Source organism: Globicephala melas, chromosome 2 (genome assembly GCF_963455315.2).
Source record: "Globicephala melas chromosome 2, mGloMel1.2, whole genome shotgun sequence".
Taxonomy (NCBI): Eukaryota; Metazoa; Chordata; class Mammalia; order Artiodactyla; family Delphinidae; genus Globicephala; species Globicephala melas.
The window spans coordinates 156,911,761-157,055,939 of NC_083315.2; positions in this window are offsets into that span (position 1 = coordinate 156,911,761).

Here is a 144,179-nt window from a genome sequence, read left to right on the forward strand (position 1 = left end):
AGGAGAAGAATGGAATAAGAAAGAAATGCCTTTTCATTATACAGTGGGAGGGGCAATGTTTGGTCCTAAGCATTTAATTGAGTGGTCAGGATAATTAAGTAACATAAATAAACTTTGTGGGAATTTATTATTTAACTATATTTATTGAACCCCTATAATGTGCCAGGTGATTTTCTAAGTATGGAGGAGAGGGACGTGAATAATACAATTTCTGTATTCTCATGGGGGCAGGTAGACAATAAAGAACTAAATCAATGTACAAGCAAGGTAATTACTGATAGTAAAAATTGCTATGAAGCGAGTAAGGGAGACTACCATGATAAAGAGGGAAGCAAATGCTACTTCTTCAGGGGGATCAGGAAACAATATTTAAATTGAATTCTGAATTGAAAGAAGTCAACCCTCCAAATGCTGGGAGCAGATGAAGGAGACCAGAATATAACACGCTAAAATATGCCACTTTGGCATAAGGATTATTTTAAAGCTAAAGACAATTGAGAAACAGTATACAAGAGAGAACTCTCTGCCCTTCCCCTTTCTGCTTAAAAGCAGAATGTAAATTTCCTTTGGTAAGGGTGATAGAAATTTTCATTTGGAAGCAGAAGAGGAGAAAGACTCTTAATCATTGGAGAGGACTCGGACTTACCAATGGAGTCAGCACCAATAGTGTCTGCATAACAAACTTTATTAAACAACCCTAACCTACCATACATTCCCTGGTCACCTTTTTATAATTTCCCTCCTCCAGAAGGCCAGACTCTCCCTTTCCTTTGCCTAGTCAGTTCTTCACAATTTATTGCCCTTTGTTAAAATAATGTATAAGCTCCTGATTCTAACTACTTCTTAAAGTTTTCACTTCTGGGTATCCTATGTGCATGTAAATTTAAAACCATAAATTTGTGTGCTTTTTCTTCTGTTAATCTGTTGTTTGTTAGTTTAATTCACAGTTCACAGATACAGAACTTAAGAGGGTAGAGGAACAGTTTCTCCCTCCCCTACAGACGGGGTATATCTCCAAGAAGAGAGAAATAGTGAGTGAAAAATTTCTGAATCAAGAGCTACCTTGATATGTTTAAAAAGAAAAAAGTGCAGTAAAGGGGGGAAGGGTTTGAAATGTAGGATGGGGCCAGATTATGGCTTTATAATCTATGGAAAGACACTTGGGTATGTATGCATGTATATATGTATTAAACTAAATGTGAGAAGAAACTATTGGAAGCTAAGTAGGAGAATAACTTAGCTAACTACTGGAAGCTAAGTAGGAGGAAAAAAATTATTTTTTAAAACATTGCACTGCCTATTCTGAGAAGAATGGTTGTTAAAGAATGGAAGGAGGTGAAGGAATCTGGGAAAATGACAACAGTGTCAGAAGAGGTTTTTTAGTCTCTTTAAATTCTCTCATAATAACAGAACAACTAGATATCAAAACAAAACAGAAAAATATAGACAATATTCAAAACAAAATCACATTGCAAGTTACTCCCAAGAATCTCTAAATATGAGTGGAGTAAAGACAACCCGCTAGAGGCATGTGTTTATGGGAGGGAGTGGGGGAAAGTAGTGAGGTAGGTCAATTTTAGAAGAGTAGCTTCGAAAGAAGGGGTTTGCCCTGTCCACACTTGGATGAGTGAAAGGGTCTGCATTAGGAAGGACTGAAGAGTCTAGAACAGTCTAGTCCCTCCAGTTGACTTGCTGGGTTTCTTCCTAGAACAGGGCCCTACAATGAGGAGACACTGCTCTAGGAGTGGAATCAAAAATCAAGCAGAATAGGGACAACAGAGCTGAAGGCAGGAGATGCTTTAAACTGAAGTGAGGGACAGCAAGAGAGCCAGGACATCTCCGAAAACAGTCACCATATTTTTCAACACTATACACGTAAAACAGAAGAGGGAAGTCTGTGAAACTTGAGAAGCTTTTCTGATTCTTCCCCTCTTTTGAAAAGTTTGGAAAAACTAATTTCAAATAAAAAACATTTATAGTGATAAAGCCTCATTGTTGCTTAAAGGGTAAGTAAATATGGAGAACATGTAGGTGGTGATGATGCAGCAGATGACATAAGTGAGTTTAAAAAAATATAGTGGTTAAAGTAGTCTACAGACCAAATGCTTCTTTAGATAAATTCTATTTGATACATTAAGAAGAGTTATTGATTTATTGATTTATTCACTTTAGCTCCTAGTAAGCTGCGATTAGGAGAAGCTGCGTTACTTAGGTTGGTGCCTTTGTAACCACTGCATATCCTTGCACGTGGTTTTATTTTTACAAATTCTGTTTTTTAAAAGAAGTCTGGAGGCTTACACCGCATTTGCATTCACCTTTCATTCAATTTCAGCAATTTCTGAGCTAACAAAGTATGCATCACAGGAACCCTTGTCAGTGTAAGCTAAGGAAAGCAATGTTTGACTGTTTCAATGTTCATTGTCTTAGACTTGAATTTCTGTCAAAGCTGAAATGTTAAAGTTTAGATATTGATCCTTAAAATAAATGATCATCATTTGAATTTCTTTTCAGATGATTTTGTCCCTTTTGACCTAACATAAACTGGCCAGTTGTGGTTTTCTTTTACATAAAGATTAACTTTTTTATACAAACTTACTGTTACAAAGCCTGTACCATGAGTTTTCCTTCAAAATGTTCTACCACACAGCAAGCACTTTCTAAGCTATTGGGGAAAAATGGAATGGGCAAAGTTATGAGAGAAAATAACTAGGAAAACATAGAAAGAAATGCTAGACGCTCTCTTACTTAATAATACACTTATCTGTGAGTCTTTTATTTATGTAGACAAACAGCTGCTGCCATTTCTGCACCTCACACGGATGTCCCTAGGTGTCTTTCATTGGAGCCCTCACCATGGCTATCAAGGGACAAAGGGAGCAACTGGAATGGTGGCGTCTGCCCAAGGAAGCCAGTGGCTCTGAGGTCTGGGTACCAATGCCTAAGAGGTTGCTCCGTCTGCTGGGAGGCATAGCCATCATTTCCATCCTAACGGCCAACCTTCCACAAACTCTAATAGCACCTGTTAGGGGATTCTGACTCACCAATCTTTCTCATCCCATAGGGAGTGGTCCCTGCTGCTTTTCCTCCCACTACTATCATCTTTCTCCATCTCATGCTCTATCCTGGCACCTTTTCCAAAGATCCACTGCAAACAGAAACCACTGAATTTTAAATATTCTGTCCATTTGTCATGTCATGGAGAACACCATGTATCCTGCCTTTTGATTCAGAAAATGTGTTCATTCCAACTCTGAAATCCAGTCAATCTGGATGAAATGGAAAGTCTGTTCATATTATATTGTGTTGATCTTTCCTTGTTAGTGCAGGGTAGGTAAGGTACATGAGAATTAGTCCTGACACCCTTTGTTAGAACCTGGGTTGTATTTTTCCACAGAGATTATGTTTTTAGTTATATAGTTATAGGGATTCCCTGGTAAACTAATTTCCTCTATGCTATTATTTCTAGGGGTAAATAGTTTTCAAATTTCAAGCAATAACTTATCAAAGACCATTTGGAAGACAGTCCAATCATTGGCTGTAGACTGACTAAAAGAACCCTAAAATACTTCCTATGTCTCTTCTTTGTGTTGATAATATATTCACCTATGTCATGTATGTACTCTAAATGTATACAGGGTGGAAGTCCAAAGAGCATATTATTTAGTTAAATATTACCAAAGACTAATTTTGTAACCATGCCAGAGATATATAGGCAAATAAACTTTTATTCTCTCTTCAGAAAGCTCATTTTGTGGGGGAGAAACTCACATCAATAGACAATAATAAAATATTGAATAAAAGTACTTCAACCAAGATAATAGTTTGCTATGGGAACATACTGAAAGAGATTAATTCTGCCTCCTGGGGTTGAGGAAAGCTTCATAGAGGACTAGTCATTTAAGCCAGGTGTCCAAGTTTAAATGTGAGTCCACTGGAAGGAAGAAGGGGGACAGGGTATATGGTGCATGAGCAAAGACAGCAGATGGGTCTTCTGTTTGAAATGTGATACAGCTTTTACTGTTCATCTCCCATATTTTAGTTCTTTACTACAGTCCCAAAACTGCTGTGCTTTTCTCTTTACTCCTTTGTTCAATTTTCCCATTTCAAATAGCCAAAGATAGCAATACACTGCTTGATGTCCCTGATTTAACATTTTCTGGAGATAGCTTGAGTGTAAAAGGCAATGGAGTCCTACCTGCTTCTCCCCACTGTTCCCTACCAAAGCTTTCCAGGAATATATCCAGATAGAGGCAAGAAAAGCTATCCTCAGTAAGTTTCTTTCAACCCTATGTTCCATCCATTCTGAATTATTCTCAGGCATCAACAGGCATCATGTTTTCTTTCTCCCAAGATTTTGCACACTCTGTGCCTCCTGCCTTGAGCATCTTCCATCACCATTTAGCTTAGTTTATTTCTGCTTATTATTCAAATTGTAATTTTGGAGTTCTTTTCTTTGGGTAGCCTTCCCTGAGTTTCCAAACCTAGCAGACCCTTGCATGTTAGGTGTTTCTGCTTTGTGCATCTCTTAAAGCTCATATTTCTCCTATAAAGTAACTCTGCATTATAATTTCTTGTTTAATTCTCTACTCACCACCTGATGAAAATTCCTTCAGAGTAAAGACTGTCCTCTTTATTATTAAATTCCTTGCATCTACCTTAATACCCATTTAAAATAACTCTTAATATTTCTGAAATAAATTAATGGAATTGTGTAAAATAATACTACCAATAATATCTCTGATTTATTCATCATTTGTTATTTCCAGATACTTTAAATATATTATCTCATTTTAATTTAATTTCAATTTAATAATTTGTGAGAGCTATTATTATCCATATTTTTAGACAAAGAAACAAACTTGGAGAGGGAAATTGCCAGAGATTTCACTGTTTTAAAATGGGGCCATTTTGGAGGTTCTAGAAAGGATTTATTTTCTCTTAATATGCTTCTGTTTATAAATCATTTAGCCTAATAACATTGCATTGCTATACTCTGTAAGAACTCTATTAAATCCATCTTTTTTTCTAGAAATAGAAAAGCGCATTTGCCAACAGTCAATAAACAGGTATCTCAAGTGGTTCTAACTTGAAAGGTAGACATCAGAAGCTTTGAGAAACACTTAACCTTGACATTCTTCCATTCTAATTGACAAGCCTGCTGTTGGTTACTTGCTGAGATAAGAGAGATTTTCAGTGTATAATATGCAGGTCACTGGTTTTAAGTTGGGCCCATTATAATTTATTGGAGTCCTGACAGTTCTAGGTGATATAAAGAAGAAAGATTGGTTTTATTAGGTGATTTCCCCATCTTCGGTAGTGCTACTTTAATAGATAATAATGGTTAACAACTTGATGACATTTCCCTCATTTTATTTTAGCATTTGGAAGGTGATGAATTCTAGGACTCACTAATGTTAGAATGAGCTCATCACCCAGAATAGTGAGCCTGGGAGTTGCAAAAAGTCCATTATCCCTAAATTTTAGCCTCATGGTTTTAGCTCTGTGCCTCTCCAAGTACAACCTGACATTTGTGTCCTATTGGCTGAGAGCCCTTAGAAGCTATTAAGAGTACACTTGGATACCAATCCAAATATTCAAACTTAATTTATTTCAACAGAAACAGAAGGCCTAAGTGGTTTGCCAAGTTTGGAGAGAAAGCTTTTGATACCAGTTCATATTTAGAGTCAGCCTTATATGTAAGCAGCTTGGTGACCTCCTTTTCTGGTTAAATTTCAGGGACATAGGCAAGTTACCCTCTCCCCCAGCAGCTCCTCTACTTTATTTCCAAATCCCAGAACTGAAACTTTTCATGTCGTGATTAGAGATAAGATTGCAAATAGCCATAGAAATACTCACACCTTGGTGTATATTTGTGATTTGACATATGTAATTGTAATAGATTTTTCCTTTTGGTCTTTGTTAGGCTAAGAGCGAAGGAACATCAGAGTGCTGGCTAGATGAAAGCAGAGAGGGGAGAGCTGGTGCCCTGAAGACAAGATGGCCATTTTATACTTTTTCAAAGAACTGCCCCTGTCTACTCCCATTCATCTCTCACTGTTCTTCTTTCCTTCCTTCTTTGATCTTGGAACCACCTCTCCTCAAACTCTGCAGCTTTTATAATAGGGCTTGTTCTTCATTCAAAAGGGCTGATAAGGTAGCCAGAATTCTAAGAATGACCCCCAGTGACCCTTCCTTTTAAGTATAGATGAAACCTGTGAATATGATGACATATTATTTTGTGGTTATCTCGTGATTATATTATCACATATAGTAAAAGTCTGAGCCTAAACTAATCATGTGAATGCTTTGAAAGCAAAGTTTTCTCCAGCTTGTGGCAGACAGAAGACGAAATTAGAGACTCAGAGTTCAAGGGGGATATGATGTTGTGGGCTTTGAAGTTGGAGAAGGCATATGATAAGGAATGCTGGTGGTCTTTTGGAGCAGAGTGAGGGTCAAGGCAGACTGCCAGAAAGGAAATGGGATCCTCATTCCTATAACTGCAAGCAACTAGATTCTTCCAACAGCGGAATAAACCTGTAAGAGGATTCTTCCCAAATCCTTCAGGTAAGAGCCCAGTCCAGTCAACACCTTGATTTCAGCCTTGTGAGACCCTAATCACAAGGGAGAACCCATTTGAACCGATCTGGACTCCTGACTCACAGAACTGTGAGGTAACAAATGGGTATTCTTTTAAGCTGCAAGATTTGTGGTAATTGGTTATACAACAATAGAAAACTAATAGAAATGGCAATTTCTCTCTTCCTCTCCCATGGAAATGTTTGCCAATTTGTACTGCAATTCACAAATACAAGTTCTCAGCTGTTAAAAGACATTATATTGTCTATGATTTTGTTGTTAATGAAGTTTTACTGTGTTCTGCTCAGTTTTGATTACAGATAATTTTTCTGTACTTAAAAAACTGTGTTTTTTTCCAAAGAGCACTTCCATATATACCATAGAGATGGTAAGCATTGAAGAGTGTGCTGATATTGAAATTATTATGTATGTATCATCATAACCATCATTGTCACTTTTTAGTACGAGGTTTTTTTCAACTACGAAGTAGTTATGGGATCTTAGAGTTAAGGGACTTTAAAGACATAGGATCCAATGATGCTCAGCCTGGGTGAAAAAGAGAACTACCCCCACAATGGCACATCAGTATCTTTGTGAAGAATTAGGTGGGAGGGGACTTTTAAACCTCAATTAATTTTTGTCATTTATATCCTCTTTTGGTAAACACCAAGTAATCAAACTTCTTTATTTTTAAGGGATGAAAACAAATCCAGGAAGGTAAAAGAACCTGTACAAAACTGTACCATAGTTATAGGAACGGAATCAATTTTAAAGGTCAGAGTTTCTTCTACATTATGCTTTCTTGTCTCTGGTCTTTTTCAGGCCTCCCAGATTATAAACTCAGTGTATCAGTCTCAGTTCTTCCAGGGCAAAGAGGATTCCCTGGGATTGAATACATTCAATTGTATTGTAAGAATTGCTTATAAAAGCCATCAGTGTCAGCATCACTCCTTATCTCTGCAAAGTCAATAAGTTCTGGATTATTTAGAAAAGATCCTGCCTATGACTTTGGAAGCAGAGAAATCACGCCCCCCCCATTCCCCTTTCCAAGAGTCACCAAAGACTTCTAACATTATAATGCACATTTGTCTTTGAATGAAAAACACATAAATCAATAATGTTATATTTCTAATAGTAGAAAAAAATGTGTCCATGGAAAAAATGTAAGACCAGGGTTAATGAAATCACTGATTGATGATCTAAGTATAATCAGGTGTTTGCTTGCATCTTCCCAGCCGAGGAATTAAAAGTCAAGCATGTGTGTTACAGTACTTGAACTTCAGTGTACATCAGTATCACTTGGAGGGCATGTTAAACTACAGCTTATTGGACTACACACCTAGAGTTCCTGATTCAGTAGGCTTGGGGCAAGACAAAGAATCTTTGGTATTGGAACTGCTCAGCTAGCTCATAAGGACTAGCATGACTCCAGTGGGATTTAGAGCCTTTCAGGGCATGACGAGAAGTAAGGATGTAAATACAAATATCCCTAGGAAAAAGGCAGTGGCTTATTTATTTTCCAAAAATTTACTGGGGATTTTATGTGGCTCAGCTCTCTTTCTGGCATCATGAATAATGTTAATAAGTCATTTCCCAATCAGAAAAAGAGGAACAGAAACAACAAAATATAATGTGGTAACTCTAAAGATAGAAGTCAGCATATTGTAGTTTAGAAGGACAAAGTTGGGGCTACCCAAAATATCAGGAAAAGAATGGCTCATGAGTTGATTATTAACTTGCAAAAAATGAGCTGATACTTCAAGAAATATGTGTTTAGATGGCATGCTGAGCACAAATCATGTCTTATTTGACATTCATACACACGTGTGTGTGTGTGCACACGCACACAACCTTAGAGTAAAATGTTATTAACCTTTGATTGTTCTAGATTTTATCCCTGCTTACCTAGTCAGGGACATGGCTCAAAGGTCCCTTCAGTTTTGTTCTATTATCAGATTTTCTCCTTCTATTAGATTATTTCCATCAACAGAGGTACATGTTATTAATCCTCCCATTTGAGAAAAGAGGTTTCCTACATTTGGCTCTTATGAATGGAGCAACTCTGAGCATTCTTGGGGAAGTCTTTGTATGGACATCTGTTTATATTTCCATTGGGTTAAGTATGTAGGAATGGTTTTGCTGGATTGTTGGGTAGCTATATATTTAACTTTATATGAAGTTGACAAACAGGTTTGCAAAGTTGATGTACCATTTAGGGTTATCATTTCTTATCTCAAAGACTGCTCTATCTGATATTAATATAGCCACACCAACTTTCTTTTTAATCTCTGTGTTCTTACATTTAAATTTTCCCTCTTATAAACATTTTATTTTTATCTTTTTTAATTTTTATCTAGTTTGATAATCTGAATTTTAATTGGAGTACTCTATTTATATTTAATGTAATTACTAATTTGGTTAGCTTTTTAAGCCTACTACTTGCTATTTGTTTGTGTGTGCCATCCGTTTGTTCCTTTGTTTCTCCTTTTCTATATATACTTGTGTGAATTTAGTATTTTTTTAGTATTCCATTTTGTTCCTTTGCTGTTCTTTAGCTATGTCTTTGTTTTAATTTTCATTTTTGTGATTGCTCTAGGGAACAGATTATACATCTTTAACTCATCATGGTTTAATACAATAAGACTACAAATGAGAAAAGAGCCTTACAACAGTATAATTCCATTTAACCCCAGTTTTGTCCCTTTCTCTGTTGTTGTTCTTACATTTTATTTTTACCTATATAAATATATTTTTACCTATTATAATTTCTTCACTTCTAAATGTTGGAGGGGCCTAGGCGTGATTCCTGGGATCTTCTCACTTTTTAATCTATACTCATTTTCTTAGTGGTCTGATGCAGGCTCATGGCTTTAAATATGCTGATGACCCCCAAGTTATATATGTAGCCCTAACCTCTCCCATGAATTTCAGACTTGTGTATTAGACCTCATACTTGACATATTAATTTTGATTTCTAATAGGAATCCTAATATTTCCTTCTAAAAGTATTGTTCTTACAATATTCCTCTTTTCATTTCATTGTAACTTCATTCAATAAATCTGGTCTGTTTGATTTTCCACGTATAACCAGACTGATTGCTTTTCATCACTTCCAGTAGTACTCCCCTGACTCAAGTCACTTTAAGTTAAAAATACAGTAGTCATTTGTCTACGTTGTAATCACTTTGATTATAAGAAAATCAGACATTCCAAAATGTCCTCATCCTTACCTTGACTGTCATACACTTTTTAAGAACTTTCCTTGGACAATGAATCTTGTGCTATAATCATCTTATAGAACCCCTGGTGCCTCAGGGCTACAACACATGAGTCTTCCCAACTCTGATCACTCCGGCTGCCAAACTTGAATCTCAGGTGGTGGGCTGAGATAGATACCTAATAGCGGTTGTATAGGGTTTGTCCTGGCCTCTTGTAAAGTAATACCCATATCCATGCTTTGAGCTCTCTAGGATCCTCTCATTGTTGCCCCAGTATTGTTCCAGGTGTAGGACACATTTTGTTGACAGGGATGAGAATTAGTTTCCATCAGTGCTGCTTAGCTCTGGTCTACCATTAACCTGGCATAGTATGTAGAGTCCCTGAGTCTCCCCAAACTTGAGCTACACTTTTTTTTTTCTTCAATTTTTGTTCTAGAGGCTGAAAGGAATAGGGAAAGCCCGACTCTCTTCCCAAATCTCCATTCACCTTCTAACTACCTTCAACTACTCCAGACTCTCCAGAATCTCCATACTTTCCTTGCTACTTCTGAGCTCTTCAACTAAAGTTTTCCATTTAAGCCTGTCCAACTAAAGCTCAACTATCCAGATACATAGAGAACATTCAACATCTGAGTATTTTTTTAACCTGGCTATTTAGCATCATCCAGATACTCAACTATTCCCAAGCCCCATCCCCATCCCATCCCACCCTGATTCTATTCCTTGGATATCTAAACATTAATATAAACAACACTGATTCGATACCAGGTATTCTACTAGACACTTAAAAAAAAAAGGCTAAAATTTTGCTATTCTTTTTTAATGAGATAGTCTCGTTTTTCCAATTAACATTAAAATATTTCTTTAGAACTTACAAAGAATATTCACATACATAATCTTACTTTTTTCCAAGAAGTGATAGGTGAGGTAGATAAGGCAACAATGATCCAATTACCTCTGCTATTTACAGATAAGGAATCTGAATCTCAGGGTGGTGAAGGAGATCTGCCAATGTCACTCAGCTAAAAAGCACAGAGCTGAGACATAAACTATATGTTTCAAACCTGGGAAGAATGTATCTTATGTGGCTCTGTCTCAGCCTTGGAATGTGTGGAAAGGAAATACTCAATAAAAGGTCTCAGTTAAACTGCATCTTTTGTGTAATAGGGTTAAATTAGATTTTTTGCAGAGGAGAGACAACAGCATCCACAGGAGTTGAATTCAGGGGCTTGGATGACAACACAGCATCCGTTGCTCCCTTTATCATCAGTTGGCTGCCTTGGCTGCCCGTGCCTGTGGCTTGGATGGGATTTTTATGGGAATGTTCACTCCATCCCACATATGTAACATTTTGTGCGAGTCAGTTACTTGTGATTTAGGATTCAGCACTGCACACTGTAGGTTACACACCTAAACTCCCTGCGACCATTTGGAGAAAATGTCAGCATGAGGAAGGGCCTTCAATTCCCAGTAGTTTCACCCCTAGACATAATGACAATAGACTGGAGCCTTATCAGGGGCTATTTCCCATTGTTACCTACCAGGGGAACCATTTATTTTCCAGGCAGGAGACATGAATCCTCTGACAATATTCTATTATGATGTTATCTCGAATGAGATAATTTGATTTGATAAATGTAAATGCAGAAGATTGGCAGTTACTACATTTTCACCCTTTTAAAAGGATTTGAACTCCCCCCCCCCGCCCCCCGGTACGCGGGCCTCTCACTGTTGTGGCCTCTCCCGTTGCGGAGCACAGGCTCCGGACACGCAGGCTCAGCGGCCATGGCTCATAGGCCTAGCCGCTCCGCGGCATGTGGGATCTTTCCGGACCGGGGCACAAACCCGCGTCCCCTGCATTGGCAGGCGGACTCTCAACCACTGCGCCACCAGGGAAGCCCAAGGATTTGAACTTTTAAATGGAATTCAGTTTACGTGAATAATGTCAGATTCCCAACCCCTTTAGCAGGAGCAAGTAACCTTGAAACTTTCTTGTTATCCTGAATCCCAGGAACTAGTCTTTATCCCTCATTTAAAGAAGTCTTCTAAAACCTCATGTACGTCTATATAACACCCCACTCCACCATCAAGTCAATGAATAGATAAAGTAGAATGAGGAAAACTACATATGTGATATAATTTAGAGTAAAAAATAAAGTAACCATGTTATCAGTTGTAGGTTTCACTGTAACTTTACTAGGTAGTACTAATATTATGAAGAAAGAAAGAAACTTTTACTATATATCAATATTTCCATATTTTGGGCTTTAGATACCATAGTGAAAAGGTCTTAGCTTGGAGATGGGATGGGTCTATGCTAATGAAATAGAAATATTCACTATTTCGTCACTGCATTTTTCACAGTGTTTGGCCAAAGTATGTGTTCAGTGCATTTACTGAAATAATTTTTCCATATTTTCAATGACTAAAAAGTAAACTCATATTAATAATTACCAAATGATATCATCTGATGGTAAGAAGGGGACTTTATTTTATTTTGTCCCCTCATTATGCAGATGAGAGAGCTGTGGCCCAGAGACATTACATGATTTGTCCAAAGTCACAAAGTTTAGAGACTGAGATGGGATTAGAATGGAAGTGTTCAGGCTGGTAGTCTATGTGGCTTTAAATCACTAAGGTAGAAAGTCAGCCCTTTATTAAATAATCAGTAACAGGTTATTTACATGTCATTTCTACAGATTCTTACATTGGAACCTATTAGCTATGTCTGCTATCTTCCTTAGTTCTTAGAATTGAAAGTCATAAAAGATTGTTCTGTTATAACAACAAGAAACAAAATCTCCATTTCTGGATTTATTACTAATCTTAAGCTGTTGTATAGCTTTTGTTTCTTTGTTTTTTTGTTTGTTTGTTTTTTGCGGTACGCGGGCCTCTCACTGCTGTGGCCTCTCCCATTGCGGAGCACAGGCTCCAGACGCGCAGGCTCAGCGGCCATGGCTCACAGGCCCAGCCGCTCCGCGGCATGTGGGATCTTCCCGGACCGGGGCACGAACCTGTGTCCCCTGCATCGGCAGGCGGACTGTCGACCACTGCGCCACCAGGGAAGCCCATAGCTTTTGTTTTCTTAAGGTACATGATATCTGAGAGAACAAACAGTTTAATTCATGGTTCCCATTTTTCTCTTCCCACTCAATTCCTAAAATTGTTTTGTTTTATTATTTAAATTTTGTTTTTAGAGGATTTCTCTATTTTTTTTACTAATAATATCAATACAATTAAGTGCTATTTATTTCATTTCCTTAAAGAAAGACATCAAAGGAATAAATTCTAACTTGCTAGAAGTGAGAATAGAGTGTAGTTAGCTATTCTTTGGAGGGTGACCTGGGAGAAGTAAAAGGATGGGCATTATGAGTCAGAGTTAAAAGCATTAGTGAGGAAAAATGTCCCATTCCCCCCCTTCATACTAATGGCATAAATGTGTTTGTGATTGTGGTGATGGCCATTTCTCATGAGGCTAATAGCTGGGATGTGTCTTCAAAATGATTCACTACTGTTCCTACTCACATGCCAAATTACTCCTTCTAAGTGTGTCTTAGATACTTCAATTTCCTGAATGTGTAAATGTAGTCCATTCTATCTGGTGTAATATTAGGGAAAGGCAGTATTACTTGCCAGTAAACTATAATCTTGTAATGTTGTAGAAATAGCGACCTTCATGTTTTTAAATAAAATGCTCATCCACCTCCCCTTCACAACACCCAAAGGAGTTCGAAAAAGTGACAAGTCATGAGAATCAGCTGTTAAAGGAAGACCTGCTTCTGGCTGATGTACTGAGCCAATTTATATTCCATCTCAAGAACAATATGGCTACAAATGCCAGTGCATAAATTAGCCCTGAATGTAGGCGGAAACACTCTTGCAAGCTGACAGAGTATCGCCCCAAAATATCTCTGATAGCTTATAAATAAAGAAGTCTGCTTTTCTGATCCACTAGGCAATCAAGCACAACAGAAACAATGGGCACTTCAGAGTCTCTCAGTCCAAACTGGAGTTAAAACCCAGGTTTGCTATTTTTTGTGTGATCTGTCACAAGTCAGTTAACTTCTGTGAACTTCAGTTTTTCTCATCTGAAATCTTAGAAGTTGGATAAAATCAGTTACCTTACCGTACACTGTGAAAAATGGATAATGTTTGTAAATACTGGTTGTTATCCAATGCTAGTTTCTCTCCTACACTGGTCATGTTGAGGGGTGTTTCTTGCAGAAACCAGATTCTGGTTTGGTAAGGATAGGTATAAGAGAAGTTTAAGGATTATTTCAAAAAACAATGCTCTTATAACTGCTGTTTACCAAGTGTTTAGTTTATGCTATGCAATAAGCAAAATTCCTAACATATATTTATCTATCACAAAACCCTATCATATAGTATCTCTATTTTGTAATAAGGAATGCACAGGTCTGAGTGGTACAGTCTGATTCATTGCCAATTACTAAATAATTAAAAGACTTATTCTACAGATATTTATGGAGCCTACTATGCACCGGACAATATGCTCCATGTTGAAACACTGGTGAAGAAACCAGGAAATGTCAGAGCTGTGACATTCCTCTAGAGAAGAGAGACTATAAAGAAGTGAACAACCTGTGATAAAGCCTACGGAAGAAACACAGCGGGCTGCTATGGAAGTGGGTAACGAGCGTAGTAACATGGAAGAGAAAATGGTAGACGCTGGAGTGGGGCCCAGGCACTCTAACCACTGTGCATTCCCCCAGGAAGGAGCAAATGGAGGAAAGAGGCAGGCAGCAACCCTATGACCAGCAGACACTCTTCTTCAGGGAATCCTACCACTAAGGAAAAGAGTTTCTAGGAGAATACTGAAATCCCTGAATTTAATGTAAGAATTGAAGGAGTCAGCTAGGGATAAATACAAAGGAATAAGCACCTTTGTTAGGTCAGAGGTCAGAATGGCCTAGGGCTGCCCCAAAGGCATCTGGTTGAAGAGGGAAAGAGGAGGAGTTTCCAGACCTGAATTGGGCCCTAACTGGCTGGGATTCATTGAAAGATACCCTAAATCTCTGGGCCCCCAGACTCTTAGGCAAAGGCAAAATGTCTTTTCTATATTATGTGAAAGACGATATGGTCATCACAGGGACATGCAGTCATACAGACCTAATTCACTGCTCCTTTGGTGCTACTAAATCCCACACATTCATCTCACGATCATCAGTGCTCGTTTTCAAAGAGAGCATGGATTATGCCTATTTCCACGCAAAGCAATTTTCACATAATATATAGGAGTTTGCCAGTTGGCTCTACACATTCTAATCTTGGTACCTGCCCTCTGTTCTTGGACCTTGTCATTTATCTTTTGTCTGGACTGCTGATCTTAAGAAAAAGTCATTTTCCTTTTTGCAGACATGCTGATCTGCCAGCAGATGCTGCCCTCCTGCACTAAACTGAACAGATCTCTTTGTCCTGCAGCCTGAGCTATCATCCTTTCCCAGCTAAGCCAGCTTTGCAAGATGACAGACACACTCACTGGCACTTGAGGTTTTAAAGAGCAAATGCTACCAGAAGAGTCTTTCAGATTCTCAGATACGTTTCGGCTTAAATGGCATTCTCTTGCTGGGAAATATTTAGAGTGAATCTCCTTAGTTTATTAGAGAGTAAAAGCTGGAGGAACAGTGGATTCTCAGGCTTGACATGAAATATAAAGAATGCATGATCAGTCAGAAGAAAAACTCCACATGCACGTGGGTTCTGAACAACTTGACACTAATTTCAGGGAAGAGAGAGACCTGGTTCTCCCAGAGTTGAGCTGTGACTTTGGGCAAGTTACTTCATAGTAAGTAACTTCATCCTTAGTACGTCTTTTGAGACTGAAACAAAATAATGCATGTAAAATTGTTAGCACAGTGACATGTCAATAGTAATTACTCAATAATTTTAGTTTGCCTACATTGTACATCAATACAAAATGTACATCAATACATTTAGTTTGCCTTAATATTATAATGATTACTGTTGTTAAAGTGTCAAGTGACAAGAAAAATGATGGCTCAAGATCATTATGTGGTCTTTGGATTACCTGTATGGAAAGATTTTTGAGTATCTATCTGTTTAATTTTCTAGATAGAGCACCAGAAATGATCTGGGAAAAGGTCTGTTTACTGTACTGTCAGTTTTAATCCGACCCCTTAATCTCCCTTCCAAACTTAGTTTGTTTATAGCACTATTTACTGATTTTAGATTTGTCAATAAAGTACAGAAGTCAAAATCTGAATTCTGACAATAAGCTTCTTGCTAATCCTGAATAAACTGAATGGTTGTGGTCTCATCTCACTCTGCCACTCCTCAGAAGAGTGGAAAATTGACCTCTTGGTTTCTCAGTTTTATTTCAGAAATAACAATTCCTGCCTGCCTCCAAGATTTAGAGGGACATTGAAAATGACACTTTTTAAGACAAGATTGAAAATGACACTTTTTAAGACAAGATTAAAAATGACAATGGGGCTTCCCTGGTGGCGCAGTGGTTGAGAGCCCGCCTGCCGATGCAGGGTACATGGGTTCGTGCCCTGGTCTGGGAAGATCCCACATGCCGCGGAGCGGCTGGGCCCATGAGCCATGGCCGCTGGGCCTGCACGTCCGGAGCCTGTGCTCCGCAACGGGAGAGGCCACAACAGTGAGAGGCCCGCATACCGCAAAAAAAAAAAACAAAAAACAATGAATCTGAAGTTTTGCAGACAAATATAGTTTTAATTTAATAGCCTAAGAACGGGCTTAGTTTCTTTACCAAAAAATGACTTTACCTTTCTCAGGAATAAAAACAAAATGTCTACAAAGATGGTTAACTCATTAGTGTATAACTGGCACATAAAAGGCAACAAAAATATTGCTTTGTAAATGGATGCTTTTACTTGGTGATGAGTTCCCTGAAAAGTGCTATTCTGGCATCTATAAATTTTAGTGCTACAAGTGTGGGCTAAATGCACATGAGAATTGTGAGAGGGTATGGTTTATGTAGAGAAGATGGCAGCCTGGGAAGCCCTAAAAAGAAACCAAAATAAATGTGTGTCTGATATTTTATTTATATATTTATTTATATATATATTATTATATTTATTTATATATATAGTAACTATATATAAATTTTAAATATATATTTTACATATATATAATATAATTTTACCTTAGAAAAATTTAAAGGCTGACTCTCTGACAAATAGCAAATTCCTTTTCCAGAGCTAGCATTTTGAGATGCTATCCATTTACATTTGAGGGCGTGTGAGCCTCAGGTTCTTTTATAATAGTTCAGTTGTGCATTGATTTGAAGAAAAAAGAGGAATATCGTGAAACACTAGTCTCTGAAACAGTGAGAACAACCCTCTTAACTTTGCCCAGTATTTGAGTCTCATCAAGTAATAAAAAATGTAATTTTGAATCAAAGGAAAAATACCAGTAAAAGGTAGCTAAGGCAAGCCAGGTATTTAGAAATAAATTACATTCTTTGGAGCCACAAAATTTGCCTACATAGGTTTCCAAACTAATGTTTGAGAGGGAAAACCATCATTTAAAATATAGTGCCTCCTAAATACAATTAAAAAAAAATCGATCTCAACTTTAAAACAATGTTAAGTTTAATCAAACTGATTTATATTTAAAGTCAATAAGTACAAGTGCCAAACATATATATACTCACTCACACACACATAATTACCTGAGATAGAAAAAATATATATATGGAGAAAAAGTCATAGAAGTGTGTGCAAACTCAAAGAATTTTTTCCCCCTGAGTAAAATGAAAACAAATCTCTATTCAAACACCTTTCAGGCTCTGAAGGTCCCATCTCCAGTCAGTATCTGTGTGGCAGCGATGGGCTGGGTGACTGAAGCACTTTTTGCATCCCGTGAATAATTATCTCTGTCCTGAGTGCTTGCAGCATGACGCATCTTCATTTCATTAAGGGAAAGAAGGACAGGCTGGAATTGGCAATGGCAGAATTCATTTATCACGTTTAAATGGAGAAGCAGCTCAGGAAGGGCAGGCCTAATGAGATATTTCTAAAGAAATTAGCCAGTTTCTATTAAAGGGCCATCTCCTCTCTGCCCGTGGTCATGATGGATAGCAGGGGCACAGTTCAGGGAGAGTTCCCACCCTTCCCTCTGTTTTGCTTTGGTTTTCTGAGGCACATGATTATTTTTGGATGATCTACCTTTCAAATGCTTGAATTAATCATGTTCGCAAAGCTATACCAATTTTTAATATGGAGAAAAAGGGACCTGGTTTGATTTTCTGGATTTAATTTACAGAGAGAGACATACCCGTAGACCCAGGCTTGTCCCAACATTAATATCGCTAAAACTACTCATGACTCAAGCTTGCAAAATACAAATAGAAAGTTCTCTCTCATTTTTGTTATTTTTCTTGTCATTGTATCAGTATCCTTAGTTTGGAGTATATGCAACTAAAATTATTCTGACAGAATCCCCTTCCAAAATTTCTGACGATGACAAAAAACAAAAACAAAAAACCCTTTAATTGCATTTTGATTCAAACTCAATTTCCCAAGGCATAATATACATAGTACTTGTATCAGATGGTATCCTAATCTTGCGTTCTATGTTTTCCCGTATTATTGCTCCAATGTGACTAGCAATAAGAAATGCTCAAGTGCATCACGCAATGTGAATGAGCAACTGACTGCGTGCCTGATTCACCACTGTTGTTTTTCTATTGATAAAGGAGTTTTATGCTGCGATCCTTATGCTGAAATTTACATAAAATTGGTGATAAACAGCAGAAAGTTAATACAGACTTCTTTCACAAAGACTTAGAAAATATGATTGGTTGTAGTCGGTGCTAAAAAGTAACAGGTCAGACCTTTGGTGGTTTATTTACCCAACAAATATTTATTGAGCTTCTACTTTAGGCCAGAGACTATGCTAGACAGTGGGAAGATATTAGTGAATAGACAAAGATTCTGCTCCTAATAAACTTACATCTTCATGAAGAACACACACAACAAACAAAAATAAGCTGTGTGTTGGCTAACTCATAGACTTCATTGGGTTGTTTACATATTAAATATGGGAATGCTTTAAAAATCAAACATTTATTTTGGTACAAAATACTGTTAGTAGGGTCAGTATTGAATCAAAAGTTTGACATCCGTATATTTTTTAGTACATGAACCTGAGAAGAAAATCAAGAATGTATATGAATTTAAGTGTGTACCTCAAAGTCAAAAAAGGCCCAATTCAACACTAGGAATAGTTTCAAAGGCCAGAAAGAAAAAAAAAGAGGACTATTTAACATTTAGGAAAAAAAATTATAAATAAGGTCCTGGGGCAAGAAATCAGAGAGGCAGACACACTGGCAAGAAAGAGCAGTGATCTTGGCACAATGTGTTGGATAGATTCAAATAAAAAGTGAACAACACAGCTAGGAAACAGAAGGCTATAATAAGCAAAGCTGGAAATGTGTTGGGTATGAACTAAATGTTTGGCTTTCTGCCTTATCAGATTTCCATCTGTTGTCCAAACTTTGCAGATTCTCAATAAACCCTATGTCTTGACATCTTTTTCCTACAAAAGTATGTATTTTTCTTGGGTCACCACAGAGTCTGTAGGGGCTGTCCAATATGGTAGTTCCCAGCCACAGGTGACATTTAAAATTTTTTATATACAAATAAAAAGAGTGCCTTAGTCACACTAATCACATTTCCAGTGCGCAATAGCCACAAGTGGTTAGAAGCTGCATGGTTGACCAGGCAGAAATTATAGGCAGTTTCTACCGTTACAGAAAGTTCTTTCAGACAGCACTGCTCTGAAGGACTGGGAGATGGTTTAATGTGTCTTTCACAGAGTGGAGCTTAGTGGACCTGTTAAATGGGTGTTGAATAAATGCAATGTGTACTGCTCAAACATCATCTCCTCAGAGATCAGACTGGAGCAGGTCCTATGCAGCACGCTCCTTTTGTCTGCTATAATTCTCTGTATCATTTATAAAGTGTCATTAGTAATTATGTTATTAATATGTAATATCTGCCTCCCCAAATAATTGCATAAACTGTAACAAAAGTCCATTTCCTCCTTCTTGTACCCTTTCCTACCTCTTAACATTGTGAACTACAAGGTTGTGTTGTTTTAATGAAAACATTTAAAAAGTGATGTAGGAAGGGATGGCGTATTCTTATGAAATCAGGTATCACTGCACACAGTTTTGTGTGCAGCTAATTAGGTGCCACAGAAACACCTAAGCCAGATTGGGGACTGGCAGGACATACAGATGTGCAGGTTATCCCTCTTCCAGGGCTCTAACCCTGTCTATTTAGCAAGATCAAGGTCTTGCTGATGCATTGACCTCCTCAATGGAGGAGGTAGGTCTGGCTTGAACCTATTGTGGCATCCTGAACTACAAAGAAGGATGACTAGCCACTAAGTAGAAACTGAATATACATCTTGTAGATGCTAGTCCTTGCGAGACAAGCCTGAGGCAATGAAGCACGTTCCCTGGTCCATGCAGTGACCACTGGTGCCAGGGAAGTGCCATCCTGCATAATGATTAATTATTCAGGAAAATACTATGTCCCAAGCTAGTGCTACACCAAGTAGAAAAGTCTGCAGTCACACTTCCCAGAGTTCTCCAAGTTCTGACATGATATTACATATGGTCACAGGGAGGGAGGCATTGAGCCCCTGGCTGGGGAGAGTCAGTACAGCTGGGTTATTGAGCAATGCTTTGAAGAAGGGTATAAATGTTTCTGTCTGTCAGGATAAACAAATGAGCAAATTCTGTGAAAGAGCCTGACAGCACAAGAAGCTGCAGTAGATGGGGAAGTGTGGTCCTGTGCTGGCAGCAGGGCCATCTCCTGGGAATTTGTTAGAAATGCAAATTCTCATGGCTCTGGGGGATGTGGTCCAGCAATGTGTTTGGACACAATGTGTGAGGACTGCTTGGTTAGAGGACAGTGAAATGCTGCCGCATTCCTGCCCCTGCCCCTCTGAGCTTGGGCTCAGAGCCCAGTGACGGAGGTTGGGTCTGCGGGTCCTGCTCCCACCACGTGCTGCAGGACCCATTTCTTAGTACGCCCTTGAGGAGAAATCCTTCCCTGGCATCAATGCTGAGTGAGCAGATCCTCAAGCCCTTGCAAGACTGAGTCTGGAGAGGAAGAGCTTCAGATGATGATGTTTTCCCATATATTGGAAGAGCGTTGCGAGGGCTCAAGCTGGTGCCAGGAGCATTAGGTCAGTATTTACTGCAACACCTGGTACACTGAGGACTGAGTAACACCACCTTTCCTGTCTCCACAATAATCCTCTCCTTTCTGAGGTAGAACAGCTTCCATTTTTCAAGTCCATAAACACAAATATCCTGTAATATTGTCACTCTGTTTCTGAAAATCTCCCCTTCAGCTCCTTTAAGGGATTTCAAAATGGCATTTTGTCCTGTCAATCCTATACAGTTAATAAGCTAGTCCTTTTGGAGTGAAAGAAGATGAAAAACCAAACCCAAACCCAAACAAAATGAAACACTAATTTGCTCTTGGGTGTAGAATAATTTTCTTATAGGAAAAAAACCACTAAAATATTTGAACTCAAAAGAATCCATCTTTTCCTCCATCTTAGTTTGGTGTGCTTGAAGATCTGGCTATCACTTTCTCGTGACTATATCCAGAAAATAAAATTTTAGAGCTTGCTATGGTTATACATCTCAGTCAGTAAGTTAATCCAATCTAACCTAATGTCCTGATCCTAACAATTTCCCCCTCTATCTTCACAGTCAGTACTTAGAGGAGAAAGGAGACAGCTGGCTAGCATCTTATATGTGATTGCCCTAGGCATTGACTTACTTTTGGCAACAGAGTTGTTTAATCATTGGCTGTGGGAGAGGTTATAGGGACAGACACTATAGAAAATGACACCAGATCTCAATCAAAAATTTTTCTTGGGAAATTTCGAGCAGTTCCCTGCCGGCAGAATGATTATAATCTTTTGATAATGAGAATCAAATGGTAAGGTGATCATGACCACATCCTCACAGCGAGCTCCATCTGGATGTAAGCAATCCCTTTGAGAAGAACAAGTATGATAAACTCCATTGAGAGAACCTTCCACATCAAGGCAATTTCATTCCAACTAACAGAAAACATGATATCAAAATACACCAATTTTCAAAATATGATAACCTCTTACTATAATGCAAAGAACAGAAGACAATAGTTTGATTTCTCTTTTGATATGCCTATGATGTCATTACTATTCATAGGTCTAACCCAACAGACTGTGTTTTGAAATCATTGTAAGATATAGGAAAGCGTCATTGTTTCAAAGCTCCTTGAAACAGGATCCTTGTAACAGGATCTCTTAAATCATCTAAATTTTCTTCTTTGTCACTGTATTAGTGTTCAAAGAAGATTAATGTTCAAAAGATGACCGACCCCAGAGTTTATGAGATCCTTTGGTATCAAAGAAAGATTAAATTACCCTCATTGAACTGTATCTGTAAAGGAAGAAAGAGGGGATTAGCAAAGTTTTAAGAGGTTTGAAGAAAGGTGGAAGTCAAAATAAAATGAGACAGCAGGATCATCAATGGTTGCTAAAATTATTAGGTAAAATATTAGAAAACAGGATGGTCACGCAGTGTCAAAATATTATCCCACAGATGTCTTGACAGTCGCAAAAGGAAAAATATACTAGAGATATCTGGTGGTGGCCACCTTAACATCATCAAAGTTAGTATTACTGATAACAGAACAACCTGACAGTACATGTCCTCCAGTGTGATACAACTCGAAGTTCACAGTATCTCCTATAAATTATTTTTGCCAAAAGTGTTTAGCCCAAATCTTATCAAGCCTTAAAACCTAATCTTTATTGTATAAGAGATATGGGACATAGAAGAACAAGTTAAATGACACGGAAGTAATAATTAGGCAAATCCAGAGTGTGGGGCATTCTATAAGACAATTGGCCTGATCTTTTCAAAGAATCAGTATCACCACACACTGTAGTAGGATGAAAATGGCACACTAAGATCTCCAGAAATTAAGATTAAGAAATCTGAGTCCTCCGGACATGTGTTACTTTATATGGCAGAAGGTACTTTGCATATGCAATTAAGGATCTTGAAATGGGAAGATAATCCTGGTTTATCTGAGTGGGCTGTAAATGTGTCACAAGTGCCTTGTAAGAGGAATGCAGAGGGAGATTTTATTACAGTAGAGAAAAGGTGATGTGTCAAGAGGAGTAGAATTTAGAGGGATGTGGCCAGGAGCTAAGGAATGCCGATACCCTCTAGAAGTGTAAGATGTAATGAATGGACTATCTCATGGACTCTCTAAGGAACCAGTCCTGAAGATACCTTCACTTTAGTCTTTAAGACTCCTTTTGCACTTATGATCTCTAGAACTGTAAGAGAATAAATTTTTAAGCCACTAAGATTGTGGTAATTTGTTACAGTGGCAACTGGAAGTACACACAGAGGTGAAAAAAAAGACACAGGGGAGGTGGTGCATTTCTGGTTTAAAAGATTAAAGAGATATTAGCAGTTACTAAATCCTGACTGGAACACTAATATATCAAAAGCAGCTATAAAATGCAATTTTTGAAACATTTGTGTGTGGACTAGATATTATTAGATAACTAGATAAAAATCATTGCCATTATTTCCCTGTCTTAAGAGATACATTCTGAAATATTTTGGGACAAAGCCTCATGATTTCTGTATCTTACATTTAAATTTAAAAAAATTATATAAAAATATATAGAGAGAGGGAAAAATTTTAAAGCAAATATGACAATAATTGTTGAAACAAAGTGATGGTGTGTGGATTCATTACACATCTTGTCTTTAGTGTATGTTTGAAGCTTATTCTTAATTTAAAAAACAACTTAAGAATTTATTGTGTACATTTTTATTAATCAGTCTAAAAATATTAAACAGAATGTCATTGTATTAGGGTATAAATAGCTGAACAAAATGAAATTTCATTTCTCAATCATGCAATAGTACAAAGTGGACTTCTGGTCTGAAAGATCTCCTGAGCAATTTACCTGAAAGTGATGTCACAGGGTCCTTGGCACTTTCCAACTTATATTCCCACCATTCCCCAGGATCTTTTATAGCTGGTGGCAGGGGACAGGATAGGAGGAATCAAGGATTGCACAGGAAGTTGTCCATGGCCTGCCCTGGAAGTGTGGCCCATCACTTCATCCTATATTCCATTAGCTAGAACTCAGCTCTATCGCCAACCACATCCAACTGCACAGAAGTTCATCTTTGTCACCCACTTGTATCTTCAGGAAAAAGCTCTTGTTACGATTTAGCAGTCACTGTCCAAATCCCTTTTTTTATATGACAGTGTAGTACCATGATTTCCTCCAAGGATGTATGTTAGGAAAATCTAAACTGCCCTAAGCATTTTATTGACCACAAATCTAAGTTAAATAATTGAGAGAAGCTATTAAAATAATCCTACTGGAAATTCTTATTAATGTTTTATCCCCTATTTATTTCCTACAAATGAAAAAGTTATTGAATTAGGTTAATTTTATTGAACTTTATAGACACGTGTATGTACACATACACACTCAAACTTTGCCAACAAAATGAAAATGCATTTTGGGATATTACCAAACACTGTTTTCTGAACTCATGTAAGTTTCACCACATTTGACTGAAGCCCTGTAGAACAACTGGTAAGCTTGCTCTGTTCTGTGCTTCCCTTAGTCATATATTCTTGTTTGCATCTATTTTGCAGCTTGAACTATAACCTCAGGCATTTGTTCCATCCTTCATTCTTTCAAAGATTTATTAATATTTGAAAGCCCTGTGAGAACAGGGACATCTCCATCTCATAGAAAAAAAAAAGTTGGAGGGAATACGGGCTATAAGAGTAAAGAGACAAACATGGAGTAATAGTTCAAGGTGCTCTCATAGATACAAACGCAGAATGAAAATGAGTTGTCGATACAATAGGAACGGATTGAGGTCAAGAAACTTGCTAGAGGCAGTGATGCTGAAGGGGAGTTTTTAAAAAGGAATATGGTATTTTCTAGGCTAATCAATGAAGGAGTCATTTGGGACAAAGTTTTACCTGGCATGAAGTGTCACCTATAGAGTGGTGCTAGTAATCCCTTCTTCTGGGAGATTTTTCTACTCATCATTTCTTTTGGTAACTTTCTGAGCACTATCTGCAAGTATTTAGTATCATTGTTTTACAGTGAAGAAACCTGAGACTCAAGGAGGTTAAGAAAACTGCTCAAGAGCAGGTAGCTATTAAATGTCAGAGATGAATTTTGGATCCAATCTGCCTCTTTCCAGAAACTTTGCCCTTTTTACCATACATATAGGCATCTCCAATGATATACAAGTTTATTATGTGGATAAAAAGAGTGCAATATAGGCTCATTTGTTTAATAAATTACATGAAGTAAAACAGCTGTAACTTTTCATGAACTGATTTATATTGTCTTGCAATTTATTTTGTAAACATAATTCGTCATTGCAAGCTGCTTCTTTGCTTTAGCATTCCAACTTTGCAAAGCCACAGGAATAATCAACTGAACAGAAAATTATGAGGATGTGGGAAGGGGATCCAATTTATTGTGTTAGGAGAAAAGAAAATCTTGGTCCGCCCAACATTTCTTGTTTTTAATAAAGGTGAGACATACAGGGTAAGCACTTAGCAAAATTCTCTGACTTGTCTGAGCCCCTGAAATATGTCTGAAGGTATCATAAACAGGCGTGCACACACACACATTTCTCATAATACTTCCTGTGACCCTGCTCTCCGAAATGCAGCATAATCTATTAAATACCATCATACGGAGGGTCAAACTTCACACCTTTATCTAAGCATCACAGCCCTACAGCTCTACCAGGAGTTTAACCACCATTGCTTGTTTTACAGTTTATGCATGGCATTTATAAATAAAAATATCTTTAATAATGAGGTGTTCTATTTTAATGAGGTTTATGGCAACAGCTTTGTCTCTGGCATTTTAGAAATTCTAGCCTTGCTACAGGAACTTGTCCTAAAGGATGGCATGTCCAGATGAGGGTAATGAACCATAGTTAACAATTTTCATACTTGACTTAGGTCACTGTCATGTACACTGAAGACCATGAGGGATTGGCTTGGCTAAAATCCAGTCACTTTACTCCATGAAACCTCTCTCCCATGGTTTGTCTTTTTCTACATCATTTATGATCTTTGTAATTTACTCTTTAGATTTAACTAAAATATAGATGTACTAAAGAATTCAACATAAGCTATGCACAAAGGTCTCCTGATTGCAGAAGAGAACTGGGTGAATTTGACAAGCACTGACACTTGTTTTTACATAGGTGATCACACTCACAAGGACTGTTGGCCCAATTTCCAACCAAGAATAATGAACTCTTCAAACCCCAGATATTCAATCTATGAAAGTGATAAAGTGAATCACAATTATTGTGATAAAGATAGCTTTCAAAAGTATTAAAATCAAGACTGGACATTTTAGGAAACAACTAATAAAAATACACAATAAACAAAATAACTGAGCTCTTTTTAAAAATAATTTAACTTTCGGGACTTCCCTGGTGGCACAGTGGTTAAGAATCCGCCTTCCAAGGCAGGGGACACGGGTTTGAGCCCTGGTCCGGGAAGATCCCACATACCACGGAGCAACTAAGCCTGTGTGCCACAACTACTGAGCCTGCGCTCTAGAGCCTGCGAGCCACAACTACTGAAGCCCATGCAACTAGAGCCCATGCTCTGCAACAAGAGAAGCCACCGCAATGAGAAGCCCACGCACCGCAACGAAGAGTAGCCCCCGCTTGACGCAACTAAAGAAAGCCCGTGTGCAGCTATGAAGACCCAATGAAGCCAAAAATAAATAATTTTAAAAAATTAAAGAAAATAATTTAACTTTCATATATTTGTCAATGTACTGTAATAAATAAAACGTTTTTGATGAGTTCAATCCTCCTGCAGAATCCCATCTAGGCATTATTCATTTAAAAGGTGTGGGAACTTCTAGAAGAGTCTTAAAACCAATTCTTTGTGTTCTTGGCTTTTGGTCAGAGAAAGTGTCAGTGAGGATGTAATGTGAATAAAACGACTAACCTTATATGCACTATAAATGATCACAAGTAAAAACCTGATGAAAGAGATAAAAGTCATTATCAACCTTTTGTATTAAAAATGTATAAATAATAAAATGAGAAAGTGCAGAATCCAGAAAAACAACTACCAGGTGTCAAAGCTATGTCCAAGTGTATACCATATATTTCTATAAAATCCATTTAAGGATCATATCACACCATTTAGAGCTATTTACTTATTGACAGATATTGGAGGAACAATCATTCCTCTCTCATGCTTAATCTGAACTTTCAATTTTAAAACAAGTTTATGTTTTGCCTTATTTTTTTGTTGAATCATTCCCATCAGCAAGTAAGTGATTCCATGCAAAGTCATAGAAAATCCACTGTCATTTGTTTTCAGGCTACATTGATCTCAGTTTGAAACAACTTGTCTATACTCTGTTTTGTGTCGGAGGAAGTTTATTTTTCTCTACAGATGATTAGTGTCCCTTTCTTATTTATTTTTCAAGGGTTTCACTTTCCCCCAAAGTTTTGAAGTCATACTTGTTAGAGACTGGACTGGCAATACATTATTCTAAAACTCAAGGGAAAATTTCTTTCTTTTTTTTACCATCTTAGCTGTAGGGAGCAGCTATGACTTAACAAACAAAATTTTTGTAAGATTATGAAAAATACAGAAGTGATAATTTCACAATAAATAGTTCCTAATTTGGGGCACCCTTGGCCTAAAAATCAATGCAGAGAAATCCTTGTGTTCAGCTCTTTGCCTGAATAAACATATAGGGCATTTGGTTAGTTATTAGAAATAGTGATACCTGAAAGTAAATTTTGCAGGGAAGGGAAATGTCTTCTTCCTTAAAAATCACTTATCTGAGCTGTTGTGGATTTTTTACATCATCTACTACAAATAGGTATTGAAAATATGTAAGTAAAAAATTATGAAAATGACGTGTCCTCTTTTTTTCTATATGATTAATCCCTTTCATTGTTCCATGTGATGTTGTGGAAAAGCCCTACCCTATAGCCAGAAGAAAAGTCTGCAAATGCGATTTCTGTAAGTTTTAAAGAATAGCCTGAACTGAGAACTACCTATATATCTATCTACCCAGTAGCAGAATGGATAAATAAATTTTGTGTTATATTCTCACAATAAAATACTATACGGCAATGAAAATAAACACTAAAACTATGTCCCACAGTATAGATAGATTCTCACAGACATAATGTTGAACAGAAGTTATATGCCTGACTCCACTATACAGCACAATAACTAAACCATGCTTTTGGAAGTTAGGATGGTCGTTATTCTGGAGGAGTGGCTTATAACTTGAAAGGGGAAGAATAAACTGGGACTCTGCAGTGCTGTTTGTTAATGTTCTGTTTCCTAATCTAGGTTTGAGTTATTCAGGTATATCCAGTGTGTGAAAGTGTGCCCGTTTTTATATTTATGTGAGATACACTTTTTTCTATATATTATATTAGATTAAAAATGGACACAAATGCTTTTGTACTTCCCCATAGAGGGGTGGTGTTTATTTTCACTCCTCTTGAATGTGGGCTAGTCTTAGTAACTTATTTAATCAACAGAATGCAGAATATGTGATATGCTGAGACATTTAAGCGTAAGTCACAAAAAGTTTGCAGCTTTTACCCAGGCCTGTTGGAAAACAATTTTTTGGAGTCCTGGGCCATCCCATTATCTGATTACCCTGAGGGTGCCATGCTGTGAGGGAACCCAAGTCACTTGGAGAACGCAAGTCACTTGTCTGGTTGACTGTTTTCCAGTCATCACCAGTAAGGCAAAGATATGTGAGCAAAGCTGTTTTAGATCCTTCAGACTAGACTATCTGTCCACTGATTATCACTGAGTGACAGAGTTGATGTCATATACAAAAAAGAATCACTTAGCTGATTGCTAAGCAAAATCCTGTCCCTCAAAATCATGACATGATAAAATAGCTATTGGTTTAAGCCAAGTTTTAAAGTAGGAGAGTACCAAACTAAAACATACATTATTTTTTTAATAAAAGGTTTTTTATCTCAAGAAAGTAATTTACAATCTTTTGAAAATGTAAATTGCCCCTTGACTGACAGAATGCTGCCAGTTTATAGGCTGCTAAAAAAGTTTTCAACTGAAAGTACGTGTAATCCACTGAAACTGTTTTTTCACAATATCACACTGTTGCCAATTGCAGAAATAAGTTATTTAATCAATACTTTTGACAATAATTATTACAAAAGCCTAAATTCAATATATGTCCAGTCACCTATGGCAAATTTCACCACTGATAATTAAATTGCATATTAACAATGGAGTTTTTATATCATACTTTCAAAACCACAGACTTTTGATGATTAAGCAACAGCTGATAAGATTTTCCTATTTGATACTGTGATTTTTTGTTACCTTAAAAAGGTTAGGCATCATGTTATTTGGTCAAAATTATTCTATCAGTTTTAAAATGTTGATATAATCAGCCCTCTTTGTTTCCTAAATTTTCATTTTAAAAAATAGCAAACTTTAGAATTCTTTTTTTTATGGTAATGGCATTTGAAATTTTTTCCTATTTGTAAGTAAAAATGAATGTTTTTGTCTTAATTAGTAAATAATGATCTGAACAAACTGTATTTTGAAAGTGATTAGCTAAGAATAGAAAAATCTCAAATTTAGCATGTTATCAAAAGGAAAAAAAAGGATAAGTAGACTTATTATAAGCTTTCTGTGCAAGTAATAATAGAGTATAAATGACTTTGAAGGGTTATACTAACACTTTTATGTACTCAGGGATAGAATAGAAAGTGATCTTAAGGGAAATATTACCGACTGGCCATTACCCTGCTCTCTGGTCCACATGTCCTCCACTTTCAGGAGAGCTGGAATTGGTACACTTGCAACAGAATGAAACTCCAGATGCTCACAGATGGTAAGCCTACAAACTTAATTAAAACTCATGCTTTATTATCCCAAAACAGGAAAATTGAGAAAGCCTTGCCCAAAGAAAATGTTTATGTTTTCTCTGTCTCATCTCCAACCATCCAGAAAACTTTAGGGGTCGTGGAAATGGAAAAAAAAAAAAAACCCTTCTTGTTGCCAGGCAAGGGAGTAAATTAGAGTTACAGTCCATTAACCTAAATACGGCTTCAAATTCAAGTTCAACAAACAATTATGAATTGTGTACTATGTACCTAGCACTGTATTATTGATTTAATCAGGGTTTAATGAGATTATTATAAAAAGGAATTAAAGGACAAGCATCCATCACCAAATATGTACTGAGGACTTATCATATTCTGAACCCTATATATGTTTGATTATAAATTTTTCTTGTAATTGTTAAGGGCACAATTTTACTTTCCCTTCAAAGATACTGAAATGAGATTAACTGAGCATCCTATGTGCATTTATATGCACTTTAGACACTTAGAAAAGTTTTTTTTCCTTTGTATTGCAAACACATATTACGTTTTTACACAGACTCATACCTAGGTAAATAATACTGAAATGTAAAGATTGTGTTCATTGGCAAATGCAGTTGCTTCTCTGGATGCTCACTGTGGACTTGACTGTCCTGTAGCTAGAAGAGTAGATACATAGAAAGAATGGTCTCTCAGAGGTCCACTTCTTTAAAGGGTTTTATAGTCTGCTAGATCTCTCCTTAGTTAGCATGGAAGAGGTATTTCATTTTAAACAATATTACCTCTACTGAAAATAAATTCTGTACTCACCCTGTTAGCGAGTTTCCTAACAGGAAACTTTCCTCATAGAAATAACTTTCCTCATAGAAATATGAAAATATCTAAATTGTTTTCTTTTTGTTGACAAGGTACATACCACGTACCAGCTATAAATTTTTTTCGTAAAAACTAACATCCATATTTGTAGGCATCAAGAAGAGCAGAATTCAAATTACCTTATGCCAATTATTCAACACCTTAATAAATAAAAGTTATTTATCTGAATGTTCAGATTCTACATTATCAAGTTATTCTAGTATATTTAAATCTATTGATTTTTTAAAGATTAATTTTGAAGACAGTCACATATTTAGACCATCTTATCTGCTCTGATCATTCCTTTTGGTCCATCTTTGACAACTTTTCCTGCTTTTTTATGGTCAACTGTGATTTTTTAAATCTAGGACAGTTATTTTATTTTCTAAGCAGAATAGTTTATTTTAGTGGTATGTTTGTTCATTTATATGTTTCATTTTGTTTCAGCTAGAGAATCTAATTCCTGATAATGATCATGACATTTTTCTTCACTTTTCCAATATTTGTATATTTAATTTAGTTTTTCTTGCCTTATTAGGTGACTAGCTCTTCTGGAAAAAACAGTAAATAGTTATGCTTCTAAAGACTTTTTTGTCTTTCCCTTATTACAATGAAAATGAATGTTTTGCTTCACAATTTTAAATGCTCATTGGTAGGCATATACTCAGCAGCAAAGAGTGCTTGATGATCACAGATAGACTTTTAAGAGACCGTGTATGGTAGATTTATTTATAAGAATCCCAAGTTGGAAATACCATCAAAGATAGAATGGATTTTAAAAATTGTGGTATATTCATATAATTTAAAACTACACATCAGTAAAAATAAAAGCAAACTACCAACACATGCAACTACATAGATAAATCTCAAATAAAAAAAATTACCAAATTATCAAATAAAAAAAATTATCAAGAAACCAGACACAAAGGACAGATATTTTATAATTCCATTTATATGAAATTCAAGAATAGATAACATTAATTTTTGGATATAAAGGTTAGAATACTGGTTCTCTGTAGGGTGGAGGATATTATTTGAGACTAAAAGGGGTCTCTTGGGACCATCTGTGATGCCAGAAATATTCAACAGTTTAATATTTTGATCTTGGTGGTAGTTACACAAATGCATAATTATATAAAATGTATTTGGCTGTGTAATAATTTATGCATTTTACTGTATATATTTTTATCTCAAAAGTGAGTAAAACCAATGATAGCAGCAGCAGAATAATGCAGAAAAACTTTCTCTTTTAGCTAAGATGGAGTCGCTTGTGGTAGATAAGTGATCCCACTTAAAAAAAAAAAGAAAAACTAGATAGACTATGTAAAATTAGAAAAACAATTTGAGGGCATCGGTGAGGTTCCAAGGCAACTAGAACTTGAGAAGCCAAGACCTATGAGCCACTTACTCTTAGTGGCAGTTGCAATTTATGTTGCACAAGAGGTGGAGAAATCCAGGCAGAGGGCCATGGCTAAGAGGCAGAAAAATCAGCAGAACTTTGAGGGATGACATAAGTCTGAGTAAACCAAAATCAAAATTCAGTGCAGCCAAGCAGCTAGGATTTAAAAGGCCAAGAACATGGTGAGTCAATCTTAAACAATTCATAGTTTTCTCTTTATGGTATTTGCATATTATTTGTTTCAAGGCAGGGAACTAAGGAGATAAGCAGAAAGCCATTAAAAAGTAGAGCAAGTTATCTGCAATCTTACAAAGCTTGTTACTCAAACAAACTTGTGTCCACTTGCCTGATGTGCAGCAAAGCCAATCTACTGATACCCGGTTGTGGTGAAGGAAAGTACAGCATTTATTGCAGGGTCAAGCAAGGAAAATGGGCAGCTCATACTTGAAAGATCCAAACTGCCTGATGACTTTCAGGGAAGGGTTTTTAAAGACAGGGTGAAGGAGAGGGTCATGGAGTTCGTGATCAGTTCATGCTCAATTTTCTGATTGGTTGATGGTGAGGTAACAGGGTGATATTTCAGCAATCTCAATTGTTAACCTGTTGGTTCCAACCAGTTTGAGGTCTTTGTGCTGGTGGTCAGCATGTAGTTAACTTTTACCTGATGGGGTTTTGTAAAACTTTTACCTGATGGGGTATATGTAAAACAACTCAGGGATGTGGCTCAGGATATTATAGCCCTAGAGGAGGAACTAAAGGTTCTTGACTTTATGGCCAAACTATTATTATTTTGTCTTACTTGACTGTCTTCCTTGTTTCTACATTTTCTTATTTCTCTGATTAAATTTGCTCTTTGGAACTCAGGGAAGGCTAAGGAGGCTAGAGCTTTCTTATAGACAAGAGGAAGGGGATATGGGAGGGTCTGTCCCTGTACCACAAAGTCCTGCTTGGTTTCAAGCTGAAGAGACAAAAGAAGAAAAAGGTGGACTACACAGACAACCAAATAAGAGAAACCCTAGTTATCACCAGAGACATTCAGGTGGGATCCCTGGACAGCTACTTCTTAGTAGTGCAAGATGTTGGTAAAACTGATCCTCTAAACCAGTCCAGTCACTGGTTTAATATCATCCCCTCCAAGCTATCTATCAGAGGATAGAATGGACCGTCTCTGGATAAAGAATACATCTTCCAGGACTTCCACAATTTTTCAGATATGATGGCTGATATTAAAAAAAACACCAAATATACCAAGAAAAACAAGCAAAAGGAAAATAAAATATTTTAGAAACTGACTCACAGAAGACCCATTATTGAAGTTATTAGACATAGATATTAAAATAACTATGATTAGTAAGCTGAATAATACAGATTACAAGGTGCATTATACTAGAGTCCCAGAAAATAAAATTCTAGAATTAAAAATGGAATAATTAATGTATTGATAATGGTTCATTAATTGTGATAAGTGTACCATACTAAGATAAGATGTTAACAATAGGGGAAACTGGATGTAGGGTATATGGGAATTCTGTGTACTATTTTTGCAACTTTTCTGTAAGTCTATAACTACTCTATAATTAAAAATTTTAAATGGAATAATTGAAATTATGAGCTCAAATGTGAGTTAAGAACAAATTTTATAGAGAAAAAGAAAGGATTTATCAAAGAATGACAAGTCAGAAGAAAATATCTGGATTGAAGTATAAAGAACAAATGAATAGAAAAATCCAGAAAAGAATGTAACTATGAAAAAAAGTGAAAAATTCTAACTTTTGTAATTGAAGCCCCAGTAGTAGTGGAGAAAAAGAAAGGGGTATAAATAATATTGGAAGGCATAATGAACAAGAATTTTCCAAAACTGAAGACATCAAACCACAGATTCAAAAAATGCTATAAAATCAGGATACATATATAGAATGTCACACTGGAGCACACCGATGTATCATTCTTGTAAATCAAACACAAAAAGAAAATCTTAAAAGCATCTAGAAAGTCAATAAAACTTATAGTGACTTCTCAACAAAAATGAAGAATAGAGGATAATAAATTAACATCTTTAAAATGCTAAAAAATAAAATGAGCCATCCTAAAATTCTGTACTCAAGTGAAAGTGAAAGGACATTTCCAAACAAACACAGTGAGAAATCTTCACCAGCACATTCCCCCGAAAAGTTTAAATGGAGTTCTTCAGGCAGCAGGAAAACCATATTAGATGGAAAAGTGGAAATGAAGAACACTAGAAAAAGTTTATATGTGAATATTGATGATATAAAATAGTAATATGAATATTAATAGTATAAAGTAATAAGTATAATACAGGGCCTAAATATAAACACATACATACTATACATATATACACACACATATACTCTACCTATATGTATGTGTGTATATATATATATATATATACACATAATTTAATAACATCAATAATATAAAAGTTGGGATTGGAATTGTGGGTAAATGGAGTTAGCATTCTAAGATCCATGCCTTGTCCACTGCGTGGAAAAGAAACTAAAGTATACTGAAATAATATCTATCTATCTACTGAAATATATATATATATATATATACACACACACACACATACACCTTTTCATTTATCTTTCAATTTGTGTAACACACAAACATAAATTTTCTTTCCTTGTCTCTCTCTCTCTCTCCCCCTTTTTTCATCAATTTTTTTCTCTTTACAATTTAGCTTATTCATGGATATGCTATTTGGCTTGGAGTGGATTGTTGATACAGCAATTGGAATATTTGTGAAAAATCCTGTTCTGTTCACAGCAGGGATCCCTCATCAATAAACATTTATTAAGCAGCATGACGTATTTTCCTGTTACTACTGATGCTGTACGTGTTCCATGACCTAAATAAAGAATTTAAGTCTGTGCTGATAATTTGGCATGTTTCAAATGCATTACATTCACTTGAAAGGAGAACAAGAATAAACTAATAAAAAGTAAGTTATATAAAAAAGCGATAACTCTGAGTTTAAATAGAACTAAAATAACTTTATGGCAACTGGTGTGTTGTCCCCCAACTTAAGACACAAATTTCCACACATATTTAGATATTTTTGCTAACTGGTATGCTTGAAGGTTGCAGTAGGGTTGTAATCGTGTGAAAATCTGTAAGGATATATAAAACAAAAGTAACAAGGTGGCAGTGACAGGGCAAAGCTATATCACAATTCCAAGAGGATGGAATGATAAATTATCTGAGTGGATGGTTCTAAGGGGCCCAGTTCTTAGAGTTACCTCTTTCCCCTCTGGCACAGAGCTCTCATTGCCTTACAATGAAACTCTGATCTTGAAGAGAAAATTGGAGTCAGGTGAATTGAGTCCATTCTTATGCCCTATCTTTGCAATGATTTTAAAGGACATATGTCTTTGAAATAATTCTGTTGGATTTGATGGTGGCAACAAGAGGTCAGTAAATGTATTTATGACAGAAGGAAGAGATAGAAATATATAAAAGGGAAAATCCCAAATCGCAGCAATAAACTCCTCTCAGAGCTGAACATAAAAAGGAATACTTTCAGAGGAGCTTAAATCAGCAATCCTTGGAAATGTGTAACGTTTCAGTTTGCATCTTTTTTTTTCTTTCTTTTTAATCTAACAGAAGAATCTTTGAAAACTTGTCAGAAATCTTTTATTACTTTACAAGGTTCCACTGATAATTCAGTGCAATTCAAGGAAAGCTTTGGAGAGGCATGTTTATCTGGTGGTTTTGCCATTCCCTATACTTAGGGTGACTCATAACCTGTGAGAATCGATGAATCTTTATTAAATATGTTCACAGCTTGCTGCCTCCAATGCCTCTCCCAGCACCTTATTCATACTTGGACCATGGAACTGACAACGCTTACTTCCACTGCACTCTGAGTTCCTTAAGGGCAAAGATTATTTCTTTATTCAGCTCTATATCTCTAGCATCTCTATATCATCTAGCATCTAGCGGAAATCGATAAAAGTTTCCTAAATAAATAAATGATTAAAGGAAATTTTAGGTTGAGGGTAGACTGTGGTATGTTGTCTCATCTCTTCTAATTTGTGAAGGGATACCTGATTTTTGACATAGATTTTCATAAACTTGTTTGTTTGGAAGATCAAGAAAAATGAGGAGATGAGACTGGCAGTGAGACACAAGAGGCAGTGTTAGGAGATAATAAGGGTTTTGAGGTCAACATCTATTAACTCAGACATTTATTCCTGATTAATATGTGCTACCAAATATTCGGGATTTGGAAATTAGCTTAGTGAAAGATACTTACACAGTAGGGATAGAGTATTGAGGAAGGCAATCATTACAAAACATACCTTCTAGTGGGATAGGGAGGGTGGCAGGGAGGCTCAAGAGGGAGGGGATATGGGGATATATGTATACATATAGCTGATTCACTTTGTTATACAGCAGAAATGAACACAATATTGTAAAGCAGTTATACTCCAATAAAGATGTAAAAACAAACAAACAAAAATACCTTCTAGAGGAGGAAGATAAACCATTAACCTCTTGTTAGTACATACACAGACAAGGAAATTAGATGCAGATAAATGCTATGAAAAAGAAAAGAGGTGAAGTGGCATGGAGGCATCACAGCTAGTGTGGTCTGAGAAGCGCTCTCTGAAGAGGTGATATTTGAAGCAGTCATATGGGGAAAGTGTTTCTGAAATAGGAAGAACAGCAAATGGAAAGGCCTAATATTGGAAGAAGCTACATAGGTTCAAAATACAGGGAAAAAAAATGCCACTGTGGATGAGTTTGTTGAACAAGGGGTAGAGAGGGTAGATACTAAGTTGAAGGAGATATCTATAATAGGTCTTAGGGGCTTTCAAACACAAGGCTACTATTTACTGGTACATACTTTGGGGTGCTAGTTGTTAAGGTGTTGAAATATTTCTATACTACTTGATAAATAGCATACTACTTCTATACTACTGGCCAAAACCCTTAAAATGCCTACTTTGATGACTTCAGTCTGTACCTGGGACCCCATAATCCTCCTGATTCGGCAACTAAAGGGTAAATGAGATCTGCAACAGGCAGCCTCTAGGGCCCTGCTTCAGCACTCTCACCTGTGCATAGTCTAACCCTTAGTGCACATGCTGTGCCCAGTGATAAATATTTTGAACATCACTTCTGATTTTGGGCAATGGAGGAGGATATAAGTAGATTTTATTCAAAGAGCAATGGGAAGCTATTGGAGGTTTTCACATAAAAGAGAACAATGACCTGATTTAAACTTTAAAAAGATTACTGTGGCTGCTATATGGAAGGGCACAACTAGTAGGAGGAACTAGAAATGAGAGCCCTGGCAAAAGTAGATTATTAATAGGTGAGAGGTGATGGTGGCTTAGATTGGAATTGAAGCAATAGAGATAAGAAACGATCGGACTCAGGATATAATTCAGAGATAGAGTTGTTTATGTTTTTAAATTAATGTTTGGGATATAGGATTGGAAAGACAGAGGAAAATCAAGAATGATTCTTAATTTATTAATTTGAGCAACTGGGTATGTAGTAATGCATTTTACTGAGGTTGAAAAAAGCATGGGGAGTCAGGAGCAAGTTTTTAGAGGGGTAGGAATCCAGTTATATTTTCACCAAGTTAGGTTTGAAATAACTATTAGATATCAAATTGGAAATGTTGAGTTGGCAATTGGGAATTTAGGGATAGGGTCAAGCAGCAGAGAAAGGAAATAAGTTCTGTATATAGAGAATATACACACAGAGATTATGAGTATGAGATTAATAAATAAACCAGTGTTTGAGGCTGCGGGAATGTGTCTCTACTTATTCACCATAGATAAAGTGCACGTAGACAGGAAGAAAGGAGGGCCAAGGATCTGTTCCTGGCTGAGGACTGTCAACTTATGGACTGTTATACAGAAGAAAAATAAATATAATAAATTTCTCCTTCGTTTAAGCCTCTGTAGTTTCAGATCTCTTTGTTACAGCACTAACTAATCCAAGAGGTAAGGTTGCTGGTGTTAATATCTTGCAGGACTATTGTTAGGGGAGCCCTTACCTGGAAGGAGCTCTTCATTGTACAAATATTTACTGACTTATGCATGAGGTTCCAGGAATCATTTTAATTGCTTGGGATACAACAGTGAACAACAACAAAAACAAAACAGAAAAAATCTCAGCCCTCATTGAATGCACATTGTAAGCAGCGTTTTCTTTCTGAGGTTAACTCTTCTAACCTATTCTTCTTAACTTTTCCATCCTTCATTTGTGTTGGCTGCTGCTTTTTGCTGACTATAAAGAGGTCCAAGCTATCTTTTCCTATTTCTTACAGATACTAATTAAGTAAAATCTACTCTGTGGAGAAAACTTTTGTTGAATTCCATTAAGCAAGTTAAGCCCTTCAACCACTGAGCATTAATAATACTTGCCACTAACAGCACATCTTTTCTATTAATTTTCACACTATAATTATATTCTGTCTTTTTATACGTGTGTAAACTACTACACTTTTCATATACCTAGGGCAGGGACTTATTTATTTTTTATATTCCATGTGCATGTATAACATGCTCAAAAAATGCTGGTTGAATATATGATACAAATTCTGTCATTCAGCATCTCTTATCATTTATCATTCATTTGCTGATTTATTCATCAAACAATTATTGTGTCTGCTATGAATATGTCTTAGGTATAGTATACAAGGATTTATGCATTCAGAGGACATGCAGAGAAGGGAAGATAAGAAAGAAAAGTGAAAAGCTGAATTCAAACTCTAACTATTTAGGTCTTCTATTATTTTGCTGAAGTTTCTTTTTAATATTTTAAATGACAGATAGAGAATACTATCACTGTTGGCTGTTCAAACTGCCAACAACAGAGACCAGTGCTGAGCCCCCAATATGGCACCATTGCTTGAGAAGATGAACTGGGCACCTAATGGCAAGTTGATTATGTAAGCATATTCCAAGAGCAGGCAGGGTCTCAGCCAGCACCATGTCCAAGGGCTTATGATGTGTTTGATCTGCTGACATGGGAGTCCATGAGACATCATATCACACTAAGCAGCTGACTTCACAGCAAATACAGTTCATGAAAGGACCCACAACCGTGGTATCAGCTGGTCATATCACATACTGTACTCCCAAAAAGCTGTCTATCAAATAGAGCATGGGAAGAGCCTGATGAAGATAGAGCCAAAGCTCCAGATTGGAGGAAATACTTTTCAGAAATAGGACACCATCCTTCAGGACACAAAGTGTACCCTGAATCAATGGGATTTATATGCTACTTTTTCCCCAGTAGGAAGACTACATAGGTTCAAGATGCTCAAATGTTCCCACTTACCACCACCTGAATGGCTCACTTGGGGAATATGTGCTTCCTGTCCCTGCGACTCTGGATTGAGTAGGGTTAGAGGTCCTGGTCCCCAGGGGGAAATACATGCTAGAGGACATGGCAGAAGTGTCACTGAATTGTAAGCTTGACTTCAAGCAGGGCACTTTGTGTTCCTGTGTTCAAGGACTTCCAGGCAAGAAGGGACATCATCGTCTTGGATTATTAAGCATTGATCAGCAAAAAGATGGTAGGATTGTTGTTGTACAATAAATATAGGGATATACTGAATATCCAGGCCATCCACTTGGCTTTTTATTGCCTTGCCCAACTGTCATGGTAAATAGTCTTGTTTGGTAATCACAGTCTGTTATGGGCTGAATTGTGTCCCTCCCGTATGTTGAAGTCCTAACCCCCATGTGACATTAAGATACGGCCTGTGAGGAAGTGGTTAAAATTGATGGGTGGAACTCTAATCTGATTGGACTGATAAACTTCCAAGAAGAGGAAGAGACTCTGGAGATCTCACTCACTCTCTCTCCACATGCACACAGAGAAGAGGCCAGAAAAGGCCACAGAGAGAAGGTCGTCATCTACAAGCCAGGAAAAGAGGCCTTATGAGAAACCAATCTGATGGAATCTTGATCTTAAACTTGCTAGCCTCCAGAACTGTGAGAAAATAAATTTTTGTTGTTTAAACCACTCACTCCATGGTATTCTATTATGGCAGCCTAGGAAGACTAATGCATAACCTTAGTAGGGCATGATGACCAGGAACTCAGAGAGAGAGTCTGAGTAATATCACCAGCAAAGCCACTGCAGCAAGCAGAATTGCCCCCTGAGCAGCAGATCTGGCTCACTCATCAGATCAGCTGTTACTGTAACTTGTCTCAATAATCTTTCTCCACTAAGTTTCCTCTAATAAGAGAGGGCCATCAGAAACTTGGAGGAACCGCTTCCTGGACATGTATGAAGAAGTGCATTTGAGCAGCACAAGAGGTGGACTGCAGTCAACAAGGAGGATCACTGTAAGCTCTTGTTGCCCCAGCTGCAAGGAGTGTGCTCAGCAAACTCTCTTCAACTGTCAGCTTGTTAGGGATGGCCCCAACTGCAGAGAATTGCCAATAGCAAAGCCACACCCTTCTGGCAGAAGCCCATATTTCATATCTGTGGAGGCAAACTAAAAAGATCTCGCCATTTTTAGTAGGACAACTATGAAGGGCCATTTCAGGTCCTGAGCTTCCCATGGGGCTGGGTGAGGTACTGGCTCTTAATCAAGTCTCCACTTCTGTCTCTACCCAGTCCTGCTTCCTCCCCTCCCTCCTCAGGGATGATTTCAAGGTCACTTCCTAATAAACTTTCTGAGCAATAAACTGTCTCGGAGTCTGCTTCCCAGAGAACCCAAGTTGTGACATGCTCTGAATGACATCAATGATACAAATTGTCATTTAGTCCAGACACTGAAATTATTTTTTAAGATTCCATAAGTAATGCTTCATATAAAATAACTAAAGATTTTTCTTAAAAAATCAGAATAAGGACATTTTTGTATTTTTATTTTAAGGTTAGTACTAGAATTTATAATATATTAATAAGGTTTACACCTAATGATAAAATGATGCTTCTAACTACTAAAAAACAAAAATTCACCCAAGTGGAAAACATTATTACAAAAACAAATTCATTTTTCAAAAGAATTTAATTTTGAAGTTTTAAGCAATCTAATATGAAACGCATATAACATATTTTCACTTTTGAATTAATTTATTAACTTAATATTTTATTTGCAAAGAAAGGTAGCATTAGATTAAAAATAGACAAAGTAAGCCAAAGTAAGACAAATTTTCATATAAATTCAAAAATAAGATTCAATTTATGTTTTGGACCAAAGATTGTATGCATTCCTTTATCTCAAATCTTTACTTAATTGCATCTTAATAGTTGCAGTAAAACAGCCCATATGGTGGTAACTGCATAATACATTTATGAAGTGGCAGTTTTTCACATATGAGATGTGTCAATTTTCTGAGAACAGAGAACTTTCTTAATTACCTTGGTTGTTCCTATTTGCTACTTTAGAAATTTCCTTCTCAATTCAAATCTACTGGAACATAGTTTTAACATGCAAGGCAACAACTCTAAGCTTCAACACATATTTGCATATGTAAAGTAGAACTCATGTTTGCACTCCATGCTTTTTATAGTTAGCTTGGTAGTCTCATGCAAATCCATTCATAAAGCAAGTTTCACATACATTTATGGAAATTGCAGGTACATGGCTAGAGTCCGCTTTTCTTTAGAGTATCTGTAAAGATTTATGAGATCCTTGGCAAAGGTTACTATGCAGGAAGAGTCCATACAAAAAAAATAAGGCATATGCCACAGCTTTGTTATGCTTCAACGTGTAAATAGAACTGTCCCTCTTGGGATTTTCCACATGTATTGTTTGATTTTTCTTTTCCTCCATAACTAAGAAATAAATTCTCAGCCAGTTTGAACTTGCTTGAATGGATCATGTAGGCTCTGTAGGTTCTGAACTCATTTCTTTGCTTTCATATTCAGAAGTGTGGTGATGGTGAAAGAAAAAAGGTCAGGATATTAACAATCTGAATACGGATAGATATAATACACATAGAATATTTGAGCTCTCAGGGCATAACGACTGCACCTAGGCTGGGTCTCTACAAGCCAAATACTTCTAACTCCAGATAGATTACAATATCTAGGTGCTGGAAAATAAAGTGTGGTTGGGCATTGCAGCAAGCCGAAGAGAGTACATTCTATCTAAAAGCAATGACACACAATTTAAAAAATAGACTAATACTTCTGCAAGTTTTAATCAGTGGGGCAACACTGATGACCCCTACTAGTCTACCCAAACTCACTTTTTTACTGATTTTTTTTTTTTTACTGATTCCTGAGTACAGTGATTGCAGAGACTATAATATTGAAAATGAATCTTTTCGTAAAGAATTTGAAGGGAATGGTCTGGAGATGGAATTAAAGTCTCCTGACACCCAATTTGGAGTTGTTTCTCTGAGGTTAATGTCTTTGAGATTGAACAAAGTTTGCTCTCTTCAATTGGACATTCCCAAATTCAAGATTTAACAATTATTTTCAAATGCAACTGTGATGTATTAGATTGTATTATATTGACTACCATCTAAGCCTCTTAGAACTATAGGAAGCTAGATATTCTTTCCTGGGGTATCCAGATTGTGAGGCAAATATGACACATGATGTCAAAAAGAAATGCTGTTTATATATTTCTATTCGTGAAAAATAATTTCTGTTTGAACAATTCTGTTAATTTTCCCATGTGGTGGTATTTTTAGTTTCTAAGTCAGGCATGTCAATGCACAAGGAAAAAAAAAAGCAATTTACAACTCTGCAAAGAAATACAGCCTCTTCCACTTCATCTGTGTTTCATCTTGATTATCAACACATTTGTCATCCCCCTGTAATTTATTCATTATTTTTACCAGAGGAATATGAAGGGAAAAAAGAAGATAAGCGCACTTGTCAAAATGTGAAACAGATGCTCTAACAATGATTGGAGACAATTAATGTTCTCAGGGAGAAACAACAGGCTGGGTTTGTGTTTAGCTTCAGATTTTTACAGCAAACAGACTTGGGAAAAATGCAAATGTAAAATAAAGGTTTTATTTTCCAAGCAAGGGAAAACAGTATTCTCTGACTGCATTGTTGTACATTTCTGTTATGATCTGACAGTTTAGACCTTTTCAGCAAAATCTTTAAGAACAATGGGAGCAAAATGCAAATGAGCAGCTTTGAAGAGTGATTCAATGACTTTTCCTTCTGAATCACCAAATTGAAAATGTTCTGCAATTGAAATGGCTGTGGGATGGTGGACTGACAAGCAGAATGAAGATAAATGTTTGTGTCTGATCACACTTTAATTCCAAATGGACACAACAAAGTAAGAGTGTCTCCACTCACCTTTGCAATATTTCTATTTGTTCTTTCTTTTATTGAAGAGATTTCAGTTCCACCACCTTTTGGACTCTGACACTAATTTCCTGCACGTCATCTAGCAACCTACTCCTATAATCTTACTCTAGACATTGTAATCAATATAATCTCGTTCCTTGATCATTACCTCCTACCATGATAGCTCACTTATCTTTTCCACTCACTCCTGTACTTCCATTTTCCAACCATGTGGAATTTATTATTGCTGTAACCAATATCTGATTATCCTCTGCTTTAAGATTCTTGGCAGGATCACATCATCCAGAATCAGGATTGGACTCTCTTCAAAGTTATGACCACAAATGCCAGTGTGCCCTCAACACTAACAACCAATCTGATGTGTTAGGATAGGTTAGGCTGTGTGGAAAATACACACAATGGCTCAAAAGAAGTTTACTTCTCATTGACATAACAGTCCAAGGTGAATCTTATGATTAGGTCACAAGACCTAATTAGGTCATGAGACCTCCTAATCAGAGGAGACCTAATAGATCTCCTCTACTGGTCATCTAGGGACAGGGACTTCTTCCATCTTCTGGATTTGCCTCACCAGAGACTTAGTTATTGTCTGCATGCAGCTAGCACAAAGAAAACAGAGAGCACAGAGAAGGCTTCTCTTCTCTGTGAAAGAAGTAGCACATGCCCCTTCTGCTTACAGGCTGCTAGACAGAGCTCACTTGATAGCCACCATCTGAAAACTGCAGTCTGTGACCAGGAAGAAGAGGAAAAAAGAAAATTATCTTGATGAACAGCTGACAATCTCCACCACATATGTTATTCTAATCTCCTGAAACTGTGTTTTTTCTACTCTTAAAGAAAACTATTACTTCTCTCTCTTCAAATCGTAAACCTCCAAAAATGATCTGACTTCACTGAGAAGGTAGATACAATCAGATGAGAATGGTCACTTTCTTCCCACCTTCTGAGCTGCCTAGGAGCCCACATACTTGATTCTCCCTTTCCTCATGACGGAGTAAACACCCCTGTGTGATCTAAAGACAAAGCCTCTTTTTGTTCCCTAGGTAGAATTTCTTCTATATTTCTCAAGGACTTTACCCCTGCAGTCATCTTTTTTCTAACCTCCATCATCAATTTCTTCTGTCGGCCTAATAACAGTAGTGTGCAAACATGCCTAATATCACTCATATTTATACAAGTAAGGAAAAAAAAAAACCTCCTTTACCCCACATCCCTCTCCATTTATCGCCTCATTTCTCTACTATCCTTAATAGAAAACTGTTAAAATATTCAAATATGTTATTGTTTCTACACTTATACCTCCCATCTTGATCACCCTTTAATAAGGATTTCATTCAAATCATTTTAATAAAATGGTACATATCGAAGTCACCAATGATATACATCTTGTTCATGTCAATGCCAATTATGTGTCCTTAGCCTACCTCTAGTAACATCAGACATGCATCATTTAAGTTTAAGATGGTCCAGAATAAGTAATACAGCCTATTTACTTTCTAAATTCATTGAACATCTGAGCAGTATTTGCCTGAGGTTAATCTAAATATGTTTTACTCACTTATATTCTGATATTAGGTAAACTTTATGATTTTCCAAAGGACAACCAATGTTTCTTTGGTAAGAAAAGGCAGACAGAACACCAGTATAATATTTTACAGACAAGGGAGACTTCCATTTTGTTTCTAGGCACCTCTTAGAGTCATTATGAGAAGAGTCATTATGAGAATAATACTAGATGAGTTGGGTGCTTCAATCAGACCACTGTTCAAGTTAATGGGGTGGTAGCATTCTTCAATTTAATACCATAAAGGAACATGCATACACACTCATCACTGCACTAGATGCTTCAGGTATTATAAAAATGATTAACTCAGCTCAAGGAAACTAACCTGAAGGAGAAAATAAACACATATTCATCCTACAAAAACTGAGAAAGTACTTCTTGTGAGACTGGTTCCCTGTAAGTTATGCCAGATTGTATTTCTTTCTTTTTTTTTTTTTTTTTTTTTTTGCGGTACGCGGGCCTCTCACTGTTGTGGCCTCTCCCGTTGCAGAGCACAGGCTCCGGACGCGCAGGCCCAGCGGCCATGGCTCACGGGCCCAGCCGCTCCGCGGCATGTGGGATCTTCCCGGACCAGGGCATGAACCCGTGTCCCCTGCATCGGCAGGCGGACTCTCAACCACTGCGCCACCAGGGAAGCCCCTAGACTGTATTTCTTAAAGGCAGTTGCAAATACATCTGTCATCCTACAAGGTCTCCTACACATGAGTGTCTGTTTCTCTACTCCTTGAAACTTGGTGGTCCCTATGACTTCTTTAACCAACAGAATACTTTGCAAATTCTGGTTGTAGCTCTAACTACTTTGGCAGTTTCTGCTTACCCTGCTTGACATTCTACGCTTGAGATGTCACTCTCGGTACCCAGCTACCATTCTGTTAGAAGCACAAGGCAAATGAAGCAACCATGTGGAGACTCTGATAGACAGCCTCCAATGAGATTCCAGCTGATGTCCAGCAACAGTGGTCAGTTAAATGACTGGGTCATCCTGAATGTTCATCCGTCAGATGATTCCAACAATAGTATCTGAGTGAACTGAATGAAAGCCCATGTGAGCAAATGCACAGATGAACCCAGCCAACCCACAGAGTCACGAGGAAAAATAACTGTTTGTTGATTTAACCATTAGAATTTTGGATGGTTTGTTGTGCAGGAATAGATAACCTGAAGGTTAGGCCTGAGCAATAAAGATCATTTAGGTATATTTTCTACACCTGGGAACCCACAGGCTAATGTAAGATATTAATGAATGCATTAAAATGTGAATATAAGGAAGTTATGGTGATGAATATATGAGAGGTATGATTACATGTGGATAGAACAGGAAAGACTTGTTTAGAAAAGTGCCATTTGAGTTAGGATTTGAAATGGGTGTAGAAATTTTCTAATTGCTATTTGACAAGGTGGAAACTTAAGGAATTTTACAAAGAGTAAACAGCTTGAGAAAAGAAATGTATAGGGCCAAAAGCTGAGTAATATTAGCTTGCATAAATTAAATTGCTGCTAAGGTTTGGGAACTTCACATAAGTTACTTCTTGTCTTTATCAAAACAATCTAGAAAGAAAGGAATTAAATCAGGGTTCAAATGTAGTGCTGGAAACCTAGGCTCTTTCCAGGACGCTACCATGCCTCAAGGAAAGGATAGGAAGAAAAGTGGGAAGAATCATTTAAGTAGTAGCTTGGGGCACTAACATAGAGAAAGTTGAACGCCCTGGAAGAGCTTGTCTCCAGTCACAGTAACAAAATGGACCCACTAAAGATTTCTCAGTAGAGAAACTCGTGTTTTCATTGCTACATAAAATATTTACATGATTTCCTTTTTTTTTTAATATTATTATTACTTTCTGATTTGGTTGTGTAGATTTTTAATGTATAGGCAGTCCTTGGTTTCTCATTTGAGTAACAGAATCATATCTCTTAGTAATAATTTGGCTTTTTTCAAAAGTTAGGGTAAGAGACTCTTTAAACTTATTAAATGGGAGAACTGACTAATACAACATGGATTTAAATTAGTAAAATGTGGCATCTCTTCTAAATATTCATTTTATTAATGTAAACATTAAAACAATTAAGCATTATTAAATTTTGGGGGATAGGTAATTTAAATATTTTCTGCGTAACAGATTTAAATCTTTACACACCATCTTGGTTGATTTTAAAGCATTGCATATATAAGAATTTCTATTTTATTACTTTCACTTTTTAGGCAGGAATATTTAAGCTCAAAATTGTGAAGTTTCACACAAATTAGCAACAACAATGATGCAGAAGACAGCTAACTAGGAAACAAAAGAACAGTACAGTTAATTTGACTTCCACCTGAGGGTCTTGCTATGTTAAACTCACTTATTTTTAAAGACTTCTCTTGAAGAAGTCATCTATTTGTCTCTCCCTGAATAAATAACAATGTTAGGAACATAAGCATGTCTTTGATTTTCAGAATGAATTTCTAGAGGCCTGACAAAAGGCTCAGCTATAATTATTTAAAATTACAGATATATAAGGTGACAAAAAACCTTCGGTAAATCTTTACTGGCTTGAGGCCACACCTCGGAAATTTAGATGTTTATTTAAAAGATTCCCTCACGGGCTTCCCTGGTGCACAGTGGTTGAGAGTCAGCCTGCCGATGCAGGGGACACGGGTTCGTGCCCCGGTCCGGGAAGATCCCACATGCCGCGGAGCGGCTGGGCCCGTGAGGCATGGCCGCTGACCCTGCGTGTCTGGAGCCTGTGCTCTGCAACGGGAGAGGCCACAACAGTGAGAGGCCTGAGTACCACAAAAAAAAGAAAAAAAAGATTCCCTCATATAATCTTCTCTTGTCTCTCTCCCATTCTTTAGTGCAGTAGTTTAATTTTACGGAACTCTATTTGCATTTTTCTTTTATAAGAAAAAATACTATATTATTGGCTATAAAAGTAAGTCATGACTATAATAGACAACATGGAAAATACAAAAGACTATAAAAAATAAAGAACCACATTTAACTTGTCCACCTGGGCATGACAGCTTCTTTTGTTTATCCCCTACTATTATCAACTGACATACTGTATTCCTTGTGCATCCAGAGTTGTATCATGTTGATTATTATGTCTCCAACACTATCACAGTTTCAGGTGTATAGTAGGAGCTCAAAGATATATTTTGAGTAGAAAATAATGGAATTCATTCCCTTGGTTCTTTCTAAAGATTTTTGAATAGTTGGGATTATTCCGCATTAATGAACTTACACTCACCCAACATCTTTCACGCAAAATATTATCTCATATCATACGATTCCTTCGTGTGGGTACATCAAATATTATCCAAATAATCCCCCTTTTTTTTTAAAAAAAAAGGGATTATTTGGATAATATTTATTTGGATTATTTGGATAATATTTATCTTTATTGGAGTATAATTGCTTTACAATGGTGTGTTAGTTTCTGCTGTATAACAAAGTGAATCAGCTATACATATACATATATCCCCATATCGTCTCCCTCTTGCATCTCCCTCCCACCCTCCCTGTCCCACCCCCCTAGGTGGACACAAAGCACAGAGCTGATCTCCCTGTGCTATTCAGCTGCTTCCCACTAGCTATCTATTTTACATTTAGTAGTGTATATATGTCCATGCCACTCTCTTCATCCCAGCTTACCCTTCCCCCTCCCCGTGTCCTCAAGTCCATTCTCTACGTCTACATCTTTATTCCTGTCCTGCCCCTAGGTTCTTCAGAACCATTTTTTTTTTTTTTTTAGATTCCATATAGATGTGTTAGCATATGGTGTTTGTTTTTCTCTTTCTGACTTACTTCACTTTGTATGACAGACTCTAGGTCCATGCACCTCATTACAAATAACTCAATTTCGTTTCTTTTTATGGCTGAGTAATATTCCATTGTATGTATGTGCCACATCTTCTTTATCCATTCATCTGTTGATGGATACTTAGGTTGTGCCCATGTCCTGGCTATTGTAAATAGAGCTGCAATGAACACTGTGGTACGTGATTCTTTTTGAATTAATCCCCTCATTTTAATCACTTAGATGGGTTCTAAGTGTTTGCTAGTATAAATCACTTGGTTTTCAAAAACCATAGATGCGACTACTTTTTATCTGCCTAAATTCATTACTAGCCCCCACCTTTATTTCCACTGTAGTTGATTTGTAATCAGTTGGTTGGTCATTCAGGGACTGTGATTTCTAGTCCCTCCTTTGCAGCAAGGTGTACTCATGTAACTAAGTTCTGGCCAAAAAATATGAATGAAGGTGTCCTCTGCTTCTTTCAGAACAGATCTATATATATCCAGGAGAAATAAGTAGCTTAGGTGTATAAATTTCCACAAGATGAACACTCATCTATGATGATTATAAACAAGGAATGCTTTGTTCCTTTTTTTTTTTTTTTTGGCTGCCCACATCATGCAGGGATCTTAGTTCCCTGGCCAGGGATTGAATCCGTGTCCCCTGCAGTGGAAGCACAGAGTCCTAACCACTGGACCATGAGGAATTCCCCAGGAATTCTTTGTTCTTGAGCCAGCATTGTTGCTGAGTCTCTGGTAAGAGAAGCTGAGTCATTGGTCTGTAACTAATACAGTCTGTATTAATACAGCCACACTAATACCATCACATCCCCCCCTCACTAAATATGTTTCAGCTTGCTCATCTGTTGTGATCTTGACTCATAAGTGTTCCCGTCTAAGTAGGAAACTATGTTTCCAAGAATCACTTCTTCTTTGTTGTTTCAGGTTAGAGTTTACCAATAAGGGACAATAGACCAGAGGTTGGTTTCCACTTGGAAATATACAGGATGAGAAGATGCCTGACCATCTGTGTTGGTGGATCAGGCATACTGGAACACAGGTTCTTAAATTTTAGGGAGTTTCAGAATCACCTGGAGGGCTGTTAAAGCATGGATTGCTAAGCACACCCCCAGGGTCTCTAGTTCAGTAGATGTGGGGTGGATTCTGAAAGTATGTTTTTTTTTTTTTTTTTTCGGTATGCAGGCCTCTCACTGTTGTGGCCTCTCCTGTTGTGGAGCACAGGCTCTGGACACGCAGGCTCTGCGGCCATGGCTCACGGGCCCAGCCGCTCCGCGGCATGTGGTATCTTCCCGGACCGGGACATGAACCCGCGTCCCCTGCATCGGCAGGTGGACTCTCAACCACTGTGCCACCAGGGAAGCCCTAGAGCATGTATTTTTAACATGTTCTCAGGGGATGCTGATGTTTCTGGTCCTGAGATTGCACATTAAGAACCTCTGTTCTTGAAGAACCAGAGCTCAATTCTTTCAGAATGGCAAAGAAGAGGGGGAAATAAAGTAAATAAAACCTCCCCAAGTTTATTTCTGTAAGTTTTAAAGGAACTTTATAAAAGTCAGAATTTTCTCCACGGGACGGTAATTATTCAAGCTATTTCACTTGTCTTTATATTGCTAAATAGGTGGCAAATACTATGAGCATACAGTCTCATTGCTGCCTTTTGTTTTTTCTTCCGAGGCAGCTCTAGTGAACACGTGGAGGAACTAACACTGCTGACATCAAACGATCTACATATCTACTGGATCACTGGTCTGTGACAGAGTGCTTCTTTCCCTACTAGCTTGTTCCAACCATCAGATGGTTAGCTTATCACTGATGCTTAACACTTTAAATGATCCACTTGTCAAGTAGGGCTATTAATCTTCATGGTTTAACAGAGGATTCTAGACATCAAAAAATGCGAGAAACATCTGACCACTGAAACTACAGCACAATAATTTTCACTCCTGCATTTTGGCCCTTTCATTGGCTTATAGAACAGAACTCCCGAGTTCAGAGTGTTAGGAAGGTAACATTTAGAAACAAACCTATCTCAAGCCTGCAGGGCATTCATTTGCAAGAGCAGAGGCCTTTCAGCAGATCTTTTCTCTGATGTTTTAAACTGCAGGACTACTTACAAAACTTTTTAAAAATCATGTCCCCTTCCCATTAAGGAGACTGTCACTCCTACTGTCCTTTGGATCAAAGTGAATTTTTTCTGTCATTTTTCTGCCAAATCAGGATATGGTGATGGAGAGAATAGCTCATCTCAATCATCAGTACCAGCTACCTCTACAAGGGCTCATAACATTTATTAATAATACAAAACAGATATTGGTGCTTATTTTTAGTCCAATCTTTACTCTCTACAGAAGAGATGCCATAAGTAGAACAAATGATCATTGTTATATAATACCGCGTGCTTCAGAAGATAAAAAGACAGTTATGTATGCAAATGAATCGAAAAGCTTTGCACTTTCTCATTAAAACTCACCTGTTTTACGTGTGACATTGCCAAGAACATTATTTGCCCTTTATAATATCATATGTAATTATATGCTCCATACTCTAGAAGGGCCAATGCATGAAAAGGAGAAACAGAGTTGGCAACTGTGAAACTTCTGTTGGACAAAAGTCCTCAGAGAAGTAAATCATGGGTTTCTAATTCAGACATTTTAACCACATAAATTTTACTTTCTGAATCTTCATGCTCTTTATTTTTAACGTAAATTCACATTAGGTACTCACCCGAAAAGTGAGGCAAAGTCACAGCCATCCTGTATTTCCAGGTCTAAGGAGAATTACCACAGGTCACTAGTATGACCAAGATAGAAAATTATCATAGCTTTGCTTTTAAAAAATTTAAACAGGTCACAGTAGTAGTGACAGTTATTGTCATTTGACATATTCCCTGGAAGCATCAAAAGAGTATCTGAGTATAAACGGCCTAAGGCACAGCCGCTGAATCAGGAATCTATGAGTCCAGCTTCAATGGTCCGGTGAACCTCTCTCTAGTTGGTTGGGTAATGACAAGTCTTGCTGGGAGAGGTTCTCTAGCAGGTACCACACCTGCTATTGTGCAACCGCAAGGAAAATATTTAATTCAAAGGGAAAGGAATAATAATTGTATTACACAGTTGGTGCCAATTATTTGAGTATATTGAGAGTTTAGGTCTGCTGACACTTGTATCATATCCTTAAAATTTGGGTTGATTCATTCTTAGAATGTTTCAAGACACCATCTTAATATAAAGAATGACCTTTCTAATATGTTTTATTGGGCAAGTCCTTGATATTGTCCCATCACAAGTCACCCACAGCTCTGGAGTCAGATATCTGGAGGTGGGGACCTCTGTATTGCCACTTACTAGCTCTCTGGGCTTGGACAAATAATTTAAATCCCCTGATTTAACTGTGTCTTAAATGTACTATTTTTGGAGGAGAGGATGAAATAATGAAGAAACCACACATAGCAAGCGCCTAATGCAAGTTAGATACTATGTAAATTTAGCCAATATTATTAGAACATGACTAATCTTTTTACCTAAATATGTGTAAGGCTATATGAGGGAGACTGGAGAAAATGCCACTGATAAATATATCTTTCTCATTGAGCAGTTGTTTATGAAATAACGTTGCTTTGGTTAGAGGAAATATCTGATTAACATGTAGGTACAACTGCAGATATAAAACTTTAGTTGGTATCAGTTATGTATCTCTTTAAGGTAATTTTTGTCATAATTTCTGATAGAAGAATGAGCTAAGAACAAATGTTATTAAAGGGAAAGAAGGATCTTGAAACTATGTCTACAGGATGATTTGGTACATAGTTAAGCAAACCATTTTTGCTTTAGTCATTTATCCAATACATAATTGTTGAGTGACTGTATGTGCTAGCCAAACATACAAATCATCTAGGGCAGCGGTCCCCAACCTTTTGGGCACCAGGGACCGGTTTCATGGAAGACAATTTTTCCACGGACCGGGGCAGGGGGGTGGTTTCGGGATGATTCAAGTGCATTACATTTACTGTGCACTTTATTTCTATTATTATTACATTGTCATATATAATGAAATAATTAGGCAGCTCACCATAATGCAGAATCAGCGGAAGCCTGGAGCTTGTCTTCACTTGCCACTCACTGATAGCGTTTTGATATGAGTCTGCCAGCAATTGATTTATTATGGTCTCTGTGCAGTCAAACCTCTCTGCTAATGATAATCTATATTTGCAGCCGATCGCCAGTGCTAGCATCACTGCCTCAGCTCCACCTCAGATCATCAGGCATTAGATTTTCACAAGGAGCTCACAACCTGGATCCCTCACATGTGCAGTTCACTAAGAGAATCTAATGCCGCCCCCATCTGACAAGAGGCGGAGCTCAGGCAGTAATGCCAGGGATAGGGAGCGGCTGTAAATACAGATGAAGCTTTGCTCGCTCACAACTCACCTCCTGCTGTGCGACCCAGTTCCTAACAGGCCACTGACCGGTACTGGTCCAAGGGTTGGGGACCCCTGATCTAGGGTAAAACCATACACATTGCATGTTAATGCCTGTCCTCACGGCATTTGCATTCCACTTCAAATCTTTTCCAAAGTGCTGTCCCCAGTTGAATATGATACACTAATTTCCACTAAAGCTGTGAATTGTACATTTTATGTTGTAATTGTCAGAGAGGTTTCACCTGGGACTTTTTGTTTTAAGGAAATTGAATGAATGCTCTTGTTTATTTGATAAATGCTTAGTATCACCTTACTCTCTGCTATTTTATAAATGTAAATGTATTATATTTTTATCGCAAACATATCAAATAGGTATAATTATTATCCCCATTTTATAAGTGGGAAACTGAAACACAGAAAGGTTAAGTAACTTGCCAAAAGTCACACAGCTAGTAAGTGGTAGGGCCAAGATTCAAATCCAGGGACTCTGATTTGAGAATTTGGGATCTGAACCATTAAATTTATTCAGGAAATATTAATCTTGATTTCAGCTTGAACTAAAAATGTTGGTTTGTTCAATGTCATTAGGAATCTCACCTTCAGTTCTAGGATCCTCTCTTGTTTCGAACGAATATACTCATTATTCTTTAGAAAAGTGCCACTGGCTGATACTGTACTTATCTCTGCATTTCTTTTTCTTATTCCCCAAACAACCACTATAGGAATATACAAGATTTGCTGTGTAAACATGCATGTCACTTTTAACATTATTTTTGACCTCTGCTTCTTATAAGTTGTTCCAAACTTTTCTTGTTTTCTTTTCCTTCTTGCAACCCAAATGCAGTTTATGTTTCACTTGCATTATATAAAGAGGTAGACTGATATGGTAGAATGTTAATAGTTAATACACATGAGGACTTTTTTTTAGCTTGTACTGGCACTAGAATAAGTGCTTGATCTGTATTATCTTTAATTCTCACAATAATTCACTAAGTTTGGATTTGCTTTTATCTACATTTTATAGGTTACAAAACAGACTTTTAAAGCAGAAATATGTAGACCAAAACATTCTACAAAGTTGTTGGCATATAGGATGGAATATAGACATGTCAGAATTTTAGTACAAGTTCATGAGATACCAAAGTCCAAACTCTTAACCAATGATGATACTTAAAAAGCAAAGACCTGGCTTGATGTCTGAGTCCTAACTAGGCAGTGTGTTCTTAAGTGCGTTACTCAGAGTATCTGTCCTTCAGTTTAGCTATCTTTAAAGTACAAAGCATTCCTTCATTGATGATACATTTATTCATAGTAACATTCTATGCCAAAACCTGTGCTATGAATAGATTGTACAAGGATGAATAAAATATCTTTCATTAATGACCTTGGAAGGTAATGGTAGTATAGTATTTACATCATAGAGTTATGTAAGGATTGAATAAATCAACAGATAAGCTCTTCAGGATAAAACCCACATTACAGTGATACACACACATGCATTATTAATATATTGGTAAAGACTAAGGGTGGTAAATAATGTGTGTGTATGTGTGACGGTCTTATATAGATGAGAGCCTCCACGTGTTTGCCTTCTAAGTATATGGCAGAAATTCATGTCAAGGACAACATTTTGAATGATATAGAAGGTCAGTTTTGAAAATGCTTTTCTCCATGGAATCTGCCATAGAGCACATATCTACAAAGAAATGATACTTGGCACTTCCCAACTACATTTCAGGGAGGATGTAGTAAGATAGGTGGAAATGCATGCCAGGTTGTGTGCAGTCTATCTTTAGTTTGCTAGTCACATTTATAGCCTACACAGAGATTCTTAATTAAGAGACAAATATTTTTATAATTTTTACAGTATTAATAAGGATTTATGAATGATTAAGTATGCATTAAGGTAGCTATTATGTGTTTGGAGACACAACTGAGGACCACTTACTAGATATTATGGCATCATTAACAAAGAATACTAAACATTTGACAAAATAAAGCTATCTGGATTATCTCTTCAGAGGCTTGAAATGATTAACTTAAGAAGTGTTGCAGAGAAATCGAAGTAACTTCCATGAATGACTAATGAGATTAAAGGCATTCTATGCAGACAGATATTAATATAAATATCATTTTCCTCAACACTTCACATAATTACATCATTTATGTTAAATTTAGATAACTTTTGACCCATACATACTAGTTCTAAATTGGTATTTCAAAACAGTTCTTAAAGCTAACACTTTCTACATTACTATGAGGCAGTGTCACATGAGAACTGCAAAGAAAGAAAGAATTGAAATATATTTTAAAAAATGGCCATTGCTTTGATTTAAAAGAAGAATGGGTGACATTTTCCTCTGTGATCTGGCTTGTTTTGTTTGGTAGCTGATTCTACTTCCTGTCATGTACTTGGTTTTAACCTTTGGACTTCATCCTCTTTCAGCTCATTGTTTAATTACAGGGCATGGAATCCTCTGGGCTTCATCCTCAGTTTCTGCAGTTCACTCTTCACTTGACCTCACTAGCTGACTCAGAGCTCCACTTTCTCATCTTGACCTTGAGTTGGAGGGACTGGGAACAGAAGCCCAGCTCCCTTGGGCTCAGCATCTCTCCAATTTTGCTACTAGTCTGGTCCTGCCTGCTGCCACCTCCTTTCTGGTCCTTCTCATTCTGGGTCCTCTCCAGTTGCATCAGTTTCTCTGTTATTTTCTCTGCATCTGAGTCTCTTTTTTAAAGTGGTATCAAGCAAGGCAATGCTTCTCAAATTTTATTTTGGTGCCACTCTCCTGATTTTTGCCATTCAATTTCCACTTATATTGTTATTAAATGATACACTATTTTCAAATTAAATGAACTCATTTTTTTTTACTAGCTTTTTAAAAATTCAAAGTCGTTTGAAAGCAAACCTCATATCCCTCTACTGTATGGAAAAGGAATATTCCTTACCTTAAAAAAGAGTAGCTACAGAATGAAATTTAATGAAGACAAAAATCATATGATCAAAGTCTCTCCAAATATTGTTTCAGGCCTGAGGACTATTCTCTGATAATAATGGAGACTACCAAGTGGTAGAGTGAAGTTACTGAACATAGTGACAATAAACTGAGTTCTCTTCTTTCCATAATCAGAATGCCTAAAAGATAACCAAGATCTGATGACGGTGACAAATTGAGACAGCAATGCAGAATTTCCCTACCCTCAAATTCCTAACACAATTTTAAAAGCCAGCAATAAACATTTAATATAATAACCACTAGCAACTAAATAAGGAAAGGGGCATGAGAACACAATCAACTTCCCAAACTAATGATGCGGGGTGGGGGGTGGCACAGGAGATTCTGGAACAGGGTAGAAGGGTGCAGAAGAGTTTAGCTCCTTACCCTAACCCTGGTCCCCAGAAACCATAGTGATGTGATGATTCTCCTTACTTCCTCGTATGAATAGAAATGAAAAAAAAAAGATATTAAAATAACTTCCATTTTAAGGGATAAATATTCCTAGTTTATGACTATGTATGAAATATTTTATATAAGGGTGTTCTGGTTAGCTTTCAGTATTTCTTTTTTGCCATGCTACTTCATAAAACACAGAATATAAAAATTATTAAGGTAAGTCCTGATCATAAGGAAGGTATGTACTGACCATTTCCATGATTAATTGAAAAGTCTTTATACTACAAAATGCTTGCCTATGTGGTTTCTGAAGTTCATTTTAATTTATATACCCTAAACTATGCTCAGGTTCAGTTACAGAATCCTTTAATAAAAAGAGTTGCCAAAACTTTACGCTACTCTAAAGGAAGTCCTTCCAAGCTGAAATTTTACAAAGCACATCTTATAGGTGATGATATATTAAATAAAAGGTTACTTTAATAATAATTTTTTTGCCAGCACAGCTTCAATGCCATATAAATGTTTCCTATTCAATTACCTGCTCACATTTTTCATCCTCACTGATTTTGCAATGATCAGAGTATTTCTCTTAAACCCCACTACATTAATCCATCAAAGTGCTTTTTTCATTAGGTGATGACTTTTCCCACCCAGAATATTGCCAGGGAGGATGATGACATTTCCTATTGTTCTGCCTCTAGACCGTTGCTTGTGAGTATATTTTTATTCCTCTAACCTCCCATTATTCAAGAATCATAAGGGATTTACTGTGCAGAAGGTAAAATTGGAAACGAACTAGAATCAGATTCCTTAAATCCTTCAAAGGAAACTGTCTATCCTCAGCCCCTTGCAGAGTTACTTAATCACCTTTTCATTGGTTAATTACTCAATGCATTTAGTAACTGGAATGTTCATTCAATGCAGTAAAGCTCAAAAATTTAAAAATAATAATAAACAGTCTGCATTACAGTAGGCATCAGAACATCAAAAAAAGATATCAAAAGCTCCTTAAGAAGGTTGATGGCTGAAGAGGATAAACAAAATCTCTTGAAAGACTGAACTCAACAATACAGCCCCCTGTACCAGAATGTGGGCAAAGAACACTTTTTTTTTTTTAACTTTCTCATTGTTGGTTTCTTCTTTTGTTTATTATCTTAATATTTTGATGACATAGAGTTAACTGGTTTGCCAGGAACAACCACAAGTTTCCATCAGAAGAAGGAATTATAAACAATTGCAGCAGAGTTCTATTCTGGATTGGTACTGAGAACAATGGCCTCTGTATTGAATTGAGAGGAAGAAAAAGATATCTGTTTCCAAAAAAATTTTTTTTGGCCTCCTAAAACTCCTATATTTGCATCATTCCCTCTTTAATATCTCATTGAAGGTTTACACACCTTGGCCTTTTGACAGACTGTGAGAATACTTGATGGGGAGGCTAGGTCAGGTTTGACCAATCTGTTATTTTTTATTTTTTTACGGTATGCGGGCCTCTCATTGTTGCGGCCTCTCCCGTTGCGGAGCACAGGCTCCAGACGCGCAGGTCCAGTGGCCATGGCTCACAGGCCCAGCCGCTCCGCGGCATGTGGGATCTTCCCGGACCGGGGCACGAACCCGTGTCCCCTGCATCGGCAGGCGGACTCTCAACCACTGCACCACCAAGGAAGCCCTAATCTGTCATTTTGAAAAAGTAAGAAGGGTGGGAAGAGTAGGGTCATAGGAAATCTGAAGTATTGTATCAACTATTTTCCAATTTAGCTTAGACTAGTTCTAAGCTCGTCTAGAACAAGTCCTGAAGTAATAGGTATTTACTGAGTTCTGTACTGGAAAGTAGACTACTGCAGGAAGCAGCTTTCTTTCTTTACAGAAATACATGTTAGCCGAGAGAATGCATAAATAAAATGTAGTGTGCTGCAGAGTAAGATGGTGACTCTTCATGCGAAGGAGGTTTTGAAAAGGGAAAGTTCAACATGAGCTAAAACAGGCAGAGACACTTCCTTGGAGAAGTGACAATTAACCAGACCTTACAACACAGGCAGGATTTCCTAGGCAGGGATTGTGTTTTGGATGTCTTGAATGGGAGGTAGAGAGGAGGGCAGAATGAGAAAGCAAATAAGAGCAGGGAATCTAATAATGGTTACAACTGGGTAGAGCAATTCTTGCTTTCTCAAGTCTGGATTTAACTCCTAAAGCCCTGCCTGAAGTATGGAAGGAATGGAAGAAAAATTGGGCTTTAGACAGCGAATAAAAATGTCTAGAGACATTGCCCAATTTTATTCATTAGGTGTGTGTTCATTTAGTTAGTAATTGAATATAGGTAGATATTCATGACTTGATGGATGAAAGAGGACCAGGAATGGCCCAAAACTTCATGCTTGAAATATAGTAAATGGTCCATTGAAATATGGTACATTTGTTGCTCTGAACCTCAAACTCTCCTTAGACTTGGTAAGTCTTATGACAATTTCTGCAGATATTTTTTTCTGGGTTTCATTTGTTTTTCTTCTGGGGCTGCTTTCAATATTAGAAGCTGTTGTGTTGAATGCTGCTCAAGAAATTGAAAAGGGATGGGATTACAAATGTAGATATTTGATACAAGAGATTAAACCTAAACACACAGGTCAAATGTAAGACTAGATATATGTGCACCAAGAGGAGAACAATAAGGTCTCATAAGGCATGTGAAAAATGCTGAGTTTGTTCTAAAATATACATGAGGGTGAGTGTGCATTTTGTGTTTAACATTGGGGATTATTAACAGGATAAAGCTAGGGAGTAGTCTCTCCTTCCCTTATTTCACATTGTTTGGACCTTCAGGAAGCTTTTCTTGATTCCCAATATAAAGTATTAACCCTTAACCACATGACACCATCCACCCAAACCCACATCCCTCTGTAGCATATCTTCCTGAGATATTTATTCATGACAACATCACTGTGAAATGATTTCATTTATTGCCTTTGTTTCGCAGTAGAATAAAACTCCATGAAAGCAGAGAATTTAATTACCTTGGTTATTATATGTAGAACAGTGTCGGACACATTGTAGCTGTTTAATAAATATTTGAGTTAACAATCATATAATTTTCTTGATCCCCTCATGTATAAAGAATGAGGAAAAATAACTGAATTTGTAGTAACACCTTCTTGATGGTTCTTTACCATGAAAACAATATAGAAAACTAAGCATAGAGGATAAAGACATAATCTCTGTTTTGAACAAAAGGAAGATGGATAATAACAATAATAGACACAAAGGGACTGAATAGTACGTATTAGAAAAGGGAAACTGAAAACTGAGCTTGCCCAATAGTAGGGGCTCATTAAATGCATAAGAGGCTTTACCATGTCTAATTTCAAAAGTTGTAGAGTGCCTTACAATTGCCTGTTAGTTATACCACTTGATTGTTCTGGCCTTTAAAAAATCCTGTCCTTAAAACATCAGAATATAGTACTTCAAGATTCATTACAACACCTTCCCTAATACAGAGAATTTATACTGTCTTATCGGGAACACACACTTACATGAAGGGACCTTACCAATCTCATTCACCACTGTTTCACAAGTGCTGAAAAGATTATCTGCCACATGGAGGGACTCGATTTCAGTCAAATTAATATAAACATTAGTTATTCAGACTGTACACTTTGGAAAATTCAGTCTTGGGAACAAACCTCCCAGTAGTTTAGGGAAAAAAGAGCCCAATAAATTAATTACATAATATCCTCTACACACAAAAACTATATGATTTGTTTTTAAAACAGTATTATTAAAATTTTAAAGACAGATCTTAGGAACAGCATAGAATTATGGAGGTAGTAAGTTTAATTAGTTAGATTTGCCCTGAATTTTAATCATCAACCTTGAGACAAATAACTTCTGGGTAAAAAATGGTTCACTTAAACAACTTTTGGGTGACTTAATTTTTTTTTTAGTTTATTGTTGTTTTTATTTTCCTCACTTTCATAGCCAATTTTAGGCTCTGGACAAAAATCTCAAAATTTACAACTGAAATTTTATAGGAAGGCCTAATATTACAAGGTTTATCCTTCAGTTTATGAGATTTAAGAGTTGTGGACAGTTTGAATTAGGTTTTGCTAGAAAAGCATCAGTGAAAAAAAAATTTTTTTTTTAAAGAAAAAGTGACTCTCCTCCTACCAATAAAACTTCTAAAAGTCAGTACATATGACTTTGTTTTCAAAAACAGACATTAAAAATGGCAGATTTAGGGCTTGTTCAGGCAAAGACTGAAAACAGAAGATAAAGGAAATTGGCTGAAATAGGAACATTTCTCCAAGAGAACTGGCAATGAAAGTGTCATAGGTCAGGTCCAGGGAAATGGTCCATGCATCCAAGATTTGTGTGCAGGGGTGTTTATTGGGGAGGGTCTCAGGAGACTCTAAAGAAAGGGCTAAAGAAAGCAGCATTGGGCAGGTAATGCTGAAGTGCAAAGCTATTGAAAGAGAGGCCTCAGATAATCCCATGGGGAGTTCCAGACCTGGCACCACCCTTCAAAAGTTGTCCCAGTTTGAGGTCAAGGCCCAGGCCCTTATACTGCTGCATGAAGCATTCATGAGATTAGGACTGCCCTTGTCAGGGGACATCATGGTGGGTCTGACTGAAGATAAGACCTGAAGAGGGACTCAGCTCTAAGAGCCATCAGGCACACCATCACCAGCGAACAGAAGAAACAACTCAGTTTTGGCAGAGAATCTGGGCTGCACATCACAGGATCCAGACAGAGATTATGCTATTGAAAATGATAATATTTACAAAACCCTTCTTTTGATTTTATACAGGAAGTTCTAGTGCACACAAACACACACACACACCCCACAAAAAATAAAGACATGTTGCCTCCTTAAAAAAGAAAAACAAGGGAAAGAAAAGAGAAAGCACAGCACAGGGAAAAGGAATTGTCTCAATGTGAGCTACTTGAGATAAAGGGCTCTGCCGATCTACAGACAGTTTATCACTTAAGAGTGTTTGAAAATAGTCTGACACATACAAGTGTTCAAAACTTACTGTTTGACATAATAAATGAATCAGTTGTTCCTAGGCTCTTTTAAAATCAACAAAAATAGTTTTCTATGAAAACAATAGGCAGAAACTCTCTTTTGGTTGCTTGGTTGGAAGTTTTGTAGACTCCTTTCTGTAATGCACTACTTTTTTCCCATTAAAAACAATGCCAGCCACTGCAATTGGCTCAGCAGTCTTCTCAGAAAGGAAAGGGAAGAATCATCTAAAGGGATGACTGCGTGTTCTCTTTAGGCTCGTGTTAACTTGCCCAGTGCTCTGAGTCAGAGTTTGGTTTCAAACTGGGGTTCAATCACTTAATAGTTTTGTGACCAAAACCTAGTTTCTCAACCTCTCTCAGTCTCAGTTTCCTGATTGCAAAAGTGAAATGTTACTACAAACCTTGCAGACTTGTTGTGAACTTTAATTAAAGCTATTTGTGGGGGATAGCTTCAAGATGGGGGAGGAATAAGATGGAGAGATCACCTTCCTCCCCACAAATACATCAAAAATACATCTACATGTGGAACAACTCCTAGAGAACACCTACTGAACGCTGGCAGAAGACTTCAGACTTTCCAAAATACAAGAAACTCCCCACGTACCTGGGTAGGGCAAAAGCAAAAAGAAAAAACAGAGACAAGAGAATAGGGATGGGACCAGCACTTCTGGAAGGGAGCTGTGAAGGAGGAAAGGTTTCCACACATTAGGAAGCCCCTTCACTGGCGGAGACGGGGTGGCAGAGGGAAGCTTCGGAGCCACAGAGGAGAGCACAGCAACAGGGGTGCAGAGCGCAAAGCGGAGAGATTCCCGCACAGAGAATTGGCGCCAACCAGCACTCACCAGCCTGAGAGGCTTGTCTGCTCACCCACTGGGGCTGGTGGGGGCTGGGAGCTGAGGCTTGGGCTTCGGAGGTCAGACCCCAGGGAGAGGACTGGGGTTGGCTGCGTGAACACAGCCTGAAGGGGGCTAGTGCACTACAGCTAATAACAAGGGAGTCCTAGAAGAAGTCTGGACCTGCCTAAGAGGCAAGAGAGAATTGTTTTGGGGTGTGCGAGGAGAGGGGATTCAGAGAACCACCTAAATAAGCTCCACAGACGGGTGTGAGCCGCAGCTATCAGGCGGACACCAGAGACGGGCACGAAATGCTAACACTGCTGCTGCAGCCACCAAGAAGCCTATGTGCAAGCACAGGTCACTCTCCACACATCCCCTCCTGGGAGCCTGTGCAGCCCGCCACTGCCACGGTCCCGTGATCCAGGGACAACTTGCTGGGAGAACACACGGCGCACCTCAGGCTGTTTCAATGTCACACCGGCCTCTGTCACTGCAGGCTCGCCCCACATTCTGTACCCCTCCCTCCCCCCGGCCTGAGAGAGCCAAGCCCCCAAATCAGCTGTTCCTTTAACTTCGTCCTGTCCGAACAAAGAACAGATGCCCTCAGGTGACCTACATGCAGAGGCAGGTCCAAATCCAAAGCTGAACCCCAGGAGCTGTGCAAACAAAGAAGAGAAAGGGAAATCTCTCCCAGCAGCCTCAGGAGCAGTGGATTAAATCTCCACAATCAACCTGATGTACCCTGCATCTGTGTAATACCTGAATAGACAACAAATCATCCCAAAATTGAGGTGGTGGACTTTGGGAGCAACTGCAGACTTGGGGTTTGCTTTCTGCATATAATTTATTTCTGGTTTTATGTTTATCTTAGTTTAGTATTTAGAGCTAATTATCACTGGTAGATTATATTATTGATTTGGTTGCTCTCTTCTTTTATTATATATATATATACTATATATAATATATATTATATAGATATACATTTTTTTTCTCTTTTTGTGAACATGTATGTGTATGGTTCTTTGTGTGATATTGTCTGAATAGCTTTGCTTTTACCATTTGTCCTAGGGTTCTGTCTGTCCGGTTTTTTTTGTTTTAGTATAGTTTTTAGTGCTTGTTATCATTGGTGGATATGTTTTTTGGTTTGGTTGCTCTCTTCTTTTCCTTTTTTATTATGTTTTAATTTTTTTTAAGGATCTCATTCATATTTCATGGAGAAATTAAAACCTTTACAGGCAAGCAAAAGCTAAGAGAATTCAGCACCACCAAGCCAGTTTTACAACAAATGCTAAAGGAACTTCTCTAGGCAGGAAACACAAGAGAAAGAAAAGACCTACAATAACAAACCCAAAACAATTAAGAAAATGGTAATAGGAACATACAAATCAATAACTACCTTAAAAGTAAATGGATAAATGCTCCAACCAAAAGCCATAGACTGGCTGAATGGATACAAAAACAAGACCTTATATATGCTGTCTGAAAGAGACCCACTTCAGACCTAAGGACACATGCAGACTGAAAGTGAGGAGATGGAAAAAGATATTCCATGCAAATGGAAATCAAAAGAAAGCTGGAGTAGCAATACTCATATCAGACAAAATAGACTTTAAAATAAAGACTATTACAATAGAAAAAGAAGGACAATCAAGGGATCAATCCAAGAAGAAGATATAACAATGACAAATATTTATGCATCCAACATAAGAGCACCTCAATACATAGGCAAATGCTAACAGCCATAAAAGGGGAAAGCAATAGTAACACAATCATTGTAGGGGACTTTAACACCCCACTTTCACCAATGGACAGATCATCCAAAATGAAAATAACGAAACTCAAGCTTTAAATGACACATTAAACAAGATGGACTTAATTGATATTTATAGGACATTCCATCCAAAAACCACAGAATACACATTCTTCTCAAGTGCTCATGGAACATTCTCCAGGATAGATTGTATCTTGGGTCACAAATCAAGCCTTGGTAAATTTAAGAAAACTGAAATTGTATCAAGTATCTTTTCCAACCACAACACTATGAGACTAGATATCAATTACAGGGAACAAAAACTGTAAAAAATAAAAACGCATGGAGGCTAAACAATACACTATTAAATAATCAAGAGATCACTGAAGAAATCAGAGAGGAAATAAAAAAATATACTGAAAAGGGAATTCCCTTGTGGTGCAGTGGTTAAGAATCTGCCTGCCAATGCAGGGGACATGGGTTCGATCCCTGGTCCTGGAAGATCCCACATGCCACGGAGCAACTAAGCCCGTGCACCACAGATACTGAGCCTGCGCTCTAGAGCCTGCGAGCCACAACTACTGAAGCCCATGCACCTAGAGCCCATGCTCCGCAACAAGAAGCCACTGCAATGAGAAGCCCGTGCAGCACAACGAAGACCTGATGCAGCCAAAAAAAAAAAAAAAAAAAAACGTTGAAGCAAATGACAATGAAAACACGATGACCCAAATCCTATGGGATGCAGCAAAAGCAGTTCCGAGAGGGAAGTTTATAGCAATACAATCCTACCTCGAGAAACAAGAAACACCTCAAATAAACAATCTAAACCTATACCTAAAGCAATTAGAGAAAGAAGAACAAAAAAACCCCAAAGTTAGCGGAAGGAAAGAAATCATAAAAATCAGATCAGAAATAAATGAAAAAGAAATGAAGGAAACAATAGCAAAGATCAATAAAACTAAAAGCTGGTTCTTTGAGAATATAAACAAAATTGATAAACCATTAGCCAGACTCATCAAGAAAAAAAGGAGAAGACTCAAATCAATAGAATTAGAAATGAAAAAGGAGAAGTAACAACTGACATTGCAGAAATACAAAGGATCATGAGTGATTACTATAAGCAACTCTATGCTAATAATGGACAACCTGGAAGAAATGGAAAACTTCTTATAAAAGTACCACCTTCCAAGACTGAACCAGTAATAAATAGAAAATATAAACAGACCAATCACAAGCACTGAAACTGAAACTGTGATTAAAAATCTTCTAACAAACAAAAGCCTAGGACCAGATGGCTTCACAGGTGAATTCTATCAAATATTTAGAGAAGAGCTAGCACCTTTCCTTCTCAAACTCTTCCAAAATATATTAGAGGGAGCAACACATCCAAACGCATTCTACGATGCCACCATCACCCAGATACCAAAACCAGACAAAGATGTCACAAAAAAAGAAAAGAGAGGCCAATATCACTGATGAACATAGATGCTAAAATCCTCAACAAAATACTAGCAAACAAAATCCAATGGCACATTAAAAGGATCATATGTCATGATCAAGTGGGGTTTATCCCAGGAATGCAAGGATTCTTCAATATATGCAAATCTATCAATGTGATAAACTATATTAACAAATTGAATGAGAAAAACCATATGATCATCTCAATAGATGCAGAAAAAGTTTTTAACAAAATTCAACACCTATTTATGATAAAAACCCTGTAGAAAGCAGGCATAGAGGGAACTTACCTCAACATAATAAAGGCCATATATGACAAACCCACAGCCAACATTGTTCTCAATGGTGAAAAACTGAAAGCATTTCCACTAAGATCAAGAACAAGACAAGGTTGCCCACTCTCACCACTATTATTCAACATAGTTTTGGAAGTTTTAGCCACAGCAATCAGAGAAAAAAGAGAAATAAAAGGAATCCAAATTGGAAAGAAGAAGTAAAGCTGTCACTGTTTGCAGGTGACATGATACTATACATAGAGAATCCTAAAGATGCTACCAGAAAACTACTAGAGCTAATCAATGAATTTGGTAAAGTAGCAGGATATAAAATTAATGCACAGAAATCTCTTGTATTCCTATACACTAATGATGAAAAATCTGAAAGAGAAATTAAGGAAACACTCCCATTTACCACTGCAACTAAAAGAATAAAATATCTAGCAATAAACGTATCTAAGGAGACAAAAGACCTGTATGCAGAAAACTATAAGACACTGATGAAAGAAATTAAAGATGATACAAACAGATGGAGAGATACACCATGTTCCTGGATTGGAAGAATCAGCATTGTGAAAATGACTATACTACCCAAAGCAATCTACAGATTCAATGTAATCCTATTTAACTACCAATGGCATTTTTCAAAGAATGAGAACAAAAAAATTCACAATTTGTATGGAAACACAAAAGACCCTGAATAACCAATGCAATCTTGAGAAAGAAAAATGGAGCTGGAGGAATCAGGCTCCCTGACTTCAGACTATACTACAAACCTACAGTAATCAAGACAGTATGGTACAGGCACAAGAACAGAAATATATATCAATGGTACAGGATAGAAAGCCCAGAGATAAACCCACCCACATATGGTCACCTTATCTTTATGAAGGAGGCAAGAATATGCAATGGAGAAAAGACAACCTCTTCAATAAGTGGTGCTGGGAAAACTGGACAGGTACATGTAAAAGAATGAAATTAGAACACTCCCTAACACCATACACAAAAGTAAACTCAAAATGGATTAAAGACCTAAATGTAAGGCCAGAAACTATCAAACTCTTAGAGGAAAACATAGGCAGAACACTCTATGACATAAATCACAGCAGGATCCTTTTTGACCCACCTCCTAGAGAAATGGAAATAAAAACAAAAATAAACAAATGGGACCTAATGGAACTTAAAAGCTTTTGCACAGCAAAGGAAACCATAAATAAGACGAAAAGACAACCCTCAGAATGGGAATAAATATTTGCAAACGAAGCAACTGACAAAGGATTAATCTCCAAAATATACAGGCAGCTCAATAGCAAAAAAGCAAACAACCCAATCCAAAAATGGGCAGAAGACCTTAATAGATATTTCTCCAAAGAAGATATATAGATTGCCCACAAACACATGAAAGGAGGCTCAACATTACTAATCATTAGAGAAATGCAAATCAAAACTATAATGAGGTATTATCTCACACCTGTCAGAATGGCCATCATCAAAAAATCTAGAAACAATAAATGCTGGAGAGGGTGGGGAGAAAAGGGAACCCTCTTGCACTGTTGGTGGGAATGTAAATTGATACAGCCACTATGGAAAGCAGTATGGAGATTCCTTAAAAAACTAAAAATAGAACTACCATACGACCCCACAATCCCATTACTGGGCATATACCCTGAGACAACCATAATTCAAAAAGATTCATGTACCATATTGTTCACTGCAGCTCTATTTACAATAGACAGGACATGGATGCAACCTAAGTGGCCATTGACAGATGAATGGATAAAGAAGATGTGGCACATATATACAATGGAATATTAGCCATAAAAAGAAATGAAACTGAGTTATTTGTAGTGAGGTAGATGGACCTAGAGACTGTCATACAGAGTGAAGTAAGTCAGAAAGAGAAAAACAAATACCATATGCTAACACATATATGGAATGTAAAAAAAAAAAAAAAAGGTTCTGAAGAACCTAGTGGCAGGACAGGAATAAAGATGCAGACATAGAGAATGGGCTTGACTACACGGGGAGGGAAAGGGTAAGCTAGGACGAAGTGAGAGAGTGGCACGGACACATATACACTACTAAATGTAAAATAGATAACTAGTGGGAAGAAGTCGCATAGCACAGGGAGATCAGCTCAGTGTTTTGTGTCCACCTAGAGGAGTGAGATAGGGACGGTGGGAGGGAGATGCAAGAGAGAGGAGATATGGGGATATATGTATATGTATAGCTGATTCACTTTGTTATACAGCAGAAACTAACACACGATTCTAAAGCAATTATACTCCAATAAAGATTTATTTTAAAAAAATAAATAAAATCAGAACTAATTTAATCCTTAAAAAAAAGCTATTTGCAGAGCTAAAAAGATACTTGGAAAAGTTTGTTAACAATTATATTGAAGTGGGAAATTTATTTACACAAAACCTAGAACTCATAAAGAAAAACTTTGTGTGTGGTATATTTTTTAACTTTGCAGAGCTTCAATTTCTAAAACAAGAATATATTTGAAACATTTAACAGAAGGCTAATATTTTAAATACACCGAAGCTTTTTATGAAATACTGAGGAAAAGGCCAAGAACCCAATTAAAAATTGAGAACAGACATACAGATGTAGCTCCAAGAAAACAAAATATAAATGATATATAAATATATATATATATACACACATATAAATTTATGGTTACGGTTCATTATAATGCATAATTTAAAAATAAATAGAAATAATAATGTGATATGTTTTCACTTTTCAAAAAGCAAAATCTAAGAAAGATAAAAGAAGTTACAGCATATACTGTATCAGTGACAGTCCAGTGGTTCAGGTTCTTGGTTGATAGAAGTGTAAATTAGTGTGACCTCATTGGAGAATAATTTGAAATTAGGTATTAAATTTAAAATAAACATTCTTTTACTCAGCAATTTAATCTCTAGGAATGTATATTACTGATAAATTTGTGCCTCTATAAATATTTTTTGCAGCATTATTTGTAGCAGGAAAAGACCAAAAACAAGCTGTATTTACCTTAGGAAGGCATTCACTCAATAACAACATATATGTTGTCATTACATGTATATACATACACACACATATATATATACATATATAGATTAATTTATGTTCTGAAAACAAGGAAGTTTTATATATTGCTGTGGAAAGACATAAAGATAAATTGTTAAATAAAAAATAAAAGATATGGAAGACTGTAAAATATACTTCAGTTATGTAAATAATTATATAAGAATATGCATATTTGTAGACAAATTATATTGAAATAAAAGAAATTGGAGGTTTATCTGCAAATATTTGCCTCTGAAAGAAGAAACTGGGGTCCTGGGATGAGAAAGAGACATACTTTTTCATTGTATACACTTTATACAGCTTGATTTATGAAGTATATACATACATTGTTTTTAAATTTAAAGTATAGTTACTTAAAATGAGAATTTCACAGGGCACTTACTTAGTTTATCTCATTTAATGCTGTATCACTATTACCTGGAGGTTAGCCTAGCACATAGTAAACATTCAATATTGTTGAATGAATCCATACTTAAAAATTACAAAAGAAAGTTAGGATTCCTACTACATACCTCCAGCCCAGATTATTCTCTTGAGTTCTAGAAATGCATCTCTACCCGAATGTCCCATAGCTACCTCATACTCAGCACATTCAAAACCTGCATCCATAGTCACCTCTCCTCTAATATCCTCCTCATCTTTTAAACTCCATCTTACTTAATAGTATTACCATCCACTGAAAACAGCAGCCAAGATTTTGATCCCTTTTATCACTAATGTTATTGACATTGACTTAGTTCACTTAAGCTATTGCAATAGAATCTTTCCTCTCTTCTTTGCAATATAGATTTATACAGCTGGAGGGAGGTTTCTGAAGTGCAATTATCATCATATAACTCCTGAGTTTACAACTCTTTCACAATCTCCCACTACCTGCAGGATAAAGACCCAAGTGCTGCATATGGCCTATGTGGTGTTCCATGTTTGATGTCCTTCCCAACTGTGCAGTCTTACCTATGAGCACTCCTACAAACACTGAACTACTTTTATTCTACTTGTGACATGTTATTTCATGCCTATATGCCTGTAGACACTCCTCCCTCTGGCTAAATTACCCACTCTCCGTTTTTATCTTAGAATATACTATCTCAACTCAATGTACAGTAGAGGTGTTGTGTCTTTTGAGAAGACATTAGTCAGACCAGCTATTCTCATATTCCCAAATGCGCTTCTATTACTACACTTACAAAACAATGAGATAACTCTCTGCATGTCTGGTTCTTCACTAGACTATCATTTAGGGTGTTGAGTAATAATAGTACTGAGCTGAAAGAAAATACGGAGGTCACTGTAGGTAAACATCAGGTGGGCAAAGTTGGAACTGATGGAATAAAAGCCATAACTTACAGAAAGGAGCTAAAATTTATTTTCTATTATATGCAAGTCATTGTGACTTTCCCAAAAACTTCCCAAATTTTTGTTAATAATATCTTTATTAAACTCTCCTGAAATTACCCATTTTGACAGAGCCATCTCTTTTCTGCCAGCCCCCTGACTGAAATGCAATCTCATTCAAAATTGATGATTGTGAGTTCATATTCATAGTAATTACTAAGCTGTGTTAAATTACTAATGTGTTTTTCCCAATAGTTCTTGTTAAAAATAAAGTAATTGAGAGTGTATCCTCAGTTACTTTTTTTTGTATGAGAGATTTTGTAAGAACTAGTTTATAAGGCAATTCACACTTCTGAGGACAATTTTGTGAAAAGTTGTTACTCATATTCTGGCACACAGGTTAAATCTTATGGAGAAACTACTTCATCTTTCCCCTCACTTCTTATAGTCTCTGCCCTTTGCTCTAATCCTCTTCTCCTGCCCTCAAGAAACCCACATCTTTATGTATCTATAAGCATAGAATTATCCATCAATGTATTCATTTAAAACTATTTTCCCCATCTAATTTACATTATTGGCTATAAGGATTGAGATCATTTATCAGAATTCAGTCTCCTTTGTGTAAGGCTAATATCAAGAAAATTCCAAAAAGAAACAATTCTTTCAAATTCAACATTTCTGTTAATGCTCAAACCCTGCTAATATTTTATGAGAATTATTGATATAGAAATGAAGAAGGAAATTTTTCATCTATATTGATTACTAGTCAAACTATAATTATACAACCAATTTTAACCAAAGAACTTTTATTGTTCCTGTCAGTTCTAGGTGAGAATATCTTTGATTTTGTGACTTATTTAGTTGATAATGTTGAAATATGGAAAACTAATGCTAAAATGATAACACTTTAAATTAGCAAAAATAGAATTAAAAAAGAGAAACTATTCTATGTAATAAAAAGAACTAATTAGATTTGTTTCTTTAATGGAAGAAAATTAATATCAGTTGAGCACAATATACTAGATATTGTTTAGTATTTTCAGGTAGCATTTCATTTAATCTCCACAGCAATTTTCTGAAAAAGTATTACTATTTTTCTTTTGTTGTTGAAGAAATGATGGCTCAGAGAGATTTTGAATCTTGACAACCATAGTGGGCAGGTCAGTATTCAAATCTCAGACTCTAGATGTATTTGTTACTGTAGCATTACTACCTGCTGTAATATCTCCCAAATCCTGATTTTTTTTCCTTTTTTTAAGACTGGGATATTTCTCTTTATCAACCTGTCTAGCTATTTAAACTAGCTATGTATGTATGTATGTATGTATGGAAAAGTGTCTGAAATGGTATTTATCTATTGTTAATCATGGATAGCTTAGATAGTAGGTTTCAAATGACATTAAAAATACTGTTCTTCTGGTCTGTACTGATTCTTTTAAAAATTGAGCAGTTATTACTTTTATAATTTCTGTTCTAATATAACTAAAGAACATACTGCTGCTATAAGTATCTAGAAGGTCCCATGCTTCAGCTTATGTCAAACCATGGATTTATCCATCCTATTGTGGGTTTATTTTCAATTTTATTGAGATATAATTGACATATAATGTTGTATTGTCCAAGGTGCACAACACAATTTGATATATGTACATACTGCAAAATGATTACCGCAGTAAGTTTAGTTGACATCCATTACCTCACAGTTATAAATTATTTTTTTTGTAATGTGTACTTTTAAGATTTACTCAATTAGTAACTTTCAAATATGTGATACAATATTGTTAACTATAGTCACCATGTTGTACATTACATTCACCAGAACATATTTATCTTATAACTAGAAGTTTTTATCTTTTGACTACCTTCACCCATTTTCCGCAACCCTACCCTCCACATCTGGCAACCAGCAATCTGTTTCCTGTATCTATAAATTTGGTTTTGTTAGATTCCACATATAAATGAGGTAATGAGGTGTTTGTCTTTTTCTGTCTGACTTATTTCACTAGCATAATGCCCTCAAGGATGATCCATGCTGTCATGAATGGCAGGATTTCCTTCTTTTACAGCTGAATAATATTCCTTTATTATTCACGTTTTTCATCCATTCATGCATCAGTGGGCAATTCGGTTGTTTCCATATCTTGGCTATTATAAATAATGCTGTAACTAACATGGGGGTGCATACATCTTTTTGAGTTAATGTCTTTGTTTTCTTTGTTACCCGAAGTGGAACTGCTGGATCATATGATAGTTTTATTTTTAATTTGTTGAGGAAGCTCCATATTGTTTTTTTGTAGTGGTGGCACCAATTTACATTCACACCAACAGCGCACATGGGTTCCTTTTTCTTCATATGCTCACCATCACTGGTAATTTCTTGTTTTTTTTTTTTTTTTTTTTTTTTGGTATAAGAGCCAGTCTACCAACTGTGAATTTGTATTTGCATTTCCCTGATGATTAGTGATGCTGAGTACCCATACCTTTTGACCATCTGTATGTCTTCTTTGGAAAAATGTCTATTTAGGTCCTCTGTCCATTTTTTAATTGCTTTTTGTTGTTGTTATTGTTTTTGTTTGTTTTTGCTGTTGAGTTGGATGAGTTCTTTATATATTTTGAATATTAACCTCTTATCAGATATATGATTTGCAAGTAGTTTTTCCCATTCTGTAGGTTGCCTTATCATTTTGTTCATGGTTTCCTTTGCTGTGCAAAAGATCTTTAGTTTGATTTAGTTCCACTTGTTTATTTTTCCTTTTGTTGTCTTTGCTTTTGGTGTCAACGTCCAATCCTGGTAGGTTGACTGTAGTTTTTTGTCTTGCTGATACTGTAAGTACAATTGAGGTGAGGGTGAGAAAAAAGCAAGCTGCTGCCAATTCCATGCAGTCATGCAAGATCCCCCAAAGGGGGCTCTGCTCTATTTAACATGTGGCTGCAAGGTCACCTGGGACATCAACATCAGTTGGCACAAAGGGATGAGAGTGAGATAGGAGGAGAGAAGGCTCAGTTGAGAGGTTTTATGGGCCAGGCTTGACAGTGGTGCATGTCAAACCCACACACATTCTCTTGGCTAGAATTCAGTCATAGTAATATTTAAATAAAAGAAGGCCTGAAAAATAAGTCTAGGTGTGTGCCCACTGGAAAAGGGAAATGGATGCCGTGAACAACTAACTAGTTTCTGCAGTAAAAAACTGGGTAATCTTTACTAAAATTCAATTATAATAGCCTCTCATCCTCTTGTAAATTACTAACTTTCCCAATAAACCATCAATTACATTAACATGTACTAGGCTAGGTCTATAGGACTGTGCCAGGATTAGGGTTTTTAGAAGTTTCCATGACTGCTTTATTTTTGGGGGAAGAGTCTCACTAATGATATGGATCAGCTGCTTACCATCACATGAACTTCCTCTAAGGATGCGATAATGACTAGCAACATTTCCAAGTTTATCTATTACTTGTACTTTTTCAATTAAATCTATGAGAAAGCTATCTAGGAAACTCTGACCTATTTCTACCCCCAACCCTCAGCCTAAGAATTTAATTTGTCTTAAGTATTAAAAAAACGTTAATCATTCCCCTAACCTATTTCAACAGCTTACTAGAATGAATATGTTGGATAAAAATACCTTAATTGCTACCTTTTTCATACTCCTCAGTGTCTATCATGAATATGGGAATCACTGTTTAAAAAAAAAGAAAAGCACTTGGCACAGTCCCTTTCAATGAAAACACCAACAGCCCAGCCTCATTAAATACACTTCTTATCTCATTTGTAATACAAACATACATTTTTATCACAAGGGAAAAATATCATATATAAAAATAGTAATTGATTTGCTGCAATTCTTGATCCTACTAGATTTAATAAAATTTTAGATATACTGGATATTTTCCATATAAGTAATAATGATTTAACTTTTTGACAAATTAAATTTTCAAATATGCCCATAAAAGGAAATATTAATAAACAAATATCCTAGCATTCAGATTCATGATTTGGGCTTAGGATCTGAAAATGGATCCAGAATTAAACAGGTGTTAAGGAATTTGATTCAAAATTTCTGAAATAAGCTTCTACAACATCTGGGGCTTTTTTTTTTTTCCTAGTAATAACTGACCAGGGTAAATATGGTTTGGCCAAACATCTGCTTGGTTAACCCCAGAACTGAATAGGTTTCATCTTACAGCCATACTTTTCCAGTCAAAGATAATAATGAATCAACCATAAAAAACAAACTACCTATTGTGTTTAACTTCCTAATCCTCAGAAAGCAAATATATAATTCTTTTTACAATTTTCTGATCTTAAATACCTTTTTTTGGTAAGAATTGCCTTACATCAACTTGCTGTGGTCCACTTGGTAGAAATACTTATTTCAAAGTCCATTTCAATGAAAGCGAAATATGAAAAATGTTCAAATCTTTGTATCTAAACTCTTAAAATCTGCTTTGAAGAATAAAAAAACGGGCAAGTTACAACAACTGCACGAATATCAATTATCACACAGTTGAATATATATGCACATTTTACTTGGTTTACATCATCCTAGAGAAGCAGAAATTGCTTCATCATGAACAGAATTTTTTTCATAATAGAGCATTTATCACTTATATGATACAAGCCCTTTCAGAGCAGACTGAGCACATTGTTACAACTGAACAGTGACTTTTGAAAGGACTAAAACTGAAGGTCATTTTTGGTTTTCTCATTTTCTAAGACTTCACAAAAGCACAGAAAATTTCTGGCATTATTTTTTCCTATTATATGTATAGACATTAAGTCAGAAAGGTAATGGTTTAATCTGTTATATGAGCTTCACTCTTTAATAAAATTATAGCATCCTTTCATTATGTTTTATTTTTCAATGACCAACAAATAATAGAGGGCTTGACTGGTTCCTGAATGTACATTAGTTTTTATAACTATCTAAATAGATGTCAGCAAACTATGGTCCATGGGCCAAATATAGCTGTCTACCTGTTTTTGCCATCTAAAGCAAAATGGAACCATTTAAAAGCTCATTTAAAAGCTACATCATAGTTTGTCACAAAGCATAACACCTTTCATCTTTTTATTTCAGAAAAAGAGGGTTCAGTAGGGTACACGGAAATATGTGCTCTACAACCAGTAGAATGTGCATGGCACTGTGTGGCCAGATGATATGATTAAGAATGCGTTTGCATTTTACAGAAGCATTCCTTGCTAAGTCTCAACATTAACCTGGTAATTAGTTCCTCACATCTTCAACTTCTGAATGCCTGAGGAAAAGTAAGGAGGAGAGGACATGAAAGGAAATAAAGCCCTATAGATTACATCTGAAATGATTTATAGAAATAATATAAACATTATATTATCTAATACACTGAACACATTCCAGGTGGTTATATTTTGCTTTTGGTTTACAAAAAATTACTGATTTGGTATAAAGGATGTTCGTTTTATGACAGCAACAACTTGATACCCTTTCTTAGGGGAATGTGTAGCATATTTCATCTGAGAAACATGTATGAATTTTATAACAGTGTCAGTAGTGACACAGGAAGATGGCTAAGCAAAATCAAAAAAGATAACACAAATATATAGGTGTCTGAACAAACTGCAAAGCTCATTACTTCTGTGGTTCTCTGATGTGGCTTAAATATGTTCATCCATCACTGAAGCCTATAGAACTTCCAGTGTTAATTTAGACTTGCTGACAGTTGTGTGGGAGGAATGGTGTCAAAAATACAGCCATATATTTTGCACCCCTTAGTTAAATGTCACTCACAGTTTCTAACACGAGCCTTTTATTGACTGAGATTTCACCTCAGAGGTGAAGATTGGCAGCCCAGAAAGCCTGGTTGTTTTGGATTGGTTATGTGTTTGACGCAGAGTCAAATAAATGCCCAAGTCAATCTAGAGATTTCCAAATGCCTTTGAATTTTCAGGGTGTAAATAAAGCTTTGCCTTTGAAAGGACAGCAAACAACTCCATGTTGCAAGATCTGCATCTATGTCATTAGAAGCACCATTTTTCAAACGGTTCCCAGGTAGAAGATTTAAAAAAAAAAAAAAAAAGTGAATCCTGGCCAACATTCTGACATGTTTTTTCCTCAGGGATTTAGAACAAAATTGTCACCATTAGTTTACAATGTGAATTGATGCCTCCGGATATTTTTAGGAAAGAAAAACTTTAAAACAAGTGAGGTATTATATCCATCTAAAAAAGCTGCAGCCCAAAGGCATTATGCTTTGTGACAAACTGTGATGTGGCTTTTGAATAAGTGACTCCCAATTTTCAGTTATCACTCTTCTTGCTATTATATATGCTGGGAATTGTGGGTAAATTTTCTGTAAAGAACACTGCTTATCATATTAGTACCCATGGTGAATGCAAACTAATGACTCATCTTTACATTTTAAACATAAACTGTCTTAAAAATTTACATGTAAAAGTCAAAAAAATAAAGTTCTGAAAAATCTGGCTTACATCGTATCTTGTTACCGTCAAAAAGTGGATGTGGGGCTTCCCTGGTGGCGCAGTGGTTGAGAGTCCGCCTGCCGATGCAGGGGACACAGGTTCGTGTCCCGGTCGGGGAGGATCCCACATGCCACGGAGCGGCTGGGCCCATGAGCCATGGCCACTGAGCCTGCGCGTCCGGCGCCTGTGCTCCGCAACGAGAGAGGCCACAACAGTGAGAGGCCCCCGTACCGCAAAAAAAAAAAAGTGGATGTGAAAAGAGTAGATATCTACTAGAAAGTATGTCTTTTGAATAATACATTCAAAATTGATACATCCAAAAATAAAATAAAACATTATTCAATAACATGATTCTAAAGAGTTTATTATTTTATCTAGTTTATTTTAATGAAACTGCACTCATAGGCTTTTTGTTTTTTAACACTTGGTAAATGATTCCCAGCTGAATTATGAAAGCCCAGCTTTAACTTCTGTTACTCAACCAGGCAGAATGATGTTGTGGTGGTGGTGATAACTATGAGACGGAAGCTACTACTACTACTAAAAGCATCAACTAACCCATTTTTGAGGGCTTACTATATGCTTGACCCGGTTCTACATAAATACTATTAATATCCCTAATATAAGTACTATGAATAGCCCCATTTTACAGATGACAACATAGATATTTAGAAAAGCTAAGGAGTGTTGCTAAGATTACACACTAGGAAATGGTACAGATATAAAGAATGACATGATCTGGCTAATCCAACATCTTGCATAACAGTTATCAATTCACACTTTCCATGGATTTTAATACTCAAATGTTTTGGACTTACTGTAAAAGCATACACCAACATTTTATTTATAATTATACATTATTGATAGAAGAAGACCCAGGAGAAAGAACGTCTCAGATTTATCAAGCATACTAGTCATTAATATTTTGAATTTCCCTAATACAACTGGGTTTGGATGTTGGACTAGAGGAGGTGATGAGTCCCAACTTCACCTCTTATTAGCTTTGGGACATTAATTAATCTCTTTGAATAAATTTCCCCTCTTTCATGTAAGAATAATGAAAACACCCACATCACATTCCTGTGAGAATTAAAGAAGAAATGTAATTAGAATGACCCTGGTAAGGTGTAAAGTGCATAAAATTACAAGTTACTGTTGTAGACACAAAAATATCATATACATATGCTATATAATAGGAAACATCCTACCAATAAATGCATGTTTTATGCATGCACATATCAGTTTTTACTTTTTGATATCCTTCAGTGTTTCTTATTATAGAATCAGGTCCTAGAATCTGGAAATATCTTAGTCTCACTGCTATAGGTATTGAAGACAAGTTACTTAGCATTACTTGGTTGCATTCTGACAGAGTACAGCATGGTGACTATAATTAACAATACTGTATTATATACTTGAGAATTGTTGAGAGTAGAACTTAATTGCTATTACCACACACATGCACACGCGCGTGCACACACACACACATGTAATTATGTGAGAGGTTGGAGGTGTTAATTAACCTTATTGTGTTACAGAACCTTCCTGAGGACTTTCAGGGAAGAGGTTTTAAAGGCAGTGTGAGGGTGAGCACCACAGAGTACCTGATCAGCTTGTGCTCAATTCTCAGGTGAAGTTTTGAGCATCATCAACTTTCTGGTTTCAACTGGTCTGGGGTCTCTGTCTTTGCAGTAAATAGTTTTCATCTGGTAGGGGCCTGCTTTCTATAAAAACAACGTAGGAATGTGTGTCAGGCCTTTATCTATATCTTTTAGGGAACTGGGAGTTCAGTGATTCTCCTATGTGGCAGATTTATAGTCTAAATTATTACCAGTTTTCCAGCCCAACATCTATTCTTTGTTTCTACATCTTCAAATTTCCTTAATCATTAACTCTTGAGCCAGGCTTTTGAGACTCTAGGGAGGCCTGGGAGGCTGAACCCAAAGATTTTTGCTTCAAAAGACTGGGATACTGGGGCTTATATATGGTTTCAATCCCCCCTTTTCTTTTATACTCCTCAATCTTGAAGGGAACAGGTTCACTACCAGAAAGAGAATAACTTTTTTGGATAGAGTTGTTAATCATAAACTTGGCAGAGGAACTCGGTTTTAGGGTGACTCAGATTCAACTGTGGTAATCACTTTGCAGTATACGCATGATCAAATCATCACATTGCTCACCTTAAACTTATGTATGTTATATGTCAACAATATCTCAATAAAACTGGAAAAAAATAAGGTAAACATGGGAGAAATAACTTGACTGGCACATCCTGGGCCATATGCCCACCACTGAGTATAACCACTATGGACACCCAATCCCTTGGCCAAGGGCAATACAGATGCTGGGCAGACTAGCATTACAGCCACTTCAAAACACAAGCAAACTCAACACACCACTGGGAAATGAATTATAATAATATATGTGTATACTAAATGAATGTTAGACAAAAGAAAAAAGAAAAAAAATTAACACATGAAGTCTAGGATAATCCATTTTTATAATAAATAAGAGAGCATAGTTTAAAAAAATTCTCAAATTTTGTAAACAAATCTGCTTTGAAAAAAATTACTGGAAGAAGATTCAATTAAGAGAAAGAAATTCAGCAGAATACTGCAAGATGTATGAAAGTAAGGCCAATAAAATAACTTAAGAAAGTTTACTATTGTTTAAAAAGTCAAGGGTAAAATAAAAGAAAAAAATCACCATCAAAACATCCAGAACTAAGTCGTTAGACAATATTAACACAAGCTGAGGTAAGAGGGTAGGGCAACAAGGGATATCAGATTCAGTTAAAGTACCAGTCTTATTAGGGGAGGACATACTCATTGATGAATGTAAGAAATCGAGATGGCTTAATAAATATGAGTACAGGCAGTAAGTAAACAGCACTTAACATAAGAAATAGAAAATATCATTTTTACATTAGCAGAAAATATAATGTAAGCAAATGGAGGAAAGGAGAAAAGAATGTATAAAAAAGTACAAGAAATTGAATTCATGAAATAAGATGGCAAAGGATTTCTAATATGTCAGTAACTTCAGTAAATATAAAGTTCACAATAGGCATCAGAGAATCTCAATTTGATTTAAAATAAAATCTAAGAAATCTTAACAAAAAATATATTCCATTAGAAGGAAATATAAAGAGAAGAAAACATTTATACCAGGCAACTGGGAAAGGAAGGAAGGAAGGCAGGAAGAAAAAGAAAGAAGGGAGAGAAAGAGCAAGAAAGGAAAAAAGAAAGAAGGAAATTGTAGTGGCATTTTAACATCTGGGAAAATAGAAATCAAGGCAAAAAATAACATGAGAGACGGCAATACACTGCTAAGTGGAAAATATAGCAAGAATATACAACCCTCTAGGCCACATATTGATATAAATGCAAAATATAGCATCAAATGGATAGCAGCCAGAATTGAAGAGAAATACTCAACAGTTGTGTCTAGAAATTCTAGAATTTCCCTTTAATGAAGTGATAGATTAAGCAGAAAAACAGAGTTAAACAGAATCTGAATAATATAAGTTATCAACCTGATAAAGATTATACCTCTACAAAGATTACTTAAAAACAATGCAAATAAAATATATTCTGAAAAAATGGAAATGTAGTCCATGTTCTTGGGTGGAACAGCTCATTATAAATCTTTCATTTACTCCCAGATTAATCCATACATTAAATGAAATGAGGAAATAAACAAGGCTACCAAATTAAAATAGGCAAAAGCTATCTTTGCAGAGCTTGCTATACCAAGGGAGTTGGCCACCACCCTCACTTGCCTTTCCGCAGAGACTCAAAACAAAGGCAGGCAGAAGAGTGAGAAAGCTTTACAAGGGAAGGTTTAGGTGTGCCCTAATTAGAGGCTGGTGATGTGGAGAAACTGCAGGCGGGCTTAACAGAAGCAGATCTTATGTGATTGTTTAGGGGTGCACGTTTGACTCTCTCTGGTTGGTCCTAAGTTGGAAGTGGGGACAAAAATTAGGAAAGTTATCAGTTATTAATCAAGTCCTGGCTGTTTTGGGCCTATTGTTCCAGGAGTTATTGTTTGGTTTCCTTGATTGTTTGCTAGACATAGTGGTCTGACTTCTCATAAATCTAACTTATAGATAATAGGCTGGCTTCTTGGGCTGATTACTGTAGATAATGGGTTCATTTCCCGGGCTGGTTACTGCAGATTATGGGTCAGAATTCTATTTTTATATATGATCTGGACATTATTTTTATATTCAGTCTTTCACAATCAAAATCAACGATTCTGGTGGATTTTGGGGGAGAGCTTAACAAATTCATTTAAAAATTTGTATTGAAGAATTAAGGACCATAGAGGGCTTATTTACCTTTGAAAATGGAGAAAAGAAAGCTTTATGGTAAAATACATACTCAAAGTCTTATTAATAAAAACAGTATGTTAATGACACAGTAGGACTTAAATAAACATATGCAATAAAATAGTTATTTCAAAAGGAGTTTCTTACCTATTTGGGAACTTAACCTCTGTGATTAAAATGACACCACAAACTGGTAAAGGACAAACAGTTTAGCAGATGGCACTGGGAAAATAGCTTCACTAAGGAGAAAATAAAACTGAACCCTATCTGTAAGGATAGAAATATCAAAGGCAAATCTAAAAACTTAACAGACAACCACAAGGGAAAATATATTTTTATATAAAACTACAAGAGTACAAATTATAAATGAAATAAAGATAACACCAAAATTAATTCTCTGAGTGAAGGACAAAAGAGCAATTCTAATAAATGTAAGATTAAGAGAAGATACTTGAAATTTCTAATTAAAAAACAATAATGGATAAACTATAAAATTTGCCAGGTTATCAAAAAGAAAATAACAGGGATCCAAATAGAAAAATGAACAAAGAACATGAAGAAGCACTTTATAGAAAAGCCCAAAGACAAGGAAGCATGTCAATAGATACTCAATTTCATCAGAAAATTAAATAAAATTAAAACAGCAAGATATCTGTCTCACCTAGCAAGTTGGCAAAGATTAGAGAGTGTATCTGCCAAGTGTTGGTGGGCATGTAGACACCTGTATTGGGTTGGTCAAAAAGTTCATTCAGGTTTTTCTGTAAAATCTTATGGAAAAACCCAAACGAACTTTTTGGCCAACTCAATACTACTGAGGTGAGTGTAGACTGGTGCAGCCATTCTGAAGAGTAATCTGGCAGTGCTTACTCAAAGTCAACATGTATGTATACATACCCTCTGATGCACCAATCTCCTTTCCAAAAGTATACCCCAGAGAAATGTTTGCAAAAGAACACAGTCATATAAGGATGTTCATCACAGTGTTGTTCACAAAGACAAGAGTTGGAGGTAATTTAGATAGCCATCACTCAGGGAATGATAAATAAAACATAGTAGGTATCTGCTGTGGAATACTACATAGCAGTAAAATGAATATACTAAATGTGTACACAACAACATGGAAAAAGCATAATGCTGAGTGAATAATAAACAGAATGAATGCATAAAAACACACACCATGATATTATTTTATAAGAACACATGTGAATAAAATCAAGCACACTAAACATGTTAGAATGGTTGCACATGGGATAAGAGTAAGGATGAGTATAAAAGAAATGAATAAATTAATAAATGGAATAAGAGAGACCTAATGCAAGCTAGTGATGAGAGTTTTATTAACTAAGGATCTATAATAACTCAGACTTATGCACTTGAGGACAAATAAAAAAATGTATACGAACTGAAAGGATTTATTCTGAAAATCGCAAATTACTGAAAGATTCTAATAAGAGGGGGGTGCAGTCAGAGTATGGGTGCCAGCAATGTCATTAGGAGCTCTGAAGACATCACAGGAATGCACAATACCAGAGTGTATACAAGAGGAAGGTAGGGAGTTATAACCAAACACATAATGTTGTAGGGATGTGATGGGAAGACACATTTTTCAGAAAGCAAAAAGACAAAACAGTAAAAACAAACAAACAAACAAAAAAACAGATCATATTGCCTGGTTTACTTCAGTCATCATCCAAACTGATAATCAATGGATGGATGAGCAAGGGGGTTCCAGGCTGTTTCCATGTTCCCTCTGAGATCCTTTCAGATTGTGAATCATCTTGGTTTAGCTGGTGACTCATTCACAGCCAGATTATCAAAATAGTCCTTAGGTCTTTGCAGAAACAGACAGATTTTATGAGGAGCTTTTTTTGTTTTTTAAACTTTCTTTTCTAGAAATTTAGGAAAAATTATGTATTCACTTCTGAGCTATTTAGAAATGAAATGCAGATTTTTTAACAACTGCACCTGCTTCATTTTAATATTGTCTGCCAACAAATGCATACCTCATTTCATTCTTAGTTCCATCAATATCTATTAACTGTTTGGGCCTGACACTGTGCTGGTGCTAAAAATATGATAATGAAAAAGTTATGGTTTCTTTCCTTGAGGAACTCACAGATATAAATATTTTTCATGCACAGTTAGAGCCAAAATTGTAAATAGAGAAAAAAAAAAAAAGGGAAATCTCAGTACCAGGTGAGGTGAAGGGACTAAGTAGATTGAATAAGATGTGCAAAAACAGAAGTTTGAAAAATTTGGTTTGTTTGGAATGTTGAGAATTTTTTCTAGCAAGAGGGATTGAGTAAGAAAGGGGTGTGGTTAATGCAGTTGATATTGGGTTATAAATGGTTCTGGATGCCATCAACATGGATCTCAATCTCACCAGAAGAAAATGGAGGAAATCTCTCAGGTTTTATGCAGAGTGCCAGGATCCATGCTGCATTTTGAACAATAACCCTGGCAATGAACCTTTCTAGGCTGAGAATTAGGGTATAGTATGAATATGGGCAGAGGGCCAAATAATAAGTACATTTTATCTCTAGACAGAAATAGACTCCTATTATTCCTTCACTCACCCCAAATACTCATTAACACATTCCTTTTAAAACTGTGTGTTTTGAAGTCTACTCATGTCTCATGGCCTTATTCCAAATTCTAAATATTTACCAAACCACCCTACTGAATATGAGGCTTATTTTTCTGCTCATCTATTACAGGAGTTGTTTCTGTTCTGACTCTTTTATTTGATATTTTTGTGTCAGTTCTGAAAAAGTTCAATCAAGAGTTAGGCTCTTGTGTTTGTTGTACAAAACCATTTTACCCTGGGGGATGGCAAGGAGAAAGTTAAAGGGCTGGGGCTCTCTGGCAAATGGTTTTATTCCTCTTCCTCTAACTTCTGCATTTTGCATTAAAAAACAGAGGGAGGAAGAGGAAGAACAAAGATCGATGGCTCAACATTTTGGAAGAATATCTTGGAACTGTGAAATATGACAAAGTGTGTTGAAGTAGAAAAACTGAGATATGTTATTTTTTTATGCAGGTTAATTTTGTGGTATGCCTAAAAGTCCTGGAAATCTTTGTTTTGTTGTTGTTACATCTAAGTTCAGCTAGATTATTTTAGTTTTCTTTCTTTTTAGAAAGAATGTATATTATTTTTACTTCTGTGTCCACCCTCACAGTCAGCTGTAACTTGTTATTCAGATTTAGACTGTGATTTGATGCCACCAGTCTGCCATACATTTTTTTAAATAGTTTTGAATAAGAATTCATCAATAAGAATAAATACATATTTTATAGGCACTGTTCCAAGAACTTCTGGTGCTGCTTATTTGTTCAATATATCAATATTACTAGATGATAAAGATACCATATAGTAGACAGGTTATGGTACAAAATACTGATCATTTACTGCCACAATTATTATGTATTTTTATTAAAATAAGTTTATTTTAGAAATGTTGGGAAATTCATAAGATATAAAACCATTATGAATAATCTATTCCTTCCTTTCTGGCAATACCTTTTGTATAAATCATCCTGTCTTGGTTTTATGTATTCATATATCTTGCAAAGTAAAATTTTATTTCACTTACCAATATCATAGACATTTTCTCATATTATTAAAAAAACTCTTAAAATCATACTTTTTATGGATACAAATTATTCTTTAATAATGGATGCTCTCAGTTGAAAAACTTTATAGCATAGAGACTATGAACCTGAGCCTCAGGGTCAGATTGCCTGAGCTTTAACCACTGCTTTACCATTACTGACATGTGAACTGGAGCAAATTCATTAACTTCTCATTCTCTCAGTTCTCATATAAGAAAACTGGGAATAAAAACAATACCTACTTCATAGGATTGTTTTTCTAGTTAGATGATTTTACATATGTAGAGTGATTTAAACAATGCCTGCAACATGATACGTACTATTTAAATACTGGATAACATTATTACCATTTATATTTAAACTCCCATATTGTGATACATTTGAATTGTTTCCAACTTTATGGACCTTTGAATAATGATATGCTCAACAAATTTGAATATAAATCTTTCTAAGAATATCATGGCCAAAGGATTTGTGATTTTTATATATAATGCAAAATTGCCTTCCAAAAAAGTTATAAAATTTATCTACCATCTGTCAGCTTGCAAGAGATTACTTGACAAGCACTAAGAGGCTTCATAATAAACTAGAATGCATTTTATTGGTAGAAAAATTAAATATTTTTTATTGGTAATTTATATTTTTCATTTTAAAAATTACCTAGTTATTTCTTTTTAAAATCTTCCTTTAGACATATTTTTATAGTTTCAATATTCTATAGATGATGATAGTTAACTTGTCTTATTTATTGCAAAATTCATCCATTTTTTGCTTTATATTTGAATATCATGAGTGGAAATTATCTGTCTAGTTTATGCTTTTTGATTGTGCATACTTCTTAACATTAATATTGTTTTCCTGATTCACATGCTTTCCTGGCATGTTTGAGATCATCATCTCATTTTAGTTTCCCTGTGTTTTCTGTTTTAGACAACCTCTTGAAAGTACCATACATTTAGACTTTGTTTCTGGTCCAATCTGTCTTCTAAGAGTGAAATTTAAGCCATTCACATTTATTGCTTTAATTAATACATTTGCCCTTGAATCTGCCATCTTTTTTAATCTTAATGTTGTATACTTCACTGTTCTTCCCATCCTCTTAATTTTGATAAATATAACTAATGTCTTCCTTTTTCTTTCTTTTTCTGTCAGAAATTATATCTGTCAGCATAATGGTTATTATTAAATTTATTTTTATCTAATTTCAAAGTCAATACTGAAACCCTATCAGTTTTCTGGTTCAAAAAAGTATTTGGCTAAAGCCTTTACTGGAACTTCTTCATTCTGTCACTTAAATACATATAAAAACTGAAAACAATCCTTGCTAGATAAATGGATTCTATAATACTTGAGGAACACCCACTACCTATAAGTATAATCTGTCTGCTGCAGATGTAATTCAGGAAACAGATTCCTAGAGAAAAAAGAAGCTGGAAACATTATGTATCTCCTTCCATGTCTGACTGACACAAAAGCTCAGATCCTGAGTCACTGGGAAAATTAGATAGCTGTTCATTGAAACTAGAGGAAAATATGGTAGGCATAAGCAGAGAGAGTGTTGCTTCTCTAGAAAAGAACAGATAAAAAAGAAATTATCATTTATAAAAAAAGAAAAAAAAACCTAGCTAAAAGGACAGGAACACAGAATAGCAGCACTATGGCTGTCACACTTCTAGGCCCTGGGGTTTGATTATCACAAATTAAAGATGAGAATGTTGGATAGAGCATGGACATGTACAGTTTTATGTTGTTCTTGACAAATTTTTACTGTGGATGTAAAGGATAACAGTAGTCAATACTGACAACTACCAAAAGCTATTCATTCTCATGTACAAAACTAGCTTGAAAAAGCTATATTCCCAATTTATCAAGATGGAAAGAGTAAATATTTTTATTGTAAGCTACTTGGCCTCTCAGCCAGGGTAAATGTGTTCACTTGAAAAAAAAATATGTATTATATTCTGGCTCCAAAGTGATGGAATAGAATATGTTAAAAGTTAGCAAGGATCAGAGCTTTGAACTTGAGGCAGTGTATAAATTCATAAGTGCCAAAATACCTAGTTGGAGTGTTTTATTGAGCTGGTGTTTCCAATCAATATAACATGTACAACATCAATGTGCCATTAAGGCCAATCAGATTTATGTAGGATCACCAAATGCTGTGCAGTTGATATTTGTGGGGAAAGGGGGAAAAGGAACCACCTTTCCTGAAACCTGTGAATATCCTTGACTTCAGCAAGTATGTACTTCACATAGTTAATCCCTAGGGTCTTTCACTAAAAATAGTCAACCTCAAATCTTCACATATTGATTTGCTAAATGCGAATCTTGTAAGGAAAACTGGATGATGGTGATTATGATGAAGATGCTAATAAAACCCATCATTTAATGAGACATATATGTGCCTAATTTTGAGATAAGTTATTTATACATACTGCTGAATTAGACCTTACAACAATGCTATTCATTTCTCCATTTCATAGGTGAAGAAAATTCTTGTGACAAGAAGTAGGTCATTCACAATGACATGGTTATAAAAAGTTAGAATTGGGGGTTAACACAACTAGTTGACTCCAAACACCAGAATCTCAACTTCTTAGCTATAACGCCCCCTTAGGCATTATATCTTACAGCCGTTGTATATCATATAGCCAGTTGATGCCACTTGTTTGTTCTCTCTAAGGTTTGGTTGTATTCCCAGAAAGGAGAGTGTTATTGGCTGAAGTGTGCCTCTTTCAATTCCCCAGGAAGACATTTTAACTAAGTAACATCTCCATTCTATTGCCATTATGAGGTAGGTCTTTCACAAAAAAGATAGAGTTCCTTCCACTGTTGTTTCCTACACAGAGTATAACTGTATTTCACTTCCGTTTCACTGAATCAGTTTTTTTCATCCCTTAAGGAAAACTGGAATATTTCTAAGGATAAACTATTAGGAAAAATCCGTTTTCTACCACTGAGATCTCATTTGTATTTAAGGGCTACAAAATAGCTCATTTACTAGAGTGTGAACTTGATTTGCCAGACCTTTTGTATCTTCCCACCTTTTTTCTGGTCTCCACACAATCAATTAAACTGCCCTGCACTTTTTTTTCTTCTTAATGAAACAGGCTGATTGGCACACATGAGTTAAAATAAAACTATTTACAGTAAGTTGTTTGTATTTAATAGGAGAGTTTGAAAAACTGTTCTGCAGTTCAAGAGAATATACCTAGGAATGAATATTTCAGGCCCACAGAGGGACTGCAAAAAGGGCAATTTGGAACAAAAGAATAATCCTATCACATAAGCAACCACCTACTTTTAATCTGTGGATTACTAACTGATTGTGTTTTCTCCCCATCATTAGAGGGGGAGAAAAAGCCAGTCAATGTTGGAGACCCATAGACCTGGTACCGTGATCCAGCTGAACTACTTTTGATTTGGGGCACAATGATTAATCTTTCTAAGCCTCAATTTCTTCACTCCTAAATAAGGGGTAATAATATATACAGGACTTTGGAGAATTAGACATAATGAATAAAAGTACCTGGCACAAATCCTCTGATTTCAATGCACATCTTAGAATTAATCTTTTATTCCTTTTTTTATCCTCCTCCTTTTCTTTCTACTCTTCAGTTTCTCCCATGCCTTATTATTATTATTATATAATTTCTATAAATGAACAACGCTGTGGTATTCTTATTAATTTATGTATGTATTTATTTATACCGGCCTGACTTCTCTGCAACATAGCGATCTACACTATCCCCCTATATAGGGCAGTGACCCAAACCAAATCAAAGATGTTATTTTGGTGGAGTATAAAGGACACAATTTCCTATGATGTGGTTATTGGAAGCAGGTTCTTTAATCATGGCATTACAAAGTTCTAGTTTCACATCCATTCTACCACATTACCTATACCCAATATAGAGGTTGTCTTATGAGACTCAACAATTGAAGCATATTCTTATTAAATCTTTATATCTAATATAAAGAGTAGCTAGGAATTTAAAGATATATACTTGTTCATATATTACATGCACATGCATATATATAAAACAAATATATATATAATATATATCATATCATTCAAAGTAATCTATGATAACTTTGGAATGAAATACATACAGCTTCAAAATTCTGACATATTTTTATGTATGTGATGTTTTATTTGGTTTATTTATGTTTGCTCTGACATTTCTGTGAGCCATGTAAGTGCAGTTTGATATAAGCTCCTTCTATATTACTGTATTATCATATTCATCCTAGAAAATTCTACAGTTAATGTATCTACAGATTCCTATTTATATATTTGTCTTCAATTCTACCTTCTTCTGAGATTTGTAACTCCATATGCTTTCTACCACCAAGTTAAAGATTAGTACAAGAATAAATCTATGTACAAACTTTCTTATGTCAAATTTTGGCCATGATAAATAATATTATGGTCCCTTCTGGTCTTCCTGAGAACATCTCTGACAAAGACGTACAGGGTCTTGCCCCTCTTACTGTAATCATACTAAGGTCCAGGATTTTAACTGTGTTGTGGAACCTTAATTTGATCAGTATCTTTCGGTTGAGCCAATTTAACCAAACTCATAAGAGATTACTAAGTAAACTAGAATTCCATTATGTTAATAAATATGTCAAAAGAACAATAATATTTTACTAGCTGACCAATACACTGTCTTTCCTCTTTAAAAAATTACTTAACTAGTACATAATGAAATGATTGTTTATTAAACATCAGTTTAGATCAAAGAGAGTTAGTTAAATAATTTTGATGACTAAAATCCCAAATCCCGATACATCCATCTTTACCATTAAGTACTGTGTTCTTTTCTCAGAGCTCCTATAAAAAAAAATTACCACAAACTAGGTAGCTTAAAACAAAAGGAATTTATTCTCTAACAGCTCTGGAGGACAAAAGTCTGAAATCAAACCATTGCCAAGGCCACACTCCCTTTGGAGACTCTAGGAAGAATCCTTCCTTATCTCTTTCAGCTTCTGATGGCTCTCAGCATTCCGTGGCTTCCTTGGCTTGTGGCCCCATCCCTCCCATCTCTGCCTCTGTATTCACATCACTTTTTCTTGTGTTTCTGTCTTCTCCCTTTTATCTCTTATAAGGACTCATTATTGGATTTAGGGCCTACCTGTGTAATTCAGGATACTCTTATCTCAAGGTTCTTAATTACATCTGCAAAGACTTTTGTGTCCCCCCCAACAAAGTCACAGTCACAATTTTCAGGGACAAAAACATTATTTTTTGAGGTCACCATTCAGACCACTACAGGCACCATCTGCTTGAGAACTAGAATGTCAATAGTTAATTGTCAAAGTACTCTCTGCCTCTGCATTGAACAGTACAGAGGATACATGAACCATGGGCATATTTAACTTCCTCCTTTCTTGTCTTTAAATAAAACCTGCCCTTTTATGAACTCATTTAATATAATTTCGAGATTGACAGAAGATATAGTGTAAAAGGAAGTGAGTGACATGAGATGAGTTTCTAGAGGTAAATAGAGACTGGTTAATGCAGCATCTTGGAGGCCACAGAAAAAGTGTGAATTTTATTCAAAGAGCAATGTAGCACTTACAACTGGTGAAAGCTGTCTACATTTTAACGTACATTTAATTATGGGTGTCTCCATACATGTTACTATTTATGTCAGTGTCCAAATTCAAGAACACCATTTACTCTCTACATGCAACACTAGAACTTTCAATACTGAATAGGTTGAGAACACCTTCCTTGGAGGCCAGGGCAACATGGAGAGAAGATACATTTACATTTTTGTTTCCATGTCCTATAATTCAGTTTTTCCATTCATCTTGCTAAGGTGCTAACTGATGTTGGTTAAACGGTGAACAAATGGTCCTTGTTGCAGAGATAGAGTGAAGGCATTGTATCAGCATTTCCAATTTTGCTACTGTTCTCCTTTTCACTTCAGAACTTCACACATTCTACAGTCTTTGTTGTAGACTCCAGAAGGTAGTGAAACCCTCTTCCCCTTTCTCCCTCAAATTCCCACTCTTTTATACACTTTTTTGTTTTTATTGTTTTTGTTAAGCCATCATTCCCTTTCCTCCTTTGTTAGCCTTCTCCCACACCATACCATACCATGACCAGGTTACCACACAATCCACTCTCCCTCACTCGAGCAGATTCTAGAATCTCATCCATTCCCCAGCTGGTCAATGATTAATTAAAACACAGAGCAATGTCCCATGTCTATACCACTCCTGTATTCCTCTGCCCAAATAACTATTCACGTTCTTGAACTTCCCTTTCACTCACCACTTCACAAAATATACTGATTTCAGTGTTCATATATAATGTTAAGAGTTTATTTTATGGTACCGTTTAATGTTTGCACAGTTGTCTGGATAGGGCCCTTTGTCTTTCCACACAAAGGAGCAGACATTTCACATTATGTCAATGGGCTGTTTCTAATGCCATGTGGACTCACATGGAATGTGAAAACCAGCCTGCAGAAAGTTTGATCCACATGTGTCAAGAAAAATAATGTTTATGTTAATACTCATAGTATTATCTAACTATTAGCAGCATGTGTCGTTCAACCCACTGTAAAGTGTCCAGAATTTTATAGGAGGCAGAAGACACAGCCTCTGATATTTGGGAATTTACAGAATAAATGAATGCATGTGACTGGAAATAAGAAACCATACAGAGGAAACGAGAGATTTGGGCATTTGTTGGAGTCATGGTGCATGAATTATCCATTGCCAGACAGATCTGAAGAGTTTTGAGATGTCACAGGATATGTGGTGGTGGCTGTCATCAAGAGGCAGGGAGAGAAGTTACTGAAACTTGACTCCAATACTAATAACTATATATCCCACAGTTTCCTATTTTTCACCTGTAAAGTGGGAATTCTGGTCTTCCCTTTCCAGGACTACTATGAATATTAAATGAATATGTATATGCAAAATACCAGGAATATAGAGTAGTTGCTTATATGTTAATTCTCTGCCATCCCCACCTCAACCATGATGTAGACTTGGTGTCAGTAATGTAAATTCAGCATCACAAGATTTTTGTCTTGAAAGGGCTATATCAATGTGGTACAGAACCCATAATTAAAAGAATGACCAGCATCCAACGAAAAAGCTAAGGAAGTCCCCATGCATATTATGGAAATTTTACTAGCTATTTTTTTAAATAAAAAGTTAATGACACAGGGACTTCCCTGGTGGTGCAGAGATTGAGAGTCCGCTTGCCAGTGCAGGGGACACGGGTTCGATCCCTGGTCCGGGAGGATCCCACATGCCGCGGAGCGACTAGGCCCATGTGCCACAACTACCGAGCCTGCGCTCTGAGAAGCCCACGCACCACAATGAAGAGTAGCCCACGCTCTTCACAACTAGAGAAAGCCCACATGCAGCAACGAAGACCCAACGCAGCCAATCAATCAATCAATCATTTAAAAAAAAAGTTAATGACATAAATAGAACATAAACAAGTGAATATATTCAAATTTAACCTTGTGATGTCTTCAGAAATAAACGGAAATAATATTTCAGTTTTTATTATTTTTAGGGATGGTGCCATTTAAATAGTCCTTTCTTCTTTTTGCTAATTAAAAAATTTTAAACCTGTGATGTTTTGCATTAATATTCATCAAGTTAAACACAGATATCAGGAAAATATATGTCTAACTTACTGTAATATTACTATAAGCAATGCTGGTGGCTAGGCACTGTGTGAGTAAATATGTATTTTTTTGTGGCTATATGATATTTTTATGCATTTACTTTAATTAAGCTTGCTGATTTACATCATAATACTGAAATTATAAGATCATGATACCTGAGGCATATAATAACATCTTTTTCCTAAAGAATAAAATATCCTGGGGAATGAGGATAAGAGATTGCATGGAGGGAATGAGAGGTATAAAAGAATATTATGTGAGTAAAAAACAAACAAAAAAACCAATCTGGAGGTTTTCTTTATGAGTTAACTAAAAGAAATAAAAATGCATTTCTATTGCATTTAGATTAAGGTTAAAGCATAGTTATGATCCTGCAGTGTTTCTCCTGTTCAACAACTCAGTAGCCTCTATTAAGATGTCAGAAAATTCTGCTGTTACAACAAATGAAATTCCTACTCTATCATCTATAAAGTATTCTCAGTTACTGTTACAAGTCTCTAAACCAAACCCTGAAAGAGTGAAATTATAGCCTTTGTGACCAGCAAGGCATCTGTTATATAATGGTGAGCACAGTGAGTTTGAGAATTAGAAAACATGAGTCCAAATTCCAGGTCTATCATTTAAACACTGCCCTCTCAAGCAATCATATAGCTATTTCAAGTCTCAGATACTTCAGCTCTAAAATCAGGATGATATATGAAAATGGTATCTCAGAGGATCAAATGGCACAATAGTTCGGCATCAGAAACTAGCTATTCATTCATTCAAAGCAAATCATTTTTCTCCTCCATGCATCAGATCTAATCTAAACTCCAGACAAATGAGCTCTGGCTCAAATACTTATGTATATAGTAATTGATTCATTCTTACATAGATCTTCTGTATGGTACTTTCAGTGGGAAATCAGCCATGCAAATACTCTGGATATCATATTGGAACATTACCACCATCATTACCCATACTTGGAGTAATACTGACCTTGATCACTGCCTATTTTGAAGACAGCAAATCCTGTACTGTGTCAAACTGTTCAGAGAACTTATTTCAAATTTCCATAATAGAGGAATATTATATCATGCATTTTCAATTAACATTAAGGAATTTAGTATAATAAGAGCAATGGTTAGTAATACTTGGGAATGGTTCAGAAGAAGGGCTGTTGAGGGAAAGTACTTTAACAAATGTGAAATATCTTACACGTCTCTCACAATGTTATAAAATTGACCTTCTGAGGGGGTTATTCTAAGGGAAGGGATGCATGGCCCCAAATGCACCCTTTCCCTTAGAATAAGTATTGTATGGTTGATGGTGGTGTATTATAACCCTTAGTTGTGTTGGAGTAGAAAATGGTTAAGTAACCATTGATTTTAAAAGCAATAATTTGTTTTTTTAATAAAAAATAACTTTATCACTTATTATGTGGTTTCTCATAGCATGTCTTTCCATTCCTTGATTTCTATTTTGCATCAGTAATACTTTTTACACTCTATTACCATCACCCACTCACAGGGATTCTATCCTAAGTCATCACCAGACCTGCAACGACTACAAAATATTTCAACCCCTCCACTCTTTAAACATTTTCTCTTATTCCTCCAGCTCACTTATTGCCTACCTGGACTCTAATCTCTTTGAGAGTTTCAATCCATTAACTCTAAGACTTGTTTTCTATAATGCCTTGTCTCCCCAGGTCTTCATATCCCTACTCAGATGAGATTCCATATTTTAATTTTAGGTACACTTAAATGTATCTAATTTGAATAAAATGAATAAATTGAAATTTTATTTAACCTTTCTTGCTCATCTGTTAAGAAGTTCTTGCTTGACAAACCTATATACATGCAACCACATGTAGCATCAGAACATTGCTGGCGAAAAAAAAAACAAACTGAAAATACTTCGATGACTAGATTCATCTAAAATTTATAACCACAAATCTCAAATGGATACTCAACACTGTCAGACAATCCTTCAATATGTGCCTGGTAAATTCGTTCTCTTATTCTCAAAGAGGACTCTTTCACAACTTTTCTCTTCTCAAATCTCTCTCATTCTTTTCCAACCCCCTGTCATAACTTTGAGCTGATAGTACTGCAACATCTTCTATTAAGAAAATCCATATGAACATATATTTATAACTTAATCATTTTGCTGTACAGCAGTAATTAACACAACATTGTAAATCAACTATACTTCAATAATAAAAAGAAAATCTATATGAGAACTGCCACAAATCTATATGAACCTGTACCATGATAGTTTGACTTCCTTATTGCTACAGTAGATATGTCCTTTTGCTCTCTAAATCGAATCCTCCATTTGTGCTGTTCTGTTTATTATCTCCTTGCAAACTTTCAAGAATGTTACTCCTGCAATTAGCTCCTATATTTCTTGCATCAACATTTTCTCCCTCTCTACTGGGTTATTCACATTGACTTTAAAACTCTTGTCAGGTTTACCCCTGTCAGAATATCTTGTCTACATTTTCCTCCAACCATCCTCAGTATTTGTTGGCTTCCCATTCATAGTAAAAATCTTTCTTGTGAGTTGTCTATGGTGGCTGTCTCTACTTTGTCTCCTCCCATTCTCTCTCAACCCTCTCCAGTTGGGCTTTTATCCCACTGCACCATAGGAAGTGACCAATGTCCCTGGGAATAAAAGCTGGTGAAAACCATATATTCCCTCATCTTACTGAACTTCCAGAAAAATTTTACACTGTTGAACACTCCCCACCTTCACTCCATAAACATGTTGTCCCCTAGTCTTCCATGCCTCTACACAACCATGTTTTCCTCCTGCCTTACTGAACACCCCTTCAGAAAAGTCTGAAGGCAATTATCTAATAATTTAATAATTATTTCAGGCAATTATTCCTATACTAGGTCTCCAATTTTGGCAGAGATTTTAATCCCTGTTCTGAATCCTCTTCTCACTTTATGCCCTCTAAGAAATTTTATCTACTTCTATGGTTTCAAAGACCACTCTGTAGGTTGGTGAATCTCCAGTTCATTTCTCTACCCCTTACCTCTTCCTTACAATCTGGACACATGCCGAGGTATCTTCTTGGTTTCTCCACTTAGACACTAAATACTTTCAAATTTAATATGTCCAAAACATGTTCCAAACATTTTCCCATATGACACACACCACAAAGTTTTCCTTGCCAAATAAATGACACCATCCATTTCATCAGACCAAAACTATACAATTCATTCCTTATTCATTCTTTATTTTTACTTCTCACACCATATCCAGTTGGCTGTGCCTCCAAAAATATCTTAAATCTTACCATCTTCCAAATGATAGGCATATGTTACCCACACAACAGCCTTTAACTGGTTTTATTATTATCTCTGTTTTTGCACCTGGTGCTCGCCAACACCAGAGTTTAGTATCCATGTTTTCCATTTCTAATAGTTGCATTCGCATACTTTAATCTAATAATTTTCATTTGCTGTCGCTACTTTTAAGAGTTAATTATTAATATGTATACCTTTAGACTCATTTATTCCATTTCTTAATATTCCTAATTTATATATTATAATGATGGTGTTTGCCTTCAATTCCTTCCTTTGTTCTCAAATCTTCCTTTTCATCTCACTTTATTATTAACTATAGTTTGATCTCTTGTTTTATGAAACCTATATTTTTATAAATATAAATAATTCTATATAAAAATATATTTATATAAAATATATTTTATAAATATTAATAAAATTTATACTTTATGTATATTCTGTTTTATAAAGCATAAAATGATAAAGAGGATTTACATCCTATTCTTTGTGCTGTATTTTTTCTAGGATGATTCTGTCCTTTTGTTTCCTTCTTTCTTCCACCCCTCTCGCCTTCTTTCCAATGTATCAGGCTCTCATTTATATTTAAATTTACAGAGAAAAAACAAACTGGCCTCTGGCCCAGTGGAAATAGAGTCATGATCAATTAATCAATCAATCAAAATTTCTCAGAAAAGGAAGGTTTGAACAAAGCTGCAGAATGAAAGTCTGCCTTTTTTTTTTTTTTTTTTTTTTTGCGGTACGCGGGCCTCTCACTGTTGTGGCCTCTCCCGTTGCGGAGCACAGGCTCCGGACGCGCAGGCTCAGCGGCCATGGCTCACGGGCCCAGCCGCTCCGCGGCATGTGGGATCCTCCCGGACCTGAGCACAAACCCGTGTCCCCTGCATCGGCAGGCGGACTCTCAACCACTGCACCACCAGGGAAGCCAAAAGTCTGCCATTTTTTGGTGTGGCAGCCTCTCTTGTGTCACCGGGGAAGTAGAGGAGCAAGCAGGAAAATTCAGCTGAAACTGCACTCTCTCTCCTGAAAGATTCTTTTTCTTTTTTTCTTTCTCTCCATATGGAAGTGATATATATTTTTCTGGGAGGATTGATAAGGGTATGGGTCATTTCTCCAACTCAGTGTTTTACTGTTTGGTTTTCACTTACTCTTGTTAGCAAGGTGCATTATGAGAACTGTCAGTTTTATTAAATCTTAAGTAAGACTTCTGTGGAATCATTCCTTACTGTATTTATGTGTATTGTGATGTTCCTGGTCATCAATTTCAAGTGTATTGCAGGAGGTTGTGCCGCTTTTCTCAATGGATTGCTGATGGTGACTTTTTGTCCCCATTTTTACAGGCATTAGGGGAGGGACTTGATCCAAGGAATTTCCTCTCTTCCATTTCAGTGGTGAAACCCACCTGAACAATGTGGTTTATTTCCCCAATATAAATAAGTATCCGTATCCTCTGCCACTTTACAGGTTGGCTGCCTCCATATGTTAAAAAGTATTGCTGGACTTCCCTGGTGGTGCAGTGGTTAAGAATCTGCCTGCCAATGCAGGGTACCCGGGTTCGAGCTCTGATCTGGGAAGATCCCACATGCTGTGGAGCAACTAAGCGCGTGCACCACAACTACCGAGCTTACGCTCTGGAGCCCAGGAGCCACGACTACTTAAGCCCGTGCGCCTAGAGCCCGTGCTCCACAACAAGAGAAGCCACCGCAATGAGAAGCCCACATACCACAACAAAGAGTAGCCCCCCGCTTGCCACAGCTACAGAAAGCCGGTGCGCAGCAACAAAGACTCAATGCAGCCAAAAATAAATAAATTTATTTTTTTAAGTTAAAAAAAAAAAAGTATTGCTTATTTAGCTATTTCCCCAACCCTAACCCCTTAGCTCATCAAATCATCCCAGCAAGTTTTGAGCACAAATTGCTGAAAGAATGTGCCCTGCAACTACCTTTCCTTACTTTATAGTTTCTCACTAGTTCCAGCTTAGGCCCATGGGCATCAAGAGAATGTCTGGGCTGGAAGAAAGCCTAGAAACCATTTAATTTAAAAATATCTTTGAATAAAAGCCTCCACCACTGCTTGGGATTGTTAAATTCGTTCTCTAGACCTGTGTGGAGATTTCATGGACAGGAATGAAATATGAGGACATAATTTAAGGTTTTCTATTTTCCACAGTTTGGTTTGTACAGAAGATTTTATAGACGGAGGTTAGTTATTATAGTCAGGACACCTTTACTTCCTTTGGCTTAATGGACTAGTTCCATTTTTCTCTTCAGAAAATCATGGGCATGGACAGACAATACGGATGGATGGCTTTTGTGATAAACGTAAAGTCAAATATGGAAATGCTAATGGCTTCGTATCCTATACACATTTATTAACACACAGTGACAGCTTTAACAGATGAGCAGATTATGTGTGTTCATCATGGTCTATCTATAGATTAATAAATACTGAACCATATTTACTCCACTGAACAGAATAAACAAATTCCTCTTAAAGGAGCACTTTGTGACCTACTACGGAAAATTGCTTAAAATGCAAATACCTGGGCAGTTTTTGACTAGCTTCTGAAGTTTTTAGAGTGAAAAATCTGAATAATTACTACTAATATCTACAACTTCTAACTCATTTATTAAACACATCAACTAGTATACAAAGACTTATAGAGGTATGTTTGATGAGACATTAATGACATCGTTTTGCTCATAATTATAAACACTATTATGAAAATATTGCATTGATCATGACCTTGAAAAATGTAAGAGAACCTGGTAAGCAGAACCATATTAAAAATGTTATTCCTCTTTTCTTCTGAGGTCTTTGCCACTCTTGCTAAGCCTTTTCTCTGCCCCCATCTTTCCCCAACTTCTGAACACTATCTTCTATCATAATTTTTACTTATAAATATTACATAAGTGCTTGACTTTTAAAAATTAAGGCAACATACATTCAATGTTTATTTTAGCCAGACTCTTCTCTCATTCTCTGTTTATTAAGACTCAAGGCTGGGCCCGTGAGCCACGGCCACTGAGCCTGCACGTCCGGAGCCTGTGCTCCGCAACCGGAGAGGCCACAGCAGTGAGAGGCCTGCATACCGCAAAAAAAAAAAAAAAAAAAAAAAAAAGACTCAAGGCCAATTGACAAAACAAATTAATAGAAAACACCTTTTTATCATTCAGCTCTTTATTTTATTCTGGTAAGTTTTAAATCATCTTAGTAGCAAAGCTATTATTCAATGGGGACTAAAGACTATAAATGCTTCAAGTTTTACACCTGCTCCAGGTATGAAATTTATTGTTCTTTGTTGAAAAAGATTTTCATAATTAAAATAAATAGTTAGGAAGGCCAAAAAAAATTCATCTGACTTTTCCTTTTTACCTTCTCTGGTAGGACACCAATGCAATTGAATTGATGGAGTTTACAAGACAATGAATAATTGCATTTTTAAAATTTATCTTTTGTGAGAAGTAATTGCAATTGTAGATTTTGAAAGCCCCTGGAATATTTAATTGCAGGGAGTTTTTCAGATTAGGTTTTTAGATAGGACTTAGGTAAAATAATAGGACAAGGATTTGCTAAGCTTGCGGGACATTACATCTAAATTCAGATATTGCTATTGTAATTTAATGGAAGTCATTTTTTTAAAGAGTAAAATTTCATAAAATATATTCAGGACTATTGCCACTTACTAAAAATCTAATAATGATGTAATTCTGTAATTCTAATGAATAATTCTTCCTTGAATTGGATTTATGGACCTCTCTGATGTTATGTTTTATCCTCAGGGAACATGGTTCAGTGAGACTCTATTTTACTGATTATTGTTTGGTCTGTAATGTTCTGGACCTACTTCTCCTTATCTTTGGAGAGATGATGCATGCATATCAGTCCTACCTCCAATTCAAGTACAGCAGATAAAAAAGGCTCTAGGCATTTGCTTTGCGTTTGCTTTTCAAGTTCATAATCAATTTTTTTTATAATAAAGAAGGTACTTTCCTGTATAGTTTATAAAAGGTCTTTATTCCTATGCTTAGTCTCCTTATTTTCCTAATGTCATAAAAAATAATATGCACAAAGTCTAACTCCATATTTTACCCATTCACCATGTATTTTTGAGAAGTCCTTTTGAAGACGCATTTATAACAAACTAACATGGAATCAAAAAAGTTCCAGACTCTGAAAGGTGCTCTGAAGCAGCTTTAATTTAATTATATGAATTATTTAAGAAGAACATCCTTTGATGTACAAATGCTGCTCCTGGAAATCTGTGTGCTAAATCTGGCAGCGGAAGCACAGAAACATCTTTGTAACTGTTAAATTAAGAAAAAAAAGAAAGAAAAAAGCCTACACAAAATCAAATGTCATAACATTCCTTAAATTAAAAATTAAAGCTATGCGTTTTCATAAATAGACTGACTAAAACAAGCCAAAATACACAGCTGTTTTGGGCTTCAATAAAATAATTATAATAGCAATTAAGAATTAAAGGGAACCAGAATGCACAGAACCTTCTACTGAGCAAACTCTGAATTAAACGGAACCAGAACTCGCAGAACCTTCCGGAGTACCCTGAAGCAAACTCTGAGTTAAACGGAACCAGAACTTGCAGAACCTTTCGGAGTCCACTGGGCAAACTCTAAATTAAACAGAACCAGAACTCCCAGAACATTTCGGAATCCACTGGGCAAACTCTGAATTAAACGGAACCAGAACTCGCAGAACCTTTCGGAGTCCACTGGTCAAACTCTGAATTAAACGGAACCAGAACTCGCAGAACCTTCCGGAGTACCCTGAGCAAACTCTGAGTTAAACGGAACGAGAACTTGCAGAACCTTTCGGAGTCCACTGGGCAAACTCTAAATTAAACAGAACCAGAACTTGCAGAACCTTTCGGAGTCCACTGGGCAAACTCTGAATTAAACGGAACCAGAACTCGCAGAACCTTTCGGAGTCCACTGGTCAAACTCTGAATTAAACGGAACCAGAACTCGCAGAACATTTCGGAGTCCACTGGGCAAATTCTGAATTAAACGGAACCAGAACTCGCAGAACCTTTCGGAGTCCACTGGGCAAACTCTGAATTAAACGGAACCAGAACTCGCAGAACATTTCGGAGTCCACTGGGCAAACTCTGAATTAAACGGAACCAGAACTCGCAGAAACTTTCGGAGTCCCCTGAGCAAACCTGAATTAAACGGAACCAGAACTCACAGAACCTTCGGGAGTCCACGGGTCAAACTCTCAATTAAACGGAACCAGAACTCACCGGGAGGCTCCGGGCTCACAGAACCTTCGGGAGTCCACCGCGTATCTTTCCCCGCCAGGCTCGGTGCTCCGGTTGGTCGCTGCTGTGCTGGGCTGTCCTCACAGCCTGGCTGCTCTGACCCCTCCTGCGGCTGCGGCTGCGGCGGCGCCGAAGCTGCTGACGGGATATCAGCACCGTTTGGTGTGACTGCCTCTCCCTGTAGCCGGGGCGGAGCCGAATCCTCCCCGTGCACCACGTACCAGACCATTGGAATCACCTGCATCTTGTTAAAGTGCCGAATCCTAGGCCTTCAGCAGCTGCAGCAGATTTTTAGAGAACCTGCGTTTGACAAGGTTTCTGAATTTTCTAGAGCTACATAACAAATCACTTAGAAACCTAGATTCTAAAAACAGTAAACATTTATGACCTCCCACCATTTCTGAGATCAGGGAGCAGTTTCACTGGGTGGCTCCAGCTCAGTCCTTCCTAAGGCTGCGGTAAGATTTGGCCAAGGCTTGCCTGGGGCCGGAGGGCCACTCATTGCCTGGCCAGTTAACGCTGGCGTGGCTGGAGGTGACAGTTCCTCATCATGGGGCCTCTCCACCCCACGGGACAACTTGAGAGTCCTTACAACATGGCAGCTGGGGCCTCCCAGCAAGTGGTCCAAGAGAGCCAGGAGGAAGTCCCAGTGCCTCCAAAGTCACCTGCGTCATTACACAGGTTGGCCTCACTCAGGCTGGGCGGGATGACCAGGGCCATGACTGCCAACAGGCAGGCTCACTGGTGCTGGTGTGAGGCTGCCCACCAAACCCATTACAGTTGGAGCATTAGCTTCTCCCCAGGCTTACACCCCGATGCACAGGGGCTGGGAAGGTTTCTGAGATTCGTTGATGTTGGTGGCATGGGGTCTCCTTCAGGGCAATGGGCGCTTGCACAGGCTGGTCCTGGAAAGGCCTCGCTCATCCCCTGCTGCAGACACACCCGTCGGATGAACACACCACGACTCAAGCAGGCTATGTGAACAGTGCGTGGCCAGTGAGTACCACTGTCTCCCCAAGGAGTTAAGGTGACTCGCTCTCCCACCGGCATCTCCATTCCTCCACAACCCATCAGCACTTGGTTTTGTCCAATTTCAATTTTTTACCCATTTGGTGGGTGTGAAGTGGATCTCATAGTCTTCACATGAATTTCCGAGATTACTAATAAGACTTATTAGCCATTTAGATTTCCTTTGTGTGAAATGCCCATTTTTCTACTACACTGTTTCTTTCTTGATCATTGTCATCCTTTATATATTTGGGATATTAATCCTTCCCAGTTACATGTGTTACAAATTTTACTGAAAGGCTAATTCTGGGTAAAACTACCAGATGCTGGAGAAGATGCAAATGGCTGATTAACTCTCTCCCCCATGAGCATTGAAGCCCTGAATAGTGATTACTTGGCCTCACTCAATAACCATAGGCTTGGAGCAGACTTTTCTTTATGAAAAATTAGTATTGGAATGAGGTGCCAAAACACCTCATTGTATTGTATAGCCAAAAACTATGTTGTATAGCCAAAAACAGTCCCTTGGAGGATATTGCTTCACTGTAGAGAAGGATTTAAAAGTCCCTCTAAGTTTTGAAAATTTAAGGCAAATAGGCAGTGTTCACCAGTAAAAGTTTCTGTGTAGATGTAGATATAGGTATGTAAAAATGGGTGTGTGTTTCTTGCTTAGCAACATTTGCCTTTCACCTTTATGCGCAATGGGGGGATCCCTTGTTGGGATGTGCAGAAGTGGTCCCATGCAGAGGGAGCAAACCAGGCTCCACGGGGAAGACTTATTCCAGCACCTAAGGAGGCTGGGGCTAGGTTCTTCTCCAGCATGGCCCAACTGGCACCATGCTAAGGATTAGGGGGACATGGCTGAGCATGTGAGTGCGATCTAGAAGAGAAGTGTCCTCAGAGTTCAGGGGGATGCTGCTGGGGTGATGGAAAGAAAAGAGCTGAATCAGTAGGAATATCATAGCAACCATGAATAAATTTTCTGCGGTTAGAATGTGCAGGACCACCTGTAACCTCACGTGGCAGAGACCCAAGCCACAACATTAGTGGACTGGTCACACTTGCTGGTTTCCTCTTGCTTCCTGGCTTTTTGCAGCAGGATGGATCTTTGAACTAAGTCCCTAGAGTTCCTGACCAAGTAAGGTGGTTGGGGGAGGCCTTGGGAAATAAGGGCACTTCTGTCACTGAGGGCAAGTGGGTGCTCGAGCAATAAACTGGAAAAAAAAAAAAGACACATGTGTTTTGTTCCTTATGGTTTGCAAACTTCTTTTTAAAAAAAAATCTCATATTTGATCCTGGGACCAACTGTGAAATAGGCCTTATTAAATCCCAGATTGTTAAGTGAAGGAACTGAGACTAAGGAAGATGAAGGGATCTAAGTTCACAGAGAGGAGACTGATAGCCTGATCTACTAAATAGCAAAACTCAGTGTTTCCAGAGACTTAAAATTACTACTTCACTTATTGGCCCTTTCCTTAAATACAAGTTAATTCTCTAGCAATGGATGCCACTTTCATTTGAGAACATTATCATATTTTTGTTTAATCATCCAGTAAATTATCCTAGTCACTATGGTTGGCAGAATGCTTATATGTCCCCCATGATTACTGACCCCTGATATGTACAGTCTGTATAAGCTTCTTGAGTGAGGGCAGACCCTGTGAATATGATGAAATATCTCTTTTATGATCATGTTATGTTATATGGCAGGGAGATTAGCCAGACATAATCAGGTGTGGTGTAGCCTGACTTAATCAGGTGAGCCCTTTAAAAGCAGAGCGTGTTCTCTGGCTGGTTGTAGAGGAAGAAGAGAAACACATTTAGGCTGGCCTGGAAGGAAGTAAACATCCATGTTGTGAACTGTCTATGGGGTACATGTAGTAAAGAACTGTGGACAGCCTTTAGGAGCTAAGAGTGGCCTCTGACTGACACCTAACAGGGAAAGAAAGAGACCTCAGTTATTCAGGTGCATGGAGATGAATTCCAACAACCAGGGAGCTTGGAAGAGGACTCCAAGGCTCACATCATTTTTGCTAGTTTATATCTTCATTACAACCTAGTGAGCTCCTGAGCAGACAGTCCAGCCAACCCACACCCAGACTCTTGAGGCACAGAAACCTTGAGCTGATCAATCTGTGTTGCTTTAAGCTGCTGAGTCTGTGGTAATTTGTTAGGCAGCCGTAGAAAATGAATACAGTCCTCTTTCCTGATGATATTAGTATGCATGTCAAATGTAACTTAATTTCCAAGTGACTATAATGTTCAATATTAACCAAAAAAAACCCCAACAGAATTAAAAAAATATTAGACTGGACGGAGATTTTTGAGGGCTTTTCCCCCAGTTATATTGTCACAGGCCACCTTTCGAACAGCAAATTTCCTGAAATTATGCAAAAGTTTCCAAGTATCTTGGACTAACAATTACTTCACCCTTGATATGGTACATCATCTGTCTTCCTGTTACAGATTCCCTACAGTGTTTTCCTCTTCTTAATTCTTTTCTCTGGATATTCCTGTTATTCTTTTCTCTTCGGTAAATTCTGGTAATTGGAGAGCTATACTTTCACATTATGTTAGATGGAATGATGTCTTCCTGGTCCAGGCATACAAGTTGCTTTGGTTCTTTCTTGTAGGCAAAATAATTTTTCAGTGTTTCCATAATGTGCAAACAAATGGGAATGTAACTGGTATCTGCCTGTAGTACCTCTGAGACAGGAGTCATGGGATCACTACTTTCTCAAAAACTCATCATGATGTGAACTTCACTAGTGAGGTTTTGCAGGCTGCTAAGCCAATGAAAAACATATCTTGGGCCTCAAAGGAACAGAACAGGGAGCACTGCAACTCTTTTGTGGAGCTTTTGTCCCTAAGGACAATGCTACCTTTTGCTATCTTTTTCTAGTCTTGATAAACTGTAGAATGAAATGGCAGCTTGGTTTCACCTTTTGAGCCAACTCTGCTTAATTGGTAGTGCTAGTTAGTTGCTCTCAGGCAGGAAGGATTCTGAGGCCAGTGAAGTAATACAGTGATTGATTAATAATGTCTGCAAGGGTCATGACACAGAAAAATGTTCACACCCACATGAATTACATGGATGATAACAATGAAATAACTATAACTATCCACTCATAAAATGAAAATATGGATCACTTATATTAAAGATTTTGAGAAATAAAAAACATGTAATGGAGGGAGAAATTCTCATTTCAGCTTTATGTTATTTATTATCTAAATTTATCTGTCAATAGATATTGGTTCTTTCTTAGACAAATATAAACAGCCATACAACTCTCTTGTTATATCTCATCCTAAGATTTATTCAGACATTTAAGAAAATCATAAATTCCAAAATTGCTTCCCATCTTAAAATTGATATTTTATTTTTTCTCAATTTGATAACCCTTCGAATCTTGTAATGTATTAACCAGATACTGCATAAACTATCCTCTTTATCTTTAAATACTTTATTAATATGGTGATGTCTGTGAGCCTATACCTGAAAGTTGGTTCCTGGAGAATGAAAACATAATTACCATCCATGTGCAGCTCTCTTCTCCACTTCTAATCTGTGTGGAAATTGCATAGCAGCACTGAAATGACGGCATTTACTTTACTTTCCTACGCTACGGAATGGGACTGATTTCAAAGCTATTTATCCTACTCGTAGAATAAGAGTGGGAGTTTGGTACTAATTTAACAAGTATCTGGGCTGTGGAATTCTCCTAGCATCCTTATGTTTCCTAGAGAAAATAAAAGATGGGAATTAATTATGCTACAATCCACAAAAGGCAGTGGATGAAACCTGTAGGCAGTTGCTGACCCCTGTAGGCATGAGAGGCCCAGCTCCCACTACATTTTAGTCTCCATTTTACAGAATCATTGGCATCAGATTAGCACTGGGGAGATATGTATTGTACTAGGGATTTTGCTCTTATCCAAGATAACATTGACCAAGAACAACAAACTTAATTGAAGGTCTACATAGCAGAAAATGCTAAATCTTGCTAACCCCTAAACTATAGAACCTTATGTCATGGTCTGAATGACATCTTATGAAGGTAAAAATAAAAATGCAGCTGATCATGCCTAAACACAGATATGAAAATTAGCCAAGCTATCAATGGTTTGGATCTACAATATGCGGTTCTACTACAATATTTCAGCCCAATTACATCCGTGGTCTTCATAGGCAGAGAGAAGGTCATATTACACAGAAAACATACAGCTTGTTTGAGAAGGAGCATTGTTTGAAGCAGTTTTATCTAAGCAGTTTTATCCAAATAAATGTTTGAAGAATAAATAATTGTGTTTTCCAATCAACCTTCTCACTATGCCCAGCACCTCTATTCCTCTAGTTCTGTCTTATTAACTGTAGTTTCAGATTTTTCAGACTTGGATTAAGGAAGAGGAAAGCCCTGACTTGTCTGACTTGGAGAGCCAATTTTGGTGCTGTCTGATCTTGGCAGGTGTTTCAGATATTTAAAGTTGACTTTCCTCTTAGCATCTTCATGAATTTTTAAGAGAGCCAATCATTTCTCTCCGTACATTCGATGTCCCTGGCTGATAGTGGCCAGGGACATCGAATAGTTGATAATGGTTGATAATGAAGGCAGATCAGTTCTCAGGAGTTGTTCACTTCTGGGTCAATCCTGGGCATCCAGTAGTGCTTTCAGCATCCTTCACAAGCCCCCTCTCAGAGCCCTCCTGAATAGGCTCCAAGAACACCTCTCTTTGAGTTTCTCTCACAAATGGCTCTCATCTAGTCCAAGTAGGATTGACAGATGAAGTACAAGACAATATGTTACATTTGAGTTCCTGATAGGCAAGAACTAATTTTTTAAGTGTGTCCAAAATATCACATGCAATATATTATATTAAACAGATATTGTTTGTTTATCTGAATTCAAATTTTACTGGCACCTCTAAATTTATTTGCTAAGCCTGACAACTCCCAGTCCAAGATATACATTCACACAATCTTTGTCCTAGCAAACTTACAGCATAGACTTGAAACAAATACCTCTCTGCTTGGTTCACAATCAACACACCCAGCCTCTTTTTGCATTAGGTTTCCTAGACAGTGTCAGATACTACACAAACGATATGGGCACATTAACATCTCTAAAGGAAACTCTTAAAGCATTTCTCTTTTTGACTTGAGGTCAGGAGAGAAGGAAGGGAAAGAAAAACAACTGTCTCATGACTCACAGCATACAGCAGTTTTCTCTAATAATTCTAATAATTAAAAAATCTAATAATCCTAAAAGTCTAATAATCCTATTCTAATCTTCAATTTCTGACCTTTATTTACTTTTGATGTGGGTAAGAGGTTAAGAGATACATAACTGGGCTTGAAACATCTATGTAAATCCAGAGCCAGGATCTCTTACCTCACTTTGGAATGTTGACCCATGTCTTAGTACCTCGGATAAAACTTTTATTTTAACATTCCGTAACACACACACACACACACACACACACACACACACACACACACGCAAACACACTGCTCACAGTTTTACTTACTGGTTTGAAAATCATACTTATGACTTAAGTTTTATGTTCTGTATTTGAATGATTTTCACAGTGATTGCATATTGTTTTATTATTTTAAATTTAGTATAAAGTAAATATAATTTTCAAAAAATATGGTAATGGTTAATTTATGATGAAGTAAAGGAAAACAAGATTCAAACTTTGAAAAAGTTTTATTAAAACACTTAATGATAAAATGTTAGGTAATAAAATAATAAAATCTTTACAGACCGTATAATCCAGGAATGTATGTGTTACTCCTAAATGTTTCAAATGGAAATATATTAATGGTGGGATAGTGGATTAGTTTTGTTTTCCTTATATTTATTTTGTTTTGTAATTTAAAAATTATTATATATTGTTTTTATAATCAGAAAAAGCAAAATTATTAATGGCATGATGTAGACCTAATTGGATCTCAAAATAACTTAAGAATCTACTAGAACTATACCTATGTATGACTGACAGTTCTAGCTTGCTTTATTGAATTTAACATTCAACACACATTACTCTTCTAAAAGGATGAATCCTGCAGTCACTTCTCCACAAATTTCCATAGAAAAAGATTGTGGAAAAGTCTCAGTCTTAATAATAAGCTGGGACAAAGTAAGAGAATAGCATAGACATATATACACTACCAGATGTAAAATAGATAGCTAGTGGGAAGCAGCTTCATGGCACAGGGAGATCAGCTTGGTGCTTTGTGACCACCTAGTGGGATGGGATAAGAAGTGTGTGAGGGAGAAGCAAGAGGGAGGAGATATGGGGATATATGTATATGTATAGCTGATTCACTTTGTTATACAGCAGAAACTAACACAACACTGTAAAGCAATTATACTCCAATAAAGATGTTAAAAAAAAAGTTAATAAAAATAAAGTCTCAGTCTTAGAACAAATCTATATATGGTAGTTCATGTTTCTTAGTTTCTTTTACCTTTCCCAGAGTCAGTAAGTTTTGTTTTGTTTTTTAATACAAAGGTTCACCTTTTTTCGTTTTAATCTCTAATACCTTTACTTTTTCACAAATCAAACCTACACATCCTGCTACTGAATCGGAGAAAATTTACTGTGGGCACTGTAGTTAGCTGCTTTTAATGACTCTGCCGTCATGGCAGTGATTAAAATGAGTTAAAACAGGTAGAGAGGAAAGCCATTGGCCTGTCTTTGTTTCATATGCACAAGATAGCCTCATTATACCTTGTAAAATAAGTGGTTATATTCTACCTATTCAAATAAGAGAGAAGAATATCTATACCTTCCAATACTTTCCTCTAAAAGTGAAACACTATTGATAATGAAACATTGATCCAAGTGGTGGTCACAGGAAGCAAGATTTTAAAAAAATAATAAATTCCACATCATAAATTATCATCAATCCTATTATCAACGATGATGAAATGATCCTGGAAGCTCATTTATTTTGTGTATAACCATGTTTTGAAATCTGGAAAAGATTATTCCAGTTTTGTTTAAAATATAACGCTTGAATCTTCCAGGATTTTCAGTTTGGGATTTATATACAACTAAGCTAAATTATTTCACTAGGACTCAATCCCCTTCTCATACGTCATTCAATAGAAGACAATGACAACAATAATTGCTCTCTATAACCCAGTTAAGACCATCTCGAATACATTTTACAGTGGTCTCTGCATCTTAGGTAGAAATTAGAACAATTCCTTACAACCATGAAAAAACACGATATTTATTGGTTTCAAAGGCAGGAGCAAGGGTGATATTTTCTGTATTTTTCATTTCATTTGTAAGGAAGAGACTAGACAGGTTAAGAAGTGCCCTAGTCAGAAGGGGCTGAAAGTTGTGAGACCTGGCTTTTTGCTCACCACCTGGGCACCTGGGCCAGTTCCTTTACCATCTGGGCTTCATTTTGGGGGGTTGTTTTCTCTAAAACAGGGAAAATAGGAAAATCTACCTGTTTCTACTGAGTTTCAAATGTAAAAATGTAAGTAAAAGATTTCAGTAAATTATAAAACACTAAATAAAACATTGTCTATTTTTTTCCTTCTAAAAAAAGAGCCCTGCGATTTTATGGTTACATATAGTAGGCAAAATCACACTGGTATTCTTCAATAATTGAAACTGTTTATTCAGTATAATTTGAGGAGTCATCAGCAATACCTTCCCACAAACAGAATAACCTTTTTTAAGGCACTTTGTCAATCTCTAAAATTCAATTGAGAAGATATGTATTTCTCCAGTAACTACTTATTTCCTTGGGTCAACTCTTCAAGCCTCTGTTTTCCTACAAAGGCAAATACGACTAGGAGTGGTTAGCTCCTAGGTGTGTTTACAATTTACTGAAATGAAGCCTGACAGACCTTTATCCCAGATAAGTTTTGGAAATGGGCAATCCTGGGAACAGCATGAGGAATTTGGGTGTCTGGTGGTGGTAGGACAAAGGACGATTATAAAAGTAAGGACAAGAGAGCAACATGATGTCTGAAAGAACATTGATTTTGTATCACTGAGTGGATGCATGAACTTGAGCAAGTCATTAAATCTCTCTGAATTTTAAATTTCCCATCTTCAAAATAGGGATATGAACATATACCTCCCACACAACTGACTATTAATTGAAATAAAGTGTCTGAAGTGCTTACTAAAACCAAAATATCTTCTATAACCTGGGACATAGTACATCACAAATTTTGATTCCCTTTTCCCCAATAAACGTTATGGATGTATTTAACTAAGTTTAACCTCTTGTGGATGACTTTACTTGGAACTCACCCAAAAGTTTTCAGTTATGTGAAAAGTCACCTTATTTTGCCATGATTTTCATAGCCAAATTTTCCTATAACTAAGTTTCACATACTTTAATTTTTCATAAATGTGTGTGTGATAAATTATATGATATCACATGGATATTATTTGGAAGATATAGAGTTGACACCTTATGGACTCTGAAAAGTATTGTATCATGTAAGTCCAAAATAATATTTATCATCTCTTCAATGTAAAGTGATATCCCACAGGAAAAAATTTTTGAAATTTGTAGAATAAGAAAGACATAGACTCTTTGTGTCTCATGGAAGACAAAAGCTTTCCCTCACTTCACTAGACATTGTTATTATAGGTCATATATACTTGTCAAGTGTTGAAAAGTTCAGGTAATTATTTGTGGTTCTTAACAGGTGCCATTTATTTTTCTTCATTTTATTCTAAGTGGAGGTCATTTCATTAATTTCTCACTGGCTCTGCTAGCTCCACTGGCATATTTTTCATTGTATATTTGGAGTAAAATAAGTTCTGAAGGAAAGTGTTTGAACTAAGGCTGTGCAATTTTCTCATTTGATGGCGCAACCTAAAACTTCTAGACCTTTTTTTACCTGAGTATTTGTTTATTATGCACACTTGATTTGCCCAAGAAGATGTTTGATAATTTATTTTCCACAGTTAAACATTTCATACATACATGATCAATATATGAGGGAGAATTGGTAATAACCGTAAAATTATATGAAGTGCTGCTTCCAGCTTGAAGTTGCCAGTTATGAGAATGAGTCCTACATGCCTTTCCATATTAGGCAATTGGACAAGGACACACTCTGAATGTTCTATATTTTTCTGAGCTCTAAAGAGAAATCTGAATAACTCAATCAACCTAAATTTTAAAAACTCAACCCCATTTTCAAATTTTATGTATATACCTACATCTATATAGATATATCTATATCTATACTTACAGTTTATATCTATATCCATATCCATATCTATATCTATATACACATGCACAAAAAAAAAAAATTTAATAGCTTAGAGCACACAGTCCAAACTTACAGCTTCTGGGATTTGCTGCTTTTTCCCATGTGACCGCAGCTTTCCTTTCTAATGATAGCACTCCCTTGTTCTCCTAACAGCAGTTGTATCCAGCCTGAGACAAATTTGCTTGCTTGTTTTTCCTCAGTTGTGAGGGATAAATGAGGTAATGTCTAAGTAATGTGCTTTCAAACCAATAACTCGTGATACAGCTTATGAGATGATGATGATGATGATGATTTAATGCCTATTTTTTATGATCTAGGTCAAGTTTGATTTCTTCCACAAAGCCTTTCCTCACCAGCTTGGGTCACCACAATCAATCTTTTTTCTGACATTACATTAGAGGTACTTTTTATTTGCCTCTTATATGACTCATGGCCCAAAAAACAGTGCAGGTTCTGCAAGAAAGGAAGTCAAATGTCATTTCTCTTTGAATCTCCCAAAAGTGCCTGGCACAAGTTCTCACGTAGAGAATGATGAATGAATATTTACTGATAACTCTGTGCAATACCTAGAGGCCAATTAAAATCTTTCAATAAACAAGATACTTATTTAAACAATTTATATTGGGTTGGCCAAAAGATTTGTTCCGTTTTTTCAGTACAATGGCTATAGTAGCACTTAGTTATCTTTAACTTCACTGAAACAATTTTGTTAGACTGTATGTGACAGCTATCATATCAGCATGCATTTAAAAAAAGACATCAAAATTGCTGAATTTTTGTTTAGCCATTTTAATATTGAAGATGGAAGATAAAAGCAACATTTTTGGCATATTATGTTTTATTATTTCAAGAAAGGTAAAAACACAACGGAAACGCAAAAAAATGATTTGTGCAGTGTATGGAGAAGGTGCTGTGACTGATCGAATGTGTCAAAAGTGGTTTGCGAAGTTTCGTGCTGGAGATTTTTCGCTGGACAATGCTCCACGGTCAGGAAGACCAGTTGAAGTTGATAGCGATCAAATCGAGACATTAACTGAGGACAATCAACGTTATACCACACGGGAGATAGCTGACATACTCAAAATATCCAAATCAAGCGTTGAAAATCATTTGCACCAGCTTGGTTATGTTAATTGCCTTGATGTTTCGGTTCCATATAAGTTAAGCGAAAAAAGCCTTCTTGACCATATTTCTGCATGCGATTCTCTACTTAAACGTAATGAAAATGTTCCGTTTTTAAAACAAATAGTGAACCTAGGGCAGGAGAGGAATAAAGATGCAGATGTAGAGAATGGACTTGAGGACACGGGGAGGGGGAAAGGTAAGCTGGGACAAAGTGAGAGAGTGGCATGGACACATATACACTACCAAATGTGAAATGGATAGCTAGTGGGAAGCAGCTGCATAGCACAGGGAGATCAGCTCGGTGCTTTGTGACCACCTAGAGGGGTGGGATAGGGAGGGTGGGAGGGAGATGCAAGAGGGAGGAGATATGGGGATATAGGTATATGTATAGCTGATTCACTTTGTTATAAAGCAGAAACTAACACAACACTGTAAAGCAATTATACTCCAATAAAGATGTTTAAAAAAAAATTGTGATGGGCGATGAAAAGTGGACACTGTACAACAATGTGGAACAGAAGAGATCATGGGGCAAGTGAAATTAACCACCACCAACCACACCAAAGGCTGGTCTTCATCCATAGAAGGTGATATTGTGTATATGAAGGGATTGGAAGGGAGTCCTCTATTATGAGCTCCTTTCAGAAAACCAAAGGATTAATTCCAACAAGTACTGCTCCCAGTTAGACCAAATGAAAGCAGCACTTGACAAAAATCACCCAGAATTAGTCAACAGAAAATGCATAATCTTCCATCATGATGCAGCAAAACCGCATGTTTCTTTGATGACCAAGCAAAAACTGTTACAGCGTGGCTGGGAAGTTCAGATTCATCAGCATATTCACCAGACATTGCACCTTCAGATTTCCATTTATTTTGTTCTTTACAAAATTCTCTTAATAGAAAAAAATTCAATTCCCTGGGAGACTGTAAAAGGCACCTGAAACAGTTCTTTGCTCAAAAAGATAAGTTTTGGGAAGATGGAATTATGAAGTTGCCTGAAAAATGGTAGAAGGTAGTTGAACAAAACAGTGAATACATTGTTCAATAAAGTTCTTGGTGAAAATGTAAAATGCATCTTTTATTTTTACTTAAAAACCAAAGGCACTTTTTGGTCAACCCAATATGTTTCACCCTTTCAATCTTTTTTAAAAAAAACTTTCAAGAAGTTTCTCATGGAAAACCAATGCACAAATATCGGAAATAAAATACACCTGCTATTTGTGTGATGTACTAGACATGAATGTAATTTTAAGGTTCTCTTGGACCGTTGCTTTAACGTCTGTTTTTATTCTAGTTCCAAATTCTACTCAGTATCACACAGTTCATAGCCACATGTTTTTCTGCTCAACCCATGCTTTCCAATGCCTGGGTGTGGATTAAATTGATCAGGTAGCAAACTGGCTCACATGAAAATAGTTTCTTAGTATCATTTTATTTCAAAAACTTTCCATCTTTTATGAGTAAGCACTCTTTCTGAAAAATAATCAATCCAGGCTATTTTATTCTTGCTGTTATGTTTCTTTTTAATGAGGAACTTATGAAACCAGAAATTGTATTTCATATTCAAGCATCCCAGAGGCTTTCTACACTGTATTGTATCCTGTCTCCTGTCGACTTTCCAATCCATTTCATGCTGTCACCCCCTCCCATTGCCAAACCAATAAATAATCCTTTTAAAATGCAAATATTGATATTTAAAATAATGGAATACCTTTTGTAAATAGAATTGTGAGATTTACAGGCAAATGAAAATCTAGTCTGGAAATTGCTTCAATAACTCTCTGTGGCGTTTTTTGTTTTTTAAAGCAGAGTTTCGGGAAAAAAAGGATATAGTCCTATTGTTACATAAGCACAGTAGGTAGCTATTTCACTTACCTCTCTCCATGAAATTTAGTCCTAGTACGGACAGTTACAGACTATATCTTTCTAAGCAGAATATGTTGTTACAGAATTATCACTAGATTAAAAACAAAGGCTTCAAACTGTCTTTAAAATTTGCCAAGTAATTTGAGATCTTTTGTTATGGATAATTTTTAAAATACCATGAGTTTATCACAACTTTTTAAAAATAAATTTATTTATTTAATTTTGGCTGCGTTGGGTCTTTGTTGCTGCGCGTGGGCTTTCTCTAGTTGTAGCGAGCGGGGCTCTTCTTCGTTGCGGTGCGTGGGCTTCTCATTGTGGTGGCTCCTCTTGCTGCAGAGCATGGGCTCTAGGCGCGCGAGCTTCAGTAGTTGTGACACGTAGGCTTAGTAGTTGTGGCTGGAGGGCTCTAGAGTGCAGGCTCAGTAGTTGTGGTATGCGGGCTTAGTTGCTTCGCAGCATGTGGGATCTTCCAGGACCAGGGCTCAAACCCGCATGCCTTGCACAGGCAGGCGGATTCTTAACCACCAGGGAAGCCCCATCACAACTTTTAAAATAACAAATGCCAATACTAATTCAAATTTCCCTAATGCTTCAAGTTATTTTAATCAGTTATTCAGTATAAACTGCCTTTCATGTTCTTTGTCTGCCCTTTACAGCAAACAAACCTATTGGAAAAGTAGAGATCAAATATGTCACTGTTTTCTGGTATTTGCTTATCTTTAAGAGAAGAGATTTCTATAAGATACCAATTGCACCAGAAGCCCCAGTACAATCACAAATGTGCTAGACTAGTTTCTGTACAGAAAAGTCTTACTTTGCTACCAATAGATTTCTTGTGGCTAATCTCCTTCTCATGATGTTGTCACCAGAAGTAGCACCAGGATAATAAATTTTGCTTGACATTATTATGATGGATGGATTACTAAAACATTGTAAATGATGTAAACATCTCAATAGCGTTAAGAAGCCAAACTAAAATGTTTATTGCAGAAGATGTGTGGTATGTCTAGACATAGTAAAGCAATACAGAGCTGCAGAGAATAAAAATTAACTCTACTCAAATTCTAATTGCAAAAATTATGCATTAAATTGGAACAAATAACTATACTTAAAACTGAATTAAAGTGACAATGGAAATATTGAAGCTGTTTGGTTATCATGCATTTGAAATTGTTAATATAGAAGTAAAGCATGAATAAGAGGATTAAAAATTTAGCTATCTAAATAATGCCCCCCAAGTGTATTACAATATCATTCATACTACCAAAATTTTATCTGGGTTGTGGTCTGTTCTAGAATTTCCGTTGAACAACAATAGTAATTTTCTTTCTATTTTTGGTTTTGATGAAGGAGAATTGTCCTGACTCAATTTCTGTGGGGCTTATTTTTAATTTCTTAGAAATGATCCTTTGCTTTAAATATTACGTTCTTTTTATAAATATACTTTGTGGTTTATTCTTATTGAAACCAAAGGAATTGTCCATGCCATCACACTAATTTAGTATAAAGTAATATCATTCACCAATTATACTATTTAGAGCAAAAATTAAATTTCCTGTTATTTAAACTCAATTGAACTTTAAATAAATGTAATAATAAACTACCACTACAGTAAAATCCCTTTCCCATACTCTAACACTGACAAGATAAAATCTTTGAAAAAGAAAAATGTAATTCAAAACCCCAACCAAATTTTGGCTTACTTTAAGTCATATTTAATAGAGTAAAGGATGAGCCCAATCAAATAATGCTCAGATGCTTGGAAACTGTTGAAATGGTATTGTATTCTCAGGATACCCTGAAGAGGTAGCAGCCTTATCTTGTTTTGAAAATATAACCAACACAGATAGAACTGTTAGTTTAGAGTTAAACAGAAATTGCTTGGGAAATATAGTCTTGATCAAATACAACCTCAAGACAATTACATTAGGCAAATCAATCTTTTGGGTCTTTGGGTAAGTTCAAGTGTCAATACTATGATGGTTAAGGGCCAAGCTTATTTGGTTTAAAGCCTGGCTCTGCCATTTACTAGTTTTGTTTTCTTAAATAAGTAGTTTCATCTCTTTGTGCCTCAGATTCCTCATGTGAAAAGCTGTAGTGATATTAGGGTTCTTATGATGTTTAAATATGTTAATATACATAAAACACTTAGAAATGTGCCTGTCATAGAGTTTTTCCATAACTATTCACTCTTACAAGTGTGACTTTTTGCCATAACATTTTCTTTTATTCATCCCAATGTGTCGGGACCAAACCAGAGTTCCTCATCTGAACCACAGAACACAGAAAATGATTTTTTTTTTAATCCATCACCACACAGAGTTACAAATTATTTTCTTGTGATAAGAACTTTAAAGATCTACTCTCTTAGCAACTTTCAACTATACAATACAGTATTATTAATCATAGTCATCATGAGGTACATTATATCCCCAGGACTTATTTTATGAGTGGAATTTTTTACCTTTTGACCATCTTCACCCATGATTTGAATGTCTATTTCTTTGACTCTCCCAAAGACGGTACAAAGTTCATGCCATTCTAGAGGCATAGGAGAGTGGTTAATTCATTACATACAGTGTACATTGTGGTAGGCTAAAAAATGCCCCACCCCCAAAAGATATCTATATCTTTGTTATGGGTTTAATTGCATACCCCCAAAATTCATTTGTTGAAATCCTAACCCCAGTACTTCAGAATGTGACTGTATTTGGAGATAGTGTCTTTAAAGAGATAATTAAGTTAAAATGAGATAATTAAGTGGGCCCCAGTCCAATTTACTGGTGTCTTTTTAAGAAGAGAATAGGACTCAGACATACACAGGGGGAGGACCCTGTGCAGGCACAGGAAGATGACTGCCATCTATAAGTCAAGAAGAGAGACCTCAAAAGAAATCAACCCTGCTATCTTCCATACTGCAAGAAAATAAAATTTTGTTGTTTAAGCCATCTGGCCTATTGTAGTTTGTTATGGCAGCCCTAGAAAACTGCTGTACAGATTTCATTTAATGAATACACTACAATTTATATATATTTATTTATTTATCTTATTTTTATTTTTTTTGCGGTACGCGGGCCTCTCACTGCTGTGGCCTCTCCCGTTGTGGAGCACAGGCTCCGGACGTGCAGGCTCAGCGGCCATGGCTCACGGGCCCAGCCGCTCCGCAGCACGTGGGATCTGCCCGGACCGGGGCACGAACCCGCGTCCCCTGCATCGGCAGGCGGACTCTCAACCACTGCGCCACCAGGGAAGCCCCTCCTACACTACAATTTATAATTCATTCTGCTCTTGATGTATATTTGACTTCTTTCAATTGTTGCGGTTATCAGCCTTTTTTTTTTTTTTTTAGCGGTACGCGGGCCTCTCACTGTTGTGGCCTCTCTCCCGTTGCGGAGCACAGGCTCCGGTCGCGCAGGCCCAGCGGCCATGGCTCACGGGCCCAGCCGCTCCGCGGCACGTGGGATCCTCCCGGACCGGGGCACGAACCCGTGTCCCCTGCATTGGCAGGCAGACTCTCAACCACTGCGCCACCAGGGAAGCCCCTATCAGCCTTTTTATAAATAACCTTACATAAATAAACATAAATTTTTTGTGGAGTATCTACCTAGACAGAGATGTATGGGGCCATGAGATGTGTGTATGTTGTTTGAGCAAGTACTATGAAACATTTGTGAAGTATCAATTTCAATTTTTCAATTCTACTAGCAGTGCTTGAGAGTTCTAGTTTTCACAGACTTAGCCTTTCTGGTAGGTTGGTAATAATAACCTATTTTGAATTAAAGTATCAGTAACATTAAATAAATTGTATCCATTTTAAATATAGGGTTTGATTAGATTAGACAAATACATTTACCCATGTAACTACCACCATAATCAAGATACAGATCTTCCTCAACTTCCGATGGGGTTAAATCCTGATAAAACACATTGTGAGCTGAAAATATCCCAAGTCAAAAATGCATTTAATACACCTAACCTACCAAACATCATAGCTTAGCCTAACCTACCTTTAATGTGCTCAGAACACTTACATTATTTTACATTACTTTACATTTAATAAAAAGTTGCATAGCTCATGTAATTAATTGAATACTGTTCTGAATGTGAAAAACAGAATGGTTGTGTGGGTAGAGAATGTCTGTAAGTGTATTGGTTGGTGCCCCTTGTGATCATGTTGCTGACTAAGAACTGTGGCTTGATGCCATTGCCCAGCAACAGAAGAGTATCATACCATGTATCACTAGCCTGGGAAAGATCAAAATTAAAAATTTGGACTAGAGTTTCTACTAAATGTATACCAATTTTGCACCATCATAACATCAAAAAATCATAAGTCAAATCATTGTTAAATTGGGGAGCATCTGTTTAGAACATTTCCATAATCTTAAAAATTCTACCATGCCCTTTGTAGTCACATCTTCACCCTTAGCCATAGGTCACCACCCCATTTTCCATGGCTACAGATAAGCTTCGTCTTTACTAAAGTTTATATAAAATAAAATTATGAAATATATAATTTTTTTTCTCTTCTTTCATTTAGAAAATTTCTGATATTCTTCCTTCTTGTTTTATGTATCAACAGTTCATTTCTCTTTATTCCTGAGTAATAAGGAATTCATTGTAAGGATATACTACAATGTGATTATTTCCCCACTTGTTGATGAACATTTGGGTCATTTACAGTTTGGGACTATTGTGAATAAAATTTCTAAGAATATTCTTGTACAAATTTTGGTGTTACCTATTTTTACTTTTCAAGGGTAAATAGGTAGGAGTGGAATATTTGAGTTATATGGTAAATATTTATGCAGCCTTATAACACAATACCAAACTCTTTTCCAAAATAGTTGTACTATTTTACATTACCAATAAAATGTTTTAGAGTTATAGTTGTTTTATATATTGCCAACATATTGTATGGTATTTTAAATTTACTGATCAAATAGATTTGGTGTCTAATTTTGATTTAACTGGTTTAATGTTTATATACCCTTATCATAGTCCCTGATGACTAAAAATTATTGAGCATTTTATTATGTACTTATTGACGTTTGTATATTTTATTCTATGAAGTGACTTTTCAAATGTTTTGCCAATTTTGTATTGGGCTCGTTTTAAAATATTGAGTTGTAGGTGTTCTTTATACCTTCCAGATATTTGTCCTTGGTCAGATAAATGAACTGAAAACACTTTCTTCCAATCTGTGCCTTGGCTTTTCACTACCTTAACAGTATTTTTCAAAGAGAACTTTTAAATTTTGGTGAGTTTTATTAATCTTTTCTCTTATTAAATATGCATTTTGTGTTTAGTTAAGAAATTGCTACCTATCTCCACATTGTGAGGATGTTTCTTCCATATTTTCTTCTAGAAATTTTATAGTTTTAGCACTTACTTTTACATCTGGGATGCATTTTAATTTGTTTTCTTTTATACAGAATATAAGGTAGGAGTTGAGTTTTTGTTTTTCTCATGTAGATATTCAGCTCTTTCAGCATCATTTGTGGAAATGTCGTTTCTTTCCCTAATTAGCTGCTTGGGCACCTTGATCAAAAATCAAATGTACGTATAGATGTGGAAATCTATTTCTGGGCTCCCTTTTCTCGTGTACTGATATACACATCTTTAAATTCCTACCATATTGCATTGGTTACTGCATTGATCAGATAATTATAAGTCCTTCAATTTTGTTTTAAATTTTGGCCAGTGTAAGTCCTTTGCAATCCCAAATAAAACAACGAAACAAAACAAAACCAAAAAAACAACTGCTGTTATTTGAATTGGCATTATGTAGAATAAATTAATGAATTTGGGGAAAATTGGCATCTTAAAAAATTGTTTTTCAACTTTATAAACATAAACTTTATAATATAAATTTATTATTTCATTTATTTAATTCTTTCAAAAAAATTTTTAAATATGTGCTTTCATGGTACAGATCTTATATAAATGTTATTAAATTTTGCCCAATTTTATATTTTTGATGCTATTGTAAATGTAATTTTTACACATTTTTAATCCATGATACTTTGTTGCTGGTATATAGAAATATATTTTCTTTTTTGATATTGACTTTATATTCTGAGACCATGATATATTAAATAATTAATTCTAGTAACTTTTATCTAGATATATTATGAGGTTCCACTTACTTGACCATGTTGTTTACAAACAAAGATGTTTTATTTTCCTTTCCAATCCATTTTTCTTTAACTTCTTTTTCTTGCCTCATTGAAATACCTAAAACTTCCAGAATAATATTGGACAGAAGTAGTGAGAGTAAACAGTCTTGCCATATTCCCAGTCCTATGTGGTAAACATTCATTTTTTAAAAGCCATTAAGTTAGCTTTAGGATCTTCTAGATATTTCTTTATCCATTCATATTCTTTATTATAAATGGGTACTGAATTTTGTAAAATGCTTTCTCTGTATTTATTAAAATACTTATATTTTTTTCTCTTCTATTTGTTGATATGGTGAATTACATTGATTGCCTCCTTGTGATAAATCCCACTTGGCTATTATGTATTAATTTTTTACAGATTAACATATTTGCTTTGTCATTTTATTTTTTTAAAAGAATTTTTTCCTGTATGTACATGAGGAAATTTGGTCAGGACTCTTCTTATAATGTTCTTATCCAGTTTACCATCACATGTTTCTCCCCACTACTCTATGAAAGCACTTGAGGGGGTTATTATTTTTTTCCATGAATGTTCAATGGGATGCTCCAAAAAAGTGATCTGAGCCTGGTGTTTTCTTTGTGAGAAGGTTTTATTTAATAGGTATAGTGCTATTCAGATTTTTCATTTCTTCTTGATTCAGTTTTGGTATATTGTGTCTGTCAAGGATTTTTCCATTTGTCTTAGTTGTCAAATTTATTAGAAAAAAATCATTTACAATATTTCCCTTTTATCCTTTTAGCATCTGTTGAATGTTTTATGATGTTCCTCCTTCATTCCTGACATTGTTAATTAATTAGTCTCTTTCATTCCTGACCTTGTTAATTAATTAGTCTCTCTCTTTTCTCCTTTCTCTCTCTCTTTCTGTCTCTTTCATTGGCCTAGATAGAAATTCATCAATTTTATCATCTTTTCAAAAAATCATCTTTGGTTTCATTGACTTATTCTATTTTTTATCCATTTCCTATTTCATTGGTTTCAAGTTTTCCTTTCCTAGCTATTTTAGATGGAAAATTAGATTTGCTGTGAGAATATTTTCTTTTATAATATAATCATTTAAAGTTAGCAATTTATCTCTGAGCACTGCCTTAGCTGAGCCCCATAAATAATAATTGGTTTAATTTTAATTCTGTCAAAAATTTTCTCACTTACCTTGTAATGTGACATTTAGAAATGTATTGTTTTAATTTCCCTGTACTTGTGAATATATTTATGTTACTGATTTAATATAATTCCATTGTGCTTCAGAATATCTACTTCAAAGGACATAATATATACTCTGTATATTTGCAATACTCTATTGATAGTTATTTTCTTTGGACTAGCATATGGACTTTATTGATGAATGGCCCAGGTATTTTGAAAAAGATAAGTGTTAAGAAATATATTTCTGAAAAGTTTGGAGTTGAGTATTTTTAAGATGTCAATTGAATCAAGTTTTGACAGTTTTGTGCAGGTCTTATATACCTCAGTGATTTTTTTGATTTCTGCTGTCAATTATTGAGATTGTTTGAAATTTCTGACTATACCTGAGAATTTGTCCATTTCTTCTTCCAGTTCTGTCAGTTTTTTTAAAAAAATTATTTATTAGAGTATAGTCGCTTCACAATGTTGTGCAAGTTTCTGCTATACAGTGAAGTGAATCAGCCATATGCATACACATATCCCCTCCCTTCTGGATTTCTCTCCCATCTAGGTCACCACAGAGCACTGAGCAGAGTTTCCTGCACTATACAACAGGCTTTCGCTAGATATCTATTCCATAAATAGCAGTGTTCATGAAATTAGAAGCTCTTTTAATAAGCCAGTTACAAAATTACAAATACTGAATGATTCCACTTATATGAGGTACCTGGAGAAGTCGAATTCACAGAGACAGAAAGTATAACAGAGACTGCCATGTGCTGGGAGTATAATGGAATTGGGAGTTATAGTTTATGGGCACAGAGTTTCAGTTTGGGAAGATGAAACAGTTCTGGAGATGGATAATGGTAATGGTTGTACAATAGTGTGAATGTGCTAATGCCACTGAACTAGACACTTAAGAACCATTAGAATGGTAAATTGTATATTATATATAGTTTATTACAATTTTTTAAAGAATTTACACTTGACTTTTTAAAAAGATAGCTGTGATTTCTTGCTCTGTTTCTATTGACTCCTTTTCCTCTGATTGTTGGTCAAAATATCCTGTTTCTTCACATTTTTAATAAATTTTGATAGAATGTTATGAATGTTACATTGTTGCTTGATATCTGTGATTAGCTCTCTTTACTTTTAATTTTGTTTTAAATGGCAGACAGTAAGTTTCTTAAAGATGAGCTTGATCTTTTTGAGGCAAGGTTTATTGTTTAGGTCTTAGGGTAAACTTTACTCTAGGACAATGGTTCTCAACCAGGGGTGATTTTATCCTACAAGATGGCAATGTCTGGAGACAACGCTGGCTGCTGTGCCAATATATCAATAGTGACAAGATTGAGAAATGTTCCAAGGCTAGGTTTGCCCTATTATTAAGCTATGACATTTCCATGATCTGAACTGAATGTCCCAGTTTTCAATGGATTCTCTCTAATTTGGCTAGTTAGTATCTCTCCTAAGTTTAGGTCTTGGAATAGGTCAGCTTTCTGTTCAGGCTTGTGCAGTTTTACCCTAAACATGCAAAATTTAGTATTCAGCTACAGAGTCAAGGGAACATTATGAAGATTTCTGGAGCTCTTTCTCAGCATACTTTCTTCCTTTCTGATTCTCCACCCACATATCCCAGATTTCACATTCTCTCTTAGATTTCCTTAATATTGTATCTTGTTTGGGTATACCCTGCCCTTGTGCTGTAGTCTGGAAATTGCCTTCCAACAGAAAGCTGAGGAGATCTTAGTGTTCGCTTTTAATATTCTCCTCCTCTCAACAATCACATTCTTGTGCTATGTGTTGTCAATTGTTGAAAATAGTCATTCCATATGTTTTTCCAGATTTCTAGTTAGTTATAGTGGGACCGCAGAGCTGTCTCAATTACTTCATCCTTGCTGGAATTTGAAGAACCTTATTTTGGTTTGAATTTCCATTTCAAAATGATTAATCACATTGAAAACCTCTTTTTTAATGTGTCCATTGGCCATTTATATATCCTATTCTATGAATTCCCTATTAAAGTTTCCCCCATTTGTCTATTAGTCTTCCTTTTAAATATGGATGCTAAGCATTTATTTTTATGTTCTAAATATAAGTTCTCTGTCAACTATATGTAGTACAAATAGATTCTCCCAATCTGTGACTTACTTTCTAATTTTTTAATGTTTCCTTTTGATGAAAAAATGTTCTTAGTTTTAATAAGCTTCCATTGATCATTTACTTTCTTTTCTCTGTTAATGTTTCATGTTCTTTGCAAGTAGTCTTTGATAACCTGAGGTCATAAAAATATTTTCTCATGTTTTAGTCTAAAAGCTGTATTGTTTCACCTTGCACATTTATGTTTATAATCCACCTGAAATAGACTTTAAGATGTACAGTTGGGGTACAAATTCAATTTTCCCAGCACCATTTTATAAAACTGCCATTCATTCTCCACTGCACATCAGTTTATCATATATGTGTGGAACAGTGTCTGTAGAGTCTACTCTAGTAAATTGTTCATTTTGCTATATCTCTGCTGCTTTAATTAACATCATTTAAAATAAAGACTATGTCTTGTATGTAAGTCTTCAAGGTTTATTCTTCTTCAAGATTGTTTTGAATATCTGGACCTTGTAGATTTCCATATAAATTATACAATCAGCTAATTTTCACATGAAAAAAAACAAGGCTGTACTTTTTTAATGGAAATGCATTAACTCTAGATCAATGAGTGGAGATTTGACTTCTTCACAACACTGAGTGTCCCATTACCTGAACATGCTATATTTCTCCAAATATTTAGATATTTTAATGTTTTAATAGTGATTTGGATTATTCAGAGTACAGGTTTTACATCCTTTTATTAGGTTCACTGGCAGATATCTGAGATTTTTTTGATGATGTTGCAAGCTATTTATTCCTTAAATTTTCATTTCTATTTGTGAGTGGTATATAAAAATAAAATTGAATTCTTTATATTTACACTATAACTTTAGATCTTCCTAGACAACTTATTAAATCCCATAGTTTCTTTAGATTTTCTATGTATACATCATGGTAAATAAAAATTGTGAAATTTATTTCCACTTTTCTGATAATTAAACTTTATTTCTTTCTCTTACTGATTATGGTAGCTCACCATTAAGTCAGGTGCTTATTAAAAGTTTGTGTAGATACTCTTCATTAGACTGAGGAAGTTCTTTTCTAATTATATATAGTATGTTAAGAGATTTTTAAAAAAATCTTTCATAGTTAAACTTTGTCAAATGTTTTTATTGCATTTATTAAGATTGTCATCTTTTTCTACAAATGTAGTAAAATACACTGGTTTATTTGGTTTTATAAATTAAAATATAATTTACATACAGTAATTTCTATCCTTATTCATGCAAACTTTTGCAAAGTTTGACAAGTTGCATAGTTAACAACACCACATTCAAGTTATAGTACATTTATATAATATCAAAAAATTTCTTCATGCCTCATCAGAATCAAACTCTCTCTACATCCTCTGGCAAACACTGAGCTTTTCACTGTCTGAATCATTTTGTCTTTACAGATGCCATGTAAAAGGTATCATACAGTATGCAGTCTTTTGAGTCTGACCTCTTTCACTTAGCATGATGTATGTGAGACCCATCAATGATGTTGCATGTGCCAGTAACTGCAGTCCAATAGTAATTCATTGTGTGGATGTATCACATGTTGCTTATTCCAGTATTGATGAAAATGTAGGCTGGCACCCATTTCCGTTAATAATGAAAAAAGTCTCTATGAACAATTACATCATTTTTTTTTGTGAACATACATTTCATTTCACTGGAGTAAACACCTAGTAGTGGGAATGCTGGGTCATGTAATAAGAATAAGTTTAACTTTATTAAGATATTATTAAATGTTTTCCCAAAGTAGTTTTACCCATTTTACATTAATTCCAGAAATATATTTGAATTTCATTTGTTCTGCAACTTTGTCCACAATTGATATGGCCAGTATGTGTTGCTTATGATGTTGGTTTTTCAGCCATTCTAACAAGTGTGTGTTAGTATCACATTGTGGGTATAATTCACAATTCCCTAAAGGCTAACGATGTTCAGAAAATTTTCATGTGCTTGTTTGCCATCTATATATCTTTTTGGTGATGCATCTTTTCAAATTGTATGCCCATTATTTTAATGGGTTGTTTATTTTCTTGTCACTGGTTTTGGAATTTCTTTATGTATTCTAGACAGAGTCTTTTTCCAGATACATGATTTGCAAATATTTTCTCACAGTCTGTGGATTGTTTTAACTTTCCTAATGTTGTCTTTCAAAAAACAGAAGTTTTTAATCTTGATGAATTCCAATTTATCATTTTTTTGGTGTGTGTCTACCATGATTTTGGTATCATATCTAAGAAGTATAATACATCTAATATAATATTGTAAAGGTTTTCTCCTAGATTATCTTTAAAATTTTGAAAATAATTTTTGATCTTATATCTTGGTTAATGATAAATTTTGTATAAAGTACAATATAGTACTATTTTAATCACTGTCATGTTATACTAATTTTTAAATTTAGGTATAGTGGGTCCTTCAAATTTGATCTTTTTTTTCAGTATTGTTCTGGCTATTTCAGTTTATTATCTTTCCATGTAAAACTTAGAATCAACTACTTTTTTAATACAAACATTTTGGCTGAAGTTTGATTGGGACTGCGTATGTATAGGTTAGTTTGGAAAGAGCTAACACCCTAATAATCTTGAGTCTCTCAATCCAGCGACAAGGTAGATCTCTCCATTTACTTAGATCTTCTTTGATGACATTCATCAATGTTTTGTAGTTTAATCATACAAATTATGCATGCATTTTTTAAAAAATTTCATTTAAGTATTTCATGCTCTTTTTGCAACTATTACAAATGATACTCTTAAAAAATTCAGTTTCCAATTGTTCATTGCTAATACATAGATATACAATTGATTTTTAAATATTTAATTTATACTGTGTGACCATGAAAAATAACTTACTAGTTCTAATATCCTTTTGTGTGGATTCTTTTATAATTTTTATATAGGCATGGCATCATGAGAATGGAGAAACTTTTGTTGATTTCCTAATCTGTCTGCATTTTATTTTTTTCCATGGCTTATTGCATTGCATAAGACTCTCAGTATAATGTTTTATAGGAGTGTTAAAAGGAGTCATCATTGCCTTGGTACCCTTGTAAATGTCGTTAGCTATAAGTTTTTGTAGATTCCCTTGATCAGGTTTATTCTTAGTTTGCTGAGAATTTTTATCATTAATAGATATTGAATAATGCCCAATGCTTTGCCTGCATCTTTTGAGCATATCTTTGTTTATTCTTTTTAGTCTATTGAGTTGCTGAATTATATTGATTAATTTTAAAATATTGAAACACAACTTCCATTAGATTATTTTGAATATTACAATAATCTGGTTAAATTGTCCATATTTCAACTTTGTCTTCATGTTTTTTTTTCATATTTTTAAGCATCTTTATCATAGTCATAGTGTCCTTTATGATTAAATGCAGTGTCTGGAATATTTTTGGATTTTCCTCTGTTGTTTGATATTTTTCTTGCATTTTAGACATGTTGCTTATGTTATGACATGTGAAGCAATTTCCAATTAAATCTGAAATTATATATAAATAAAAAGTACCTGGTGAGGCTATCTCCTTCCAGAGAGGTGTTTGCTTTCCATTTGCTACACTTACAGATTGGGGACTGATTACTTTAATCCAGCAAGACACTGTTTTGAATAGTGGCTTACTTGTTCTCTTGGTAAGGCTCAGTCTCCAGGTTTTCAACAAAGAGCTTGTTTTCTTTAAGCCTCTAACCCTTGATAAGTATGCAACACTAACCTGTGTTTCAGGAAACTGTTGAAACCTCAATTCTTCTTTTTAGAGTCTTTCTTTTTAAGTTTTTAAATCTATACCTGCCAATCTATGCTGCTCCAGAATATGGCTAACGTATCAATAGGGCAACTAGCTATGCTCTTGAGTCCACCTTCCAAGTCTCTGTCCAGAATTTTGCTGTTTTATTCTGAACACCGGCAGAAATTCTCAGTGGATAAATTTTCAACTTCCTGCCCCTATTTATAATCAGAAAGTGCTTTAAGGGCAAAAGTGACTACATATAATCAGATCACTCTTTTGAAGTTCTTCCCTTTCTGGAATCTTGGCCCATCGAGTTCTCAGTTCTCATTGTATCTAACTTTCTGCTGTCCTCCAGCATATTTTTTGTATGCTATGTAGTATTTTGTTTTGTTCTATTTTTACTGTGGCTGCTCTCAATAGCAGCACTGGTCTGTCACTGGGCACTACATATCATCCACAAGACGTTTTCCCTCAATTTCAATAAATTTTTTTCACCATGAGGTCAGAGGTTTTATTTGTCATTTTAATACTTTCTCTGATTCCCAGATCACAAACAGTATCTCAGACATAGCGGACTCTCATTGAATATCTGCTAAGTGAGTGAATAACCAACATACTTACAGCAAAACAGACAAGTCCATTAGAAGATAAGTCATCTTATTTTGAATGTGTCAATTTAACTCTAGATAACTACATTTTATGTCACTATTGTGCCCTAATATTTTTTGGTAATTACGGGTTTAGTTTCTTTACAATTTTAATTTTTTGTTATAGTAATAAAGAGATATTCTGTCACTATCCTACCTCACCTTATTATTGATATTTAAAAGATTTAAAAAGAGAGAATGCAAAAGAAGAATAAAGCTTGATATAAACATAGATGCACTTACTGGACATTTTCTGAAATTTTTCCAGAATGATTTGTGATATCTCTTAAAAATATTTCATTAAATATAGGTGAGAAGTTAAAATCAGAATACCGGTGAGTATGCTCTCTCAGATAATATATGATAATACACAAAGAGTTTAGTTGTTTCTGATTTCTATTAAAATATATTGATAGATTTTCTCTACATAAACTAGTGCAGCAGGAAACAAGAGAAAATTGTCTCTTGAAATGCTTTTATTTGAAGAGTATCAGTTAAATTGATTCCCCTGGAGGTGACTGAAATCAAGGGTAGAGACTGACTAGGAATATTATTCACTAAAAGAATAAAAAGATATTCTTATGCAATGTTTATTAGTAGGCCCTGACACAGATCCAAAGAATTTGCATTTTATTTTGAGTCCCTGGGGTAAGCAAGCACTTTTGAATTGGTTATATTACCTTTTAGTTGACTGAGATTACAGATAAAGAATTAAAATTATCAGAGAATACCTTAGTGGGCACAGGAATCATATCACAATAAGCCTTAAACTTATATTTTAGTGTTAGGATTTGATCATTTCCAATATTCTGAGCTGCTGGGAGGTATGTACTTGCAGACATATGAGTGATGTCTTTTTATTTTTTACATAAATCCTTACATAATGCCAGGGAGAGATCCCCATTCATTGCTTTTATTTTCCTTTAATGTGTTTATTCTCACCTTACTCTGACCATTGACATCATTGGCTTATTACTAAATTTAAGAGGAAAAAAAAGTAAGGGACCTTTTTCTAGGTTTAGCAAGTCATAAAAATTCATCAGAAATGAGCTCTCAAAACTGGACTGTAAGTTTTGTATTACATTTCCCAGCATGAGATAAGAGTTTTTATCTCTCAATCTGAAATATCCAAATGACCCTGGGCTGTTCATTTTAGATTAAAGCCGAAATGGTACCTTTGTCTGTTGCAGCACAACTCTATTCTTCACTTTTGTGAAGCACCAGCCTTAAAGGAACTGCTGTTATTATTTAAGGGCATTTCAAAAGGAAAGCTGACACTACCAAATAAACACATATAATGAAGTGAGATTACTAGTCACTAAGGCGCTAATGAACTGTAAGATTAGCTGCAGCAAACAAAATTTCTCCCATTTCCCCTCCTGCCAATATCCAGGACTCCAGCTGGAGAGATAAGATGTAGAATTCATCCAGTGTTCAATACTCAGACAGCTGAGACAGTATTCTTCCTCTATAACCCTACACTCAAAATAGCAGCTGCATTCTGGGTCAAAATGAGTATGTGGAGACAGATATGGAAATGTGATTTTTTTCTTTTTTTGTTTCACTTTCACAGAGTTCTTCTTTATAGTCTTTGAAATATATAACTTATATATTAGTAAAATTTTTCTTTTATTTTGCCAAATGTCTTTACCACCAAGATTCTGCTTAAAGATATAACATTAATGATCATGGAAGAAATACTGCAAAATTGTCTAGGACTATATTGGGCAAAATATCATAATAATTTTTTTTTTAATCCAGTACTGGGACTTCCCTGGAGGTCCAGTGGTTAAGACTCTGCACTTCCACTGCAGGGGGGGTGAGGGGCAGGTTTGATTCCTGGTGGGGGAACTAAGATCCTACATGCCACGTGGTGCAGCCAAAAAATAAAAATAAAAATAAATCCAGCACTGACTTGGATATTGCCAAAGAAACCGCACAGACTACATCTTCTCTTAACACTGCACCACCATCCCAACCCCCCCACCTCCCATTAACCCCCTACACAAACACTGCCCCACCTCAAGACTGCAAAAGAACTCTTCTCTGTTTGCATGCACTTTAAGCAGATAATTTGTTTTGTTGATATATTGTTTGCCAACTAACCCTTGCAGAACATTACAGTGAACTAACAAATACAATGCTTAGATGCAGTAAATGTGAATATCGCACATGCACATGTGAATGTAGGGGATGAAGAAAGAAGGAAAAACTAAGAAGACTGAACAAGGAAGGGGGGGTAGTGAGAGGGAGGAGAGAAGGAGGGAGGAAGACAGGACACAAGCGTTTCAAGTTGTTTACTAATCAAAGGTATAGGCATTGTCTGTGGATCGATTTAATACAATAAGTGGCAGTTTTGCATATATTTGAAAAAAATGTACCTTGTAGTCTTTTAATTTTGGTTGTTTAAAGAATTGCTGTGTAATCAATTTGGTAGTAGCAGTCAGAATCGATCAGAAAACAGACATATTGTCTATACAGGGCCCTATTTATTTGCTCACCTACTGTGTATAAGCAGGCTTATTTAGAACTGAGAGGATTCAACCCACTAAAACAAAAAACCTTTTGTACGACAAATAAGTTGCTAATGCAATTTCACAATCTAGTCAGTACCGAATTTGTGTTATCATAATGCTCACATGGTGAATATGCTATGGAGTGATGCAAGTTACTCACCAACGTTACAAAAGTGATGCATGTCATCTTGCTTCTTCTTAACCTCACTATTTAAGCCTGCTCTACTGGAGCTGTGCTAGGGGAGCATCACCACAAGACTGCTTAAAATCATAACTTCAATACATTCAGAATAGGAAGGTAGAGAGAGAAGCAGATCAACATATTCTCCCTGTGGGATCAGATGGGTTTTGCAAGATTTCAACAGTTCAGTTATTTTCAGCCTTCCGGAGGAAATTCATCAAAAGCACTTTTTTTTTTTTTTTTTGGTACAATTTGCTTCCCTCCCACCCTTTGTTCTGCAAGCCTCTTGTCTATACTTTCTGCATCTGCTTTTATTGCATCTCTAGCTGGTTGTGAATTCCAGCTTCTTACCCAAAGAAAAATCTTGCCTCTGTGAATCACCCTACATAATATCCAGAAGGGAACACCATATAAAGCCCATCCGAAGTTGGAACTAAAGAACAGGTAACAGGCAGCAAGGGAGAACTACACATTGTACCTGGTTTCAAGGAATGCTTTTGCTTTTTCTTGACAACATAAGCAATGATAACAAGTCTTTGCTTTTTTTTCCAGTTACCTTTTTTCTTGTACTAAAAGTGTTTTATAAACAATCTTACACCACTGATCCTTTCTAGAATAAGGCAGAGTATAAATATGAAAGTAAAGTTTGCCAGGTTTGGAATTTACAAAGACCTTTATATTTAATCTTGCCGATGATCTCCACTTAAAAACAAAGGTCGTGAAATTCAGAGAGACTACACAACTTGTCCAATGTCATCTTTGGTAGTTTAGAAACTGAACTAAAGTTTTCTAGAAATTAAAGTCTTTTTGATGAACTTTCATAATTTCAATAACTCAGCTTCTTTCAGTTCTGGTGGAAAAACCCAGCAGTTTTAGAATGACATGCAAGGCTTTTCCCTCATCCATGCATGTCTCCTCTGCTGGCTCTATTTTCCATCTAGCCCTCACCTGCCTCCATGTTTTCCAAGCACAACAAATGATCATTTAGTTCTTAAAGATGTTCTATCTCTGACAGGCCATTACTTGTGTCTTTTAGTCCATTCCCTGATCTAATACTATTCCCCTCTCTGCCTGGACAACTCCTGTTTTCTCTCAGTGACTATGAACATGGGACCTGGGGTCCCATGGTCTAGGTAAAAGATCTCATTCTGCTACTCCCAGCTAACTTTTAGGTAAATTGCATAAGTGTTCTGTGCCTCAGTGCCCTCCTTCATGATGTGAGGCTGGTTATAATTCCTTCCTCATAGAGCTGCTTGCAAGTTAAAAGATTTAATCTATGGAAAACCCTAAGACAGTTGTTGATTAACCAGAGTCCAAAGAGTAACCTAGTTTTTCCATACATCTCATACCATAAGCTACTAGACCCTGATATATTTTTTCCACATTGTGGCCTTCATAACTATTTCCTCTCTTAAATTTCCTCTGCCAGTTGTATAACCCTGGCCCTCCTCACTTACTGTTGGATTTCCGTAATTTTCTGTGACATGCTATTCCTGCTACGTGGCTTCTCCTCATCTAAGGTATTCCCCACAATCTTGCCAGTTTAGTCTTTCTAACCTGCAAGTCTGATCAATTCACTCACTTCAAAACTCTTCCATAGCACCCTATAGCTTTCAGCACACGTAAGGCTCTACATGCTTCAATCTCTGCTCTGCCCCCTAATGTAATTTGAGCAAGTGTACTCATACCTTCTAACTTGCAGAAAGTGCTAAACAATAGTGAATGAATGGATGGACAAATGGTTGATTGCACAATGAATCATGGTATAAGCATGTTCACTATACAATGATGTCCTTTCTGATCTGGTATCTAGGACAAAGACCCAATCTATGTCTTAGGTAGGATTAGAGGGGAAGTTGCATACTGAAATATGTTGACTGCAGAATAATCAAATGTTTTTATCATTCTTTAAGGACTAATGATACTGAAAATCATTTAAAGGGAAAACAAAGGAATCTAAAAAGCTGTGCCTTTCCTTCTCACACGGTTTCCTTTCACTTGCTTATAGACACAATGCCTTGGGAAGTTAAAGACCTCTATGGCATTCTTACTTAAAAAAATTGAAGTATAAATACATGCAAAAAGTATAAAATATGAATTCAAATCTACAGTTTGTAGATTTTTTACATTTTTCTAAACCCATGTATTTACCATCCAGATTAAGACAAATATGTTAAGCACTCAAAAGTATTTCCTCGCGCTCCTACTTCCCAGGCAATACCCAGCCACCCTCCAGATGTAAACTTGCTATCTTGACTTCTTCCAACGTTAGTCAGTTTTTTGTTTTGTTTTGTTTTGTTTTGTTTTTGCGGTACGCGGGCCTCTCACTGTTGTGGGCTCTCCCGTTGCGGAGCACAGGCTCCGGACGCGCAGGCTCAGCGGCCATGGCTCACGGGCCCAGCTGCTCCGCGGCACGTGGGATCTTCCCGGACCGGGGCACAAACCTGTGTCCCCTGCATCGGCAGGCGGACTCTCAACCACTGCGCCACCAGGGAAGGGAAGCCCCGTTAGTCAGTTTTGACTGTTTCGAATATGTACTCTTTGTGTCTGGCTTGTTTTATGCCACGACGTATCTATGAGATGTATCCAAGATGTTTTGTGTGTCAGTAGTTGGTTCTTTTTTATTGCTGCATAATATCCTATTGTATAAATATGCCACAATTTGTGTTTTCCAGTCTCCTGTTGCTGGACATTTGGGGTGCTCCAAGTCTGAGGCTACAATGAATAAACATTTATGTATGTGTCTTTTGGTGTATACATGTATTAATTCTCTTGTATATGTATATATCTAGAGTGAAATTATTGGGTCACAGGATCCTATGGCTTTTGATGTTTTGATTTTCCTCTTTCCTCTCTTCATACTTTTTTAAACCATTGAACAGCCCCTCTTGACTTTTGCATCCATATTCCCACATTATATTATTTTTCATAATTATTCTCCTTTTATACAATCTCAGTTTCTCTTTAACTAGACACCTAATCTGGAACAATTAGGAAATCTAATAATACAAGGAGAGATTAACATTTTCTTAGTTCAACAGTTGGGATCTTTTTCTTCTACATTACAAGAGTATTTTAAAGTATTACAAATCACTGACATATGCCACCAAAAATCCAGTACTTGTTTGGAGATTTCTTATTTTGGAATTTTATCTGTGCAACCACCCTTTTGATTTCTGACCCCTTTACTAGAGTACCCGGCTATGACTGTAACTTATTTGAATTTTTTAAATTGGTTAGCTTGGCTTTTTCATAGATAAGTGCTCCTGTTATATATTGTATGCATGACTGTCCTTCCAAGCATTCGTTTGTTTGTCAGTGCTTATTCTTGGGGAGGGGGAGGCATCAAAAAGAACACTTGCAGTTTCATCCTAAAACACATCTCAGATGTGTAGCCTCAGTCCTTTGAGTCTAATTCCAAGTGGCTAGGCAAAATATTCAGACCTCTTAGTGACCTTCGTTTCCTTCATGGTTTCAAAATAACAGAATTTTTGTCTTTGTGATTCCCCAATTTGCTGTAAGAAACCGCTTTAATGACTTCTGCAATGAAGCCTCAGGTTTCACTTTAGCTGTAACATTTTTGGAAGGAAAACATGAGAACTGAAGAATGCTTCAGCAGAATCTGAAATAAAAGAAAAAAAAAAAACAGGGCTTTTAGTGTTCTGAGGCCGGATAATAGTGTTTCTTTGTTCTTTCTGGGAAATGCAAGTGATAAATATCAGAGACAGAATGAAGCATATGATAAAGAAGAACAAAATATGAAGTAGGAAAGTAGTCTTTGATACTGCTGATAGTGGCAATAAAATCCCACCCACACTAACATGTAAAATGTGCACTCCTTACTAAAATATATGGAATATTAGAAATCACTCAGAATTTAAGCTTTATTCAGATGTAATGAAACTTTTCACGCAGAACTAGAGATTATCTCATAAAAATAATTCATTCCCTCTGATTTACCTGGGACAAAATAAGATGGTTCTTTCCTGGTTATCAGTCTAGCAAGAACTTTGTCCAATCTGATTTCTACAAGCGTCAAACCAGTACTTAGGGCAAATATTTACGATGCTAATTTTCTCAAAAGAGCTTCTATTATGTCCTTTCCTTTTTTTTTCATTTTCTGTCTCCAACCCATCATAACTTCATTGCTAAGAAGTGACAAAGTATCTTCGAGAACTTTGAGGCAATTCTGAGAGACCAGGTAACAGATACCACAGAATGCTTTCACTTCACTGTAGCTTAGAGTTTAACACAGATCTGACAACTTCTGCTTTAGCAAACACTTTTTCTGTGTTGCAACAATTTATCTCAGACAGCAAAAATACCATTAGAGGTGTAACTAAAAGGTAGAGTGTCATCATTTCTTGTATATTTTGCAGGTTTATTGCTCCTTATGAAGACAGTATTACCATGGAAATCAGGCAGACTGACAAATCCTCCTGAGTCCATGCTACTGGGTATGTGACACTTTGTTAGGTTATATACAGTCTATGATCCTTGGCTTCCCTTATCCATCACACAGAAATAATTATACCCTCATGTTACAGAATTGTAGTAAGAATTTACTGATAAATATATAAACTCTTGCATCATAATATGCATCATAATACTAGATCCCTTACAAAAGTACTTTTCCAATTGAACTTGATTTCATATGTTTATAAATTCTGGTAGATGCAGGGAACATAATGTAACTTTGGAGGGCAGTGTGCAATAGACAAAAAAAAAAAAGAAGGCAGCAATTGGAATCATACAAACTCAGGTTGCAATGGAGGCAACACAACTAACTTTTGAAATTTGACCAACCTCTCTGAATCTTAGTTTCTTCAACTATAAAATAGAAATTATAACTAACTAATGGGAACCACTGACAAGCTGCTTCCAAGGATCAAAGGAGATATAATCTGGTATAATGCATCTTGTAATGGCTTAAAAATAGTATAAATCTCTTCTATAATAGGATTTAAAATAAATGTCTGGATATATACATATATACTCTGGACATACCATAAGGTTTTCCCATCACACTTAGAATGACATTAAACCCCTCTTCCTGGGCTGGTCCTGAATACCTCTTAGACCTCGTCTCCCAGCATCTCCCATATTTACTTTACTTCAATCAGCATGGCCTCCTTGCAGATTTTCAAATAAGCCAAGCTCATTTCCAACGCAGGACTCCTGCAGTTGTTCTTGCTTTGCTGAAATGATTTCCTCTCAGGTATTTTCAAGGCTCATTTTGTCATTTCGTGTATGCCTCTCCCAAATATCTACTCCACCTTTTATAAATGAACCTCACTTGCAAAACTCTAGTATTTACCATGTCTTATGTGTTTTGATATGTGTATTAAAATTTGATATTAAAGCATGTATCCATTTGTTTACAGAAGTATTCTCTACCTACCTTGGACAAGAGCAGGTGCTTACTATTTTATTCGTCTGTATCACTGGCTGTAGAGCAGTGCTTTATGTATAATAATAATGAATTAATACACACAGGTAGAATGAAGGAATTCATCAATCAGTCAAATCATACTTAATACTTGGGAATACGTAACATTCTTTTCTGCTCATTTTGCCAATATTTTGTCTCCAAAACATGCATACAAAGAAACACTATATTCAAAAAATAACATTTAGGATAACGACTTATCTTACAAGGGAGATATCTGTAATGTTCACATCAGAGTTATAGACAGTCAAGTTATATTTCTTACATATTTTTACTAGTGTTAATGGTGGACTAGGAAGAAATAATTGTCCTGGTAAATAAATTTTGACAACATAAATACATTTAATTTAAATACCACCAAGTTCTCCTAATATGGGTTATATTGTTGCCTTCTGATAGTACCTGTGAATTTCCATAGTATTTTTTATTTTCCACAAGCTAAAAAAATAATTCCTTCCTTTTTTTTTTTTTTTTTAACACAGTGCCTCCTTTTTTCTTTAGTTTCTTCTGGTACAATCAGAGAAATATGTGTGGCATTGAAATTTATTCAATGTAAATGACTTCTGTTCTAATCAAATGTTTACTGTTTAGTCACCCAAAAAGTAGTTTATTGCCTTCCTTGATCCTCTGCCATAAATGCTAAATTTTAATTAGTTTGGCAGTTCCCTAGATTTGCAGCCAGGATTTCTGCACAAATATTCTTTTACATATTCCAGTAGGTGAATGAATATTATCCCACTTAATTTGGGAAGTTGGCGGAAATGAAAAACTCTCTAGAACAAAGACAGCAAAAAGCAAACAGTCAAGGATGAATTGAAGGCTCATGAAAAACAGCATTTTGGCAGGGGATTGATGTGTATGTTAAAGAGTAGTAGACGTGGCTGCTTTCAGGAAAAACTTCAGAAGCATACTACATTTGTACAAGAACACACGAATGAAAATGTAAACAATAAAGACATCAATATTTGTATAAGAAGGCAATGAGTGAATATGGGATGATTTCATGGAGGAAGTGAACTGATGCCAGACCTTGAAGGATGAGTTAAATTTGCTTAATGATCCAGGTAACATCTACTAAATGCTTACTCTGTAATGGGTACTTTTACATCCATTTTTATTATTAATTTAATTCCTATGAGAACAACACTATAAAATGGTACTGCTATTTTCCCCATTTTACATTTGAGGATATTAGACACAGTCACAGTTTACTCCATTCCTGACAAATTACTTAAGAGCAAAAAACATAAAGCTTGGGGTTAATCTTTGGTCTATATAATTTATTTTTAATTGGCCATAACTGCCTTAATATCGGATTTCAGAATATTTTAAATTCTGGATAAATCATCTAGAAATGCCTATTAAATTAAATTTATAAGTCCAAGAAGGTCCAAGACATTATTAGTAGAATTTCTGCTTCAAATATTTGGCTAGAACATTAATTCATTCCACAAATAGGTACCAAGAAGATTTATATGCTAGGTTCTCTGATAGGAGAAACTTTGTGTGTGTTGTTTTTTTAATTTGATCTATTTGCCTAAAACATCATTATTTTCACTTAGTGCTTACTAATTGTTAGATCTCAGGCTTTCTTTTTCTTTTCTTTTTAAATTTCCTTCTTCTTTTCTTTTTCCTTGACTCCATATGGAAGAAAAAAATAATCATCTTATGGTTGCAATGCATTCACCTTGGGGAAAGCTGTGATGGCTCTTTTATATGATTATTTTAATGGTATGACTTCCATTAGGAAGAAGACATTTCTATTACCCCTAACATTTTTAGAAAGGCAGTGACACAGTAAAATGGAATCTTGCTCTAATTTCCACTCATGGTATAATTCTTATTTAGGGGATTCTGTTTGGTGTTCACAACTAGTTCTATAGAGCCCAGGGATTACTTAGACAAAATGTGAATCGATCCATGGTCTGGGCATAGGTAGACAAAATATTTGCATAATTTAGCAGCTTATGGTAGAATCATACAACTAAGACCCAAAATTTTAAGCAAAGTTATATTTTAACAAATTCACTATCACTTGGTACCTCTTAATTGAACTTAATGCTAGATTAATGACATGCAAATAATAACTACATTATGGATTTTCCAGAAACTTCTAACTTATTAGGAAAGCAGGAAAACAAACTGCATGGACCTCACAACAGTTTATGAATGAACAAAAGAAAGAAAGAAACAAACAAAAACTTCCCTGAGCAGAACTGTCCAGTAGAAATACAATGTAAGCCATATAAATAACTTAAAATTTTCTAGTAGTCACATTTTAAAGTAAAACAAAACAAAAATTAATTTTAATAATATATTTTAATTAACACAACATATTATTCAATATATATTTTAACATGTAGTCAATATTAAACTATTGAGATATTTTACATATTTTCATTCTAAGTCTTTGAAATTTGATGTATATTTTACAATTACAGCACATCACAATTCAGATTTCAAATTTTTATTGGAACTAATTCACCTGTATTTAGATTTTTAAAGCTATAGTTTGAAAATTATATTCACCTATTCAAGCTGTTCTAAACACTTCTAAAAGTATTTCAGGAAATAAAACGTACTCCAAAAAATATTTTTACTTTAATATTAATATTTGTATTCACATTGACAAAACTTTTTCATCTTTTTTAAAAGAATTGATTTAGTTTTAAATCAACAGCATATCAGTTTCAAACTATATCTGTCTAACAAAATTAAATGTACTAACTCCTATGCCAACTCATTAACATTAACAATGATTTCAAAAGAGTATGGCACAAATTAAATAGAAATTCTAAAATTATCAATATCAGTACATTTTTTCTTATAGTTTTGCAGCCAATTTATATAACAATGTTAATTAGAATTAAAACCTCTGTATATTGATTCTTATTAGAAAAACATGTAAATTATTGTTATTGGTTTTTATCTTGAAAAGTTTCAATATTAATATAAATTCATTTACCTCTTTAGCTAGTTTGTCAAAAAGATTTTCCTTTTCTTAGAACTTCAAATTTAACTCACTTATATGTTACCTGAAACTGGTGAGAAAATATAACACACAGTGCCATTTTTTTGCCACTATTATTGAATATTGGGAAAATATTCCTTTTGTTTCAGGAAAGATTTGAACTGTGGTTAACAGTTCAGTACAGATGGTCTCCAAATTAACATGGTTCAACATGATTTTTCAACTTTACCATGGTATGAAAATTATACACATATTTAGTAGAAAACATAGTGCAAATTTGGAATTCTGATCTTTTCCCTGGCTAGTGATATGCAGTGTGGTATGATACTCTCTCCTGATGCTGAACAGTGGCAGTGAGCCACATCTCCCAATCAGCCATGCAATCAAGACAGTAAATAACCAGTACACTTATAACATACAACTATTCTGTTTATCACTTGCAGTACAGTATTCAATAAATTACATGAGATATTCAACACTTTATTATAAAATAGACTTTGTGTTAGATGATTTTGCCCAACTGTTGGCCAATGTAAGTGTTCTGAGCACATTCAAGGTAGGCTATGCTATGCTATGATGTTCAGTAGGTTAAGTGTGTTAAAAGCATTTTGACTTTCATAAGTCAAGGAAGATCTGCAAGTCTTTGCAAAACACTTCTGTGTCTTATGGAACACAAGATCCTTAATTCATTTTCTTCCATTTCTTTTAATAGTTTCATGGCATTCATAGCATTTTTACCTATATATTTAACAGTTTAAGAACTATATCCATTACAGTTTACTTAGAATTTGTTTCAGAAAACAGAAAAATATTTTCAACATACATCATGCTGTGAAATAAAGCAATCAGATAGATTTCAATCCATTGGGCTAGAAACTATTTTTTTCATATCTACCTAAATTTTTTCTTGAAAGATATAAAAAATTTTAAAAACCTATTATTTATTAGCCTTAACACATTTTTTGGAATCTTTAGGATTTTGTACATATAAGAGTGTATTACTCACAAACAGATGTAATTTTACTTTGTGGTTTTTAGTTTGGATGTCTTGCATTTCTTTTCCTTATCTAATTGCTTTGGCTAGAACTTCAAGTACAGTTAGCCCTCTGTATCCATAGGTTCCCCATCCACAGATTCAATTAACCATGGATCAAAAATATTCAGAAAAATTTCCAGAAAGTTCCAAAAAGCAAAATTTGAATTTGCCACATACTGGCAACTATTTACAAAGCATTTGAATTGTATTTACAGCTGTTTATATATCATTTACATAGTATTCGATATTATGAGTAATATAGAAATGATTTAAAGTATACAGAAGGATGTGTATAAGTTAATGCAAATACTATGCTATTTTATATAAGGGACTTGAGCATCCCTGGTGGTAGTCCTGGAACAAATCACCCACGGATACCAAGAGACAACTGAACAATGTTGAATAAAAGTGGTGCAAGCAGGCATCTTTTCCTTGTTCCTGATCTTAGAGGAAAAGTTTTCAGTCTTTCACCACTGAGTATAATGTTTGCAGTGGATTTTCCATATATGGATTTTATTGTGTTGAAATAGTTTCCTTTCATTCCTAGTTTGTTGAGTGTTTTTAATGATGAGAAGGTGTTGAATTTTGTCAAATGCTTTTTCTGAATCAATTGAAGTGATCATGTGCATGTCTATGTGTTTTACTTGATTCTGTTAATGTGGTGCACTACACTGATCAATTTTTATATGTTGAAACATCCTTGCATTCAAGGAATAAATCCCACTTGGTTATGTTGTATAACTGTTTAATATGCTGTTGAGTTTGGTTTGTCAGCGACTTGTTTAGGTTTTTCCATCAGTGTTTATAAGAGATATTGGTCTGTAGTTTTCTTGTGATGTCTTGGTGTGGCTTTCATATCAGGGTAGTGTTGACCTCAAAGAATGAGTTAATAAGTGTTCCCTTCTCTTAAATATTTTGGAGAAGTTTGAGAAGGATTGATATTAGTTCTTTTTCAGCTGTTTGGTCAAGTTCACCTGTAAAGCAATCAGGTACAAAGTTTTTCTTTGTTGGGAGACTTTTATTATGGATTTAATGTTCTTACTAGTTATAAGTCTATTTAGATTTTTTACTTCTTTGGGACTTAGTTTTGGTAGATTTTGTGTTTCTAAGAGTTTGTCCATTTCTTCTAAGTTAATCAATTTGTTGGCAGTACTTTCCTATAATCCTTTTTATTCTACAGAATTAGTAATAATATGCCTACTTTCATGTCTGTTTTTAGTAACTGGAGTCTTATCTCTTTTATTCTTAGTCCACCTAGATAAAGCTTTGTCAATTTGTTGGTTTCAAATAACCAAATTTTAATTTCATTGATCTTTTCTATTGTTTTTTCTATTCTCTATTTTGTTTACCTCTGCTCTAATATTTATTATTTCCTCATTACTGCCAGTTTTAGGTTAAATTTATTCTTCCTTCTCTAGGGCCTTAAATTGTAAAGTTAGGTTGTTGATTGGGAATCTTTGTTTTTTAATGTAAGTATTTATAGCTAAAAATTTCCCCTTTAACACTGCTGTTGCTGTGTCCCATAAGTTTCTGTATGTTGTGTTTTTGTTTTCATTCACCTCTATTTTCTAATTTCTCTTGTGATTTCTTCTTTGATCCATTGGTTAAGAATGTGCTGTTTAATTTCCACAATTTCATAATTTTTTTAATTTTCCTTCTGCCATTGTTTTCTTCATCTCATTATGATCAGATAATTTATATGATATCTAGTTTTTAAAAAAAATCATGAAAATTTGTGGCCTAACATATGGTCTATCTTGGAGAATGTCCCATGAACACTTGGGAAGAATGTATATTCTGTTGTTATTGGAAAAGTGTTCTCTGTATGTCTGATAGAATTAGTTGGTTTACTATGTTGTTCAAGTCCTCTATTTCTTTGTTTATCTTTAGTCTGGTTCTTATATTCATTATTGAGAGTAGAGTATTAAAGTCACCATCTATGTTTGTAGAATTGTCTATTTCTCCCTTCAATTCTGTCAACTTTTGCTTCACTGATTTTGATGGTCTATTACAAGAAGCATCCTTTATTTTTTTTAAATTAGAAAAATAATTTAATTATGATTAAAAAACAGTATTTTAATTTAAATGCCAATTACAATCTACATAAATATAATTTTAACTCAGGTTCTCTGCATAAATGATTCAAATAAGACATTTTACAATGTTATATCAATGTGTAAGAAAACTCATTTAATTAAATCAATCCATTAACACTGACTAGATCAGTGAAGTGTTTATCTGCAAGGCTGTGTATGACATAAGTGGCCTAACTCAACACACTACCACAATGATGCCCTTTATGATGCAATGGTTAAAGTGAAAGGTAGATTTACCAAATAATAAAGCCATGTCCAACATAACACGTGTTTTACAAAGTTAATTTTTTAAGTAAAATTTAAATTAAATGAAATTTAAAAATTAAAAATTTAGTTCCTTGATCATATAAGCCACAGTTTATGTGTTCAATAGACATATGTCTAGTAGCTAACATACTGGACCATGTAGCTTTAGATCATTTAATGTTAAGGGGCACTTACATTTTCACATGATGAAGTCGACATTAAGAAAACTTCTCAATTGAAATTTCAGTCATTAGGTGAAATTAGTGTGATTCTAAATCACAAGCTTTGCCATATCACAGGACAGGGGTTAAATATATCTATTATTTGGCAAGCACTCAATAAAGAACAGACATTGTTACCAGTATTACTATTGTCAGTACCACTGCAGAGACACCTTGATGAGACACATGAGATCATTTTAATGCAAATTTTAATGTCTTGGCTTAAAAGTGATGTATCATATAGAACATTAGCTCTAGTCACTTGAATTTCACCATAAATCTGTATTTGGGTAACTTCTCTTATTTTTATGTTAACTTCACATTTTTTCTGATTTTGTTGTTGTTAAACAAAAATTTTCTTAAGGTGCCTAATTAAACAAAATATTCATTCTGATACTTTGTGAATAATTGTTTTTGAAAAGTTTAATCTGGGAAGGCTAGACAAATGAAGCTTTAGATGGATAAACATAAACAAGAGGAGGCAAATGGAATTTTTTAAAAAGTTCTAAGTTGCTCTTTGGGAACATTTTTACTGGAGAAGACTAATCCTGGAACTTGCATGATTAATAGATATAATTAGTTTACAAAGGCTGAAAATCAAGGTTATCTAATGGCCAATTCACTCAATAGTGCAGCCCTGGCCAGAATCAATATGATAATGATCATTCTTTCCCCAATTGAGAGAGGTGTGAAGTGCAATGAATGTGTGTATGTGTGTGGTGGTAAGGGCAGTGGTGAGTTGGGATGGGTCCAGAGCAGAACAAAGGCAGGCGTCACTTCTAGGCCACCATCTGTTAGATTTCCAAGGATTTCAATCCTGGACAGAAGACATTGGGGCTTATATCCTTTGAGTCTAATTGCTGCAGAGGATAGTAAAATATTAACAAATGAAAGATAATGAAAGCACATGTTCCTTGGAAAATAGGAGAAAAAATGAACATTGACTTTTCTGTAGTTGTTAGACAGATAACCTCTGTAAATTTAGTAAGTGATGTCTGTTAACTAAAATAATTCACCTTTACTATCTCCAGCAAAACTTCAAACCAAACTGGAACATTAAGTACAATTACTACAGAAGGATAGAAATTACATAAGTATGCTTTTATGAAATGTTAAACATTTCTAGAACTAAGAAATACGTATGTTGCATCCTTTTTGACCCTCCTGGTGACTTTGGGCAAATAACTTAAATTCCCTGGTCCATAGTATCCTTATGTTTAATATACCTCATGAGATTTATTAGACATGCTGTATAAATCATATAGCAAAGAAGCAGGCAGAGAATAAAGCATTAAAATATTTATTTTTGTAACTTATATTATTATAATGATTTTTAGATAACATGGTTAATTCAGAACAGTTAAATGGAATGATAGTGAATCACTGCAGGATATTATATATAAATATGTAAAAATAGATGATAGATGGCTGTATGGATAGATAGAATATTAAACTATATTTACTATTAAATATAGTTAAGGAAAAGGTGGTTTCTCTAGGAAGT